General features: G+C 46.1%; 4 protein-coding genes across 9 annotated transcripts; 2 read left to right on the forward strand and 2 right to left on the reverse strand.

Annotated features, from left to right (window-relative positions):
- Positions 1-10,112: 10,112 nt before the first annotated feature.
- LOC306774806 (nidogen-1-like) lies at positions 10,113-60,097 on the forward strand (the record flags this gene model as incomplete). The annotated part of the gene is made up of 20 exons (XM_079264979.1): positions 10,113-10,319; positions 21,603-21,905; positions 23,761-23,990; positions 24,362-24,939; positions 32,859-32,999; positions 33,194-33,445; positions 38,225-38,425; positions 38,541-38,774; positions 41,263-41,400; positions 42,507-42,635; positions 44,587-44,730; positions 47,560-47,688; positions 52,584-52,820; positions 53,020-53,192; positions 54,433-54,559; positions 56,432-56,603; positions 56,846-57,003; positions 57,093-57,216; positions 57,374-57,486; positions 59,906-60,097. 20 exons carry the CDS (start codon positions 10,113-10,115, stop codon positions 60,022-60,024), a joined length of 3,909 nt encoding a protein of 1,302 aa, XP_079121105.1. The 3' UTR covers positions 60,025-60,097.
- Positions 60,098-68,585: 8,488 nt separating this feature from the next.
- Positions 68,586-79,233, reverse strand: tbce (tubulin folding cofactor E). Of its 6 annotated transcripts, XR_013771838.1 has the most exons (19): positions 79,039-79,233; positions 78,563-78,647; positions 78,324-78,485; positions 78,139-78,224; positions 77,826-77,925; positions 77,645-77,747; positions 76,125-76,201; positions 75,947-76,039; positions 75,807-75,871; positions 75,671-75,735; positions 75,066-75,218; positions 74,503-74,641; positions 74,160-74,228; positions 74,022-74,081; positions 73,858-73,949; positions 73,597-73,671; positions 73,031-73,516; positions 71,248-71,355; positions 71,133-71,154 (listed from the first exon to the last, which is right to left on the reverse strand). XR_013771838.1 is itself a non-coding variant. In XM_079264986.1 (17 exons), exons 1-17 carry the CDS (start codon positions 79,178-79,180, stop codon positions 71,047-71,049), a joined length of 1,704 nt encoding a protein of 567 aa, XP_079121112.1. In that variant the 5' UTR covers positions 79,181-79,233; the 3' UTR covers positions 68,586-71,046. The 6 variants fall into 6 exon arrangements, 3 of the variants coding, with proteins under 3 accessions (XP_079121112.1, XP_079121113.1, XP_079121114.1); XR_013771837.1 differs by having other exon boundaries at positions 71,124-71,154; positions 71,248-73,516; XM_079264986.1 differs by lacking the exons at positions 73,031-73,516; positions 73,597-73,671 and having other exon boundaries at positions 68,586-71,154; positions 71,248-71,352.
- Positions 79,234-79,503: 270 nt separating this feature from the next.
- rbm34 (RNA binding motif protein 34) lies at positions 79,504-84,845 on the forward strand. The gene is made up of 11 exons (XM_079264991.1): positions 79,504-79,655; positions 80,372-80,528; positions 80,809-80,939; positions 81,010-81,217; positions 81,779-81,838; positions 81,924-81,967; positions 82,052-82,135; positions 83,231-83,294; positions 83,362-83,404; positions 83,477-83,595; positions 84,179-84,845. Exons 1-11 carry the CDS (start codon positions 79,636-79,638, stop codon positions 84,461-84,463), a joined length of 1,215 nt encoding a protein of 404 aa, XP_079121117.1. The 5' UTR covers positions 79,504-79,635; the 3' UTR covers positions 84,464-84,845.
- Positions 84,846-85,569: 724 nt separating this feature from the next.
- Positions 85,570-90,794, reverse strand: tomm20b (translocase of outer mitochondrial membrane 20b). The gene is made up of 5 exons (XM_079264996.1): positions 90,592-90,794; positions 88,131-88,177; positions 86,417-86,498; positions 86,192-86,334; positions 85,570-86,115 (listed from the first exon to the last, which is right to left on the reverse strand). The coding sequence occupies exons 1-5, from the start codon at positions 90,713-90,715 to the stop codon at positions 86,071-86,073; spliced, it is 441 nt and encodes a 146-aa protein (XP_079121122.1). The 5' UTR covers positions 90,716-90,794; the 3' UTR covers positions 85,570-86,070.
- Between the last annotated feature and the right edge of the window lie 53,385 nt (positions 90,795-144,179).

The raw sequence follows: 144,179 nt of genomic DNA on the forward strand, positions 1-144,179 counted from the left end.
CTGAACCCAGACCTGAACCCAGACCTAAAACACTGACCCTAGACCTGAACCCAGACCTGAACCCTGACCCTAGACCTGAACCCAGACCTGAACCCTGAACCCAGACCTGAACCCAGACCTAAAACCCTGACCCTAGACCTGAACCCAGACCTGAACCCTGACCCTAGACCTGAACCCAGACCTGAACCCTGACCCTAGACCTGAACCCTGACCCTAGACCTGAACCCAGACCTGAACCCTGACCCTAGACCTGAACCCAGACCTGAACCCTGACGCTAGACTTGAACCCAGACCTGAACCCTGACCCTAGACCTGAACCCAGACCTGAACCCTGAACCCAGACCTGAATCCAGACCTAAAACCCTGACCCTAGACCTGAACCCAGACCTGAACCCTGACCCTAGACCTGAACCCAGACCTGAACCCTGAACCCAGACCTGAACCCAGACCTAAAACCCTGACCCTAGACCTGAACCCAGACCTGAACCCTGAACCCAGACCTGAACCCAGACCTGAACGTACACCTGAACCTAAACTTGAACCCAGACCTGAACCCAGACCTGAGCCTAGCCCTGAACCTAGACCTGAACCTAGACCTGAACCCAGACCTGAACCCAGCCCTGAACCCAGCCCTGAACCCAGACCTGAAATCAGACCTGAACCCAGACCTGAACCCAGAACTGAGCCTAGACCTGAACCCAGACCTGAACCTAGACCTGAACCCAGACCTGAACCCAGACCTGGACCCAGACCTGAACCCAGACCTGAACCCAGACCTGAACCCGGACCTGAACCCAGACCTGAACCCAGACCTGAACCCAGCCCTGAACCCAGACCTGAAATCAGACCTGAACCCAGACCTGAACCCGGACCCGGACCTGAACCCAGACCTGAACGTACACCTGAACCTAAACTTGAACCCAGACCTGAACCCAGACCTGAGCCTAGCCCTGAACCCAGACCTGAACCCGGACCCGGACCTGAACCCAGACCTGAACCCAGACCTGAACGTACACCTGAACCTAAACTTGAACCCAGACCTGAAGCCAGACCTGAGCCTAGCCCTGAACCTAGACCTGAACCAAGACCTGAACCCAGACCTGAACCCAGACCTGAACCCAGCCCTGAACCCAGACCTGAAATCAGACCTGAACCCAGACCTGAACCCAGACCTGAGCCTAGACCTGAACCCAGACCTGAACCTAGACCTGAACCCAGACCTGAACCCAGACCTGGACCCAGACCTGAACCCAGACCTGAACCCAGACCTGAACCCGGACCTGAACCAAGACCTGAACCCAGACCTGAACGTACACCTAAACCCAGACCTGAACCCAGACCTGAACCTAGACCTGAACCCAGACCTGAACCCAGACTTGATCCTAGACATGTATGTCTCCTGTCTCAGCAGGTCTCCCTGGCTGGGAGTAGCAGTTCCTGTTGTCTGTTGTCTTTCTGTCCTCTTCCCCCCACACAGCAGAGGCAGATGGCTGCCTGTCCTGAGCCGGGTTCCGCCGGAGGTTTCCTTCCTGTTAAAAGGGAGTTTTTTCCTTCCCACTGTCGCCAGTGTGCTTGCTCAGGATGGGAGATTGAGTTGGACTCAATCTCAGGATGGGAGATTGAGTCCAACTCAATCTCCCATCCTGAGATTGAGTCCAACTCAATCTCCCATCCTGAGATTGAGTCCAACTCAATCTCAGGATTGAGTTGGACTCAACTCAATCTGTTGGTTTCCTTATATAGGCTGTTATGAATTGGCTTTCATTATGTTTTCCTCTCTGTCTGTAAAGCGTCTTGAGATGGCATTGCTGTGATTTGACGCTATATAAATAAAGTTGAATTGAATTGAAAGTTGAATTGAAACTAGACCTGGAGCTAGACCTGAACCCAGACCTGAACCCTGACGCTAGACTTGAACCCAGACCTGAACCCTGAACCCAGACCTGAACCCAGACCTAAAACCCTGACCCTAGACCTGAACCCAGACCTGAACCCTGACCCTAGACCTGAACCCAGACCTGAACCCTGAACCCAGACCTGAACCCAGACCTAAAACCCTGACCCTAGACCTGAACCCAGACCTGAACCCTGACCCTAGACCTGAACCCAGACCTGAACCCTGACCCTAGACCTGAACCCAGACCTGAACCCTGACCCTAGACCTGAACCCAGACCTGAACCCTGACGCTAGACTTGAACCCAGACCTGAACCCTGACCCTAGACCTGAACCCAGACCTGAACCCTGAACCCAGACCTGAATCCAGACCTAAAACCCTGACCCTAGACCTGAACCCAGACCTGAACCCTGACCCCAGACCTGAACCCAGACCTGAAACCTGAACCCAGACCTGAACCCAGACCTAAAACCCTGACCCTAGACCTGAACCCAGACCTGAACCCTGAACCCAGACCTGAACGTACACCTGAACCTAAACTTGAACCCAGACCTGAACCCAGACCTGAGCCTAGCCCTGAACCTAGACCTGAACCAAGACCTGAACCTAGACCTGAACCCAGACCTGAACCCAGACCTGAACCCAGCCCTGAACCCAGACCTGAAATCAGACCTGAACCCAGACCTGAACCCAAACCTGAGCCTAGACCTGAACCCAGACCTGAACCTAGACCTGAACCCAGACCTGAACCTAGACCTGGACCCAGACCTGAACCCAGACCTGAACCCAGACCTGAACCCGGACCTGAACCCAGACCTGAACCCAGACCTGAACCCAGCCCTGAACCCAGACCTGAAATCAGACCTGAACCCAGACCTGAACCCGGACCCGGACCTGAACCCAGACCTGAACCCAGACCTGAACCCGGACCCGGACCTGAACCCAGACCTGAACCCAGACCTGAACGTACACCTGAACCTAAACTTGAACCCAGACCTGAACCCAGACCTGAGCCTAGCCCTGAACCTAGACCTGAACCAAGACCTGAACCCAGACCTGAACCCAGACCTGAACCCAGCCCTGAACCCAGACCTGAAATCAGACCTGAACCCAGACCTGAACCCAGACCTGAGCCTAGACCTGAACCCAGACCTGAACCTAGACCTGAACCCAGACCTGAACCCAGACCTGGACCCAGACCTGAACCCAGACCTGAACCCAGACCTGAACCCGGACCTGAACCAAGACCTGAACCCAGACCTGAACGTACACCTAAACCCAGACCTGAACCCAGACCTGAACCTAGACCTGAACCCAGACCTGAACCCAGACTTGATCCTAGACATGTATGTCTCCTGTCTCAGCAGGTCTCCCTGGCTGGGAGTAGCAGTTCCTGTTGTCTGTTGTCTTTCTGTCCTCTTCCCCCCACACAGCAGAGGCAGATGGCTGCCTGTCCTGAGCCGGGTTCCGCCGGAGGTTTCCTTCCTGTTAAAAGGGAGTTTTTTCCTTCCCACTGTCGCCAGTGTGCTTGCTCAGGATGGGAGATTGAGTTGGACTCAATCTCAGGATTGAGTTGGACTCAACTCAATCTGTTGGTTTCCTTATATAGGCTGTTATGAATTGGCTTTCATTATGTTTTCCTCTCTGTCTGTAAAGCGTCTTGAGATGGCATTGCTGTGATTTGACGCTATATAAATAAAGTTGAATTGAATTGAAAGTTGAATTGAAACTAGACCTGGAGCTAGACCTGAACCCAGACCTGAACCCTGACGCTAGACTTGAACCCAGACCTGAACCCTGACCCTAGACCTGAACCCAGACCTGAACCCTGAACCCAGACCTGAACCCAGACCTAAAACCCTGACCCTAGACCTGAACCCAGACCTGAACCCTGACCCTAGACCTGAACCCAGACCTGAACCCTGAACCCAGACCTGAACCCAGACCTAAAACCCTGACCCTAGACCTGAACCCAGACCTGAACCCTGACCCTAGACCTGAACCCAGACCTGAACCCTGACCCTAGACCTGAACCCAGACCTGAACCCTGACCCTAGACCTGAACCCAGACCTGAACCCTGACCCTAGACCTGAACCCTGACGCTAGACTTGAACCCAGACCTGAACCCTGACCCTAGACCTGAACCCAGACCTGAACCCTGAACCCAGACCTGAATCCAGACCTAAAACCCTGACCCTAGACCTGAACCCAGACCTGAACCCTGACCTGAACCCTGAACCCAGACCTAAAACCCTGACCCTAGACCTGAACCCAGACCTGAACCCTGAACCCAGACCTGAACCCAGACCTGAACCCTGACCCTAGACCTGAACCCTGAACCCAGACCTGAACCCTGAACCCAGACCTGAACCCAGACCTGGATCTAGACCTGAGGAGGTTCCATTAGAAGTAAATCTGAAGGTCACAACATAATGCAGGACTCTGGTTTAGAGTACAGATCGCTGATTGACAGATATTGATCTGTTCTAGGTCAGTTATGAAAAAGGAAAATTTTGATCACTGAGCTGGTTTGTTGATGTTACAATAAACACATAAAACAATGCCAATATTTTACTAAAGTGTTGATAAAGTTTCATTAATTAATTAATGAATTAATAAATAGCTGTGAATGCGCAGTAAAAACTTTAACATGCATTTACAGCTTGTGGCCAGATGATGGTGGTAATGTTCTGATGTTAAATGTGGTGTAATACACCAAAGTGCATCAACAAATCATTCTGGGATCTTTGTGGTGCAATTTTGCTCAAAGCAAATAATTATTTATAGGAGTTATATTCAGAACAAAGAGGAAACATGTAACTGTATGGCTGCATTTAGGTTTCACATGAAGCATCTAGCCTGCAGAATCTGTCCGTGCTCCGACTGAGCAATGGCTGAGTGTGTCCACCCTGTCGCAGCATGCTGCTGCAGATGGAACGAAGGCCAGCAGGAAAAAGAACAAATTCTGGCCCAAGACCTGAACCTAGACCTGAACCCGGACCCGGACCTGAACCCAGACCTGAACCCAGACCTGAACGTACACCTGAACCTAAACTTGAACCCAGACCTGAACCCAGACCTGAGCCTAGCCCTGAACCTAGACCTGAACCCAGACCTGAACCTAGACCTGAACCCAGACCTCAAACTAGACCTGAACCCAGACCTGAACCTAGACCTGAAACCAGACCTGAACCTAGACCTGAACCCAGACCTGAACCAAGACCTGAACCTAGACCTGAACCCGGACCTGAACCCAGACCTGAACCTAGACCTGAACCCAGACCTGAACCCAGACCTGAACCAAGACCTGAACCTAGACCTGAACCCAGACCTGAACCTAGACCTGAAACCAGACCTGAAACCAGACCTGAACCTAGACCTGAACCAAGACCTGAACCTAGACCTGAACCTAAACCTGAACCCAGACCTGAACCCAGACCTGAACCCAGACCTGAACCCAGCCCTGAACCCAGACCTGAAATCAGACCTGAACCCAGACCTGAACCCAGACCTGAGCCTAGACCTGAACCCAGACCTGAACCTAGACCTGAACCCAGACCTGAACCCAGACCTGGACCCAGACCTGAACCCAGACCTGAACCCAGACCTGAACCCGGACCTGAACCAAGACCTGAACCCAGACCTGAACGTACACCTAAACCCAGACCTGAACCCAGACCTGAACCTAGACCTGAACCCAGACCTGAACCCAGACTTGATCCTAGACATGTATGTCTCCTGTCTCAGCAGGTCTCCCTGGCTGGGAGTAGCAGTTCCTGTTGTCTGTTGTCTTTCTGTCCTCTTCCCCCCACACAGCAGAGGCAGATGGCTGCCTGTCCTGAGCCGGGTTCTGCCGGAGGTTTCCTTCCTGTTAAAAGGGAGTTTTTTCCTTCCCACTGTCGCCAGTGTGCTTGCTCAGGATGGGAGATTGAGTTGGACTCAATCTCAGGATGGGAGATTGAGTCCAACTCAATCTCCCATCCTGAGATTGAGTCCAACTCAATCTCCCATCCTGAGATTGAGTCCAACTCAATCTCAGGATTGAGTTGGACTCAACTCAATCTGTTGGTTTCCTTATATAGGCTGTTATGAATTGGCTTTCATTATGTTTTCCTCTCTGTCTGTAAAGCGTCTTGAGATGGCATTGCTGTGATTTGACGCTATATAAATAAAGTTGAATTGAATTGAAAGTTGAATTGAAACTAGACCTGGAGCTAGACCTGAACCCAGACCTGAACCCTGACGCTAGACCTGAACCCAGACCTGAACCCTGACCCTAGACCTGAACCCAGACCTGAACCCTGAACCCAGACCTGAACCCAGACCTAAAACCCTGACCCTAGACCTGAACCCAGACCTGAACCCTGACCCTAGACCTGAACCCAGACCTGAACCCTGACCCTAGACCTGAACCCAGACCTGAACCCTAACCCTAGACCTGAACCCAGACCTGAACCCTGACCCTAGACCTGAACCCAGACCTGAACCCTGACGCTAGACTTGAACCCAGACCTGAACCCTGACCCTAGACCTGAACCCAGACCTGAACCCTGAACCCAGACCTGAATCCAGACCTAAAACCCTGACCCTAGACCTGAACCCAGACCTGAACCCTGACCCTAGACCTGAACCCAGACCTGAACCCTGAACCCAGACCTGAACCCAGACCTAAAACCCTGACCCTAGACCTGAACCCAGACCTGAACCCTGAACCCAGACCTGAACCCTGAACCCAGACCTGAACCCAGACCTGAACCCTGACCCTAGACCTGAACCCTGAACCCAGACCTGAACCCTGAACCCAGACCTGAACCCAGACCTGGATCTAGACCTGAGGAGGTTCCATTAGAAGTAAATCTGAAGGTCACAACATAATGCAGGACTCTGGTTTAGAGTACAGATCGCTGATTGACAGATATTGATCTGTTCTAGGTCAGTTATGAAAAAGGAAAATTTTGATCACTGAGCTGGTTTGTTGATGTTACAATAAACACATAAAACAATGCCAATATTTTACTAAAGTGTTGATAAAGTTTCATTAATTAATTAATGAATTAATAAATAGCTGTGAATGCGCAGTAAAAACTTTAACATGCATTTACAGCTTGTGGCCAGATGATGGTGGTAATGTTCTGATGTTAAATGTGGTGTAATACACCAAAGTGCATCAACAAATCATTCTGGGATCTTTGTGGTGCAATTTTGCTCAAAGCAAATAATTATTTATAGGAGTTATATTCAGAACAAAGAGGAAACATGTAACTGTATGGCTGCATTTAGGTTTCACATGAAGCATCTAGCCTGCAGAATCTGTCCGTGCTCCGACTGAGCAATGGCTGAGTGTGTCCACCCTGTCGCAGCATGCTGCTGCAGATGGAACGAAGGCCAGCAGGAAAAAGAACAAATTCTGGCCCAAGACCTGAACCCAGACCTAAAACCCTGACCCTAGACCTGAACCCAGACCTGAACCCTGACCCTAGACCTGAACCCAGACCTGAACCCTGACCCTAGACCTGAACCCAGACCTGAACCCTGACCCTAGACCTGAACCCAGACCTGAACCCTGACCCTAGACCTGAACCCTGACGCTAGACTTGAACCCAGACCTGAACCCTGACCCTAGACCTGAACCCAGACCTGAACCCTGAACCCAGACCTGAATCCAGACCTAAAACCCTGACCCTAGACCTGAACCCAGACCTGAACCCTGACCTGAACCCTGAACCCAGACCTAAAACCCTGACCCTAGACCTGAACCCAGACCTGAACCCTGAACCCAGACCTGAACCCAGACCTGAACCCTGACCCTAGACCTGAACCCTGAACCCAGACCTGAACCCTGAACCCAGACCTGAACCCAGACCTGGATCTAGACCTGAGGAGGTTCCATTAGAAGTAAATCTGAAGGTCACAACATAATGCAGGACTCTGGTTTAGAGTACAGATCGCTGATTGACAGATATTGATCTGTTCTAGGTCAGTTATGAAAAAGGAAAATTTTGATCACTGAGCTGGTTTGTTGATGTTACAATAAACACATAAAACAATGCCAATATTTTACTAAAGTGTTGATAAAGTTTCATTAATTAATTAATGAATTAATAAATAGCTGTGAATGCGCAGTAAAAACTTTAACATGCATTTACAGCTTGTGGCCAGATGATGGTGGTAATGTTCTGATGTTAAATGTGGTGTAATACACCAAAGTGCATCAACAAATCATTCTGGGATCTTTGTGGTGCAATTTTGCTCAAAGCAAATAATTATTTATAGGAGTTATATTCAGAACAAAGAGGAAACATGTAACTGTATGGCTGCATTTAGGTTTCACATGAAGCATCTAGCCTGCAGAATCTGTCCGTGCTCCGACTGAGCAATGGCTGAGTGTGTCCACCCTGTCGCAGCATGCTGCTGCAGATGGAACGAAGGCCAGCAGGAAAAAGAACAAATTCTGGCCCTTCCTGTGCATCCAGCAGCTGCAGAGTCAACAGAGACCAGCTGAAGTATGTCTCCCCGCTGGCTGTACCTGAAGAGAAAATCTGCCTCCACGGTGTTTTCATGCTGAGCTTTGTCTCAAATAAATTAAGTCGATGCTTAAAGTAGCTTCACGTATTCTTGTTAACCCTAAACTGGGTTTCTGACTCACTTTTATGGCATATTGATATTTATTGTGCACATTCCTGAAGCCACTGTTGCGCTTCAGCTTCTCAAAGCGAAATAACAAGTCACAACATTACAGAGGTGTTTTGCTTTGGGCACCAGCAACTGGGTATCAGCACACTGAGAGTTTGTTTGTTAGTGTTGCTTCAAGGTCAGAAAGTTTCATGGGTTTAATAAGTCACTGCATTTTAGAACTTTATGAGTTTATTGTTGTTAAAGGTTTTTATTTCCATGTCTATGAGGAACTTCACAGGCCGGTGCCGCTGATGAAGACCTAGCAGCTAACATTTTGCTTGCTGACCTTTGTGTTTCTTTGTGATTCTCAGGGGCTGCACGGTGGCACAGTGGTTAGCACTGTGGCCTCACAGCAAGAAGGTCACTGGTTCGATCCTTGGCTGGTTTGGTCAGTGGCCTTTCTGTGTGGAGTTTGCATGTTCTCCCCGTGTATGCGTGGGTTCTCTCTCTCCAAAGACATGCATGATAGGTTAATTGGTCACTCTAAATTGCCCCTAGGAGTGAGCGTGAGCATGAGTGTGGTTGTTCGTCTCTCTGTGTGGCCCTGCGATGGACTGGCGAGCTGTCCAGGGTGTACCCTGCCTGTCGCCCAAAGCCAGCTGGGATAGGCTCCAGCTTCCCCATGACCCTGAATTGGAATAAGCAGTTCAGAAAATGAATGAATGAATGTGATTCTCAGGCAGATAAAAGCAAATAAACTGTGTGAAATGCATGTAAATTTCTGTAGATGTATGTAAATGTATGTAGAAAAAGCGTTTCTCATAGGACGAACAAAGATTAAGAGGTGTTTTTTTCTCCTTTCTTTACATACTGGATATAAACCATGGATGTTGGTTTTTTTTTTTTAACATGGGAGTCTATGGGGAGTCTTTCTGTTTTGGAGCCCCTAGTGGATGAAGGGGGAACTGCTGTTTCTGTCACTTCTGCATTAGCTTCCTTTTAACCACCAGAGGTTGCCGTTTGGCGACTACACAACGATTATTTTTTAAGAGATCACATTGTCATGACAACTTAATAAACCGGAGGACACAGAAACCTTCCAGTTAGTTTGGCATAAGCAGTTTTCCATGGAGCTGCCTGCAGGAACAGCAGCATACTGTGGACAGGAAGAAACTGGGCAGACTGGTCCGGCAGAACAGCTCTTACTGGGATGTTCTCTAGACCCATGAGGTGGTTGGATAGAGAAGGATGATGGCTAAGCTGTCATGGAGAACAGTTTCCACTCCTTCTAAAACACTTTGACAACACAGCATAGCTCCTTCAGACACAGGCTGCTTCACCCCAAGTGAAATGTGACTTTAATTTTCAAAGTTTTTACAGCTTCCGATTAAACCTTTACTTTGAAAGCTATCACCGGAATTTAAGTTGCCGTTCCCCTCCCCTCCCTCCATCCATTCATTCAGTCTCCAACCCTTCCGAGCTCCATCAGTCCTCCGCGGTGCGCCGCATCCACTGCCCGCCCTGCCGCTCCTCTTCCCGGTTCTTGTCTCTGCGGAGCCCCGCTGGTCGAAGTGAGTCTCTGGAGCTTCAGGGTGCAAACATGAGTCCTGGGTCCCGGAGCTGGTCGTGGTTCTGGCCGTGCTTAGTGAGCCTGAGCGTGCTGAGTCGGGCTCTGGAGCTGGAGGAGCTGTTTGAGTTTGGAGAAGAAGCCGGAGACCTGCAGCTGTCGCCCGGTTCCGACTCGTCCGCCGCGCTGCACCTGAACCGGTCCATGTTCTTCTTCTCCGGAGCTTCCGACCAAGTTTATGTGAGTTTAACAACCAGCTGATGGTGGAGGAAAACCTGCGTGTTTTAAGTGTGAAATTTAGGCAGAAAGTACTTTGAATGTTAAAAAAAAACAAAACAACGTAATTATACAGAATAAATTAATTAATCTGAAATAAAACCACTAAGATCTGGATCTGTGGATTTAGATTTTTCTCATCAACTTAGAAGTAAAATAAATCTGACTTTTTGAATTATAATCACCAAAAATGCTTCAGAGTTTTTAATGTTTTTGTTTTATTCCAACACAAAGTGAAATAAATGACTAAATTGTGCAGGAAGAAGTTCTTATTGGTTTCAGGGGTTTGCATCTGTCCCACAGTTTTCCCAACTTTAATCCGAGTCAGGAGGAGCTTCCTGAAGAGTTTAGCACTGAAATTCAGTTATTTCAGAAATGCTTCCTTACAGAAATAGAAAGAGGGGACGTGGACGAAGAGCATGATGATGGTGGTGGAAGGGAACACCAGGACCTGGAACTGGGGCTCTCAGGAGCCAAATCCGCCTTTTTAAAACCGTTTCAGACACAATGAGCTGAGTGATTGATGAGATAAGTTCTGTTTGTGTCTGTGATCAGGTGTGTGCCGCAGAACGTCTCATTATCTCTCACTTTTAATCATGCAGCTGTATTTTGGCTCCAGCTTCAGTCTTCTGGACCATTTCTGGTCTTTTACAGATGTGAGACGTTTGATTGATCCGATCAGAGAAATGTTTTGTGAAAACAGGGAGATTTTCTCTGCAGCTGTTCGGATTAAAGTTGTGGGATGAATCTGTCTGATATGATCGCACATAATGGCCCGCGTGCAGACAGGTGGAGTGTGTGTGTGTGTGTGTGTGTGTGTGTGTGTGTGTGTGTGTAGCGTGGGGGGCTGGACGGGGTTTCCTTACCCGCTCAGAAAGACAGAGCTTCTGGATTCTCTGTAAATATGTGAACAGAGGCTGGAATGTGAGTCAATTAAGAGTCAACACAGATAATCCTTTCATCAGCCCACACACACACACACACACACACACACACACACACACACACACACACACACACACACACACACACGTGCGCGCATTCCTCTGGTCATGTGACAGCTAATCCAGATTGGAGTATCTACACTGAGCATGAAACACATTGGTTTTTCTTTCTGAACAGAAGCAGAAGTCTGTTAGAAAATCCAGATTCAGGTTTGAAATGTGGTGCTTTTAACTGCTTTAATAAAACCTGTAAAAAGCAGAAACAACTTTTTATTGAACATGACAAAGTAGATGTTGAACCGTTTAACAAGACAAAACGGGGGAAATCTTATTAGTTTTCATCTGGAGTCTTTATTTGTCCTTTTAACAAAATGTGAAATAAAAAGTTTATATATTTACTGGGGTTGTAAGAAAATATCCATGTACTGAAATATCTTAATATTTTGTGTGACAATATTCTGATATTCAGAGGCGCTGTATAGATCTTTACTGAGGAGGTAAATAACTTCTTTATTCATCTTCTACACAAAGAGCAAGATTTGTTTTTACTCCTAGTGAAAAATAGATCCTTCTGGTTTTATTCAGTAAGTTGAAGTCAAGCATGCAGCGGCTCTGAGCGCTGACTATGCTTTGACGCTTTTCGTACCATTAAACTGTAGTGAAGAAATATAATCTTGCTGATAGTATTGGAATATCACACCTTTGCCCCGCAATACAAATTGTATCACCTGATTCTGGCCACCGTGTGATACGTCTGAATTATTGACGCTATGGCTATAGTCAAAAATAACATTGTTGGCCGCCACTAAAATAATAAATCAGAAAAAAATACTAAAACAAGTCATTTTCATCGCCATGGAAACCGAATGTAGAGACGTGATGGATACCTCAAACGTGCGCTTAAGTGATAAAAGAAAAAACGGCGCTGCTCATTTGCCTGTTGAGTATTCCACATTATAACACTGTAAAACGCCCAGAAGACGCCGTGTGGTGTTACGGAGCACCTTTAATGTTGGTTCTTGTCTTTCAGTCACATGTGATCAGGCCTGTCGCAACAAGTCAAGTAATCGCATGATAAGAAAAAATGTTCGTTGGACGCAATAATTTTCCTTTCTTTCTTTTCTCTCTCAACTGCCACATTTGTTTTAAGACTATATTAACTAAACACGGCAACACAACAAGCTTCCATCTGCACTTAAAACACAATCCTAAACAGCAGTTTTCCCAGCTGGGAAAAAAGACCTTAAACAGGCTAGTTCCATCTTCCCAACAGTCCACCATCAGTACGGTGTTTAACCGGCAGATTAAAAACAACCAGGACAGTGCAACATGGTGCGCACCCAGACAGCATGGTTGGTAAAGCCACGCTATCCTTTAATGTTGTTAAAAAAGGCGACATTTTGACAAATGTTGCAAACATTTCACAGCCAGTATGAATTGTCTGGATGAACATTCATGTTACAAACGGCATTTCCAGAACTTTACAATAACATGCTAAATGCGATCGAAGACATTCAGTTTTAATATTCCACCTCTGGTCAACTTCAGACATGTCTCCTTATAAGAGCTGACCATAGACTATGTAACTGTGTTACATGGTGTTTGGAGACCAAATGTTCCAGATCACCACGTTGCCAAAACCGTAGGAGAAATCCTGATCTGTTTTAGCAGACTGGGGACTGGATGAGCATAAACCAGTCTGCACATCCAGCTAAATGTTCTTTAGAAATTAAATTAATGTGGTATTTTTGTTATTTTAGTTGAAAATGGTGTCAAAATGACAACAATTATCGCTTTGCAATATTATCGTCTATCGCAATAATTTCTGAGACAATTAATCGCATGGCAAAATTTGTTACCATGACAGGCCTACATGTGATCAAGCCGCAGGAGAACGTGAAAAAATACAAATGATTTCAACAGTGAAGAACCTAAACTGGTAATTTGAGAAATTTCGACCGAGCTGTTGGTGATCTGTTTTTCTAAAGGGGAAACATGAAATCTTATGTAAAAATAAGAGAAACATCAGTGCATACCTGATAGCCACACCCTGCATATAAACAGCGTGCTAGCATGAAAATACAAAGTAGTGAAGAAGAAACTCGGAAGGCAAACAACGGCTGAGAAAATGCAGGAAGGATTTCCCAACCCGGCTCGGTTTACTTGCCTCCTCCTGCTAAACAGGCGAGAAAGAGAAAATCCTTGGTGGAAAAAGCTGCAAACTAGAAAAGCATTTGTAGAACGCAAACCTCTGCCAAAGCCTTTAAAAAATTCCTGGATCCAAACGGTGATCTGGATTAAATCATTTCTTCCTTTTCACATTTCCAACAACTTTTGAAAATGTAATTAAAATCCATCCATAACTTTTTGAGTTATCGTGAACACAAACAGATAAACGCTGGTAAAAACATAACCTCCTTGGCGGACGAGAGAAAAAAACTTTGGATCACGCAAGGAGCAAAACCAGAGGGGGAGGGGCTAATGCAGGGGGAGGGGTCAAGTCAGGGGGAGGGGGTCAAGACAGGGCGCCACTTTCACATCTTGCTAACTCCCCAACATGACCTACCCCAGCTTTAAACAGAAGACGGAGAATAGCGACAACCTGCTAAAATACACAGAGATAAATCCTCCAGCATGACATTTTAAGTCAAAAGTTTGGAAACATTTTGGATTCTTTGCTTTGAAGGGAAAAGCAGAACTGGACATGTGTAAGATGTTTGTAAACTCTGTCATGCACATGTGGCGTTCTGCGGTAACACGACTAACGTTACTGCCCGCCGAACAAGACACAATCCAGAGGCAAATGCAGAGCTAACAGCCAAACGCAGCGCAGCAGCAAGACAACACTCAAACCAGCACTTTTATATGCAGTTCCTGCTTCTGAAACAAGAGTAGAAGTTCAGAGAAATGGTCTCGTTGTCTGTTGCCTCAGCACACTGCTGAACAGCGATGGCTCCAGTAATAAGCATCGTAGACATCACTGTGCAGCGGAACAAGTCCAAATGCAGAGTTATAAAGTTATGTACCTGCCAGGTATTAGAAAGTTGGCTGATGAAATGTGTCTTAACTGAATATTGACTGGTTTAATCTGACTGGAAACTTCTATAACTGAGATCATTGTGTGTTTACTTTTCTTCTTTGTTTTATTTGCTCATATTTTCACGAGCTGCTGACGCCTATGAGCAATCCGTCCATGTGAGGAGTGTTATTTCTGCCCTGCTGCAGCCTCTTCACCATTTGTTCTCCATCGCTTGTTAAAACAAAAGTCTTCAGACCACACAGACGTCTGGCTGTGTCTAGAGGAAGTTGACTGGACACTGTGAGGGTCCCACTCACATCTCCTTAATGCTCCTTTCTTTAGGACAGCGCAGGGCAAGCTTAAAGCTGAGCAGACATGTCATCAGGTTTGTTTTTGGGGGATGGATCAGTCGGCCTACAGGCAGGAAATGTATGGAGAGCCTGTGTTGTGTTAGTTTTACCCCACAAGCAGAGGCCAATGTTTCTCTTTCTGGTGTGTCTGGGACATGTTTCTGCTGGATATTTGAAATAGGAAAGTTCAGCGATTCTATGACTGAACATAGAAATGAAACTTGGTTTCCTTCTTTACAACGTCTTCACACAAGCAGCTCTGCATGAAGATAAATACAGAACGGGGATCATGGAGAGACTTTGATAAGATTCAGATCAGTTTGGATCTAATCCGAAGGCACAACCATCGCCAGCGTTCTTTAACCTGCTGATGGCGAGGCGCGCTTTAAAGCTTCAGCTTCGACTTCAGCTCAGCTGGAGGATTAATTGGTAAAGAAGAAGAAACTTGGCTTCTTGTGACGCTTTTTTCCAGAATTTTACTGGAAATGATGGCATGATGTTGTGTTTTTATGAAGCGTGAAGTCAGAAGTTTCAGAGATTCCAGATTTAAAGATGGCTGCTTGTCGCCCTCCTTGTCTTTATTAAATGACTTTGTCGTATATTTGTGTCTGTTTGGTGAACTGCAGTAGGTAAAAACAGAAGAAAAGCAGTTTTTCTGCCCATCCTGTCTGAAGATGAGACGTCTTCTTGGTTCAGATGTGAGAAACTGTCAGTGGTTCCCAACCTGGGGTCCGTGGACCCCTGAGGACTGGGACTGTTCAGAGACTGTGTGATTTAAATAAAGGACATGTCCACTCAGACGAGTTGGGACTTAGCTTTGTTCATCATGTGGTTGTTTCATTCAGATGAAACCTGAAAAGACGTGGCATCATTTCATCGATGAACGACGTCTGAGGAAGGCGACAGTTCAGATGATTCGTTAGGGTTTGGACAGAAAGACCGCATGTTGGTGATTAACCTAACGGAGTCAGCCAGCATGCAGATTCAACACGGCCGGGTCCATGAAGAGGGTCCTCAGGGATCCTTACATGTTAAAGAAAGTAGAATATGGCTGATTTCCTCTCCTGTGTGATGAATGATGTGTGAGACGTTAAAGATTTTACCAAAATGCAAACTGCTTCCTGGTTGGACAATACTGATGTCAAACAAAATACAACATGTTTTCAACACAAAAATACAGAAATTATTCAATAAAACCATCCTGGATTCAGTTTTAGCTCAAAAACAAGCATGAAACCTTCATAATAAATCCCTGAAGAAAAGGTTTTGCATGATGAATGATCTTCTGTCCTCTGATTTACAAACAAATGTTGGCCATAAGTTCAGTAAACACTCGTCTTCCAGGGGACATCTGTGGGCTCTTCCATGTCAGAATCAAACTCCTCCCTTGTTTTCATGGCTTTTAGAGCCAGAAGCGTCGTCTGTGACCGACAACGTGATTCACAGCGTGTGATACAGGTTCGCATCTGGTGGTGGGCTTGATAGGGGTCCGTCTCTGTCCTCATGCAAGCATCCAGTCTGCAGCCTGAGATATTTTCCTTCCGCACACCGTTAGAAATGCACAACAATCGCAGCTGAAATAGTTCCTAATAACGTTCATAAAGAGCTTCCTTCACCAGGACTACAAGCGATGTTGCAGCTTTCGCCACCCGGTTGGCTGCAAGGCGGATTGGATCTGGATTACATCTCATTGTCTCTGACTGGAGAAACTCAGGCTGTTATTAATTTGTTGCTCCAGTGAATTTGGGGAAATTTGCCTCCATCTCACTCTGGGCCAGAATCTCGGCGTGGAGATGATTTTTATGTAGAAGACGGATGAATATGGCTGATTAGTCCACCACTCGCTTTTCTTTTCTACGTTAAAGTTAGTTCGGATTTCATCTGCAATTAAGTCTGAATACTTTTGTTCTCACTTATTTATTTATTTACAATCCATTTTAGTTCATTTGCTTTTTCTCTTTTCTGTGAAGAAACATGTTTATTCTCACGTCTCTGACAGTTTTCATGCGTTTGTTCGTCTTCGACAAACCCAACAGAAAAGATCCCATCCTGAACTGGGACACACTGAATGAACTGGGTATTATCTTCGGCTGTGTCTGGATGCCTCGCAGTGTGAAGCTGTAATTGACTCATAAAGACCCCCCCCCTCCTCTTAAGTTTGCCTAAATAACCACCAAAACCAGTGACATCCTGTCGCTCCCTACTAATTATCATACAGCGACGGTCTTCAAACCTTCTTCACATTAAAATGATGTCAGAGCTGAAAACTGCGTCCGTCCCATAACTCAGCCAGAGCTGGAACCCCACCCCCCACCCTCCATGAAGGGTTTTCTCATCCCCCGACAGGAAGTGGCGCCTCCATGTGGAGTTGGCACATCTGGAAGGCGTAGAAAGGAGACATCTGTCCTCCCAAACCAGATGGCAGCGCTCCAGCGTTTCCTCCCTCTCACGCTGATAACGATGATCTCAGGGGTTGGACACGAGTGATGTCAGAGACGTCCTGGCAGGTTTCTCTGAAGGACCACGTGTGGTCCCACCGCTGCACGTCCACAAACATTATTACATGTTGAGCTGGACCATTAACAGCTGGAAACATGACAAATATGCAGCTTCACCCTGAGCATCCAATATGTCCTCTGAACTCGTCTTCGTGTTGCTGGGGGACATTTTCTGTTTCAGAAATGATGACTCAGACACAAATTATCACCGTGTAAAACCTTTAATTGCTCATCATCTGCAAACTCAGCAGCTTCCAGGACTCAGCGTCTTTTCTTCCTGGTTCCTTGTGAGAACATGCAAAGCGAACTTTCTTCAGCACGCTGACGGCAGCATGTGCTGGACTGCAGCCTGAACTGGAGCCGGATGGAGTTTTTCCAGTCTTTACAAACACTGTTGTTATTTTTACTTTGCATGGAGTCAGGCGTTTTTCCTGAACCTGTCATTACGTTTTGTCCTCCGGCCCGGTGGCTTAGGAAAGGTTGGGAATGTGTTAAGCTGCTGGCTTGTTTCTCTCAGATAAAAGATCTGCTGAGCGCTTCATGACGATCAAGTGTCTTCAGCTCGGCGGGCCTCCTCTTCAAAGTCAGGTACCTGCTGGGAGACTCCAGCCTTTCACCTACATGGTGCCGTGGGTCATGCGTTTAACTGGAGGAAATGTGGCGGGAGGGTGAAGGTGGGGGAAGAAGAGGACGGTCGTTCCCCTGAAGACGCGTCTCTGCTGAGACACTCAGCTTTAGAGATGCTCGTCTCAGATTTCCTCTGGTCTTGCATAATCTCCGAGATGCTTCTTTCTTTCCTTCTCCTGACAGCTCAGTTCATCATGTTCCTGCTACTCTGGCAGACATTTGAGCTGGATCATGCAGCATACAGTAGTTGGGTTTGTAAAAAACTTTATTTCAAGTTGGAGGAGGATATTTTAGCGCTGCGATGGACTGGCAACCTCTCCAGAGTGTACCTGCCTCTTGCCCAGTGACTCTGGGATGGACTCCAGCTTCCCCGCGACCCTTAACTGGACAAGGCGGTTAAGAAAATGGATAGATGGATGGATGATATTTTAAACATCCATGTGACGCTGCTCCCTGCAGTTTTACAGGATTTCTCTTTATTAGAGAACCAGAAAATCCTTCTCCTGCTGGTACTGAAGGATGATTGCAATGTTGCACTAAATAAAGCATCTCTTTATGATACTACTTCCAACGTTAAATGACTGACTCTGTGCTTTTAACGACTCCGCCAGAGTTAAAATGTCTTCAGAAAATTTTTTGTTCATTTCACAACTCAAGGTTTCCAGTCAGCTGAGTTTCTTTTGGTATCCAGTCACTTTACTACAACAACTTTCATGCTTTTATCTCTAGAAGGTTACAGGGGAGTGTTGCTTCTCATTCAGATGAGACCCAAAGACCCCGATGGATTTGTCGCTACTGCTTGAATTTGAGTTGTGGAATAGGGGACTAGGAATACTCCATATAGCGACAGAGTAGTTAGGTTGGCCTCATTGGGGAATGGCGGTGGATCTACTTCCAGTATTTGCCTGAAATCCCCTTCGGATGTTGCCTGAATGTGCTGTCTTTAGGAGCATGTGATCCTCTATTTGTCATCGTTTGTATTGTACTCTGCTTGGCTTTGCTTCCTTGTTCACTCGTTCAGCTGAGCTCCACTGTTCTACTCAGTCAAGATGCAGTTAAATGTTCTTAACACAATGCAAATGTGTGTTATATCATAGCATTGCGATATTGCGCACCCCTGGTCTCAATGATATTTCACTAGTATTGATCGACATGAATGCCAGCTTGACATTTCTTCTAGCTCATCTTGCTAGCTCGCCAACATTATCTACCCCAGATTTGACCGGCGTTTGGTTTCAACCAACTTGTGAGGAATGTCCAGGTTTTCACAAACAGCCAACTGGTTTGTGTATGTTTAAATTGTATAACACTGTAATTATGAAAAAACTTTCAGGTTAAAAGAAGAGAAAGGGAAGAGCTGAGTGGTTGGCAGCTTGTTTAGGACCTCATTAATGATGGGTAAATTGGGATGGTAAATGGTAAATGGACTTGTACTTCTATAGCGCTTTTCTAGTCATACAGACTACTCAAAGCGCTTTACACTACTTGTCACATTCACCCATTCGCACACAAACTCATACCCCGATAGGCACATCGGGGGGCAGTTTGGGGTTCAGTGTCTTGCCCTAGGACTTCGGCATTTCAGGGGAAGCCTGGAATCGATCCCCCAACTTACCAGTTGAAGGACAACTGCTCTTCCTCCTGAGCTACAGCCGCCCAAGTCAACAGAAGTTGACAGAAGTCAACAGATTTGACTTAAGTAGAATCTTGGAACATCCTGTCTGGATATCTCTGTGTTCCTCTACATCGGTTTTCTAGTAGTTTTCAGGCAACGTTTTTACCCTTTCATCCTTTCTTGTGCCGTCAGGACAAACATTGTTCCTGCACTGCAGTCTGAGGACAAGCTCCAAACTCCTCCTCCTCTCCAGAGAAACTCCGCTTCTGACAGCTGTGTTGGCAGGACACATTCAGCATCTGCTCATCAGGAGGTCACCGACCCTAATCAACAAAATCTCTTTCCTTTTAACCATTTTACATATTTTCTGTATTCACTACTAAATTAAGGAAAAAAAAAAACCAAAATCCTTGTCATATAAACAGAAGAACTGTGAGACAGTCTGACCCAAACAAGCTGGTAAGTCGACAGCCATACCAGACGTGAGCTGAAGCTGCTTTGTGGAAACCTGCGCCCTTCGCTGCGGATGCAGATGATACACTTCATGGTCACGGTTCAAACATTGACTGTGGCATTCAGTAAGGGGTGGATTTGAGTAGATGAGGTTAAAGAGATCCCATTCTTCTCAGAGAAAGGGAGGTTATTGTGTGAAATTCCTGTGGGCTGATGGCTGGAGCAGAGCTGCAAAGAAACGCAAAGTGTTGCAGCCACCCTTCAGTAGACGCAGACAAAGTACAGAAAACAGCTTGTGTGCTCTCAATCTCAAAAATCCATTTTCAGAAGCTAGAGAACAATTTGCATCTATACGGTCTCTAATGAAAGTGCACTTTCACCGCTGTCCAGTGAGAGACTGACTGATGATAAATACAAAGAATTATAAGAAATAAAAATAACTTTCTGGTCACATTTCTGTCATGTCCGTTATGTTTATGGTCAACTGTCAAACATGCACAACTGCAGTTCCCAAAATGGTCAGGGCTCTGAGTAAAATGTTTAAAAAAAACAGATTGCAATCATTTCCAAATCTGATCATATTTTTTCCCAGTAGAAGATAAACAACATATCAGATGTTGAAACTGGGAGATTTTAACATCTGATGGGAAATATAAGCTGATTGTGACGCTGATGGCAGAAACACATCTGTAAAAGTCAAATCAGAGCAACAAAAGGCTGGAAAAGCAACATCTGAAGGAGCAGTGGACAGCTAATCCGGTTAACACGGTCTGTAACATGACTAGGTATAAAGGGAGCACTGCAGAGAGGCAGAGTCTCTCAGATGGAAATATGGACAGAGTTTCATCAAGACAAACTGAGCCTAAACATTGTGGAAGAATTTTAGATACATTTTGTCGCTATGGAAATATTTCTTAACAAAAAGGTGTCATAATTTTTGTGTTTATTGTGTGTCTTTAGTGATAGTTTCCTGTTATTTTTTAGTGTTGTGTCTTGTTTCCTCTGTAGCCTTTGTTCCCGTTCATCGTTTTCACCTGGACTCAATTAGCTGATTCATTTCACCTGTGTCTTGTTCTGTCCTTGTCTGTATTTATAGCCTCCGTTTCAGTTCTATGTTGCTGGATCATTGTGTTGGCTCATGCTTGTGTTGGTGTCCGCTTCCCTTCAGTTCAGTCAGAGTTACGTGATTAAATCTGTTTCATTCTGCATTCCTGGCTCCTGGTCCTGCATTTGGGTCCTCACCACAACATGATGAGAAGTAAGAAAGTCTTAAACTCTGATCAGATGGAATCAGGATTAACGTAAACAGCAGCTCTAAAGGACGTTCCACAGCATCCTCACCTTTTATACAAAACACACTATCCAGAGTGTGGCCCGCCGGCTTGGCCTTCGGTGGCCCGCCGGCTTGGCCTTCGGTGGCCTTCGGTGGCCTTCGGTGGCCTTCGGTGGCCTTCGGTGGCCTTGGTTCTTCGGTGGCGGACACAAACAGGCCATCAGCACCTGTTGGGTTGATCCCAGACAATTTGGAGCCACCGCAGGAAAAGTCCATGATGTCAACGTAACAGGAATGTCCAGATAAAACTTCCATGACATTACTTAATGTAAATGTGTGAAGTCTTCAGAGGTCCCACCTGCTGTGATGCTACGCAACGTCACCCTGAACAGCTTCTTACAGATGTGTTACAGATGTGTTGATGCCATTAGATTGTAAAGAAGTCCATCATTTCTTCTCCTCTTCCAGATAAACACCAACGGCTTTGTGGCTGCTGAGTACCCACCTGCTGAGAAGACGTACCTGGGGAAGATGCCTGCCAGTTTCAAAATGATAGCCGCTCTGCTGGGAGACCTGGACAACAGCGACGGACAAGGACAAGTCCACTTCAGGAAGGACAACGGCCTGGACATCCTGAGACGAGCAGCTGAGCACATTGGACGAGCGTTCCCCACAGAGGAAGGAGTGGAGCTCCACCAAGTCTTCATTGTCACCTGGGAGAACATGGTGGCCCAGGGGACGTCTGGACGAGGGGACAGGCTGGACGCGAAGGTGGGAGAGCAGGGTTCACTTCATAACACAGCTCTATGGTCTATCTTCATCAGTTTTATCCTGTCAAGTATACAGTATAAACATTGACTTATTTTTTATATGATACTTTTTTTTTTTTTTATCATAAATAACAAAATAACTGCAGAACAGCCTGAGAATAGATGCAGTTTTTATGAGTTAGTGTTGCAGTGGACTGCACCTGGTTGGACAGGTGTACTTCCTCTGCTGCTTCAGTGATTTCCTGTGAAAAATGGAAGGAATTTTAGGGCAAAGCCAGGTCGTGTCAGGTCGCGCCACAAAGCAGAGGTTACATCGTTGTTCATCACGGTTCAATCAGTCTAGATATCACAGAACAATATGACACCGAATCACAGCTGATTTAACACAATCACCTCCTTCGACATCAAATCACAAGAAATCTAGTTTTCTTCCTGATTCTGGTGAGATTTAACCCTGTAAAGCCTGACCAATGAAAACATGGTAATAAAAGACCACTTTTTTAAAAATATGGTATCTTTATTTGGCCTGTTAACAAAATGTGACCAAAAAAAAATAATAATTCTGGGGATATTTGTCACTAATTACCATAAGAAATGTGAAAATGATTAAAGACATCTTCTGCTTCTTGGTCTCTGTCAGGAGCAGAAGACAAGAATCAGATTGTGTTCAACGATGGTAAATCTGCAACAGGCTGTAGATTCCAGTCCTTGAGGGCTGCTGTCCTGCAGGTTTTTGAAGTTCCCATGCTCCAACACACCTGATTGAAATTATTGGGTCATTGTGAAGAACTTCACAACAAGTTGTTGAATCCATTTGATTTGAATCAGGTGTGTTGGAGCAGAGAAACAACAAAAACCTGCAGGATAGTGGCCCTAGAGGACTGGATTTTGACACTGTAGACACATTATTGATGGTAGGGCTGTGTACGTTGACCTGGTATCGCGTTAATACATTGATTAAATCATGGCAACATTAGTTTTATTACACACTGACACAGTGTTAGTCCACCTGTCTTTGACTACACAGACAGGTCATATGAGGGGATCTGGACTGAGGCATGACCAGAGATCATGTGCACATGTGCGTCTGTCCACGTCTCCATGGGAGGAAACAAGCGTGCACTCGGTGAAAACTTGTTCCCAATGTACTGCTCTCACAAAATCACTGCTTTATTTATTTTATTTTAAAATTTTAATTTTTCCAACCTGTCAAATCAGTTTAATAGTCTGAACATGTTGCCACCTCGTGTCTGATCTACCGTCTTTATATCTTTCTGGCAATATCTCATAACAGGAGTTTTCAGAGAAAATATTAAATGTATATACTGGATATCTACTAGAGGCTTAAAAAACACTTAAACGTTTTCTCTGTAACGTTGCGTCTCTTTACAGCTGCATTTTGCTTTATGACACCGTATCCCATGCTTGCAACTGGATAGCAACACAATGTGCACCATGGCTGATTCATCAAGACAGCAAGAGCACATTATGGGTGTAAAAAGAGAGCGAAAGAGACAGAGCGGGAGATAAGACACGAGTCAGTGTCAGACTGACTTTTACTAGCTGGAGAGATCACAGAGAAGACAGGATGAAGATGATGTTACATTAGTTCTTGTTAGGACATGGTGCAAACTTTATTCCCATTCACCAGATTTAAAACAGATATTTTGGTTGATAGAACAAAGTAAATGGAACCAATGGGGATTTTCATTATTTATGCATATTTTTAATTAATGCATTTATTCTTTCATTATGCTAATTCTAGCTGTATCTTTGTGTGACTGGTGTAAAAAAAATAAACAGGTAGAACTGTAGACACTATTTATGAATTCCTGTTTTCAAATATCTCCTTTTAGAGGAACACCTTCCAGCTGGTTGTAGGGTTGACCAAGTCCGCTTCCTACGCCATCCTGTTGTATCCTAGAAATGGCCTGCAGTTCCTCTCCACATCCGTAGGGGGAGAGAGTAAGCTGTTGGAAGCCGGCTTCAACGAAGGAAACTTACCCGGGTGGTTCTGGAACACAAAACAGGGGACGTACTTCCGGACCACTACCAACAAAGAGACGTCCCTCCAGGAGCTGACCATGTATGAAACAATCGCTTGTTAACTCACAGAGATGTTTGTTTGGTGCTGATATTAAAAATATAAATTGTTTTCGATACCTGATTTATCCTAAATCAATAGATCTTAGAATGATTATCTAACTATTTAATTAAATTTCCTTCCTTAACAATTTTCATGAGTCTTAGAATTCTGCAGACACAGTAAATGGGATTGAATCCCACTAACATGAATTTCATCACTGGACAGAAACTTTTTGGAACATTTCTGGTTAACGTCTATATATTTCTATACATACCCATTGTAAAAAAAACATGGATGACAGAAGGGTATGTTAGCTTGTAGTTGTTTTTTCAGATGGTGCACATAATTTTTTCCTTCCTATGCCCAACCAGAAAGACAAATTCTGCAAGGAATGGAGTTTGGGTGTACAAGATTGGCCCCTCGTCCGCATTCGTTACCATCGAACCAGGAACGGCCACTCGTTCCCCTGATGACGTCACCAAACCTACTGTTACCATGTTGCCAAGGCAAACCGATGAACCATACGAGTTGGACATTACAACCTCTAGATTCCAGACAACTAAAGCAGTTCCAGAGGATAAGGAGGAATTTCCAACAAGAATCCCCACTGGACATCAGCCCAGTGACTCAGACGCTAAGACCACCTCACCAGGTCCGTTTGAACAGGAGTACCCCGAGCCCGAAACCGTCACACCCACGCCCACCAGCCTTGAAAACACTCAGCAGCGGTACCTGGACTGGTCTGATTCAAGATACCAAACACTAGAGACCTTGCAACCAAGATACAACACAAGTGAAACACAACAGGCTCAAGTTGACCCAAGGTACCCTGACCCGGATGTGGGTGAGCCACATTACACCAGCCGTGGTCCTGCTCAGCCAGTTCGGCCTCATTCACATCCGCAGCACCCCCAGATTGTCGTGGTGGATGAAGATCTAGATGTAGATGGTAAACACCATAAACTTTTTTTAATGCTTTCTTTGGTCAGCTTGTCAGGAGCTTTGTTCAGCAGAATTTTCACTCTTACCTACTGTTGCGGCTAACTGTCCAACGCCATTATCTACTTAGCCACTGCAGGCTAAACACGGGAGATATTGATGACGCGCACCAAGATGTATGTTCTCCTTATTGCGTTTGTTTATTTTTATAGTTACTTTAAATAAATTACAAAGAACAAACAATACGCAGAGCAAAAACATCTAACTGTGGTCAACAAAAAGTTTACTCCCGAGCTCACCCCACTTCTGCATCCTTACAGCCAAAACGATGCGCTCAGGTGAGTGCAACTATTTGTAATGTGTGCGTTCACACCCAAAGTGACACACCCTCCACCCAAGTGCCAATCAAGCCTGCACACATCAGCATATTCGCAGACATTCATGTCTTATAATATGGCTCCTACATTCCGTCCCCTAATTAGTCTACAGATTAATTACATCACTATAACATGTAGGAGACAAACTCATTAACAAAGTCACATTTCATGATCAAATAACTATATACATAAATAGATAATACAGACTCATTAATCAAATCTGTGAAAGTTTACATCCAAGTCCTTCCATGTAAGCAAATGTCCACATTAACACAATATCTCAACATCTGCTTGAGTACATACTCTTATGAGTCATCTGCTTCTTGAAGAAGACAGACCTTCGTGATAGGTCTGTCCAGGTAGTTTGTTTTGGTCTTAATGCGAACTTGTCGCACAAGTCCCTTTTTATCATGAACCACCTGAATCACCTTTCCAATCATCCATGAGTTTCGAGGAGCAGAGTCATCCACAATAGCAACAATGTCCCCTGGAATGAAATTACGTCTGGTGGTCTGCCATTTCTGACGCTCCTGCAGTTGAGGCAAGTACTCCTTTACCCAGCGCTTCCAAAACAGATTCGACATATACTGTGCTTGCTTCCATCGTCGTCGGGCATATAATTCATCCTTTTCAAACACTCCTGGTGGTAACAATGGTTTGGACTTGAGTAGCAGCAGATAGTTTGGAGTTAGTGCTTCCAAGTCGTGAGGATCCGTAGATGCCTTCGTTATGGGGCGACTATTGATAATAGCCTCTGCCTCACATAAAACAGTATGGAGACCTTCCTCGTCAAGAATCTGAACCTTCAGTATGGAATTTAGCACCTTACGCACAGATTTTATCAATCTCTCCCACACTCCACCATGGTGGGATCCCGTGGGGGGATTGAAAATCCACCTGATTCCCTTTTGAAGAACATTGTTAATCTGAGCATGATTCCATTTCATTATTGCTTCTTTCAGCTCACGCTCAGCTCCAACAAAGTTTGTACCATTGTCTGAGCGCATCTCAATCACTTGTCCACGCCTTGCAATGAAACGTCTCAAAGCATTAACAAAAGAGTGTGTCTAAAGAGGACAGCACTTCAAGATGTACAGCTCTTATAGCCAAACATCAGTGATAGTAAATATCACTCCATATTTCTTCACTGTAATCCTTCCTCTTTTGACCTCAAAAGGCCCAAAGCAATCCACCCCCACTCGAGAAAATGGAGGTTCATCAGGGAAAACTCTGTCCTCAGGAAGGTCTGCCATTTGTTGCTGTCCTGGAGCAGCATGTAATCTGCGACAAACAATACATTTTGATAGTATTCTTCTTATGGCAACACTAGCACCTGGAATCCAAAATCTTTGCCGCAACATGGAGAGCATATGATTACGTCCTCCATGTCCTGTTATCTGGTGTATATAATACAAAATAAGATCAGAAACATGGAGATCTTTAGCCAATATAGCAGGATGTCTAGCCTTATCTGGCATAGATGCTCTTTCCAGTCTTCCTCCTACTCTCAGAATACCATCCTCCAATACAGGATCTAGCTTGAAAAGATGACTGCTTCTTTTCACACCTTCCCCTTTCTGCAAGCCTTTCACTTCATCAGGATACCTCTTTCTCTGACTATAAGTGATAATTGCTGTCTCAGCTGCATCAAACTCCTCAAGCATAAGGGGACCTCTTGCAATCTGACCCTTGACAGTTTTCATCTCTTCTTGTAGTTCAGTTTCTTGCTGCCTTTCATCCAGGTCAGACTGAGAGAGGGTAATCTTCAGCTGCTTTCTTCTTTTTGCAAGATCCAAAAGCAAGCTCCTGAACCTAAGAAGCCATCCCACCATTCTTTTCAGACGAACCCATGAAGAAAAGTGATTGATAAAACGCATAACTGAATCCATCTGCGCATCTGCTTGGACTACATTCACAAACACACTTGTTCTAATCTCAGGATCTTGTGGTGAAACCAGCGCAGATGCATCAAGATTTACTGGCCATTCTCTTTCAGGCTGCTTAAGAAACTTGGGACCCAACAACCAAGTGTCAGTTTTTAAGAGAACTTCCACTTTAGCTCCCCTAGAGGCCATGTCTGCAGGGTTAGTTGATGTATTCACATACCTCCACTGAGACACATTGGAAAGTGTCAGTATCTCAGACACCCGATTAGCTACAAATGTTTTGAACCTTGAGGTCTCATTCCTGATGTACTTCAGCACAGATGTGCTATCTGTCCAGAAAACAGATTCCTGTAGCTTCATCTGCAGCTCCCTTCTCAGCATCTTATCCATTCTGCTTGCAAGCACAGCAGCTGTTAATTCCATACGAGGAATGGTAACCGGTTTCAATGGAGCAACACGTGCCTTTCCCATTAAAAATGAACCATGCACCTCTCCAAGGGTATTATGCTGTAACAGATAAGATACTGTTCCATATCCAAACTCACTTGCATCCGCAAAGTGATGCAACTGTGCAGAAACCACTTCTCCAAAGTTGGGGGGTTTTAAGCACCTGTCAGCCTCAAAACCCTCTAAATGATGGAGCTCCTCTAGCCATTTCATCCACCTTTGCATTGCATCATCTGGTAATGTGTCATCCCAACCCAGAATTCCCATGGCTGAGAGGACAACGGGTGCTAAAAATCCTAAAGGATCATAGATTGAACTTATAATGGATAATATACCTCTCCGTGTAACAGGTCTGTCTTTCAGGTTGATTTTAAACCTGAAGAAGTCTGTCTGGGCACACCACTGCACACCAAGGACTCGCTCTAGAGGCAATGAATCACTATCCAAATCCATATCCCTTACCTCCTTTGATCTTTCTTCCTGAGGTATGCTGGGAAGCACCTTGCGACTATTGCTGACCCATTTAACCAACTGAAAGCCTCCTTTAGCACATAAAGCCCGGAGTTCCCGATAAAGCTGCAATGCTTCTTCTTCAGAACCTACTGACACAAGGCAATCATCAACATAGAAACCATGCAAAACAGTATCGACTGCCTGCTGACTGAAATGCCATTGGTTGTCTTCAGCACATTTTCTTAAGGCAAAACATGTGCAGCTTGGAGAAGATGTAGCTCCAAACAGATGTGACATCATTCTGTATTCCACCAGGTCCTGCTTAAGATCTCCATCTGGCCACCACAAAAACCTTAATAGGTCACAGTCAGATCTGGCTACCTTAACCTGATGAAACATAGCCTCAATGTCTGCCATGAGAATCACTGGTTCCTTTCGGAAACGAGATATCACTCCAATCAATGTGCTGGTAAGCTCTGGGCCCTGTAGAAGTTGGTCATTTAAAGATGTACCTTGGAATGTAGCTCCACAGTCAAAAACAACCCTAAGATTTTTTTTTTACGTGGGTGGTACACCCCATGATGTGGTAAGTACCAAACTCTACCATCGCAGCGATACAGATCTTCAGCTGGAACCATTTCAGCATAACCCTTTGAGATGACATTATGCATGCAACTGCTGTACTCAGCATGGAACAAACTGTCTTTACTAAGTCTTCTTTTAAGATTTAGAGCACGCTGTTCCACCACCTTTTTATTATTTGGCATTTTCACACCACCTCTTCTGAAAGGTAACCCAACACTGTAATGACCATCAATCAGCTTTACTGATTCAGAGACAGATTTCATAAAGATATTATCCTCCCTTGACATTCCAAGCTGTTCTTCCTGAATACATTCAGGAAAGTCAACCTTGATCTGTTTCTGCCACAACTCATCAAGCCTTGCAACAGCAATCCTATTGATGCTAACATCAGGTTGTACACAAGTATTACGGTCATTGTCTCCTCTCAGTGGACCATTTACAGTCCAACCTAGCATGGTTTTGACCGCATAAGGACCTCCATTAACACTTCTAACAACTTCCCATGGCTCCAAGGCCTTGGGAGCATTGGTTCCTATCAATAAGTCCACTCCTGAGTCAATCTCCTTTAGTTTGATGTTCTTTAAGTGTGGCCATCTTTGCAGGTCTTTCTGCTGTGGAATATTGCTATGATGGACAGGCATAATCTTTTGTGTGAACATATCAGGTAGGTCACAAAATTCATCATCATCCAACCCAGCTATTTCCAAGTCCGAGACAATGTGACTACCGACCACCCTTTCTTGTCCAATTGTCCTTAACAGAATGTCGGTTTTCCTCCCTGTAAGTTTTAATCTATTCATAAGACCTTCGGTACAGAAAGATGCCGAACTTCCAGGATCTAAAAAGGCATAAGTCACCACTGACTCATCTCCCTTTTTTGACTTTACTCTCACTGGTAATATAGAAAGTATACAGCCATTCTCACCGGCCCAAGTAAGACCACTAGATTGTACAGACAGTACATCATGATCCTTCGCCATGTCAGTTTCTCTTTTAACTTGCACTGCACCAAATTCCTTTTTCACTGGGTAGATATGCAATATAGTAGGATGCTTTAAATTGCATACATTACAAGAAAGGCACTTCCGACAATCTTTACTCCTGTGCCCAATGCACAAACAACCAAAACACACCCCATTGTCTTTCAAAAAGGACATTTTTGCACTGTGTTTTCTTTCCCAATAAAGAGCACACATCTAATGTATGTCCAGCTCCACAAAGCAGACATGCCTTCTTGAGTGATACATCCTTCTTCTTTTACCCCAGGTTCAACTTTTCTTTCTACTGAATGAACAGTTGTGGCAAAGCTACTCCCTTTTGTCTTAAAATCAGATCTACTCTTTGAGCTCTTTGTTTCCTTTCTTAGAGCTACTGTAGGATCTTGTATGTCCCCAAAAAGAGGGTAATTTGCAATTTTGACTTGCCTTTCAATAAACTCTACAATATCTTTAAATGTAGCTTGTCTTTGAAACCTCTCCTTTAAATCACAGACAACATTTCTCCACTTATCTCTGAGTTTATAAGGCAATTTTTTTATAATCATTTGCATGTTAGATGGTACGTCCAACTCGTGCATTGACCCTTCTTCACCCATTACATTACAGCAGCTTCTCAAGAGAAAACTATATGCCTGCAAAGTTTTTACATCTTCTGATTTTATCATTGGCCATGTCAAAACCTTTTCCATGTAGGCAGATGCCACCTTCAAAGAATTCCCAAAATGCTCTTGCAGCAATGACTTGGCTTTGGCATATCCATCATCATGTGACATATGGTGACAGCTTCTAACAAGCTCTCTTGGATGACCTCTAGTGTACTGCTCAAGAAAATACAAGCAATCTTTAGCATTTGGTGTTCTTTCCTCAATGCTATGTTCAAATGCTCTCATAAAGGTTTGGTATTGTAAAGGATCACCATCAAAATTCTGAATATCTCTTCTTGGGAGTAAAAATAAAGACTGTTGCTCCACTAGCAAAGAAGTAATTTCATTTTGTTTCACCAATACTGATATTAAGTTAGAATGCTCAGCATCACTTTGCATTAAAGCTGCGGAGGAAGCAGCTTGCGACTGTGCACGTGACGGTGAATGTAACAGAGTGCCCTGCTGCTTCTGCAGCCTTGGCTGATTGTACACATTGGTCTGATGCATTGGCCTCGCATTCTGAACTCTTCCTCTCGTTTCAGATTGATGTTGCTGATGACCTGCTGAAATACCCAATGGTGTCTGCACAGGCATTACAGGAATATATGTTTCGGCATCTACATTTAATGTTTGCTCAGTAATCTGCAAATCATTCATTGCATCAGATTTACAGTGCCCGGAACCAGACGTTACTGAACTCCCCCTAGATCTTAACACTTTTAGTTTTGCCATTGAAACTGCCAATTCCATTTCCACATCAAGTTGTTCTCTCTTTTGCCTAAGTTGTTCTTCTTGCTCTTCCAAACCATGTTTATTCTTCAAAAGTTTTTGGCGAACAACAAGTGCGGCTAGATCTGCTTCAATTTTAATACGTGCAGATGAGGTAGATGAAATACTGGATTTGCCTCCTAATGAACTCCTTTTTCTTGATCTTTTACTCTCTACATTAGAAACACTATCATGGGGTTGAACATCATCTTCAGTTGTTGAACTTCCCTCTGAATGTTGAGAGACACCAGTTTCATTCTCATTATGGGGATCAGCCAATTCCGTACAAAATGGCTGTGGCCTTGATGCATCATTATCATCCTCCATTTTCTTCTCATTAGAATGTTGACCAGGTTGGCCATTTACATTACAAAGCCACTTCTTGACATCTTCTATAAATTCAAAACTATGGTTGTGGACACTAGAAAACCACACATTTTGCTTCTCCTGTTCCTCGACAGGAAGCAAAGTAATCACAGTTTTGTGAAGCTGATCTGCATCTTCAAACAGCTTAGACAAATCTTTAAGATGAGACTGAATGTGAGAAGCATTTCCTTCATCTTGCATAAGCTCTTTAATCACCTTTACAACAGCCTTTATGTTATTAACCTTTGTTTTCCGTTCTGCTTGAAGTATTTCAATTTTATTTCCCAAACCTTTAGCAGTAAGTTTTACTTGTCTTTTCTGTTCATCTTGTTCACAAACATCAGAACTTGAATGTCCTTCACTTGGATCCATTTTCCAACGCCAAAAATAAACAAAGTCATACAAAATTCGTATCCTATATTCAATTCATACAGCCCTTTACCAAGTGACAGATACTGATAACTATGAGAAGTCAGATTAAATTAAAATACAGTCCAAGTGTTTAATGACTTACATTCCCCTCTAAAACTGCCTACCCACATTTAACTAAACTCACCCTAATTTTGGTGAGCGGCGGGTATTTATGCATCTAAATACCGTCAGTCTTGAAAAAGACGGTCTGTCTTAAACAAGAACTGCGGCGATGCTCCCAAGCATATAGCTTCAACCACTATAACCACCACTAACAGGCAAAACAAATCAGAACAACCACCTAATGTGGCTGTACTGCTAAAGCCTACTAGGGGAAATTAAGTCTATTTAAATAGAAAAAGCTATTTCATACAAGAATAGCCATACCTTAAACTCCAAGGGCTGCAATGAATGAATCAAACCTGACATGGATGAACGTAGGATGATGCGCTCCAATCACGGCAATCCACGCGTAGCTTCTCCAACAACGAAAACCTGTCCACAAAAATTCCAGGAATTCAAGTTCAAAAAACAGCATCCCCGGATCATCTTCTCAACCCTAGATTAAACTTTTTTGTTGACTAATGTGTTGCGGCTAACTGTCCAACGCCATTATCTACTTAGCCGCTGCAGGCTAAACACGGGAGATATTGATGACGCGCACTAAGATGTCTGTTCTCCTTATTGCGTTTGTTTATTTTTATAGTTACTTTAAATAAATTACAAAGAACAAACAATACGCAGAGCAAAAACATCTAACTGTGGTCAACAAAAAGTTTACTCCCGAGCTCACCCCACTTCTGCATCCTTACAGCCAAAACGATGCGCTCAGGTGAGTGCAACTATTTGTAATGTGTGCGTTCACACCCAAAGTGACACACCCTCCACCCAAGTGCCAGTCAAGCCTGCACACATCAGTATATTCGCAGACATTCATGTCTTATAATATGGCTCCTACACCTACTAAGTAACTTAAAAGTGGTTTTCTTCACAGTATTTGCATATAATTTGGAGACGTGCGCCCGCAACAGGAACAAATGCTCGGCCTTCGCTGACTGCAGAGATTACAGCAACGGTTACTGCTGCCACTGTAAGCCTGGTTTTTATGGTGACGGGAAAGACTGTGTCGCAGAAGGTGAGGATGGTTTTTGTTTTATTTCAAACTGCAGTTATGAGAAAAAAGCAAGTAGAGGGACTTTGAAGTGAATCTTTTCAGCCCATCCTGTTCTGGATTACTGAAACTCAACAGATTCCTTGTCAGAGTCGAGCTTTGCATAACTGTGATGAAACTACAGCATGTATAATCAGGTGATCCTTGTTGTTTCCCAGGTAAACCCCAGAGGATGAATGGAAAGTTAAATGGTCGAGTGTTTGTGGGGAGCTCACCGTCTCCGGTTGAGCTTGATAACAAAGATCTGCATGCATACGTGGTGGCGAATGACGGAAGAGCCTATGTTGCCATCAGCAACATCCCAGACAGCGTGGGCCCCTCCCTGCAGCCGCTGTCCTCTCTTGGCGGAGTCATCGGTTGGGCCTTTGCTCTGCAGCAGCCTGGATACCAGAACGGCTTCAGTCTTATTGGTGAGGAGACATGTTAGTAGCTGATTTAAAACGTGGCATAAACTGATGTTATACATTAAATTGCGCTTGAAATGCCACTGACTCTTTATTTGATGCCAAAGTGCTGAAGTTTGTGCCCAGTAAACCTCCTGAGGGGGATGTTAAAGTCAAAACATTTACAACAACAGCTGAGTCTAGCTGAAAGGTTTAGAGTCTGATCAGGCGTTTGATCAGACCATGTCCTAGCTGCTGTACATGTCCATAGGAGCAGAAACGGAGTTATTGGCCATACGATTTCTGTTGTGATGATTTTAGCTTGCTTGTATCTTGTTTCCTCTGGTTAATCTATTATGTTTTCATCCAAAACCACCTTTAAACACTTAAGCTGATCTGAACACCTTGAATCCTTCCATCCATCCTTTACGTTGTTGTGGTTATTAGGCAATAGGTCCCAGTCCAGACCTGTTACATTTCATTTTTTAGTGCACTATTAATTAAAGCAAACTGTGTTTATCTCTTGATGTGACTTAATTTATGTAGAAACCCAGGTAAATCCAACAGGTTAACATACTTTTTCTTGCAACTATACAACAGCACAACACCAAAACAAAAGCAGCCCACAGTTCAGATCATTTTGAGACTGCTCCCATGTTGTTCAATCATTTTAAAAAGTGCAAAATTGGATTCACAGGCACCAACAGAGGGCAGACAGAAAAACATGCTCAGCTTTAAGCTAGTTTGAGTCTGTCTGAACTCACATACGTAGAATCAGTTGAATGAAATTAATATTTTGTGCTTCCATTAGGTTTTACAGCTGTTAAAATTTGATCACAACTTCAAAAATACTGAAAGTCTGGTTCTGTTCTGGTTCTGCTGCCCCACCAAATTGAACTCCCAACCAGACTGACAGAAGATATTAAACATCTTGATTCAGACTTCAAAGGACAACAGCTTTCTCCAGAAGTAAATTCTGCTCTGTTCCTTATCATAGTTGCATTTCCAATGTAGACTGATGATCAGCTGAACTGTTAGCAGTCTACAGTCCTCCACCACCTCTACCTCGTCTCCATGATGGTAAGGACAGACAGACAGGCTGGAGGTGGAGGTAGAGGAGGTCTAAGGAGACAGACAGGCTGGAGGTAGAGGAGGTCTAAGGAGACAGACAAGCTGGAGGTGGAGTTAGAGGAGGTCTAAGGAGACAGACAGGCTGGAGGTGGAGTTAGAGGAGGTCTAAGGAGACAGACAGGCTGGAGGTGGAGTTAGAGGAGGTCTAAGGAGACAGACAGGCTGGAGGTGGAGTTAGAGGAGGTCTAAGGAGACAGACAAGCTGGAGGTGGAGGCAGAGGAGGTCTAAGGAGACAGACAGGCTGGAGGTGGAGGTAGAGGAGGTCTAAGGAGACAGACAGGCTGGAGGTGGAGTTAGAGGAGGTCTAAGGAGACAGACAGGCTGGAGGTGGAGTTAGAGGAGGTCTAAGGAGACAGACAGGCTGGAGGTGGAGGCAGAGGAGGTCTAAGGAGACAGACAGGCTGGAGGTGGAGTTAGAGGAGGTCTAAGGAGACAGACAGGCTGGAGGTGGAGGTAGAGGAGGTCTAAGGAGACAGACAGGCTGGAGGTGGAGTTAGAGGAGGTCTAAGGAGACAGACAAGCTGGAGGTGGAGTTAGAGGAGGTCTAAGGAGACAGGCAGGCTGGAGGTGGAGGTAGAGGAGGTCTAAGGAGACAGACAGGCTGGAGGTGGAGTTAGAGGAGGTCTAAGGAGACAGACAAGCTGGAGGTGGAGTTAGAGGAGGTCTAAGGAGACAGACAGGCTGGAGTTAGAGGAGGTCTAAGGAGACAGACAAGCTGGAGGTAGAGGAGGTCTAAAGAGACAGACAGGCTGGAGGTGGAGTTAGAGGAGGTCTAAGGAGACAGACAGGCTGGAGGTGGAGTTAGAGGAGGTCTAAGGGGACAGACAGGCTGGGGGTGGAGTTAGAGGAGGTCTAAGGAGACAGACAGGCTGGAGGTGGAGTTAGAGGAGGTCTAAGGGGACAGACAGGCTGGGGGTGGAGTTAGAGGAGGTCTAAGGAGACAGACAGGCTGGAGGTAGAGGAGGTCTAAGGAGACAGACAGGCTGGAGGTAGAGGAGGTCTAAGGAGACAGACAGGCTGGAGGTGGAGTTAGAGGAGGTCTAAGGAGACAGACAAGCTGGAGGTAGAGGAGGTCTAAGGAGACAGACAGGCTGGAGGTAGAGGAGGTCTAAGGAGACAGACAGGCTGGAGGTGGAGTTAGAGGAGGTCTAAGGAGACAGACAAGCTGGAGGTAGAGGAGGTCTAAGGAGACAGACAGGCTGGAGGTAGAGGAGGTCTAAGGAGACAGACAGGCTGGAGGTGGAGCCAGAGGAGGTCTAAGGAGACAGACAGGCTGGAGGTGGAGTTAGAGGAGGTCTAAGGAGACAGACAGGCTGGAGGTGGAGTTAGAGGAGGTCTAAGGAGACAGACAGGCTGGAGGTAGAGGAGGTCTAAGGAGACAGACAGGCTGGAGGTGGAGTTAGAGGAGGTCTAAGGAGACAGACAGGCTGGAGGTGGAGCCAGAGGAGGTCTAAGGAGACAGACAGGCTGGAGCCAGAGGAGGTCTAAGGAGACAGACAGGCTGGAGGTGGAGTTAGAGGAGGTCTAAGGAGACAGACAGGCTGGAGGTGGAGTTAGAGGAGGTCTAAGGAGACAGACAGGCTGGAGGTAGAGGAGGTCTAAGGAGACAGACAGGCTGGAGGTGGAGTTAGAGGAGGTCTAAGGAGACAGACAGGCTGGAGGTAGAGGAGGTCTAAGGAGACAGACAGGCTGGAGGTAGAGGAGGTCTAAGGAGACAGACAAGCTGGAGGTAGAGGAGGTCTAAGGAGACAAACAGGCTGGAGGTAGAGGAGGTCTAAGGAGACAGACAAGCTGGAGGTGGAGTTAGAGGAGGTCTAAGGAGACAGACAGGCTGGAGGTGGAGTTAGAGGAGGTCTAAGGGGACAGACAGGCTGGGGGTGGAGTTAGAGGAGGTCTAAGGAGACAGACAAGCTGGAGGTAGAGGAGGTCTAAGGAGACAGACAGGCTGGAGGTAGAGGAGGTCTAAGGAGACAGACAGGCTGGAGGTAGAGGAGGTCTAAGGAGACAGACAGGCTGGAGGTAGAGGAGGTCTAAGGAGACAGACAGGCTGGAGGTAGAGGAGGTCTAAGGAGACAGACAGGCTGGAGGTGGAGTTAGAGGAGGTCTAAGGAGACAGACAAGCTGGAGGTAGAGGAGGTCTAAGGAGACAGACAGGCTGGAGGTAGAGGAGGTCTAAGGAGACAGACAGGCTGGAGGTGGAGTTAGAGGAGGTCTAAGGAGACAGACAAGCTGGAGGTAGAGGAGGTCTAAGGAGACAGACAGGCTGGAGGTAGAGGAGGTCTAAGGAGACAGACAGGCTGGAGGTGGAGCCAGAGGAGGTCTAAGGAGACAGACAGGCTGGAGGTGGAGTTAGAGGAGGTCTAAGGAGACAGACAGGCTGGAGGTGGAGTTAGAGGAGGTCTAAGGAGACAGACAGGCTGGAGGTAGAGGAGGTCTAAGGAGACAGACAGGCTGGAGGTGGAGTTAGAGGAGGTCTAAGGAGACAGACAGGCTGGAGGTGGAGCCAGAGGAGGTCTAAGGAGACAGACAGGCTGGAGCCAGAGGAGGTCTAAGGAGACAGACAGGCTGGAGGTGGAGGTAGAGGAGGTCTAAGGAGACAGACAGGCTGGAGCCAGAGGAGGTCTAAGGAGACAGACAGGCTGGAGGTGGAGGTAGAGGAGGTCTAAGGAGACAGACAGGCTGGAGCCAGAGGAGGTCTAAGGAGACAGACAGGCTGGAGGTGGAGTTAGAGGAGGTCTAAGGAGACAGACAGGCTGGAGGTAGAGGAGGTCTAAGGAGACAGACAAGCTGGAGGTAGAGGAGGTCTAAGGAGACAAACAGGCTGGAGGTAGAGGAGGTCTAAGGAGACAGACAAGCTGGAGGTGGAGTTAGAGGAGGTCTAAGGAGACAGACAGGCTGGAGGTGGAGTTAGAGGAGGTCTAAGGAGACAGACAGGCTGGAGGTGGAGGCAGAGGAGGTCTAAGGAGACAGACAGGCTGGAGGTGGAGTTAGAGGAGGTCTAAGGAGACAGACAGGCTGGAGGTGGAGTTAGAGGAGGTCTAAGGAGACAGACAGGCTGGAGGTAGAGGAGGTCTAAGGAGACAGACAAGCTGGAGGTGGAGTTAGAGGAGGTCTAAGGAGACAGACAGGCTGGAGGTGGAGGTAGAGGAGGTCTAAGGAGACAGACAGGCTGGAGGTAGAGGAGGTCTAAGGAGACAGACAGGCTGGAGGTAGAGGAGGTCTAAGGAGACAGACAGGCTGGAGGTGGAGTTAGAGGAGGTCTAAGGAGACAGACAGGCTGGAGGTAGAGGAGGTCTAAGGAGACAGACAGGCTGGAGGTGGAGCCAGAGGAGGTCTAAGGAGACAGACAGGCTGGAGGTAGATGAGGTCTAAGGAGAAAGACAGGCTGGAGGTGGAGCCAGAGGAGGTCTAAGGAGACAGACAGGCTGGAGGTGGAGTTAGAGGAGGTCTAAGGAGACAGACAGGCTGGAGGTGGAGCCAGAGGAGGTCTAAGGAGACAGACAGGCTGGAGGTGGAGCTAGAGGAGGTCTAAGGAGACAGACAGGCTGGAGGTGGAGCTAGAGGAGGTCTAAGGAGACAGACAGGCTGGAGGTGGAGTTAGAGGAGACAGACAGGCTAGCAGGATGTGTGCACATCTTTTTGCTTCACCCACATGTTCATCCTTGTCCTTGCAGGAGGAGAGTTTAGCCGGCAGGCTAATGTTGTCTTCCAGCCAGGTAACGAACGTCTGATCATCAAGCAACAGTTCAAAGGAATCGATGAACACGAACACCTGGTGATGAGCACAGAGCTGGAGGGACGTCTGCCAGTCATCCCAGACGGATACTCTGTACAGATCAACCCCTACAAGGAGATCTACCAGTATGACAAAAACTGTAAGAACACTGAGTGATAAAAACTTCAGTAAAACTTAAGAAAATTAAAGAATAAACAGATGTGAAAATGAAATTGTTTTCCACTGCAACATTCTGAAGCTGTTTCTTCTGCCAGTGATCACTTCCTCGTCCAGCCGCGACTACACCATCATCTCTCCGGACGGCAGTGTTCAGACCAGAAGCTATCAGTGGCGTCAAACCATCACCTTCCAGAGCTGCCCACACGATGACACCACCAGCGTGGCCCAGTCCACCCAGCAGCTCAGTGTGGACCAGATCTTTGTGATGTTTGATGCTCAAAACCATCTGATCCGCTACGCCATGACCAACAAGATCGGCTCAGTCTACAGTGAGTTTTAACTCCATTGACACTAGAAAACTTTAAACGCTCCAAAAACACGCTTAAAACTTAAACCTGCTGGGTTTCCGACTGAGGAGAACGTCGTCGTTGGCACAGAAGGCAAAACTAAGGATTTGTTTCTCATTAATACAAATCAACAAAATAAGGTGAAAGGTATGTGTGAAAGGTGCACTTGATGTTTCTCAGCCGGGTTGCAGAAAAGTTCATTTCACTTGTAATGAACCATCAAATCCAATCATTTCCTTTTGGAACATTAAGGGACTCTGCTAAGGAAAGACAAAAATAAAATAACTGGAACTGGACCACAGAAAACTGTTTAGTGTTGTCTGCCAGTATAAATTAACCCTTATAACTCCGCTGGATTCGCTGAGTGTTATCTCTTATGTCATCATCAGTGGCTCTGGAACGGTAGCATGTATCTCTGTGGGGTAGGTGTGATGGATAGCTTAACCCTTCAGGTGATCTACTGAAGTTTTCCGGGCAAAATACACAGTGGCGCCTAAAAGCAGCTGAGGTGGAGGTGGTTTAGAGAGGGTAGCAGGTTAATGGTAGAGAAGAGGTGGAAATGAGGAAAAAGTGTAAACATGTAAATAGTTTGTTTGTTTCAGACTTCAGAGAATGATGAGCAGATGAGAAAAGGTTTGCTCATCTGTGTGTTGCCTCTTCTAAGTTCTGTTAGTAATAAACTGTTTTCTTCTGGTTGCTCTTTATGCTGCCATCTCTATTGATACATTCATTTTACATAAATTTAACCTCATAATCTGACAGTTGATGCTGGAAACATCCCGTCTGCGTGCTGACAACAAGGCTTCCTCTCCCACATGCAGTTTTACATTAAAAATAAATAAATGAGCAGAACAGCTTGGAGTTTTAATGCTTGCTCATTTTATTATTCAGTTATGACAAAAAGTGTAAATAATTTGGATTCCACATCACAGTTTCACATCTTAGACAAGTATCTTTCAGATTTTTTACAAACTGTTTATTTTATCTCAAAGAGAGAACTATTTGGACGGTGGGAAAACGAGGAGTCCCAGATGAACGTGGTGCAGACAGATAATATGTGCAGACTCCAGATGCAAGTTGACACATTGTCGGTGTGCGTGAGGGGCAACCAGAGCACAGCGTTGTGTTATTACCTGCAGGAATGCTCGGCAACACGCCCCCAACAGTTAAACGCTGGCCGGTGTTTGCAGTGGAACATCAGAGGAAGACAAACAGTCATCTGAGCCCGGCTGTATTTCCTCAGCTGCAATCAGAGAGCATCAGCAGGTGGTGGAGGTCAGCTGCTCGGGTCAATGAGATGCCACCTCTTTAGCTGTTTTTTTTTTTCAATAAAAAGAAGGGGTGAAGCTTAAAGAGCAGGTGGGCTCTTTAGTCATGCGAAGCCCCATCAGCGGGCTTGTTGATGGGGTGCTGGAGGGTCTCCCTGCTACACAAACAAACATCAGCCTGATCAGCTGGGTTTGTTGGCACAACGTGGGACATCTGGGTCACGTTTCCTACGAGGAAGACATTCAGAGTCCCAGCTGCACGATGGGAACAAGAAGGTTCCAGAGACTTCTTGAAGCCCAATTCAGTCTACATGGCTTTTTACTTTTTATCTGATCATCATTATTTATAATTATTGCCAATAAAATTCCTTCCACAACGAAGTTACGACACTGTTGAGACTGATGCAAAAATTCAGTGACTGCAAATCAGTTTTTTTACTTGCACTTTATTACTCTGTAATACATCCATCATATATCTACATGGAGAGACAATTCATGCTAACAAAAAAAAAAACCTTTAAGTAAAATAGAATAAATGTCAGTGTCTCCAGGCTTATGGAGAACCTGGTACGCGATAAATCCCAGCGTCACTAGTTCAGCTGCTTCTTCACACAAATATCTAATCAGCCAATCACAGACCAGACAGCAAGAAAAAGAGGTTTGGTCGAAATGTGGCCAACATCTACAGTTTCTGCCGTTACCTCCATGTGAGCCTCCAGGCTGCAAAACTCAGCTGGATGACCACTGCATGCACCCCACGTCCAGGCCAGCTCCTCATATTCAGACCACATCTGTCTGAGATGGCGCACGTAGACACGGTGAAGCTCCAACTGAGCATCAGAATGGGAAGAAACAGGTATTTAAGTGACTTTAAACATCACTTTGTTGGTCTTTCAGAAATGACAATGGAGTCTTGATGTTAACTGAACCATTAAAACCAGCTGTGTGATGCTTGGAGACGATGCAGGTTTGTGGTTTTAATGCAGTCATGAAGCAGAGACGTCCTGCTTCCTCTAAAGAAACACAACCAGCTCATGACCTTCCTGATCAGCGAGATGTGAAACGTCTTTTAAAGTCTATTCTGCCACTTTGTGGTGAAACTGTTTCTGCAACAGACAGAATCACCTGCAGATGAACATGATTTATCATCTCTCTGGGAACTGCTCCGACTCATTGATGCCAATATTACCTCTGTCTGACAGATGATCCTCCGGAGCTGAACCCCTGTTTCATGGGCCGACATGGCTGTGACATCAATGCTGCGTGCAGACCGGGGGAAGGCCTCCAGTTCAGCTGTGAATGTACAACTGGTTTCACTGGAGATGGTCACAACTGTGTTGGTAACGCAGCCTCCTTTCTCACACGCTGTTTAAGGTTTATCCAGGTTAAACCAGAGCTGATGTAACATGCATGATTCATACTGTTTGAGATGTATTGCATCACGTTTTGGTAAAAACTTTGTATAGAATCCTGTTTTATACGATCGGATGGTTGTCTTCTGCCCCCTGGTGGTGAAATGTTGCACTACAGTAACTCTGACATCATCAGTTACATCATCATAAATGTTTCTGGTACAAATTTTTATTTTCCAACACTATAAATGTATCAAACCACATGACTACCCCTTATAGATCTATAAATATTATGTATTTTTATCTTTTGATACAAACGTGACAAAACAGCAAAGTAAAGGAAACAACTGAATCAGCTCTGCTGTGCAGAATAAATAAATCCTTCATATTAACTCTGGATTTGTCTGAGAGAAAACAGATGGAAAGGCTGCAGGAGCTCCACCTGGACCTGGAAAGATCACTTCCAGCTGCAGACACATAAATAAAACCTGCAATTAGTGGAACCTCATCTGGGTTTGTCTGCAGACACTGAGGAGTAAAAGGCTTCGGCATCACGCTGCCGTTTGAAGAGTAAAACATTAAAAATGATATGTTTTGTTATTTTATCTCATCTGGATAATGCAAAGCAGAGTTGATGCTGCTGAACGTGTCACATTGTTGTAACTAGAGTTGTACATGACTAATAATCTGGAAATGAGACGACAACAGTTCATTTCAGGGTTTCATCTGGGAAACTTTAATGTTTAATGTGTCCACTGTAAAACGCTGCTGTTTATCCTGCATGAGGTGTACTCAACATTATTCCTGCTTTCTCTGCATCTTCTTACACCTGTTTCACAGGCTGGCAGGCCACAATCGCACCTTGGTTTTATTTCTGTAACTTAAACATCCCACCGGGATGATTCGATCTGTTAGTTTGGCAGGAAAAAAAAACGTGCTGTGATAACACACGCTTCCCTTCCTGATCTGATGATCTGGTTCAGACTTCTTTTAGGAATGTGATCATTTTGAAGGATTTTTGACATATTTAACTGCATACATGTGATAATAATAATATTCCCCATCAGAGTGATCTTGTGGCGTGTCGTTTGCAGATATTGATGAGTGTGAGGAGACTCCTCGGGTGTGTGGACCCAACGCCGTCTGCAGCAATCAGCCTGGAGCTTTCCGCTGCGAGTGCTCCACTGGCTTTGTGTTTGCCAGCGATGGGAAGACCTGCATCGGTACGTTTCTGTGTGTTTTTTCTCTTAGTATGTGTTTAAAGAATCCAACGTTCTCACATCCAGATGTTCCAAAAGTGCATAAACCACAGAGGTTTTCATGTTTTTTTACTCAGACATGATTCCTACAAACACAACAACATTCAGAAACGGTTTTCCTCGTCTGGATTAAGAGAAATTTGTTTCTTTTCGAGTGTGAAGATAAATCCTAAAAGTTCTGCCAGGAGATCACCAACAATAATTAAGTTTTCACTTAATTATTCTTCTAGAAAGCCAACAATAATTTTAATTTTCAGGCAGAAAACTGGAGACAAATTTGTATGAGTTTATTAGCAGGACCTGTTAATGCCATCTAGCTAACCAGCCAATCACATGGCGACACAGTGAAGACCACCTGATGAGGCACTAGCTGGCATTAGAATGAGGAAGAAAAGGGGATTGAAGTGACTTTGAACCCAGCATGGTTGTTTTTCTGAGTATTTTCTGACCTTTTCACCACGAGCATCTCCAGGGTTTCCAGAGAAGCTCCTAAACATCCAGCTGCTGAGGTCAGAGGTCAGACTGGTCAGACTGGTTGGAGATGGCAGAAAGACAACTGGAAGTCCAGTCAGCACTGGTTCCATCCTGCAGAACATCATCTGAACACGTCCAGCCTGGAAGCAGATGGTCTCCAGCAGCAGAAGACCACAGCGGGTTCCCTCCTGTCAGTAAGAACAGGAAACTGAGGCTACAATTCACACAGACTCACCAGAACTGGACAATAGAAGATGGAGAAACGTTGCTGGTCTGATGAGTCTCCAGTTCAGCTCCACATTCACATGGTAGGATCAGAATCTGCTGGAAACATCATGACAACATGGATCCATCCTGCCGTCAGGATCAACGCTTCAGGCTGCTGGAACGGGGGGGGGGAGGTTTTCTGGTCCCACTTTGGTCCCCTTAGTACCAGTATGACATGGTTTAACCTCCACAGCCTCCCTGAGTCCTGCTGCTGACCATGTCCATCCCTTTCTGAGCACAGTGTAGCATCTTCTGATGGAAACTTCCAGCAGGATGATGCACCATGTCACAAAGCTCGCATCATCTCCACCATGACGATGAGTTCACTGTCCTCCAACGGCTCCACAGTCACCAGATCTACATCCAGCAGAGCAGCTTTGGGACGAGGTGGAACGGGAGGTTCCAATAATGATGAGGTGGACCACACCAGTCGGATGCTCTTTCTGCTCTTTGCTTCATGCTTTCCTACTAAGGGTTCTGATAACAGCCAAGATGGTCCCAGATGGCTCAGAGTCCAAAGTGGATTCTGGACTCAAATAACATGCAGCTTCTTTTCTGCTTGGTAAAGTCTGTAATTCTAACTCTGTGTTGAAGAGTTGATGATGGTTTCCATGGTAACTCTTGTTCATGTGGTTCCATCAGCTGGTAATGATGATGGTTCTGGTTGCAGGTCCATCTGAGGGATCAGAGTTTCTATGTCCAGGTTAGACCTGCTCTCTTTGTCCGTCCCGTCCACGGTATCTGAAGCGTTTTCTCCCACCCTGACTGTAGAAGGACAAACAGGGAAACTTAGCTGTTAAACTATTAAATGATGTTCTCACAATTGGGACAAACTGGAGATCTCCTGAACATGTTTGATCACTTTGATGGATGCTGATCACCATCACCTGACACCAGCTGTTTGAACAGCATTGTTTGTTTGTTTTGATCTCATCAGAAAGCAGGGAATTCTTTGGTACCCGCAGCTTGTGGTCTGTTGGATTTATAATAAGAAATGAAAGAAGTTGGTCCAACAAACACGAGTTATCTCAGGTTTGAGATAAACTTAAGTAAAGGAACCCCTGTGTTGTGCTCATGTTCTTGGTGTTGTGGCTTCTTCTGACTTTAGTTTTTGCCAGGATCCGGTCTCGGCCCGGTTCTGTGCAGGTTCTGACATGTTGTGTTGGTTGTACAGAGGAGAACCGCCCAGTGGACCACTGCCAGAGAGGAAGTCATGACTGTGACATTGCAGAGAGAGCACGTTGCACCTACAGCAGAGGATCTACCTACACGTGCACCTGTCGGCCGGGTTTCCATGGTGACGGCCGGCTGTGTCGTGGTGAGTTCACGGTTATTATCAGCTCAGGCGACCTCGGCTGAGCGGAGCTGTTATGACTTTCACCTGCATGAGTTTTACAATAATCCTTCCTGCAGTCTGTTGAAGGCTACAGCATTGCTTCCATTTTTTTCATGTTTTCAGTGTTTTTTCATATTTTACCACAGAAATGATTAAATGAAGAGAAAACAAGAAGAGCAGGGTTGGTTTCCAGCAGATGAAGTTAATAAAATCAGAATCTCATTGCAGAGTTTGGATTTTAGTTTTCCTGGAGTCACAGTTTCAGACTCTAATAGTCTCTAGCAGGACGGCTCGTCCTAAACAACGGAAACATTTCAGCTTCAGTTCAGTTTCTAATTTTTTTTACTCACATTGTTCTAAATTATGGGAATTTTATTATCATATTTAATATTTTCTATTTAAAATGATCGTGTCTGACATTCTCTTGAGAGTAAAGTTAATTTATTCAATAGTTTCATATATTTTCTTTTTTTTTTGTCTCCATCTTCTGTTAGTTTGACCTGTGACTCTTGGCAGGGGCGGACAGGCATTCTTTGAGGGGGGAGGGGGGGGGGGGGGGGGGGGGGGGGGGGGGGGGGGGGGAAACATCCTGACATTAAAACTGTAATAAAGAGGCTTCCTGCAGGATCTGGGAAATGATTCATTTCATGTCCGACAAACAGGCAAATAAAATGAATAAATAATTAATTGACAGGAAGGGACTGTTGAGATAAACTCTGGTCTGCGGGACTCCTTGGATTAATATCCAGCCTTAGTATCCCTAATTCAGCTTATTATCATTCAGTTTGACCATAAACGTGCCAAATCTCCTAAAGGTTTGCGTGGACTAAAACGTGTGCAAACTCATTACACACAACAAAATGAACAAACTGAAGCACACACAGAGGGATGCAAAATGACAGTTTGCATCCAGTTATTACATTGGCTGCAATGAATATGCAATATGGGGCTGTCCTTAACAAATTTGCAGTCATGAACCAATGAAACATCTAGACTGATGTGAGGAGGAGCCAAGCTTGGACTTTGAGGACCTTTCATGGTCCAGCAAAACTGTGCTCGGACACAATGTGACCTACGTAGACAGCTTGACGATGGAACAAAGAGCATTTGGCTGGTTTCAGCTTGAGGTTTGCTTGCTTATGTCTCTGAAACACTTGGACCAGGTGCTGCAGCATCTCAGGCACATCCTTGGCCAGCCCAATGATGTTGTCCAGGTAGACAAGGCAGGTCTCTCCTTGCATGCCAGGCCAGACGCAGTCCATCAGCCGCTGGAACGTTGCCGGTGCGTTACATAAACCGATCGGCATGATGTTCCACTCGAATAATCCTTTTCAAGTGCAAATGGCAGCTGCATGGCAGGTTCTTGGCATTAGCTCAACTTGCGTATAACCTGAAGCCAGGTCCCAGGTGCTGAACCATTTGGTGGTGGTGTGTCCAGGGTGTCCTGGATGCAGGGTAGTGGGTACGCATCGGTAAAGGTGCAGTCATTGAATGCCCTGTAGTCTACACAAAGGTACCATCTTTTTACACACCATGACTATTGGTGAAGCCCAACTGTTGTGGCATAGCGTAGCAAGCCCACTCTGGAGTCTCACAGAGTTACTGGTCTGCATGATGCTGCTTTTCTCAAGCCATTCAATGAGGGAACTGCTTTACAGGAGTTCCAGGCCAGGTTATTATGTTGTGCTTCATCAGACCAGTCCATCCTAGGTCAATAAGTCCCTCAGTGACCTTTCATAGGCACACAATAGGTTTGACATTTAAAGTCATCATCATCAAGGCCTGTGGAGCTCTGGACATAGAGCTCCTGAAGGTGCTCTGGTACTACAGGGAAGCTGGCTGGGAAGTCTGCCATTGTGGGGCTGCTAGGCAGGGGGAGGGCTTCAGTTGACCAGAGAAGGCCTGCAATGGCACCCTCTTTTATGGTGATAGCATTGCTGTGTTGCTGCCTTGCCTGTTGGCAGAGCACTAACAAGAACTCTGGCAATCAGTGCTTTGTGCTTTTCAACGAAGCCTTTCGTGGGGCTGAGCATCATGTCTCTCTGAAATGCTTGGTTCCAATGAACAGTTCTCCAATTAGGTACCCATAAGAACTTCAACTGCTGTAGGATCTTGCTTCGCCTCTGACCAATCCCCGTAAATTACAGCTACTTTCCCTTCAATGTTATCCTTGAACACATGAAGGGTCTCAACAGATTTGCGTACTCTTTGCCTTAGTACTTATGTGGAGATGGATGACAGGGATGGTTCAGTCTGGAAAGTCCACATTTAACAGTCTCTTCTGGATTGATGCAAGGATGCAACAATGGAAATGTATTTGTTTCCAGATTGAAAGTGTGCAAAACTTTCAAGATGAACAGCAGAAAATGGGTTTGTGTTTGCATAGTGCATGTTTAATGACATGTTTGGAGATTCAGGATAGTTGTCAGATGAGTTATTCTAACAACAAGCACCTCAGAGCATCAACTGCAGTCCTTGTCTGGGCTGGACACTCTTGTGATGACATTGGGATCAGGACCTTTCGTACCGTCCCCCGCAGGAAGAGATTTATGACTGGAACTGGGTGTGCGGGCTTCTCCTGCAGTTGAGTGAATTCACAACTTTTTCTCTGGTGGGTTTTTATTCTCCCAGTCTGTGAGACGTTCGTTAGGCTCAACTGGATGTGTGTGTGAACAGAGGCTGAAGTCATCTTCTCACCATCGTGTCGGAGACGTGTGTCTTAGTCATCATCAGCTGCATGTCTCTGACTGTAAACAAGTGACTGTATCCAAATCTTTAATCTTTGTGTTCTTATTTATTCTCCCGGCTCAGATGTAGACGAGTGTCAGCAGGATCCGTGCCACCGCGAGGCCCTCTGCTCCAACACACAGGGCTCCTTCTTCTGCCAGTGTCGTCCAGGTTACCAGGGAGATGGCTTCCAGTGCAGTCCTGCATCCTCAGGTAGCTGATCATTGTGATGTTTGTTCACATCCACGCTCAGGAACTACAAGACTTCACAGGCTAAGCTCGGACCATAAAACGTAGATTCAACAAGTCACATGAGGAAAAGAAACGTGATCCGTTACCATGACGTTCATGCTGATAGGATGAAGACTGCGTTGACTACTGTGTGCATCATCAGTGTCTCAGGAACGTCAGTGTGTAACTCTGTTGGGTAAACTGTGATGGTCATGTGACCCTCCAGCTGGTCTACGGAGGTTTTCCAGCGTTTCTATCCGTCCAGGAGGTTTACAATCCAGACACAACATGTAGTGTTTATTCAGAGACTCTAGATGGTAAATCCACCATTATTTATCACATCTTCATCACCATCACTACCATGTTGCTAAGAGACCTCTATTTTCACCTGGACATGATGATGAAGACACTTCCTGTCAGACTTTCCACCAATCAGAGAGCTTAAACTGATGGTAACGTCCAATCAGGAGCAGCCAAAGATCAACAAGTGATGAGAAAAGCAGGAAAATAATTATCCTCTATGGCTGGAATAAAGCCAAGAAGACGTTTGGGATGCAGCTGAGGTGGAGGTGCTGCAGTGAGGAGAGCAGGTAGATAGTAGCAGGAAGACGTGTGTGTGTGTGTGTGTGTCAGACGTGAGAGAATGATGTGCAGATGAGAAAAGGCTTGGTCGCTGCTGATCTATGTGTGTTATTTCTACAATCTTCTGGTTGCTCTTTATGCTGCTTTATCTGTTCATACATTCATTTTACATCATTCTAGCCTCAGAATCTGGCAGCTGAGGCTGTCCTGAAGACATATGGTTTCATGCCGACTGGGAATAAAAGGCTTCAGCTTCTACATGAAAGAAAACACCAGACCAAACTACAACAGTAAAATAAGACTTTAAGTTGAAAAGGGTCGGGGTTAATAATGAAATACTTTGTCATGTATGTTTGGCACGTCCTCTTTTCCTCCATCCATCCTTTGGCTTTATGTGTTCAGTGAAGAGCTGATGAAAGCTCTCCATGTTATGACCCAGAAGTGTGTTTGTAAGATGGCTCAGATGGAAGCTGTGTAAACTGTAGAGCTTAAAAGCTGGTCTGTAACGACATTCTGGTTGTTACGCTGTAGGTTTAGCACATGGCATGGTGGTGAAAGACACTGGAGAAGCGATCGGTGTAAACACACTTCCTATCAGACTCAACAAATACCAGACAAGGTTTGGCTACAGATGTTCATGATGGAGTACAAAAACTACGTCATTATAGGTCTGGTGAGTCTTCTGCCTCTAAAATGAACTTAGTCCCACTTCTACCAGCTGTTATAAGGATTTACCAGAGCCAAGAAGAAACACAGAGATCAGGCAGATTATCAGGTTTTCAGATGAACCTTCTTGCTGTAGGCGACCGTTTGAATCGGATGCTGGAGATCATGTTCCAATCCGGCATCGCCTTCGTCCCGTCTCTTTGAGATCTCTCCAGCCTGTAAACTACCGTCTGATATTGACTCTTGGCTTATATCTGGTTTTGTTCCTTCTGCTCTGTTTTAATGTCTTTCTGCTTTTTTCCCCTTTTGCTTCGTTGTCTGAACTGTTATCTGAATGATTTAAAATGGGCTGAACTTTTGGTTTTAATGGGCTTACTCAGAATTTTAGTCTTTTTTTGCCGTCTGACAACAGAAACAGAACATCCAGTGAGCGGGGACACCTTGTTGGCAGTTTGGCTTCATAAGATACAGTAACTGTGAGGACAGGCTGACATAAACCAACACGTGTAAAGAGCTTAAATTCACATGTAGCGTCACTTTTCTCTCATTTCATCTCGTCACTTCCTGGAGCTTCAGTCTGGCCATTCCTTACTGCTGCTGGGGCTTGAGTTGATTCTTCATCAACCACATCAGCATTTCCTGCAAAACGACAGGATTCCAAAGGATTGCTGTTGTGAGACTGGAACCTGACAGTCAAAACCTGCTGATCTTCCTGTTCTCCGGACCAAAGCTTTGCTTCACAGGCTTCATGTCAGGTCATGTGCAGTACCTTCCCATCACTCCCAGTTTCAGCCTGCCTGTTGAACCTTTAATCTCAGCACTTTGTTTAAAACTTTGACATCCACCAGGGTTTTACAATCACAAGAAACTCAGCTCTTCATCTCCCCTCAAAGACAAAGTGTGATAACATCCGACCCTCATCGGCTGAGCTGAAAACGTCTGGTGGGGTAAAGATATCTTATCTCCCTTAATGGTCCAGACAGGCAGGCAGTACTTGTATGGGGGGTTGGTTGTAACTAAGGAGAAGAGCAGTCGCCTACAGACCAGAAAGACTGTGATTGGATCCCTGGTTTCCTCGCATCTCACACTTATTCCTCACCAGGTCTTGTAAAATGAGTGAAAACCGAGTTTTGTGCTGCTTCAGTCAGCTGACTGTACAGCTGTGCTGCTGGAGCCAATGACAGGCTGTGTTTCAGCCATCACAGTTGCACACAATGTTCCTCATGTCATGTAATCATGCTCAGTGTTTCTGCTAAAGACTTCTCCCTGTCCACCCAGCCAGACACGTACAGGGAGCTGCTGGTTGAACAGAGGTTAGCGTGATGGAAACGTGGCCTAAAAAAGTCCTGATTTCTGAGCAAACTTGTGGTTCTTGTTGAAACACAGCGAAGAGAAGGTGTAACCTGAAGAGAGGGAGGAGGGATACAATCTTTCGCTGCCTGCGTAACAAACCCTGACTGGAAAACTCCATTAATTCCTCTTTTTCTTTCCATCCACCTCTCCTAATCTTTACTGGCTGTCCTTTCAAATGATCTGATCTTGCTGATGTGTTATGAAGAACAACAGTTCCCAGCCTATCTTCCTTCATGCAACTGCCTCAAAGCTGTGGACCCGTCTTGAGCCTCGAGGACCCCCAGGTTGGGAACCAGTAATGCAGACAATAACAAACAGATCAACACCTGCAGTCAAGTCTGTAGCTCCAGTCAGAGTGAGATGAGTTGTGTTTGCTCTCTGGGGATCAGATGTGTCATATTCAGCACGCAGACAGCTGATTGGTTGATAGCAGGCCGAGGTTTTGTTGTTATTGTCTCTCAGAGGTTTGCTGCGGTGGTTCCAGGTGTCAGGAGCTGGAGATAATTACAGCTTTGCTTCTCGGCAGCAAAGTTTTGTCATATTTTCATCCGTTTTATGAGCCTGTTGGCAGCCGAGACGCATCATTCCGTGTCCTTTGTCAAAACATGTCACCACGTCTCTTAGAGTAAGCAGCACACACCCCTTTCCTGGTGTCTCAGCCGGTTTGATGCCGGCCCCTCAGTCGGGGGTCCTCAGTCGGGTCTGATTGTTTGGGAGTCGTGTGAGGGGATCCTGCAGTTTGTCAGATAGAAATGTTATGTCTGCTGTTTGGTTTATCAGATTACATCTGAGGATAAAAGAGTGAGATGTTTCCTCTGGATGTGACCACAGACTGAAAACCTGCAGCTCACTTCAGGTTTCTGCTGCTGCCACGTCGTTAAAAGTGCTGGAAAAAGAGAGAAATTCCATCTGCTCCTCTTTTCTTTACTTTCTTAAACTTGGTTCTTTTTAGCAATTAAAAAATTCACATTATTTCTAGAATTCATAACAATCATCTCAGTGCACTTTCACAGACACAGTCCAGTTAATCCAGTTCAGACCAGTCAACTAAAACTGAATTACAGCCAATCAGAGACCAGTTATAATCCCACAACATCACATCATCTGTCCAGTTTGACTCTGTTCATATAGACCAGTTAAAAACATAATGAAGTTGCTATGGAAACCAACCGACTGGATCAGAACTTCTCTTTAATTCTATCCTCCGTCTGGGATGCACCAGGAGACCATGAAAAACCTCCTTCAGCACCAGAACCAGAAAAGAAAACCACCATTAGGACCAGAACCAGGAAGGATGGCCTTCTTCCTGGACCAGTTGGAGGTGGAGAAGACAGGGAACAGGATCAACCAGCAGCAGACCAGTTCTCCGGGATCCTGCTGAGAAAGAAGAGGAAAAACAAATAAATAAAACATCAGATGTTTCTACATGGAAAGTAAAAAGAGCAGAGAGGAGCCCGGTGCATCCCGGGACGTCTGCCGGTGCATCCCGGGACGTCTGCCGGTGCATCCCGGGACGTCTGCCGGTGCATCCCGGGACATCTCCCGGTGCATCCCGGGACGTCTGCCGGTGCATCCCGGGACGTCTCCCGGTGCATCCCGGGACGTCTGCCGGTGCATCCCGGGACGTCTGCCGGTGCATCCCGGGACATCTCCCGGTGCATCCCGGGACGTCTGCCGGTGCATCCCGGGACGTCTGCCGGTGCATCCCGGGACATCTCCCGGTGCATCCCGGGACGTCTGCCGGTGCATCCCGGGACGTCTCCCAGCAGCCGCTATGCCAGCTCATAGCAGCTGGACGGATGGATGGCTCACCTGACTGGGAGGGTCTGAAGACTGAAGGTTCTGTCTGCTGTAGGAACCAGTAAACCTGCAGTCTGAGAAGGAAGGGGGGTCTGCAGGTCTGGTCTTTAGAAGTAACGGTACGAGTGTGGCTGAATCAGATATTCCTGGATTTCTTTTATTTGCATGTTGTTGGACAGATGCTCAGCCAGCTGAACTGGTGGAGGTGCTGCCTGGTGGCCATGTTGCTGTTTGATTCAGACTTTTTGTTCTGTTCTGCAGTCATTCAGCTTTTATCAACTCCACTCGACTTTACATGACAATTAAACCACAGAAATGAACCTAACATGCATGTCTTGTGTGTGTTTGGGGGGCACTTGATAAACAGTATACAACTGTGCTCCACACAGAAAGGCCACTGTTCAACCCAGCCGAGATTCGAACCAGCGACCTTCCTGTCGCCACGATTGTGTCTAACTCTGTCTTTTTGTCCACAGCGCGTGAGCCGACTTTGTGTGAGCTGCAGAAAGAACAAGCCCAGGCTGCTAGCTCCTCTGGTTCTGGTTTCTTCGCCTTCTTCCATCCGCAGCCGGCCCCCTACGTCCCCCAGTGCGACGAACACGGAGCCTTTGAGCCGACGCAGTGCCACACCAGCATCGCACAGTGTTGGTGCGTGGACGCCACCGGCCTGGAGATCCCAAACACCCGCTCCGGATCCGCCAGCACTCCTCTGTGTGAGTTCTCCGATATTAATCTTTTAGTAGAGGTCACCAGCAACCAACTGGTGAAGCACTGGGATTCCTAGAAACCAGTAAGATTTTCTTCCACTCTCATTAATGATCAGGATCTGATCAGCAAGAATGACGGAAACTCTGGAAGCTTCGTCCTGCACTGTAGATGTGTTTATCCGTGTGTCCCTCCTCTGCCATGCAGGCATCAACCAGGCTGTGACTCCCTCTCCATCGGGTCCGACCCCCCGGCCCGACATCCACCCTGTCGCCCCGGGAACCCACCTGCTGTTTGCACAGAGCGGGAGGATCGAACACGTCCTGCTGGACGGATACAGGATGAAGAAGGAGGAGGCCAAACCTCTGCTTCACATCCCAGTATGCACCAGTTTTCCACCGGGAGAACTCCAGTTTCTCTCTGGTTTCAGCTCAAAACGTCACATTTCCAGAAACACGATGAAATAATCAGTTTTAAATTAACTGATTAGATATAAACAGATAAATTCAAGCCGCCATGTTTAGAGATAAAACGAAGCGAGACTGATGTTTACTGATGTGTGTGAAAGAAAAAAACTTCATTATTCGAACCTCTTAGTCCGATTAAGAGTCGCGGGGAAGCTGGAGCCTATCCCAGCAGTCTTTTGGCGAGAGGCGGGTAGACCCGGACAGGTCGCCAGTCCATCGCAGAGGACTGTTAGTTGGCTAAGAACCGCCGATGTGCTAAATTCTGCCGTCTTGCAGAGACGTATAGAGTACCTGTCAGTCAAAAGAACACGCCCCTATTTACACCAAATTTCAATTAAGCTCTTCAGAAACCTACGGGTGAGGTCTCCACCCATCTTTTATATACAGTCTGTGGGATTGGCTCCCTTTAAGAGCCCCTAGTGGACGAGGGAGGAACTGCAGTCTTTGGCTTCACTTTTAACCTCCGGAGGTTGTAGCATGATCCCAGCACAGGTCAGACTGAGTATTTCCCTTCCTAGACCTTGGTAGCAACCCTCCGTCAGCACAGCACAACTGAAAGAAACCCAGAAGTAAACTCTTAACCTGTTTCTGTAAAACCTTTCCGGGTGACCACCAGGTGAAGCAGCGTGTGCAAAGCTGTTGTTGTGTTCCTTCATGTTCGCACGACTAAAGTTTTAATTTGTAGAAAATGAGCACAGATGAAGAAAATCCATTGAATGAGAGGGTGTGTGTGAACCTTTGGCTGGTGCTGTATATGGATACAGCTTTGTTTCTCACCCGTCCTCCTTTATGAAAAGCCGCATTATGAAGAGCCACATCTCAGCTTTTATCATGGCAATGTAAAACTCATTGACGGGTCTCGGAGGAATTTGTGGTTGAAGTGCTTGTAAAACCCACATAACCACAGGCATGATGAAGAAAACCAGAGAAATTAGACCAGGAAAAAAGAGAAAAGCCTCGTTCCAGCTTTGGAAATGGTGGAAGGCAGCTTTTAAGGGTTTTTCCCAGTTTTCATGTGTTTCTGGGGAACCAGATCTGCTTTGTGGGAATTTAACTTCACCACTTGTGAGCGTTCGTTTGAGTTTCTGCTGAACACTCTGCATCTTCCAGACAGATGTTTTCTGTAAAAGAATGACAGTGTGTTTTCCGTCAGGACCGCGTGGTGATCGCCGTGGCCTTCGACTGCGTGGAGAGGACGGTTTACTGGACTGACATAACTGGACCAGCGATCAGCAAAGCCAGTCTGGATGGAGGAGACATCGTACCACTCATCACTACAGGTACAGCAGATCGTAGAAGCTTTCTCACATCTGGATCCAGTTTTGTCTCCGTTCTGAGGACATGAGAAACAAAACCTTTGTTTGTATTTGCAACGTCTTGCTGAACCCTGGATGACCCGGTTCATCCAGCTCAGGGACGTGTCTGATCAGTAGAGATCACTAACTGCAGAATCCTTGTTGACTTTAGTTTGATCTAACGGACTGTGACGTCCCTTCAGACTCGTTTGAGAGAGACCAGGCAAAGGCGTCAGGACCATCACATCCAACACAGCACATAATAAATCTGTTAATGAAACAGATGGAAAACATCGTGGAACATCATAACAGCAGAATTTACCAACGTCAGCTGAGTGTCTGAAGGGCCAAAACACACCAACTTACTAATCTGTAGGGGGTGTTCGAGGGAATTCCAGGACCAGGCTGTGAAAAAAAGCAGATCTACCTGGAGTCTGGATTAACGTAAATTATAAAAGTTATTGATTAGTAATAATATAGGCTCATAGACTGAAATGAAGTAGCTAAAGGTTGGAGAGCAGTTCTGACATCTGCTGGTGGAGGGAATCAGGGGTAAAACACAGACGAAGGATAAATATGCGTGATATCACCGGGTTCCCCTGATGGAGACACTCCAGGTGGTCCATCAGAAAGTAAACAGAGGAGAACGTGTTTTATCTTTCCTTTCTTTCTGACCTCATAGACACAACGATGAGGTAAGTCAGTTCACGTGTTCAGGTTTATACACCTGAAATGTAAAAAAAATATACAATATTAAATAGACAAGTTATAAATGCATGTACAAAATATTTAATACACTCAGATATGTAGTGTCATTTGGCTTGTTTAGATCAGTTGCTCCTGTTAAGACTTGTTCAGTTTCATGTCATGTCTGGATTCATTCTGACGTGTGTCAGATGTGTTGCAGCAGGGAAACTCCTAACACTTGCAGGACTGCGGCCCTTGGGGGCAGGAGTTGTCCATCCCTGCTCTGGAGCGACCCCTATCCTGCTTTCCCTTTCTGGCCTCCTCAGACACCGTTTTCACCTTCCTACTTCCTTCAGCCGGACAAACTTTGGTTGGAAGAGGAAAACGTAGCACAAAGCAGAGCCTCTGTGTTTATGGAGGGGGGGGGTAAAACAAAACGCCCCACGTCACGTGACCCCATGAGAGACGGATCTGCTCCTGCAGAGTCACAATGTCTGGTTTCTGAAGAGGGCAGCCCCCTCGCCAACATGCTTCAAAACCCCAGAAACCCCCATCATTACTCACATCAGGCTGATGTTTGTGTCCACAGTGACCCTTTATGCTGCACATGTTTATTATACGAGGTCCGGAGTACATGTTTCATTCTGTTGTGTGTTAATGTGAGTTGTGTGTGATCACAAAGGTTTGTTTGCCGATAAACAAATCTGTGGACGATACGTTGAATCACCAGCAACCCAATGGACGATAAGTTTAGTTGCCTCAATATATTCAAATAAATAATGTAAAAATCCAGCATGGTAAAATAACTTGGACAAATTGTGTTGGAATTACCAACACAGAAAGTCCAGAAATCAACCAATCACACAAGTTCAGCTTGTAGTTGCTGGTTTTACTGGTTTTAAGGCTAATAAACACCACCCAACCCTCACACACCCGGTCCCATGTCCACCCATGTTTCACACACTGGTTGTCCATGTAAATAACATATTGAACACATGCATCTAACACTTTGATAAAAGTTTAGTCCAAGTTGATCCTGCAGTACGTGGAGCTCAGAATCCCACAGGAGACGGGCATGTCCTCCACTTTCTGCTGCTCCCGGTGGACCCCCACTGGTCCACGGTGGGGTTTCCCGCATCTGAACTACGCCATGTTTTCCTTCCTCCTCAGAGCTGCAGAGTCCTGAAGGCATCGCCGTAGACCACGTGGCCCGGCTCGTCTTCTGGACCGACTCCACGCGAGACACCATCGAGGTCTCCAAGCTTGACGGGAGCATGCGCCGAGTCCTGTTCGACACCGACCTGGTCAACCCCCGACCCATCGTCACCAACCCAGCATACGGGTGGGGGGCGGAGCTTCATCATGTGCTGTTTGATGAAGTTTTTACTACCAACTGATGCGAATAATTATTAGTAGCAAATAGTAGAAATTACTAGGACTAGGACTCGCAGTAGTAGTAGTAGTAGTAGTAGCAGCAGTAGTAGTGGTAGTGAAAATGAATCCACCAACAAGAGTAACACTTGAATGAAAAGTAGTTTCAGTAAGGAAAACTTCCTCTAATTGGTTTGGTCCTGCTGGTTTCAGGCGACTCTACTGGGCAGACTGGAATAGAGACGGACCTAAAATTGAGATGTCCAACATGGACGGGACGGACCGGAGCATCCTGGTCAAAGATGACCTGGGGCTTCCCAACGGTCTGACCTTTGACTCGGACAGCCAGCAGCTCTGCTGGGCAGATGCAGGTCAGTCGCTGCTGGAGTGAAAAACCGCCTATGATCGCTGACGTCATGAGTCGCGTGCTCCTGATCGATTGATCCGCTTCAACCTGCAGGGACACGGAGGGTGGAGTGCATGGATCCTCACCGCCAGCTGCGGAGGCAGATAGTTGAAGGGATCCAGTATCCATTTGCTCTGGTTTCCTTTGGGAGGAGCCTCTACTACACCGACTGGAGGAGGTAGCGGGGAGAAGCACACCAACACATTGCTCCTGTTACCTAAACCAGTTTTAAATAATTTCACAATTAGCTGGTCCAGTTATTTTTCTGCATTAATGTGGTGCTTCGCTTTAATAAGAGTAAAACAGCTGTTAAACGATTTATGAATATTTCACAGGGAGGCTGTTGTTGCCGTGGACCGCCACTCAGAGAAAGAGACAGAAGAGTTTCTGCCACAGAAACGTTCTAGACTCTACGGCATCACCACGACGACGACGCAGTGTCAGCCAGGTAGGCATGGTTGAATCATGATTCATGTGGATGAAGACCGAAAGGATGGGGGAGCTGGAGTCCGGTGATGCCGTTAACCTGTTCACCACCAGAGAGAACCTTTAGTATCAGTCTGTGCTTATGCACCGAACAGCAGTTCAGAGTACCCACCCTTTCTGGAGGCCTTGGAGGGAGTGCTGGAGGGTGCTCCTTCTGGGGACTCCATTGTTCTGCTGGGGGACTTCAATGCTCATGTGGGCAATGACAGTGAGACCTGGAGGGGAGTGATTGGGAGGCATGCCCCCCCCCCCCCTCCTGAACCCAAATGGTGTTTTGTTATTGGACTTCTGTGCTCGTCATGGATTGTCCATAACGAACACCATGTTCCAACATAAGAGTGTCCATATGTACACTTGGCATCAGGATTCCCTGGGCCGCAGTTCAATGATCGATTTTGTAGTCGTATCGTCGGACCTGCGGCCACATGCCTTGGACACTCGGGTGAAGAGGGGGGCGGAGCTTCAACTGATCACCACCTGGTGGTGAGTTGGCTCAGATGGTGGGGGAGGAGGCCGGTCAGATCTGGCAGGCCCAAACAGAAAGGCGTTCGACCGTGTCCCCCGGGGGCTCCTGTGGGGGGGTACTCCGGGAGTATGGGGTGCCCTTTATCACTGATTCTGTTCATAACTTATATGGACAGAATTTCTAGGTGCAGCCGAGGGGTTGAGGGGATCCGACTTGGTGGCCTCAGGATTGGGTCCCTGCTTTTTGCAGATGACGTGGTCCTGTTGGCTTCATCTGGTCATGATCTCCAGCTCTCACTTGAGTGATTCGCAGCAGAGTGTGAAGCGGCTGGGATGAGAATCAGCACCTCCAAATCTGAGACCATGGTCCTCAGCCGGAATAGGGTGGATTGCCCTCTCCGGGTCGGGAGTCAGGTCCTGCCTCAAGTGGAGGAGTTTAAATATCTTGGGGTCTTGTTCACGAGTGAGAGAAGGATGGAGCGTGAGGAATCATACGGGAAACAAGGAGCACGTAGTACATCAGGCAGCAGCTGGAGCACTGAGACTACTTTATTCATTCCTTAGATTACTTTAATAAGATTACTTTACTCATTCCTATGATTACTTAAATAAATCCGAGGATTACTTTCTTCATTCACGATTACTTTGTTCATTCATATGAATATTTTAGTGATTCCTAGCCGAGGACTACTTTACTAATTTCTAGGATTATTTTCATACTACTATTTTACTATTCCGAGGACTGCTTTACTCATTCCTAGTACTACCTTACTAATTCCTAGAATTGTTTTAGTAATTTCTGGGATTAATTTACTCATTCCCTGAAGTACTTTATGAAAGTTTAAGACTCTTCTATTGATTCCTAGCACTACTCATTTCTAGACTCTTTGTACTGATATCTTCTGATTTTCCTGAAGGTAATGTTGTTTTCCTTTAGAGGGAGGTAATATTTACATGTGCTATTGTGTTTCAGGGGATTTACTCTGACACACTGGTGGAGATATGTTTTGTAGTAATCTTACACGTCTCAGCTGCCTGTAGAGACCAGGAATATACATACAGCCTGTTAGTTGTGAAGATATACGTCAGAAAACTCTTCTTCATGTAGAGGATGAATATCTGCTGGACAGGTTGGTCACACCTGTCCTCATTCACACAACCAGAAAGGTGGATGATGGCGCCTCCTTCTGACAGACTCCATCCAGCTGCACTGGCTCCAGTGCATTTTATTCTTCAGGTGTTGCCATGTGGAGCCTACATGACCTGCTGCAGCCCTGCGTTCGTGATCCACCTCTGCTGGTTGTGAAGCAAACATGGCTGCAAACTGCTGGCGACGGCGCCGCTCCACCAGCCAAACATGGTCACATAGCAACCAGCCCGTTTGGTCAGAGTCACAACCTGACAGTGTGTTGACCTCAGCAGGAACTCCTCACTCCCATCATGAGTCAGACGTTGACCTTCATCAGTGAGATCTCGTGGCTGTCTCCACCTGACTGATGATGATGATGAAGGCAGTTTAATGCAGTGGGGGGTGGAACTGGTTGCAGGCTCGTATAGCCCCTGCATGGATATAAGCGTGGTAACAGCAGGCTGACGTGTCCTCGGGGAGGACAGCTGTGGACGTGGACTTCCAACTGGCTCTGAGCCCTGCAGCTTCCAGCAGGCGGCGATGAGAAGCAGCTTCACCTGCTGCTCCTGCGGAACAACGGAGGCTGGATGAGTCTCTGCTGCCGTTCAGGAATGTCCATCTTCTTTCTGTTTACACGTCTTTTCCTCCGCAGCTGCAGCGCTTCATCTGTCAGCGATGTCTACGATCACTGTCAGACATTTTCACTCCTGTTTGGAGACTTTAAACTCTGACGTGGATCAGGTGAGCGATGCCTGCCTGACCTCTTTCCCTCTCTGCTTCCCTTTAGTTTATAACTACTGCTCCAACAATGGCGGCTGCTCCCACCTGTGTCTTCCACGGCTCGGAGGCTCCAGCTGCCGCTGCCCAGACGCCGCCGACGGCCAGTGTGTGGAACGGAGCCTGTGAGGGTGCAGAATGCTGCTACCACCACCCAGATACCAGAAACCACCACCCAGATACCAGAAACCACCACCCAGATAACAGAAACCACCACCCAGATACCAGAAACCACCACCCAGATACTAGAAACCACCACCCAGATACCAAAAACCACCACCCAGATACCACCACCCAGATAACAGAAACCACCACCCAGATACCACCACACAGATAACAGAAACCACCACCCAGATAACAGAAACCACCACCCAGATACTAGAAACCACCACCCAGATACCAGAAACCACCACCCAGATACCACCACCCAGATAACAGAAACCACCACCCAGATACCAGAAACCATCACCCAGATACTAGAAACCACCACCCAGATACCAAAAACCACCACCCAGATACCAGAAACCACCACCCAGATACTAGAAACCACCACCCAGAAACCACCACCCAGATAACAGAAACCACCACCCAGATACCAGATACCACCACCCAGATACCAGAAACCACCACGCAGATACTAGAAACCACCACCCAGATACCAGAAACCACCACCCAGATAACAGAAACCACCACACAGATACCAGAAACCACCACCCAGAAACCACCACCCAGATAACAGAAACCACCACCCAGATACCAGATACCACCACCCAGATACCAGAAACCACCACGCAGATACTAGAAACCACCACCCAGATACCAGAAACCACCACCCAGATAACAGAAACCACCACACAGATACCAGAAACCACCACCCAGATACCACCACCCAGATACCAGAAACCACCACCCAGATACCAGAAACCACCACCCAGATAACAGAAACCACCACACAGATACCAGAAACCACCACACAGATACCACCACCCAGATACTAGAAACCACCACCCAGATACCAGAAACCACCACCCAAATACTAGAAACCACCACCCAGATACCAGAAACCACCACCCAGATACCAGAAACCACCACCCAGATACCACCACCCAGATACTAGAAACCACCACCCAGATACCAGAAACCCCCACCCAGATACCAGAAACCACCACCCAGATACCAGAAACCACCACCCAGATACCAGATACCACCACCCAGATACCAGAAACCACCACCCAGATACTAGAAACCACCACCCAGATACCCCAGATACCAGATACCACCACCCAGATACTAGAAACCACCACCCAGATACCAGATACCACCACCCAGATACCAGAAACCACCACCCAGATACCAGAAACCACCACCCAGATACCAGATACCACCACCCAGATACCAGAAACCACCACCCAGATACCACCACCCAGATACCAGAAACCACCACCCAGAAACCAGAAACCACCACCCAGATACCACCACCCAGATAACAGAAACCACCACCCAGATAACAGAAACCACCACCCAGATAACAGAAACCACCACCCAGATACTAGAAACCACCACCCAGATACCAGATACCACCACCCAGATACTAGAAACCACCACCCAGATACCAGATACCACCACCCAGATACTAGAAACCACCACCCAGATACCAGATACCACCACCCAGATACCAGAAACCACCACCCAGATACCAGATACCACCACCCAGATACCAGATACCACCACCCAGATACCACCACCCAGATAACACCACCCAGATACCAGAAACCACCACCCAGATACCACCACCCAGATAACAGAAACCACCACCCAGATACCAGATACCACCACCCAGATACCACCACCCAGATAACAGAAACCACCACCCAGATAACAGAAACCACCACCCAGATACCAGAAACCACCACCCAGATACTAGAAACCACCACCCAGATACTAGAAACCACCACCCAGATACCAGAAACCACCACCCAGATACCACCACCCAGATACCAGAAACCACCACCCAGATACCAGATACCACCACCCAGATACCACCACCCAGATAACAGAAACCACCACCCAGATACCAGAAACCACCACCCAGATACTAGAAACCACCACCCAGATACCAGAAACCACCACCCAGATAACAGAAACCACCACCCAGATACCAGAAACCACCACCCAGATACCAGAAACCACCACCCAGATACTAGAAACCACCACCCAGATACTAGAAACCACCACCCAGATACCAGATACCACCACCCAGATACCAGAAACCACCACCCAGATACCAGAAACCACCACCCAGATACCAGATACCACCACCCAGATACCAGAAACCACCACCCAGATACCAGAAACCACCACCCAGATACTAGAAACCACCACCCAGATACTAGAAACCACCACCCAGATACTAGAAACCACCACCCAGATACCAGATACCACCACCCAGATACCAGAAACCACCACCCAGATACCACCACCCAGATACTAGAAACCACCACCCAGATACCAGATACCACCACCCAGATACTAGAAACCACCACCCAAATACCAGAAACCACCACCCAGATACCAGAAACCACCACCCGGATACTAGAAACCACCACCCAGATACCAGAAACCCCCACCCAGATACCAGAAACCACCACCCAGATACTAGAAACCACCACCCAGATACCAGAAACCACCACCCAGATACCAGAAACCACCACCCAGATACCAGATACCACCACCCAGATACCAGAAACCACCACCCAGATACCAGAAACCACCACCCAGATACTAGAAACCACCACCCAGATACTAGAAACCACCACCCAGATACTAGAAACCACCACCCAGATACCAGATACCACCACCCAGATACCAGAAACCACCACCCAGATACCACCACCCAGATACTAGAAACCACCACCCAGATACCAGATACCACCACCCAGATACTAGAAACCACCACCCAAATACCAGAAACCACCACCCAGATACCAGAAACCACCACCCGGATACTAGAAACCACCACCCAGATACCAGAAACCCCCACCCAGATACCAGAAACCACCACCCAGATACTAGAAACCACCACCCAGATACCAGAAACCACCACCCAGATACCAGATACCACCACCCAGATACCACCACCCAGATACTAGAAACCACCACCCAGATACTAGAAACCACCACCCAGATACCAGAAACCATCACCCAGATACTAGAAACCACCACCCAGATACCAAAAACCACCACCCAGATACCACCACCCAGATACCAGAAACCACCACCCAGATACCAGAAACCACCACCCAGATACCAGATACCACCACCCAGATACTAGAAACCACCACGCAGATACTAGAAACCACCACCCAGATACCAGAAACCACCACCCAGATAACAGATACCACCACCCATATACCAGATACCACCACCCAGATACTAGAAACCACCACCCAGATACCAGAAACCACCACCCAGATACCAGAAACCACCACCCAGATACCACCACCCAGATACTAGAAACCACCACCCAGATACCAGATACCACCACCCAGATACTAGAAACCACCACCCAGATACCAGATACCACCACCCAGATACTAGAAACCACCACCCAGATACCAGAAACCACCACCCAGATACCAGAAACCACCACCCAGATACCAGAAACCACCACCCAGATACCACCACCCAGATACTAGAAACCACCACCCAGATACCAGAAACCCCCACCCAGATACCAGAAACCACCACCCAGATACCAGAAACCACCACCCAGATACCAGATGCCACCACCCAGATACCAGAAACCACCACCCAGATACCAGATACCACCACCCAGATACTAGAAACCACCACCCAGATACCAGATACCACCACCCAGATACCAGAAACCACCACCCAGATACCAGAAACCACCACCCAGATACCAGAAACCACCACCCAGATACCAGATACCACCACCCAGATACCACCACCCAGATAACAGAAACCACCACCCAGATACCAGAAACCACCACCCAGATACCACCACCCAGATAACAGAAACCACCACCCAGATAACAGAAACCACCACCCAGATACCAGAAACCACCACCCAGATACTAGAAACCACCACCCAGATACCAGATACCACCACCCAGATACTAGAAACCACCACCCAGATACCAGATACCACCACCCAGATACTAGAAACCACCACCCAGATACCAGATACCACCACCCAGATACCAGAAACCACCACCCAGATACCAGATACCACCACCCAGATACCAGAAACCACCACCCAGATACCAGATACCACCACCCAGATACCACCACCCAGATAACACCACCCAGATACTAGAAACCACCACCCAGATAACAGAAACCACCACCCAGATACCACCACCCAGATAACAGAAACCACCACCCAGATACCAGAAACCACCACCCAGATACTAGAAACCACCACCCAGATACCAGAAACCACCACCCAGATACCACCACCCAGATACCAGAAACCACCACCCAGATACCAGATACCACCACCCAGATACCACCACCCAGATACTTGAAACCACCACCCAGATACCAGAAACCACCACCCAGATACTAGAAACCACCACCCAGACACCAGAAACCACCACCCAGATACCAGATACCACCACCCAGATACCAGATACCACCACCCAGATACCAGAAACCACCACCCAGATACCACCACCCAGATACTAGAAACTACCACCCAGATACTAGAAACCACCACCCAGATACTAGAAACCACCACCCAGATACCAGATACCACCACCCAGATACCAGAAACCACCACCCAGATACTAGAAACCACCACCCAGATACCAGAAACCACCACCCAGATACCAGAAACCACCACCCAGATACCAGATACCACCACCCAGATACCAGAAACCACAACCCAGATACCAGAAACCACCACCCAGATACTAGAAACCACCACCCAGATACTAGAAACCACCACCCAGATACTAGAAACCACCACCCAGATACCAGATACCACCACCCAGATACCAGAAACCACCACCCAGATACCACCACCCAGATACTAGAAACCACCACCCAGATACCAGATACCACCACCCAGATACTAGAAACCACCACCCAGATACCAGAAACCACCACCCAGATACCAGAAACCACCACCCGGATACTAGAAACCACCACCCAGATACCAGAAACCCCCACCCAGATACCAGAAACCCCCACCCAGATACCAGAAACCACCACCCAGATACCAGATACCACCACCCAGATACCAGAAACCACCACCCAGATACTAGAAACCACCACCCAGATACCAGATACCACCACCCAGATACTAGAAACCACCACCCAGATACCAGATACCACCACCCAGATAGCAGAAACCACCACCCAGATACCAGAAACCACCACCCAGATACCAGATACCACCACCCAGATACCACCACCCAGATACTAGAAACCATCACCCAGATACTAGAAACCACCACCCAGATACCAGAAACCACCACCCAGATACCACCACCCAGAAACCACCACCCAGATACTAGAAACCACCACCCAGATACCAGAAACCACCACCCAGATACCAGAAACCACCACCCAGATACCACCACCCAGATACCAGATACCACCACCCAGATACTAGAAACCACCACCCAGATACCAGAAACCACCACCCAGATACCAGAAACCACCACCCAGATACCAGAAACCACCACCCAGATCCCAGAAACCACCACCCAGATACCAGAAACCACCACCCAGATACCAGAAACCACCACCCAGATACCAGATACCACCACCCAGATACCAGAAACCACCACCCAGATACTAGAAACCACCACCCAGATACCAGATACCACCACCCAGATACTAGAAACCACCACCCAGATACCAGATACCACCACCCAGATACCAGAAACCACCACCCAGATACCAGAAACCACCACCCAGATACCAGATACCACCACCCAGATACCACCACCCAGATACTAGAAACCACCACCCAGATACTAGAAACCACCACCCAGATACCAGAAACCATCACCCAGATACTAGAAACCACCACCCAGATACCAAAAACCACCACCCAGATACCACCACCCAGATACTAGAAACCACCACCCAGATACCAGAAACCACCACCCAGATACCAGATACCACCACCCAGATACTAGAAACCACCACGCAGATACTAGAAACCACCACCCAGATACCAGAAACCACCACCCAGATAACAGATACCACCACCCATATACCAGATACCACCACCCAGATACTAGAAACCACCACCCAGATACCAGAAACCACCACCCAGATACCAGAAACCACCACCCAGATACCAGATACCACCACCCAGATACCAGAAACCACCACCCAGATACCAGAAACCACCACCCAGATACCAGAAACCACCACCCAGATACCAGATACCACCACCCAGATACCACCACCCAGATACTAGAAACCATCACCCAGATACTAGAAACCACCACCCAGATACCAGAAACCACCACACAGATACCACCACCCAGAAACCACCACCCAGATACTAGAAACCACCACCCAGATACCAGAAACCACCACCCAGATACCAGAAACCACCACCCAGATACCACCACCCAGATACCAGATACCACCACCCAGATACTAGAAACCACCACCCAGATACCAGAAACCACCACCCAGATACCAGAAACCACCACCCAGATACCAGAAACCACCACCCAGATACCAGAAACCACCACCCAGATACCAGAAACCACCACCCAGATACCACCACCCAGATACCAGATACCACCACCCAGATACTAGAAACCACCACCCAGATACCAGAAACCACCACCCAGATACCAGAAACCACCACCCAGATACTAGAAACCACCACCCAGATACCAGAAACCACCACCCAGATACCAGAAACCACCACCCAGATACCAGAAACCACCACCCAGATACCAGATACCACCACCCAGATACCAGAAACCACCACCCAGATACTAGAAACCACCACCCAGATACCAGATACCACCACCCAGATACTAGAAACCACCACCCAGATACCAGATACCACCACCCAGATACCAGAAACCACCACCCAGATACCAGAAACCACCACCCAGATACCAGATACCACCACCCAGATACCACCACCCAGATACTAGAAACCACCACCCAGATACTAGAAACCACCACCCAGATACCAGAAACCATCACCCAGATACTAGAAACCACCACCCAGATACCAAAAACCACCACCCAGATACCACCACCCAGATACTAGAAACCACCACCCAGATACCAGAAACCACCACCCAGATACCAGATACCACCACCCAGATACTAGAAACCACCACGCAGATACTAGAAACCACCACCCAGATACCAGAAACCACCACCCAGATAACAGATACCACCACCCATATACCAGATACCACCACCCAGATACTAGAAACCACCACCCAGATACCAGAAACCACCACCCAGATACCAGAAACCACCACCCAGATACCAGATACCACCACCCAGATACCAGATACCACCACCCAGATACCAGAAACCACCACCCAGATACCAGATACCACCACCCAGATACCAGATACCACCACCCATATACCAGATACCACCACCCATATACTAGAAACCACCACCCAGATACTAGAAACCACCACCCAGATACCAGAAACCACCACCCAGATACCAGAAACCACCACCCAGATACCAGAAACCACCACCCAGATACCAGAAACCACCACCCAGATACCAGATACCACCACCCAGATACCACCACCCAGATACTAGAAACCATCACCCAGATACTAGAAACCACCACCCAGATACCAGAAACCACCACACAGATACCACCACCCAGAAACCACCACCCAGATACTAGAAACCACCACCCAGATACCAGAAACCACCACCCAGATACCAGAAACCACCACCCAGATACCACCACCCAGATACCAGATACCACCACCCAGATACCAGAAACCACCACCCAGATACCAGAAACCACCACCCAGATACCAGAAACCACCACCCAGATACCAGAAACCACCACCCAGATACCAGAAACCACCACCCAGATACCACCACCCAGATACCAGATACCACCACCCAGATACTAGAAACCACCACCCAGATACCAGAAACCACCACCCAGATACCAGAAACCACCACCCAGATACTAGAAACCACCACCCAGATACCAGAAACCACCACCCAGATACCAGAAACCACCACCCAGATACCAGAAACCACCACCCAGATACCAGATACCACCACCCAGATACCAGAAACCACCACCCAGATACTAGAAACCACCACCCAGATACCAGATACCACCACCCAGATACTAGAAACCACCACCCAGATACCAGATACCACCACCCAGATACCAGAAACCACCACCCAGATACCAGAAACCACCACCCAGATACCAGATACCACCACCCAGATACCACCACCCAGATACTAGAAACCACCACCCAGATACTAGAAACCACCACCCAGATACCAGAAACCATCACCCAGATACTAGAAACCACCACCCAGATACCAAAAACCACCACCCAGATACCACCACCCAGATACTAGAAACCACCACCCAGATACCAGAAACCACCACCCAGATACCAGATACCACCACCCAGATACTAGAAACCACCACGCAGATACTAGAAACCACCACCCAGATACCAGAAACCACCACCCAGATAACAGATACCACCACCCATATACCAGATACCACCACCCAGATACTAGAAACCACCACCCAGATACCAGAAACCACCACCCAGATACCAGAAACCACCACCCAGATACCAGATACCACCACCCAGATACCAGATACCACCACCCAGATACCAGAAACCACCACCCAGATACCAGATACCACCACCCAGATACCAGATACCACCACCCATATACCAGATACCACCACCCATATACTAGAAACCACCACCCAGATACTAGAAACCACCACCCAGATACCAGAAACCACCACCCAGATACCAGAAACCACCACCCAGATACCAGAAACCACCACCCAGATACCAGAAACCACCACCCAGATACCAGATACCACCAGCAGCAGCAGTCATCACTGCCAAGTTTTTTTTGTTTTACTTGAAAAGAACTCAGATAAAGTTTGTGTGTTTTTCATCCATTCACAGCTGACATGTTATGATGTCACATTTCCGGTGGAACGAGTCACTTCCTGTTAAAGTCCAACGGTTTATTAATTTCTCTGTGATCCCATGTAGATCCCTGGAACTCCTGCTTCATGAGTTTCAGAAAAACTTGTCTGCTTGTTCTTTAACGCAGCAGAAGACCGAGCAGGTATTAAACACAAGACATATATATTGTGATGTTACCTCAGGTTGTTTTTGTAGCCTTTTCTGCCCCCCCATGCTTCTTCCACATGTGCTCTTAGATGCGTTGAAACATTCTGATGTTTTTGTAGCTGTGAACAAAGTTCCTAAAGGTCTTGAAAATGTTTAACATTTATAAAAATACTTGCAGGTTTGTTTTTTCTTTCATGTGTTCAGTCTGCGCAGTTTCACATGAAGAATCTCTTCAGGGTTTCCAGACTCTTTACTTCCTGTCATACAGAACGGTAGATGCAGACCTGAAGGTCTTCACCTCTAACCAGTTAGTAGTTCTGCTTATATTCACACTTTAAGAGCCGTTACGTCACATGACAGACTCCCCTGATCAATCTGCTGGTCGTTCAAGCCAAAGAGCCACGGCTGCATTGTAAACCGCACCTGAGGAGGTGGTCTGATGCAGATAGTCCATCTAACCAAGTCCTGCAATCTCAGATCCAGTCTGAGATCTGGTCAGATCTGGTTCTGTTTCTCAGCAAAAGTATAATCACATCTTTTATTTCTTAGTCAGCAAACCATGAATGTAGTCATTTTACAGGTTGCATCATCTCACTGAGACCCAGTTTTAGCTGAAACACCTGTTTCAGGACTCCCAGTACCAGCTCTCCCACACTGCAAACTGTGCAGTTACATAAATAATTACTTCATCTGAAAGTCTCATGTTTCAGATGATTCTTCTGGTTGCACCTTTGCAAGCGTGGCGCGGTACAGCCGGGAGCGATGGTGGCTCAGCTGGTGCAGTCTGCCTCCAGTCAGTCTGTTGGGCAACTCACTTGACCCAGCGTGGCGCTGCACATGTGCCTGGCTTTGGCTGCGAAGCAATCATCACTGATTCCATTTGGTTTTACAGCTTCGTTTCATTTTAAAGGGAAAATTAGCGGTAGACAGGAATGGTCCTGATTCTCTAAGATCCTGAGTGAGTCATGTGATGTTTATCAGCCTTATCTCCCTACAAACTGGTGAGGAGTGAAGAAACCTTTCGGATGATGGTGCAACGTCTGAACCAGGACATAAAGGTCCAGTTGTCGTTATTCTGCTGCGTCCTGGGTGACCGAGGAATCTGCAGGACTTTTCTGTTTCTAATGAACCATTTAAAGCCGAAGATGTGAAACTATCAGACGTTTCATTTGCTTCATTCATGATGTAAATAACAGTAAACGTAAAGGAATGAACTAAAAGAAAAAGCTGTATAATCTTGCTTTATTATATGATATAATAATTGTATTCTGGATGATAAATGAAGCGTTTTCAGGTAAAATAAGACGATTTTCTGTCCTGTAACTGACCAGTCGGGTTTCCATTTTATCAAACTGATTTTTTTTTCCTCCATTTGTTTTAAAACTCACAATGTCTTTTATATAAAAGTGTAAATAATGACCTTCTATGCAGATGATGTCTTGTTTTGTTTGGTTGCCTAAATGAGCCGGGTTCTACATGATGATGATGATGATGATGATTACTGTGAAGGTGCAGGTCATCCAGAGACCATGCTCATGTTTTTAGGAAAGAGATTTTATGTCATTTTTATTTGAATTCACATTAAATCAGTTTAATTCTCAATTTTTTTGGGAAACTTGGCTTAGTTGAGCTTCAGTTAGATAAAAACTGCATGAAACATGGACTCGTCAGTGTGTTACAGATGAAAGATGTGTGTAATGCTTCCACGTAGATCCCTGCTGTCTCAGCATCGCTGCAGAGTGGAGAACAAGCCGGCAGTCATCTCAGGTCCGTCAGCAGGAAATGCTTTCGTGTCACGTTCACAGCCTTAATAAAGTGTTTTAACCTCCTCCTTCTGTTTCCGTCTGTTGGTTGGAGGTATGAAAGGTTCAGTCTCCTCCTGGTGGGATGACGACTGCAGACGCAGCGTCACAAACTAAACAACGAAACATGAGAAAAATCATTTTTAAAGGTTTAATGCTTCAAGTCAGTCAAAATGAATCTGAAAAATGGTGAAAATGAGGAAAACCTCCATCAGAACCAGAACCAGGAAGGATGGCCATTTTCCTGGACCAGTTGGAGGTGGAGAGGACAGGGAAGGGGTCAACAAGGAACCTAAATCTGATCCAGGATCCTGCTGAGAAAGTGGAGAAACACAAATAAGTGAAACATCTGATCTTTCTACATGGAGAGTAGAGGAGCCCAGTGCATCATGGGACATCTCCCAGCAGCCTCAGCTTACAGCAGGACTACAGGGATGGATCCGAGTCATCGAACCAGACCCGACTGTAGGATTCATCGGAAAGGAAGGTTTGAAGACGATCTGAAGGTAGAGAGGAGGTCTGCCTCCTGAAACTGAACCTGGATCCAGTTCTGCTTCCTAACCCTCCATGAAACTGGGATCCGGTTCCAGAGAGGGTCTGATAACTGAAGGTTCTGGTCCTGTCGGAACCAGTGGTAAACCTGAGAAGGAACTGGTCTGTTGGGAGATCTGGAACTCTCAGATGGATCTGGGTCTTTATTTGCACAAGCAGAGTTTCAACTTCTGGTTCCAGTTTACTGCTTTTCTTTGGCTGCAGCTCTTTTAGAGGATCCAGACCAGTAACATCCCCTGATATTTTTGATGCCCAGTTGTTGATGTGAAGGGCAGAATGTTCCCATCCGGTAGGATGTGTCCGTCCAGCCACAGCTGGAGGATGTTGTGTCTTCGTGTGCTGGATGTTTCTACTGGGATAAAGTGAAGCTGTGGTGAGCATGACCTTCAGTCTGGAAGCAAAGCCTCCATGTTGTTCCTACAGCTGAAACAAACTCAGACATAATCACCTACATGTTTATTGTCTGATAGTTCAGATAAGAAGTTCTCTGACCAATCAGCTGCAAAAAATGTCCGGCTTGATGTTTAGTCTGGTTTTCTTAATACCAGCTTTCATACACCTCAGCAGTTAATAAACAGTTATGGTGACTGATCGCTGCATGCAGACACACATTCCCTCGGGTTTTCACTGATTTGTCCATCTGAGCAACTCATCCTCTGCTGCCATCTGATGGTAACCAGAGGTAAACATCTCAGGATGCCATCAGCTGATGTCAGGCTCCAGGTTCAGACCCACATTCACCTTAGAAACACCAGGAGGGTCCAGAAAGACGTGAAGACCAACAGAGTTTATGATAAGAAGAGAGAATACTTCACTATGAAACCACTTCATCTCCATGGAAACCAGTAGAACCTTCGTCCCCATGGAAACCAGCAGGACCTTCTTCTCCATGGAAACCAGCAGAACCTTCGTCCTTGCTGGTAGTCACAGGAGACACGCGAGCAGTTTTTGGAACTGGGATGAAAGTTTTCACCACTAAACAGCTTCTTGTCAGGATGACGGGAAACTGGTGTTGAGGCTTCGATGTTAAAATAATATTTTCAGCTAAACATCACATTGTAAAGCATTAAAACTTGGAATTAAATTAAAGCCCTGCAATGGACTGGTTGGTGGACCAGGTGGGCCTGCCTCTCACCCAGTGATTGCTGGGATAGACTCCAGTTCCTGCGAGCCTTAATGGGATGAAGCGATTCAGAAAATGATTTAAAAAAAAAAAAAAAATGTTTATAATGTCCAGTTCACTTGTTTTCATTTTACATTTCATTTCCAATAAAGAAATAAAAGAACATTGGCACAAAAAAAAACCTTTAAAGATTTTAATAGTAAAATCCTGTTTATGTTTTTATGTCTGCAGGGGTTTATTAGTGGTCGTTTCTCTAAATCCTCTGCAGAGCCGCGTCTCTGAGCATCACATGACATCCTGTGAGGTTTATGCACCTCGAAGTTCCTTTCTCCTGGAAACAACGCTGTTTGGAAGAAGCGATGATGATGATTAACCATCATCTGTCGGGTTCTTCTGCTCGCCTTTCAGCTGCTGGCCGTCACGTATCACACACACCGCACAGGTCCTGGACGTTTCTCCTGATGCAGAGCTTCTCCTGTACGGAGCAAACTTCTTCACGTAAATACATCCTCACAAAGTTTGACATCTCCTCCTTCAGGTACGTTCTGGCATCATGGCATCATCACATCATCGCATCATCACATCATCACATCATCGCATCATCACATCATCGCATCATCACATCATCGCATCATCACATCATCGCATCATGCGCACAACAGGTGTTTTCCACCAGCACAGAGCAGATCATCTCCCTGAAGGAAGAATTCAAAGGATCCAACGTTTAGAAGTCATCTGGAGCAGCAAGTCCAGGACCAGCGGACCAGAACCTGGTCAGGACTAGACCAGCGGACCAGAACCTGGTCAGGACTAGACCAGCGGACCAGAACCAGGTCAGGACCAGCGGACCAGAACCTGGTCAGGACCAGCGGACCAGAACCTGGTCTCCATCCTCTATGGAGTAAAACTGCAGTGTCTTCAAGTCGCTGTTGATGTCAAACTCGGTCCCCAGCACCTGTCACAGAGAGACTTCCCATCAGGACCTCCTCTCTGACTCAGATCCGTTTCTGACTGCATGAATGAAGAATCTGCAGGTTTATGTTTCATAGCAGCCGGATGGTTTCGCTTCACGCTGAAACTGTGCAGAACTGGAGCGGATTAAAGCTGAGGATCCTGACAGGGAGGAGTTTCTGAACGGTACCTTGGGACTGATGTAGGTCAGCCTGAGATCTGCTGCAGGGATCTTCAGCTGTCTGCAGAGCAGCCCCTTCACCTTCTGGACCAGCATGGCGGCTGCAGAGGACAAACAGCTGTCTGAGTTCAGCAGCAGCACCTGCAACCACAGAAGCACGGTGCAGGTCTTACCTGGAAGCTTCTTCTCGATGGGCTGCCGGTCTGGCTCGTCAGGAAACACAAACACAACCTCTGGAGAGGAGACAAACAGTTCAGGCGTGTGACTTTACTCTGCTGGAGCAAAGTGAGCTTCATTCTGGTGGGACTGACTTAGCAGATGATTCTTCAGGGCAAACTGCTCTGGCTTCTTCAGCTCGCCTTCATCCGGAGCTCCGTACTCTGAAAGCACACAAACATCTGGTCATCAGAGCAGACATCCACAGATCTCCACCGGGACTGAAGAGGAGCCTTCAGGGTCACTCTTCTCCAACGGACCGGCTTCACTACTGAAGATGACGGAGCTACGTGGATCCTGTCCTCCTGACTGGTGTGCAGATCAGACAGAAGCAGCCGACCAGATCCAGTCACCGATTTCACCTCCAACATGGAACGTCGCCATTTAAACGACAGATTTCTCCACATTGAAACTGCAGGAAACATCAGAAGGACTTACTGTCGATGAGTCTCTGGTAACGGGGGTGCTGGCTGGTAAACTGGGACATGGACTGACCCGGTTCTCTGGCCTTCAGCCACTCATTTCCAAACATCTTGATGTAGTCCAGCTCCGCCCCCCTTCTCTCCTTCGGGTTGATCTGAAGCGGAGCAGAAAGCCGCATCAACGCACCTTCCCACCTCAGATGAAATCATACTGCATGAGGAAGCATCGCCGCGTAGTCTGGCTGCTGAGCCGGTCTGCCGCAGTCCAGACCCTCCTCCGTTACAAAACATCTGGAGCATCATGATAACAGATATCCAGGACTGTGGAGCAGCTGGAATCCTGCATCTGCAGCTGCTCTCCTCATTTCCTCCACGTTTACAGATGTTAAAGAAAAGGAGATGCTAAACATCACCCTGGAATGACTTTTTATAGATGCTACAGATGGGCGTAAAACCACCATGATAACTGGAAGAATGTCTGAAAACGTTTAGAATAAGGAAATACAGAAAATAACCCATTCTGTGTCTTTTTCCAGAAAGTCGAGGACGTGTCCGAATGTCCACCGTCTGCACACATACCTCACAGTTGTTGAGGAAGACCAGTTTTCCCAGTTTGGCAATGATCATCTGCTGGGCTGTTTGGGGGTTTCCGTCGCTACTCACCAGTCTGTTTCTGAGACAAGTCAGTTTAACCAAACTGGGAAGTTTGGCGAGCTCGTCCACAACACACCACTGAGAGAGAGAGAGAGAGGGAAACACGCCATCACACACACAATACTGGGATTTCGGCAGCTTAGACAAATTTTCTCTTTACACTTTAATTCTCTTCTTCTCTTTCTGTTTTTTTTTTTTTTTTTTTTTTTATCTTCCAACCTCCCCCTCCCCCGCCAGGTTCAGCCTATCAGGGCCGATGATCATAATACAAATAATAATATTCAGAACATCAGGGGCAGCCATTTTTAAGACGTGTCTCCTTGGTACAGGATATCTGTCTGGCTAAATATGGCGCGTAGACGCCGTTCTGCACGCTGTGATGCTGGACGGGGTTAAAAGAGAAGAAAAAACATCTTAAAAGGAAGAAGGCGAAATCAAAACTGGAGGAATTGTTCCAGGATGTCTGAATGCAGCATTTCCAGTGTGAAATACCAGTACAGGTTCAGGTAGCATCAGGAAAACAGACTGACCTCTGAGATGTTGTTGTCAGTTAGGAAGAGGGTCTCCAGGGCTGGAAACATGGCTGTCTGACCTCCTACAGAGCAAAGATTCACAGCGTCATGCAACACGTCCCGCAGAGGAAATGAAGAGAGGATCAGCTGTTACCTGGCGGAGCGTCGTCAAACCGAAGGACCGACAGTCCCGTAGCGGACAGGTTCAGCTTCTTCAGCCTGCAACACAACAAAGCCATCACATCTGCTGGAACGTTATACGCAGCACAGAGAGGCGTTTCCCGCTGACTGTACCTGGGCAGAGCGGATAAACTCAGCACACTCTCCTGCAGCAGGGGGTTACAGGACAGGTCGAGAAACGTCAGACACTGCAGCACTCCCTCCGGCCTGCAACACATCACACACAAGACGCGCTGCTGTTGGTGGAGCTGAGAGAAGCAGGCAGGTGAGGAGGCAGCAGACAGGAGGTCACCTCAGCAGCTCTGTGATGCCGTTCTCACGAGCAGACAGCTCCTCCAGGCGGGGCCACATGGGGGCGCAGTGCAGGATCTGAGCGGAGACCAGCAGACGGAGGCAACGTCATCGCAAACACGTCGTTAACGTTCACACCAACAATAAGACAGAGAAAATGCTTCTCTGTGTGTTTCTGTTTGTTAAAGAATAAACAGAATAAATGTTGTTCAGCAAAACGTTAAAAAGAAGAGGTTAATAATAATGTATCGGTAGTGTTAGAACACACACACTTAGTTTGGGTTTTACACACCTAAACCAGCTGGTAGAGAAGCTCAGGCAGCTTTATTTCCACAATGTTTGAAATGAATGAATCAAATTCCCAGCAGATTTACCTCCACCAGACGGTAGTCAGGACCTACACAGCAGAATCCTGTCAACACATTCTGGATGTACAGGCCCAAACAGAAACCAGTTCTCAGCCCCCGGCAGCACCACCGTGACCAACGCAGGCATGAGAAACACCGTCCAGGTTGTTGTCAGGTGGTGAGATGGTCCGGCGGACAACGCTGTCACCACAGCCCTAAAAACCCGTCCAGGACCAACGGTCTGCCAGTAGTGTCTGTTCACCCACCCAACGGCACTCTGCAGAGCACGGAACTGGAAATACACACCTTACCCAGATCACCTTCCAGGTCTGGGTCAGACCCGCTTGTTGACTGTTGGTGTGATCGATTCAGCAAGGTTTGATTTTCTCCATATTGGCGTGAAGCATCACATGTTGCTGCACATCACCATGACAACCTCCCGTTCCACCTCATCGCCATGACAACCTCCCGTTCCACCACGTCCCAAAGCTGCTCTGCTGGATGTAGATCTGGTGACTGTGGAGCTGTTGGAGGACAGTGAACTCATCGTCATGGTGGAGATGATGTGAGCTTTGTGACATGGTGCATCATCCTGCTGGAAGTTTCCATCAGAAGATGCTACACTGTGCTCAGAAAGGGACGGACATGGTCATGGAGGGAGATACGGGTGATCCTGACGGCAGGATGGATCCATGTTGTCATGATGTTTCCAGCAGATTCTGATCCTACCATGTGAATGTGGAGCTGAACTGGAGACTCATCAGACCAGCAACGTTTCTCCATCTTCTGTTGTCCAGTTCTGGTGAGTCTGTGTGAATTGTAGCCTCAGTTTCCTGTTCTTACTGACAGGAGGGAACCCGCTGTGGTCTTCTGCTGCTGGAGACCATCTGCTTCCAGGCTGGACGTGTTCAGATGATGTTCTGCAGGATGGAACCAGTGCTGACTGGACTTCCTGTTGTCTTTCTGTCATCTCCAACTAGTCTGACCAGTCTGACCTCTGACCTCAGCCAGACATCAGGTCCAGACCAACAGCAGACAGATGGATCTGATAAACTACGCTGAACGACAACGAGTCATTCTAATCTGCACATTCCAGCTTGTTTAGACTCAAAGTATCGTTGGAATATTTTTTTATCTACGGATGCGAACAGCTGTTTGGTATGGAGCTACGTACCTGCGTCCAGGTGAGCTCACAGCCGCTGATGGCGAGGACTCTAAGGCCGCAGAACGCCTGGCGGTGAGCTGAAGGCTGAGAGGGCAAACGCAGTCTATTGTAGCTGCAAACGGAGCAAAAGGAAGGAGGTTAGCATCCATCAGGTTAGACAGAAAGGTGTTCTCCTCAGACGAAGACACACCTGAGCTCTAACCCTTCCAGTTTGTCCAGCTGCTCGCTGATGGCGGCAACGTCCTCCCAACACGACAGCAGCGACCTGCTCATGTCCAACCACTCGATATCTGATCGCTGCCGTTAAAGCTTCTGACATGACGGGAGGCTTGAAATGGTCGAAACCAACACGTCACCCTGCAAACACCGGTCACTTTAAAACCACGAAGCTTTCCAATTCCCTCACACAAAGTCCGGAAGCAGCCGTTTCCATAGCGACGCTGGCATGAAGCTGCAAACAGATCAAAGACCAGCAGGTGCTGAAACCACCTGGGTAAAGATACTGGGTGTGTGTTTCCGGATTTCTCCAGCAGCTCCGGGTCCGTTGACGTCGCAGCGGGAAAGCACTGCTGATGGAAGCTTCTCCAATCTGTGGAGACATTTTATGAAAACAATCCTCATCCTGTGACGTGTTTCTTAGAGACGAGGCTGTGGAGGAGCAGCCGTGAAAGCAAACCCATCATCACACCTGCGTTCCACAAACCGCCACTCCAGCTCCTTGTGGGAAACAGAGATCTTGTTGCTCTGGATGTCCTCCACGTTGTCCTCGTATATACCGTGCACAGCGGTCAGGTAGTCCACGCCAAAGCTCACCTTCGCTGGACGGACAAACGAGCCTGCTGTGGGGTGTCTACGGCAGAGGAAAGAAGCCATGAATCAGCTCTGTGTGACGTACGCTGCAGAAGCGCTGACACAGCAATTAACTACCTGCATGTGAAATAGTGCACGCCTGCATGGCTGCCGTCATGCTTGCCTCTCTGCGGGTCGTCCCACTCCACGCCGAGCCACAGCCCTGAAACCCCACGCCGGTGGGGACACGTCACAGGAGATGCCTTTATCAGACGTTTATTTAACCTGCTTGTGTTCGGTTTAAAAGTCAAAAAGTGTGAAAACTGTGTGCAGTGTGTGTGTGTGTGTGTGTGTGCAGTGGAAACAACGGGACTAATGCAGCATAAAACTGAAAACATTAGATTAATATTTTCCACTTTTTATGCCTCCATCAACATCTCTTCTACCTGTGACACCGCGGATTATTGTTGACGCTAAAACTGCTCATTAAAGCAACATTCCTGTCCTGGATGCACCATTCCCAGTAAAAACTAACCCAGTAAGGAAACTAACTGGTGTTATTATATAACTCCCAGTAAGGAAACTGACTGGTGTTAGTATAAAGTGAGTCCTACCAGCAGTCGGTGGGACCGGACCCACGTACCGGATCGTGGCCCGCTCCCCGCCGCAGGACACCCGCCTGCCCACGGCGTCCTCCGGCACCTCCGGGTCCGCGGCTTCCAGTCGCATCGTGTCGTCCTGCCGTGGAACAAACATCCCACACACCTGTGTACCTGCAGGTTAGTCACGTGTTTCGTCGCTGATTACCTCACAACATTCTGCTAAGGCTAACCGGAAATGACGCAACGTGACGTCATGCTTGGCTCCACCGGAAACTGTTCCAAATTACATTTAAGATTTTACTTTTAAGGAAATATCAATGTTTTGTTTTTGTTTTTTTTTTATACTAATAAATATTTAGTTCCGTTGTTTCTCTATCTGTTGTCGCTTGTTGATTTCAGCTGCTCTGTTTGAAAGCTAATAGGAACCATTGTGTGGTGTGGACCGTGTTTCCGGGGGACATAGTTTAACCAAGGACAGTTTGGGGAAGAAAACGTGTGGATGTGTTTTGTTAGAGTTTAGATATTTGTGTTCATGCTAATCTGTAGCATTATTTATCTAATAAAAAATACGCGGTCTTTAAGTTGAGGAGGAAAAATCTGCAGGAAGCGATGAAGAAGAAAGTTTCCAGGTTTGTTTCTTTGGTTTGGTCTCATCCCAACAACTAAAACTAGGTTAGAGATGCTGGTGAATCCTTCCAGGTTTGTTTCTTTGGTTTGGTCTGAACTAAAACCAGATTAGAGTTGCTGGTTAATCAGTTAATCCGCCATAGCAGAATGTTTTCCTGATCAGAAACCCTTCTGTCAGGTTTGCTTCCATTAGGGACCCTTGCTGACCCCTGACTCTTTGTAAATAAACCCCCAGCTGATTTTTTACCAGCCTGCTGTAAAGTTTGATCATCTGAAAACCAGTCATGTCTCTTGCAGGATGGGATTCACCATGAAGACCTGGTTCTAGGTTTTCATGTGGATTATAATCAGCATCGCTTCACTTTCATCATATCATATCAATAAGAACTTTACTATATTTAATGATCACATTTCATAACTGTCTGATGATTGTACATGTTCTGCTGCTTCCATAAACACTAGTTTCACTCAGTGAAAACCATAGTGAAGACATTTGTCTGAACTGTAAACGGACATGTGAGTTTACATATAAAATGCGTGACATACAGGAACATGTAACTTGTCCACCGCAGCAGTTTGGTTTCTACTAAACAAGCAAACCAAGGCTGAGATAAAACCATGTTACACACTCCTGTTTAACAGCAGGAAAGCCAGTTTGAAGTTGATCTACTGCCTTGCTCATCAGCGCTCTGCCTTCCTGGACTGTTTCTGTTCTCAGGGGGAAGCCGTTGCCGGGGCAACGGCCAGCTGACTACGTGGTGGGTCAGGTGTCAGGAAGTCTGTTCCAGCAGAACTCTGCAGCCTCTGGATCGCTGTCGGCCTTGTTCAGCACCGCCGCTCCAGCTGCAACCGTTCTGTTTCAGCCTCCACCAAAGGTACGGCACACTTCCAGCGGCTTCTCTTTTCCTGTCAGGATTTCAGAAACAAACCGGGATGCAGCCGTCGCTGGGTTTTCCACAGCTCAGAGTTGTTTAGAGTTTAATCAGACACGTTGGGGCTTTTTTTACACAAAGTTACACAGTTATCTGAACATATCTGTCACATTCTTCGGTCAAAATACCTGAGAGATGCAGAGCAAAAGCTCTTTATTCAACCAGCTCTGGTTACAGAGCTGGGGTGTCTTTTTCCTTAAGTCATCCGTCTTCCTGTTTTCAGCCTGTCCAAAAGAGCTTGAAAGCGGAGGAGCAGAGGAAGGAAAGGCCAGAGGTCGAAGGTGAAGCACAGCAGAAGGCGAAGAGGAAAGCTCCGAGGGAGAAATCAGAAGCCGACCAGCGGCTGGAGAACAGGTGACTTCCCGTCTCTTCCAACCTCCTGTAAAAATCTGGACCTTGTGTGATTCTTCTGCGTTGGTTCCAGGGAGAGCAGTTTACAGGAAGCAGACGATGCCGAGCGGGAACCGGAGAAGTCAGCGAGGAAGAGGAAGGTGTCGGAGTCAGACAGAGAACACGATGCAGAATACTGGGTGCTGAAGCGACAGAAGATGAAGGCCATCCGCAGCGAGGAGGCCTCGAAGCGGAAGAGGACGGTGTTTGTCGGGAACCTGCCCGTCAGCTGCACCAGGAAGGTATTTCCTGCTCTTCATCACAGTGAAGTGTCTCTTCCTCATCCTCTAACTGGATCATCCGGTTCTGGTTCAGGCTGAGACTGCAGGGTGTCTGAGTCCGGTCTGCAGGTCCTGCAGGTTCCTGCCCCAACACACCTGGCTGCTGTTAATGGAGCTTTGTCATGTTGACACAAAGCTGTTTGATCCATTTGAATCAAGTGTGTTGGAGCAGGAAAACACCTAAGAGCTGCAGGGTAGAAAACCAGTTTAAACTCCTGGGACTTAAAGGGTGAGTCTGAAATGCTCAGATTGTGCCTCTCCCTCCCTGAGGTTATACTTTTGCATCATGCATTTATAAAGAACAAAGTTACCGGACACGTTTATCTTACCGGTCAGGTTTACCTTCATGACAACTGTGGGGGGAGTGCATTTTTTTCAAACTCGCCCGTTTCAAAGTAATTTAATCTCGAAATTCGGATCCCAGACCTGATCCCAGCAGAGACCCAGTGGAGACCTCTAGAAGCCATTCACCAGCAATAACCTGATCTCAGACCTGATTTCTGATTATGTGTCCTCTTCCAGATGCTGCGGAGTCTCTTCAGGGATAAAGGATCCGTTGAATCCATCCGCTTTCGCTCCATGGTAAATCTTTTATTTTAATCCAGCTCCTCTTCTGCTGCTGCTTTCTGACTTAAATCACAAGACCTGTTCTGGTTGGACCCTTCAGGTTCGAGAGGATCCCTCCATGTCTCGGAAAGTAGCAGCCATCAAGTAAAACTTCAGATTTTCATTTTGCCGTTAAATTCATGAGGAAAAAGAATGTTGCTGATGGAATCTCTTTCCGTCTTTCGTCAGGAGGAAAGTTCATCCGCAGAAGCAAAGCCTGAACGCCTACGTGGTGTTCAGAGACGAGGACGGCGTCAGCAAAGCTCTGGAGAGGTTCGGCACCGCAGAGACCAGCCTGAAACACAAATGGGGGGGGCGGAATAAAATCGATTAATCACATTTTGATCACATGATATTTCCCTGAAAAGCAACATTTTTTATATTTAAATTTTTTTGAGCAGATAAGTCATTTAACAGCTGCAGCTGTTGTCAACATTCAATCATTTTCTAAGCCGCTTAATCCAGTTCAGGGTCGCGGGGAGCTGGAGCCTATCCCAGCTGGCTTTGGGCGACAGGCAGGGTACACCCCGGACAGCTCGCCAGGCCATCGCATGTTGTCAACATGTTACAGTAAATGTAACTTTTCCCGTGTTCCCCTCCACATGCTGCATCAGCAGACATGAACATGAGACAGAAAACAGACTGTTGTGGCTTCAGCCTGGTCCTGCAGCAGAGCTCATCACCTCCTGCTCTGCCTGCAGCTGGAAGCTGCAACCGACCTTCTGGCGTGTTCTTCTGGATGGGGGAGGGGCTTACGTAGCCGCCGCCGTTGCTAACGGAGAGAAAACTAAACGTTCTTCCACGTTTCTCACCAAAGGTCTCTGAAATCACCAGAAAAGTTGCTGAAATTCACTTTTTCTTAAATCCGAGTCACTAGACGGGTCTGAACACAACGCCGGCGTTACTCACCACGAGGTCGACCGCGTGCATCAGTGTAGTCGGTGAACCAGAGTCCCAGACCCGTACGGTGAACCAGAGTCCCAGACCCGTACGGTGAACCAGAGTCCCAGACCCGTACGGTGAACCAGAGTCCCAGACCCGTACGGTGAACCAGAGTCCCAGACCCGTACGGTGAACCAGAGTCCCAGACCCGTACGGTGAACCAGAGTCCCAGACCCGTACGGTGAACCAGAATCCCAGAACATTCTTCAGTAACATCAACTGTTCATTTTTCTGTAATAATTAATCATAATAAACGCGTTAAAGTCCCACCACTAATTAAAATATTGACTTTTTATTCAAGCTTTACATTTTTCTGTCTGCTACTTTAATATTTACCAAATTGATGTTGCAGACCAGACCGGGCCCTTTGGGTTCCAGGTTTGGCCCCTGGTCTGCATGTGACTAAAGCGTCGTGTCCTCCGGCAGGAATGGGATGGAGATCGAGAAGGACTTCTTCATCCGGGTGGACCGAGTGACGGACGGCTCGTCGGTAAGTCAGCAGTCAGCCTTCGGCGGCCGACCCGTCGCATCTGATGAAAACTCTCCTTGTTTTGCAGCACGACCACAAACGTTCGGTGTTCGTGGGGAATCTCTCGTTTGGTGAGTGACCGTCCGGAAGCTCAGCTGCAGTTTCCCGCCTTCATGTTCAGCTCATCTGATGCGTCTCTGCAGAGATAAACGAGCTGGCGTTCCGGAGGCATTTCGAGGAGTGCGGGGCGGTGGAAGCCGTGCGGCTGATCCGGGACCAGAACTCCGGACTGGGAAAAGGATTCGGCTACGTCCTGTTTGAGGTAAGACGTGTCCAACTCGGACAGGTGGAAGAAGGTTGATCAGAATCGGACACGAGGAACCGTATTCTTTCCTCCAAACCTAAACTCCATCCTGCAGATCTCATTTATGACGTTTATAAGTTTAAAGGAATCAGGGTTTAGCGCTACACAGCAGTCACTAATCAGCTGATGGTGAATCCCATCAGGATGTCCATCTCCTGCTCGTGTCGTTCGTCGTCATTTAGATTCAGAAACGTCAGGATTTAAGCAGATTAAATCAGCTGGAATCCCCCGTGTTCCTCCTCAGAGGGACTTTATGAGCCCGTTCAGGTGACAGCTCCGTGTTTCTCCCTGGATCCGCTCTAAATAAAGAAACTGGAAAGTAAAGTGATAAACTTTCCATGCTGTAGCAAGTAAAGTAATCTCATTACAATTCCAGAAGTAACGAATGGCGAGTTAAAGGTGGAAAATTCCACGCCATGCATGAAAACGTTTTCACACATTATTTCCACACAGACCTGACGGGCCGATGGCTGAGGGTCCCGGTTTGGATCCCACATCATGTGTACCTGGAGGAAAGCTTTCAGCCATGTTGTCGTTGCAGAGCGTGGACTCGGTGCTGCTGGCGCTGAAACTGGACGGCTCCAAGCTGGAGGGCCGGCCGATCCGGGTCAAGAGGTCGATGAAGAAGGAGAAGCTGAACAAAAGCAGCAGAAAACCCACCAGGAGCCCCGTGAAGCGTTCCGGGCGGGAGACGGGGCCCGGTCCCGGGCGGTCCAGGCCCCCCAAGAGTTCCACCTCCTTCAAAGGAGAGATGGCGGATCCAAGCAAAAAGGCGAAAAAGAAAGGACTGAAGAAGATGAAGCCAAAGAAGCGGGTTCATCTCTGAGTTCTGGGGGGGTGGTGTCAGAAATAAATCCTGGTTCCAGGCGGCTGGTTTGTAAATAAAAAAGAGGAACTGTGTGAACTTTATTCTTCCAGCTTCGCTCCTCTTCATCATCATCATCATCGTGTCTGTAAAACATCCTGATGAGTCCAGTTTGGTTTCTGTCATCCTGCACCCAACGTGCACGTCCTCAGCTCCACCTGCTCGGCTTCCGGAGGTTCTGGCCGGTTCTGACCGGTTCTGACAACCGTCTGCCGGCGTTCCAGCGAACATCCTGCAGCTTCGTCCGCCAGTAGAAAGGTTTATCATTATGGGCATAAAATAAAAGCTGAAAGAGGTTCATATAGATAAAAATAAACCAGAATTTTAATTGTAACAGAATACATTGTTTATACTTATATACACTACCAGTCAAAAGTTTGGACACACTTTCCCATAGGATCCAATGGGAAAGTATGTCCAAACTTTTGACTGCTAGTGTAATGGAATTAAATAGTTAATATATACCTTTAAAATTAAAATAATTTACATATATTTCATAACAATAAAATGTTTTATATTTATCAAATAATGTTAATTTATAAAAATGAGGCAAAATATTGTTGAAACATTTTAAACAAGTTCATAATATTTTCTAAAGGATATAAAAGAATCATCTTGATAATGGAAGAAAAATGTGACATTTTCACGACTTGGTTCTGATTCTGCTGTACTGATCCGACCCACTGCAGACCCGACTGCTGCATGTGGAACCAGAACTGAAATGTGAATCCAGTCCCGGGTTTGGGTCTTCTGGGCTGACAAACGGTTCCACAGCGGTGTGATGTTGACAACCGCTGCAGCTGAGCTGATTCATGGAGTCGTATCTCTGAGGAACGTTTCCATCATCTGGTTCAAGTTATCATTAAGAAATAAAGCCGATGTGGAGGAAGGGGTGTCACCTGGTACTAGGTGGTCCTGGTGTCGCCGACGGGGAGTTTGGAGGTTCTTCTCACTTCTTCATGTCCAGCAGACCAGGACTTTTACTCATGAAGCATGTACAAATAAAACTATCAGTTTTTCTTTAAGTCTGAAGTTATTAATCTTACACTGTTTGTGTCCAACACACACACACACACACACTCCACTTTTTTTATTCTTTATTTTTCCAAAAGAAGATCTTCTCTTCAAACTCAACTAAAAGTTCGACTTTTTAAAAAGTGTTTCAGAGTCTGGACAGAAAAAAAAACAACCGATAAAACAATAAATACTCTGAAGGTATCCAAGCAACAGAAGACGTTGCTACGGATACGGTGGAGACGGCTGGTACCTACATGTCAGAAGCTGTGCACCTGGAACATGATGCTGTCAGGATGTGACGCGACACCACCCTGCAGGGAGGAGCTGGTGTTAAACCCCATCAGTTCATTACCACCGACTGAGGGAGGGGGCTTTATTCACACCGATACCCCAAAACGGGGCAGATACGTCAGACAAGATAACAGACACGGATAACGTTGCCATAAAAAACTGGATCCCTTTGGAACGCGGACATCAGCGAGTGGGGTCGTGATGAAGGAGAGGGTCCACATGAGGAGGGGGAGATGGGTGGGGGTCTCTCCATCCAGGCCTTATTCTATATCATCCTCACTCAGACTCTGTGCGCTCACGATGCGCTGCAGGACAACAGGAAACACATGAGAGGTTCTGCTCAGCCGGCCGGTTCTGGAGCAGGTCTGAGCGGAGCGTTACCTGGCTGATGCTGGGCAGCTTGGTGAGCAGCATCTGGAAGACGGGCGGAGGCAGAGTCTGCTGCAGCACCTGCAGCAGCTGCTGAGGCTGCCCACACACGGCGATGGCGTTGGTCAGGTGCTCCACGCCTTTCTCATAGTCTCCTGTAGACGGAAGCACAAGCAGGTACAAACATCTGCCGGACTCGGCTCCGATCAGACAAATCGGGGGGGGGGGGGGGGTTACCCTGAGCCAGCAGCTCCTCGCCAAGTTGGATCTCCTCCAGGAAGAACTTCTGCACCGCCTCCGCATCCTTCAGGTCCGGAAGCTGCAGGAAAACCAGTCAGAACTCGTAAAGACGACACCAGGAACTCCTGACGTTAAAGTGGAACTATTCTGTGCATTTCAGGCTCATCTATTTTTATTTCTGAGCCCAGAAGGGCTGGGATTGATGGAGTTATTGTCACAAATGGCTTTATTTACTTCAGACCGACCCTCTCCGTAGGCTGTCAGATCAGCCTGCGGGCAAAACGAGTGGATTGAGACTCTTCCGCATTAAGCCCCGCCTCCCGCCACTGCACTACATCGGGAGCGCGCACCGCACCTGCTTTCACCGTCATTGTAACGTCTCATAAACAGAAGGATTAGGCTCATATGAACTCAATAAAAACACAAAATACCATGTCAACACATAGCATACAGCCCTACATGTTGGAACCTGAATCAGAGCCTGAAAACAAAGTGGAAAACAGCAACCCACAGCAACGAATGCAGCAGGATGTCTCTCTTTGGTAAACTCACCAGCCATCGTTGGAAATAACTTTATCCCACGTTTTCCACCCGCCTGATGTATTTGTACATGCCCTTGTTAACCAGTAGAAGGTAACCAATCACCCAACCTTATCCCCCGGGACGTCACAAGGATTTCCACGTAGAAAAAACTCTCTAAAACCACGCGTTTTTCGTCACCATGGAAACCGAACAGAGAGCGTGCTGGAACTCAAACTCAAACTCAAACATGCGTTTAGGTGATAAAAAACAGTGTCGTTCACATGTCTGATGAGGATTCAACACTGTAACACTGTAGAAAGCTCAGAAAACTCCAAATACCATCATAGCATCCCTTTAAACCTCTTTCCTCAACGGTCACTGAAATCTCCCAGCATCCTCGGCTCCTGAGCGGTGGTCCCAGCCAGATTCCAGGAGGAACCTGCAGAACCTGAACCTGTTCGCTTGTGGCGACCTGCTTCCTGTTCCCCTCTGATGCCTTCAAAGTGTTCCCATCTACACAACCAGACGATTAATCTGCGTTTCTCTAAAGAAAACATTCCCCAGACGGAGCTCCGCATCATCGTTCCCTGCAGCTCCGCCGTCACATTCCCCGCCAGTAGACTCCGCCCCCAGCTGCGATGCGTCTGGACATCAAACATTTTTAATGAAAACTTCTTCAGACTGAAGAGACGAAGACTCTCGATTCCAAACAATCCAGCCCGATAAGATTAGAAGCAACAATCCGCCAGAACATTAAAACCACCATCAAGCAAAGCGAAGATCTGCCATCATCATCATCATCATCATCAGCTGGGACAACACACGATCATCAGCTCCATCAGAAAGTAGCGATGCTGGCTGGGTTGCTGTGACTTTAAATGACACAAACCACTAACAGAAAAGTAAGCTGAGACATCTACAGCACAAGACTAAAAATAAAAAGTCCTCTGTAACCTTTGTCATTTTTTAAATCTTTTTTTTTTCTCACCTTCTGTTTGAGACGAAAACCCTGAATTACTGAAGGAAATCTTCACAGCTGGCAGGCTGTATGTTTAACCGTATGTATGTATAAGCATGTGACATTACAAACATCCAGATGTGTGAATGAACAAAGACAGATTTGTGTCAAAAACGTATTTTCCAGGTTATGAAGTTTCATGGCGGGTCTTTAACGGTGTGGCGTCCTCACCTTTGCCAGGCCGGCCCGCTCCTTCGCCGCCTTCAGCTTTCTCCTCCCTGCAGCAAAAAGACAGAAACACTCAGAACCTAAAGTTTCACCCAGACGGCTTTCCCAGCTCATTTCACCAACTCTGAACCACCCTTAAAACATTTCATTCTTTCTTTTCTCTCTGAGATCCACTCAGGGGGAAGGTTTACCGAGCCGACATCTAAACCCAGATCAACAAGTGGAAACTAGACCATGAAAGCTCTTAATCCTCCATGAAGCAGAGGCTTTGTATAGCTTAGCATCATGATCAGTGTGAGGCTCTATGTCCCTGCTGGTCCCCGTCGCTGGTCCCCGTCACTGGTCCCTGGTCCCCGTCGCGGGTCCCCGTCGCTGGTCCCCGTCGCGGGTCCCCATCACTGGTCCCTGGTCCCCGTCGCGGGTCCCCGTCGCGGGTCCCCGTCGCGGGTCCCCATCACTGGTCCCTGGTCCCCGTCGCGGGTCCCCGTCGCGGGTCCCCATCACTGGTCCCTGGTCCCCGTCGCGGGTCCCCGTCGCGGGTCCCCGTCGCGGGTCCCCGTCACGGGTCCCCGTCGCTGGTCCCTGGTCCCTCTCGCTGGTCCCCGTCGCTGGTCCCTGTCGCTGGTCCCTGGTCCCTGTCGCTGGTCCCTGGTCCCTGTCGCTGGTCCCTGGTCCCTGTCGCTGGTCCCTGGTCCCTGTCGCTGGTCCCTGGTCCCCGTCGCGGGTCCCCGTCGCTGGTCCCCGTCGCTGGTCCCTGGTCCCTGGTCCCTGTCGCTGGTCCCTGTCGCTGGTCCCCGTCGCTGGTCCCTGTCACTGGTCCCTGTCGCTGGTCCCTGTCACTGGTCCCTGTCACTGGTCCCTGTCGCTGGTCCCTGTCACTGGTCCCTGTCACTGGTCCCTGTCGCTGGTCCCTGTCGCTGGTCCCTGGTCCCTGTCGCTGGTCCCTGGTCCCTGTCACTGGTCCCTGTCACTGGTCCCTGTCACTGGTCCCTGTCATTGGTCACTGTCACTGTCACTGGTCACTGGTCCCTGTCGCTGGTCCCTGGTCCCTGTCGCTGGTCCCTGGTCCCTGTCACTGGTCCCTGTCGCTGGTCCCTGTCGCTGGTCCCTGTCGCTGGTCCCTGTCGCTGGTCCCTGTCGCTGGTCCCTGTCGCTGGTCCCTGTCACTGGTCCCTGTCGCTGGTCCCTGTCACTGGTCCCTGGTCCCTGTCGCTGGTCCCTGTCGCTGGTCCCTGTCGCTGGTCCCTGTCGCTGGTCCCTGGTCCCTGTCGCTGGTCCCTGTCGCTGGTCCCTGGTCCCTGTCACTGGTCCCTGGTCCCTGTCGCTGGTCCCTGTCACTGGTCCCTGTCGCTGGTCCCTGTCGCTGGTCCCTGTCGCTGGTCCCTGTCACTGGTCCCTGTCGCTGGTCCCTGTCACTGGTCCCTGTCGCTGGTCCCTGTCACTGGTCCCTGTCGCTGGTCCCTGTCGCTGGTCCCTGTCACTGGTCCCTGTCACTGGTCCCTGTCGCTGGTCCCTGGTCCCTGTCATTGGTCACTGTCACTGTCACTGGTCCCTGTCACTGGTCCCTGTCACTGGTCCCTGTCGCTGGTCCCTGGTCCCTGTCATTGGTCACTGTCACTGTCACTGGTCCCTGGTCCCTGTCGCTGGTCCCTGTCGCTGGTCCCTGTCACTGGTCCCTGGTCCCTGTCATTGGTCACTGTCACTGGTCACTGTCACTGGTCACTGTCACTGGTCACTGGTCCATGTCACTGGTCCCTGAGTGACGGGAAGGTCTCCATACATCCCAGTCCTGTGTGGAACTGGGATGCTATGGAACAGCTTTGCCATCACCTCGGTGTCCCTCAGAGACTCTGGTGCTTCTTCAGGTCCTGATGCAAGAACACTTGAGGTGAAAAATATGAACACTGATTGGTCACAATTTGGCACCAGTAATGTTGCAGTTAAAGATAAAGCTGGGAGGAGGCTTGGAGATCAATAACATCATTTATGAAATTACTGTAAACTGCATTTAATAAGACCTGATCAAATCATTTTAAACCATCAGAGATATCTAGTGGAAGAGATGAAAGATTTCCATCTGAAAGCCATGAAAAGGTGCAGAAAATGTAACAACGCCTCAGATCTGTCCTGCTGTGTGAGTCCAGCACCAGCCAGTTAAACCAGAACACCCAGCAGGAGTTAAACCAGAACACCCAGTAGGGAGTTAAACCAGAACACCCAGTAGGGAGTTAAACCAGAACACCCAGTAGGGAGTTAAACCAGAACACCCAGTAGGTCTCACTGGGCTCCAAACATCTTCATGCTGGTTAATGACGTTAAAATGTCTGACAGCTGAATGGAGCTCAGAGTTCATATGTCTGACGGAGCGATAGGCAGAGCTGGTTAAACCGAACCGACGCAGAGCAGATCGGATCTCCAGGCCTGATGGAGGTGAAGAGGAGGAGGAAGAGGAGGTCAGACTCACGTTCCCGCAGCCTGTTCCTGAAGTCGGGGTCACTCCGTCTTTTCCTGTCAAAGTAGATGCAGTAACCGACTAGCAGGGCCCCGCAGACCCCCGCAGCGATCGCACTGTTCCGTCCGCCCATCATCCTGCTCGACCCGGTCGCCTTTACGAAGCTTTGGAGGATTTTCCACTCGGTCGGTTTCAGTCAGGCGGCGAGGACACGCTCAGAGCAGGAAGGACCCGTAAGGCCCCCCCTGTCTGACCCATAGACATATGTATACATAGACGCTGTATAGTACCACGCTGCCTATGCGCGTCCGAGGACCAACCACAACAATAACGTCACCAATTTTTACCTGATTTTTCTTACAGTTTGGTTTGTTACAAAGGGCAGAGATATTGTTATGATATGTACCACTGTAAAACATTAAAAACAACGTGCCTTTATGCTAAAAGGTTTTTATAATGCTATTTAACTAAGACAGCTAGCTACAATATAAATGAATGTAAAAATGAATCTGATACTAACATGTTTGATTGTTTATTGATGCATTTGGATTTATCTATTTTTATCTGGTCAAATAAATTATTATTCAACCTTGTGAAATGTAATTTCACACTATCTGCTTTCAATATTTCACCAGTTATTGCAACCGTATGCTGAACAAAATACAGGAATAGTTGCTGGTTTTCTCTTGACTACGGCAGACTCTTTCTTTTATATACATTTATTAATTTATCAATATAGAGATACAGTTGTACAAAATCTGAACATAAAGTATTGTATCAAAACTGTGCAATTCAAAAGTTACCCAGAAAAACATCCAGAGAGCAAAAAATCTTCGCCAAGGCCCTTAAAAAGTTCCTGGATCCAAACGGTGATCCGGATCACCACCAAAAGTAAATCAGTTCTTCTTTTTCACGTTTCCAACAAGTCCTGAAAATTTCATGAAGTTACCTTGAACACAAACAAACATATAAAACCAGGAAAAACAAAACCTCTTTGGTGGAGGTAATTATGCTACCATGTAAAACTCTCTTTGTGAAACATCAATATGATATTTTTCCATAAACACCTCATTGGAGTAAAAATGTATCATTTAGTAGATTATTCACTGTGTTAACATTATTTATAAACCAGTTATGTAGAAACGTTTTTTGTTTGTGTGCAATACATACGCGTTGTTCCACAGAAAACAGTTATGTGGGGAAACTATGTTGACTTGAAAGCAGACCCATCCAAAATGGCGGCGACTCTGGTTCACTCTCCAGCGCTCAATGCGGCGTCTATGTTTTATATATGTCTATTTTCTGACCTCTGTGTCTGACAGATTAAAGTTGCCCGGAAGCGCCTGACTGAAAATGTTCCGCTTGAAACTGTTTCTTAATAAATAATGGCCGAAATGGGTGTAATTTGATTACATTTAACTGTATTGTTACTTTAAAGTTCAAGTCCACGCCCTGGATTTACAGTAGTTTTTTTTCTTTTAATGTTCTCATTAAATATCCAACATCCAAGTAATAAGGTGAACAACACCTTCATACATACCATGGACTGCATACACTGCTGTAAATGGAGAAACTCTGCTTTGATCACTTCCTAAATGAGTTCAGACTTTATTATTCCTCACTAAAACTGTCTGAATCTAAGTGTCTAAGCACAGTTACAACTACATCCAATTTCCTAATGTTTAAATTATCTGCTCCATTTGTTTGTTTGTTTTTTTTAAATTTATTTTTATTTGATTTTTTTTTTTTTTTTTTTTTTTTTTTTGTGCTGTTTTTGCTTGTTTGTGTTTATTTAGCCCCATGTCCATAATGTTACCTACTCATTTTTACTTAGGTTCATTGCTACATTGTACCTCTACAAGGCTTTGTTCTCAATTTGTTCAATAAAAAAAAGAAAAAAACAAATCACTATTTTGTAAGATCCCCGGACAGTTTGCACTTATTATTCGCACACTTTCACTCCCGGATGAACTTGGAAGCTCCAATTAACCCAACATGCAAGTTTTTGACTGCAAGCCTGGAGCGAACCCACACATACACATGGAGAACATATGCAAACATCAGAGATTAGATACAGGAACAGTGGTAACCATCTCACCACTGTGCAGCCCCGATTTAATCTAGTGAAACTTTAAAATATCCATCATCAGGTCCTTACTAGTGGAGTAAACAATGAGTCTAACAAGATCAAATCAAATCAAATCAAACTTTATTTCTTGAGCACTTTTCATGCCACGGCAACACAAAGTGCTTTACAAGATAAAATCAAGAATTAAATCAAGAATTAAAACAAACAGTAGATAAGACATTTAAAAACAATAAAGACACAAGCTCTTTCCACACACTCATACACACACAAAGACAGAGAGCAGGGTTAGGGTTAGGGTTATCTTGACAAGATTCAGGTTCAGCCATCATCTGGCTCCACTGTTGCAGTCTGAGCCCATGCTTGGCCGTCTTCCTCTCCCGAGGGGTTGCAAGACAGTTTTCTGCTGCACAGCCACACACACACACCACACACACACACACACACACACACACACACACACACCACACACACACACACACACACACACACACACACACACACACACACACACCACACACACACACACACACACACACACACACACACGTTTATCTCCAGTTCTGTGTGAGTCTACATCCTGTCAGTGTGATATCTTGATATTTTTGGACTTGTTGGTATTCAGGATTTCAAACGACAGGAGCGTGCACTCCAGCATGAATGAACAATGCACAACAGTGAGTGAGTGTGTGTGTGTTTGTGTGTGTGTGTGTGTGTGTGTGTGTGTGTGTGTGTGTGTGGCTGTGCAGCAGAAAACTGTCTTGCAACCCCTCGGGAGAGGAAGACGGCCAAGCATGGGCTCAGACTGCAACAGTGGAGCCAGATGATGGCTGAACCTGAATCTTGTCAAGGAAACCTTCAATTCCAAATAAGGAATGACTTGTCAATACGAATAAAATGACTTGTGTTTCCTGTAAACCAATATCTGATTTAAAACAGAAAGCATATGGACTGGCACAAGTCAGCTGGGTTTCATGATAAACTGGTTCTGATGGTTGCAAAATATTTCATAAATGTTGAAACGGGGCAATAAATGTGAAGTAAGAGTTCCTGAAAAAGACACAGCTGGAGGAAGATGATGCAAATAAACAGGTTAACTGGCAACAGGTATAAAAGACTTTTTCTACCTCTGAAATGAAGAGGTTCTCAGACGTAAAGATGGAAGGAGATAATCTGCAAAAAGAAAAAAAACTGGGGCGGTTTTGGAATAAATGTTTTCAAAGTAAAATAGACCAGATTTTATATTAGGGTGTTAAACCTACGGTCTGGGGGCCAAAGTTGGCCTTCTGAATTCCTGCAGCCATGGATTCCCACAACCGCAGAGGATAACCTCAGAGCTTCGTTATGCTTAAATCTCAAAACAAAAACTTTTCTATGATTTTTTAAAAGCTCAGGAAACTTGAAAATGAACGTTTCCTACAGGCAACACCGAAGAAATGTTTGGAGGAAGAAGAAGGGAAACTGGAGATAGACAAGAGAACATGGGAAGGTTTGGGGAAAACCTCAAGTCTTAGGGGGGTAAGGGAAGTCGAGACCGTGGAGGACCAGAAGGAGGAGTTAAACCAACAGAAGAAAAGCTTTAGAAAGACAAGATGGATTTCAAAAATGAAAGGATAAAGCCTGAGGAACGATGGCTGCCATTGAAGTTTCCTTCGATTTCACTCTTCCAGTTGGACTTTGGACAGATTGTTCAATCTACCAGCCTGAGCAACACGTTTCTACCATTATGTCAGTGGCTGAGAGTAAAAGTAAAAAATATAATTAAAAAAATCCAAAACAGACAGGCAACATTCGTCCTCCTAAAAAAAGTAGAGTAGTAAAATCATCCAGTTCCTCCTAAAATGTCCTTTTAAAAACAAGAGTCCACTGCTGCTGGTTGGGGTGGGTCTTTGGATGACTCGTCTGTCTCACTTCTTCCTCGCTGTGGCGCCACGTCTCCCGCCAACCTGCAGAGAAGAACACACACAGCAGTACACTATTCCAAGGAGGGAGTTCTCCATCCTTCCCGCCTTTGCCTCGCAGCCGGCCTTCCGCTTGAGGTCTGTGAATTTTTTATTATATTCACGCTTTCCGTGGGCCAGCATGGGCTTCCTGTGGCCCAGCGCGGAGTAGACGAACCAGTGGATCCCAGAACGGCTTCAGGTTCCTGATCCTGCCTTCGCTTCCCATAAGTCCGCGGTACACCCCGCTCCCTTCTGCAGTGTTCTCCTTGTCACACCTGTAGCTCCACTTAAAAACTGCAGGTATACTCACAACTGCTGCTGGTCTGCTGTTAGCGTTGCTACAACCACGTGGAGTCGCTCTGAAACAGTTCACAGATGAGTGAGGACTGAAAGAATCCCTTGAACAACCAAACGCTGTTCACAAACGAGAAGTCGTATCAAAACAGCCCTGAGGGTTAAAAGTTTGAGGAACGCGTGGATGTAATATTTTCTTTAACGTGAACAGGATTTAAACGGTGGTGAGTTAAAACACATGAGAGTTTTGGTCTGAGAGGAAAAGTAGACTTTGGCTGCGTTCACACTGCAGCCCTTAATGCTCAATTCTGACTTTCTGTTCAAATCTCATTTTTTTGTTTTCCTGTTCACAATAAATGTTTAAATGTGACTTGACTTCATCCATGACTTTTGAGGGGCTGTGCATCATGTTTTGTTCCAGAAAAGTTACCTGGCTGTGCCTAACCCAGGTGTACCTCGGTCCGTCTGGTCCATGGCGGACATGCAAACACAGCCCAAATTTCAACGTCTGTTTTCAGGCTAACGCTCGGACGGATCGACATCGATGAAAGCAACGTCGTTAAAAAATTTCCCCGGCTTTCCCAGAAGTGTTGGATGTTTGTCCTCGGAGGCGAACTCTGAACACTGCTCTCTGGTGGGTTTACTGGCTGACAAAAATGGGAACAAATGGGATGCATGGAAGTATGAGGACAGCGACGACTGAAAGGGACGTGTATATTTCTTTGCATAAAGGAAGCATGAATTAGACTTGGAGATTTCCAGCCCTACTAGTAACATGGTTTGTTTTCCTGGGATATTTGAATATCTGATGAAAATCCACAGTGCAGATAATTAATCCCTGTTTGGAAAGAAAGTTAAAGAGTTATATTCTATGATTTATTTTATTTTGGTGAGAAGTCGGCTGATTAAAGACAAAAAGCCAAACATGGCTGCAGCAAACATAATTTTATGTTATTATCTAAAAAACATCCTGCAGCTTTCATGGAAATATCATTTAGAGAAAGACTTATAAATAAAAGAAAGGAAAATACATGTTTATATTCCAGCTGCATACCAGATCATTTTCATTAGACATTACTGACCATGCGCGCGTGTGTGTGCGTGTGTGTGCATGTGCATTTCAGTGCTTTTTGGTGTGTTTTTGTTGGCAGCTTCCTGTTGTCCACAGATGGCGTCTCGGTGTGGGATGCCTCCCATGAAGACCATCAGCAGGGCCAACTGTGGTCACACAAAGACGGCCAGATCTGTTTGAGTCCACAAGATGGAGTAAAAAAATAACTCAACTCTTCCTTCCTTCCTTTAAATCATTTTTCCAGATACATGCAGTCAGCTGTGAGCAGGTTATTTCTGTCATCTGCTGCTATATCATTATTAAATAGTAAATAATATTTATAATTGTGGCCCAGTTATTAACAAGTTTTAAAAACTCCTAGAAAAATCTTTTTAAGACAAGAAGAAACTTCCTGGATGAAGTGCTGAAGCAGAGTGAGAGGAAAGTGTCCAAGGCTCGAGGAAAACACGCAACTGTTTTTTTCATAGGAAGAATCCAATCAGCTGTAAGCTGGTTATTTCTGTCACTGCATAAATCATTAAATACTTCCCAGTAAACTGCAGGTGGTTGGAGTTCAGGGAGCAACACTGGGCTGGTTATTTGTCTGACAAAACCATGACGAATATGTGAGTGCGTGGATGCTCCCTGTGGGGTCCCCCAGGGTCAGTGTTGGGCCCCAATTGTTTCAGGTTTACATAATTGATACAGTTCAAGTCTCAAGATGATACAAATATGTTTTATTCTAAAAAGGATTATTACAATTTATATTAATAAAAAATCTAAGATATTTGTCTTAATAATTATCAGAACAAAGGTAATAGGTACACACATAGTTAATAAAATGACTAAACAGGTAAAAAAATATTTTAAAAAGCCTTCATGACAGTGATACTAGATAATAAAATGAGTTGCAAGCGCCAGACACAAATCAGAGTGGCAGAAGGTTGGGGGAAGAAACAAAGCAAAACACTAATATCTCCATGTTTTAAATTCAGTATATGAAGACTGGAGTGGGATTTTAGAAGCTTACTCTTCCACCAACTATTTTTTAACTTTTTGGTATTTTTTTTCTACTTTTGTTTTTAAATTTTTCTCATTCCGTTCAAATAAACTTAATCAATCAACCATAACTGTCAGTTTCTTGTTAGTAACCTCAATGATTGTCTACTAAATATGATTCAACTAGCTGATCAACTCAACTCAACTCAACTCAACTCAACCCGGGTTCCAGGTGGAAGATCAGTGGATTGGAGCGATTTATTCTGAGCTCCCTGCATTGGTAAATTCCCATCGAGCACTGAGCGGTTCATTTCGGACCAGTACTGTCAGGGATCTGGGTTGTCTCTGTGGCAGTGGTGTTTTTCAGGTTCCACCAGAGGGTGCTGGTGGATCTTTCCCTTGGAGGGTGATTTCCACAGGTGTGCTGATCATCCCCTGGAGCTGGCAGCCAGTCCTTCGTTGCCTGAGCGTTGAACCCAGTGGCAAAACCCAAACCCTCCTGAGAATTCGTTCGTTCGTTCGTTTGTTTGTTCGTTTATACATCCTACCCGCTAATCTGATGAAGGGTTGCAGGAAGCTGGAGCCTATCCCAGCAGTCTTTGGGTGAAAGGCAGGGTACACCCTGGACTGCTTGCCAGTCCCCTTTCATCGTAAAACCTTTGTGATTCCGTGAAACTCTGAGATTCTCTGTGTTTTCTAACATTCCGCTTTGGATTCTCCTGAGTTCCCCATGTCTTCCTTGTGGACAAATCCCTCATCGTCATCTCCAGAATTCATCTCTACAGCTCAGTAACAACTCACTGGGGTCAATATTCCACCACCGGAAGCCCTCTAGATCTGGAGAAAATCAACACTGCAGCCTGTGCACCTCAGCAAATCACCATTACTGGTACTGACTAATGGCACCCTCCAGGAACCCCCCACAGAAAATTCCCTCCCGGATCCCTTGTCATCACTCCGACCATCTGCAAAGAAGGAGGAAATCCAAGACTTTTCTAAAGATCTCCTCATCATTCCACTGTTCATATCTCTGTCTTTACCTGCAGTTCCGAGCCCTGGGTTTTCCCAGACACCATAATCCCCACTTTCCAGTAAAACCTTCTCCTTCTAAATCACCTCTTTGCTTCATTTGCATGTGGGTCGAACACCTCAGCATCATGACAAGTACGGTTGGGTACGTTTTGTTGTGAGTTTCCATTATAAAATACAACCAAACCAAACTGCAATGCTTCCAAACCCCTCGGTTCCAGACAATAATCTGCCTCCTGCATGCATCATCATCCTCTGTGTAACTGGAGAGAGGATGTAGAAAATCCTAAAATAAATTATCGAAGCATTTATAACGTTTAATCATTTATTTATATAAACAATCACTCCATTTTACTTGGAACGTCTGGCTTAGGATTAGTTTGCCCTTCCCACAACGCACACCCGGAGGCGGATCATCCGCAAAAGTACACAAAAAAATCCCCACACTTCGGATATCCTGATTTACACGGCAACCCAGTACATACCAACACCCTAATAATATCGTGCACAAAGTTGGGATCAGACAAACCACTGCTGAGCACCACGGAGAACCAATTCTTTTTGATAGAGCAACTGTGGTGGTGAGCACACATGAATGTCATGTGGCTCAGGTTGGCCCCTCCCTGCTAATCAGCAGGTATCTATAAGACACCTGCTGATTTTCTTTTGTCTGCTGGCTGATTCTGTGTTGGTGGTGGTGACTGGCTGCCCTCTGTGCTCCTCCTCCTGGCTTGGTTTTACACTCAGGGTGGTGAGTAGAAACAGGAACTTGAAATGGAAAACTAATTTTGTAGTTTTACTAATTGTGTTTTCTGTTTTATAGATCCACCTGCTGCTGTTTTTATTGGCGGAATTTTATTGTAGTGTTTCATTTAATCAGTTCTGTTTGCTTCTTTTGCTTTAGTTTTGTAAGTTGACTTAGTTTTCTTTTGTTTGAATTGTTTCCTTTAGGCAGCTGGGAACCATTTGGTGGGTGGGCTAGGCACTCGTGGTTGGGGACCCTGACGTTTGGTTTGTTTTTTGTTTTGTTTTGATGCACTGGGCATAGGAGGGATCCACAGTTATAGTTTGCAGTGAATTGTGGTTGCATTCATAAGGTGAGAGGTGGCAACACACCGGGACACTCCTTCCCTGTAGGCTGCCCTCCACCGGTGGTCCCAGCTGACCTGGTTTCTTTAGTTTATATAGTTATTTGGTTTTAAATTGGTCTTAACAGTGGGTTTAATACCCTGCTAATTTTAGCTTTAAATTTTTGTATTAAATAGTTTAAACTCCCTCCCACGTCTCTTCTTATTTCAACAGGAGCGACCCTGCATTTATTTCCTGGAGCCTTGTGCCCCAGGTGGCGTTGTCTGGCATTAGTATTGAATAAAAGTTAACTTTCTCATTTTACCTTTTGTTATTCAGTTATTTTTGTTAAGGCGTTACCACGCAACCAAAAAAGTAATAACACAAGCAAAAACAGAAAACCCTGAAAATACTTAGCGATGGAGCAGACCAACCTAAAACTCAACAAAAGGACAGCAAGTAGCGGCGCATCACACTGTAAACCACACAAATACAAAATTACCAAAAAACCCAAACATTTTAACTTTAAAAAAAAAAAAAAAACAAAACATAAAAACACAGCATACCTGCAGTTTATAATCCCCGCGCCCCGTTTCCTTCATCCAGCAGTCTGCCAGAGCCCAGCCCTGTAACACACAACATGCTAACAATATGTAAAATGCAACATACTATATTTACCAGATTGCTGCTAAGGTCAAACGCTGCCCCAGAAAGTCAACATGGCCACTATTGCCCCTGGATACCAAACAGGAAACTAGCATAACTGGCAGACTGCCACTTCCCATTTTATAGAGGCCCTGCCCCAAAGGCCAGCGGCACCCCGTCATACCACTAGCTTCACATGGATCATCATGTTTCTCTGGATGCAGTCCAGCGGGAATGGACTTTCTCTCATTTTCTTTTCTAAACTCTGAAATTTGCTGTCAGTTCAACGCCACGTCATCTTCACCAGAAATTAACTGGTCACATGACCCCCCACGTCACGTCCAGGGACACACAAACCAAGGTGAACGGACCAATCAGACAGAGACAAGATGACTTGGTCATTCTGCCTCCCTGGAGAGCTGAGTTGCTGCTTAGAGCTGCAGATGACCTCATGCTGAGATGAGTGTTGTAATGATGGATAAAACCAAGGAGGACCACAAGTTCCTCATTTTATTTAGCAGTCCTGCTTAAATATGTGGAACAAAGTCGGAAATAATTTGTGTGATGTCCAGTAATGTGAACTGAATGTACAATCAGACCTGCTGGTACACGATGTTTCTAGGCTCAGCTGAGGAGTGGAGGGGATCCAGTTTAGTGGACTCAGGATCGGGTCTCTGCTTTTGCAGATGATCAACTGGCTTCATCAGGTCATGATCTCAAGCTTTCACTGAATTGATCCGCAGCAGAGTGAAGCAGTTTGGGATGAAAAACAGTTGGAGAAAAGTGGAATTTCCTCTCTGGGTTGGGAATAAGGTTCCAGAAGGAGTTCCATCTTGGCTCGGGATGGAGAGGCGTATGGCGTTGATTTAGTTCCTAAAGGTGGAAACTGGTGCATCTGTCTAAAACAACCCAGCATCAAAATATTTAGTGGTTTTTTTTTTTTGTTTTTGTTTATAATTTCAGACAATCAAATACAAGGTACAACACAAACTGGAACATAAAACTGGGGGTCACTGAGGGATCACAACATATTTAGATGTCAGACAGCAGACATTGTTGTGAAGATGAGATAGTTTTTCCATCTGTGAATTTAAAAAAATGAGCATTTTTAAAGCTTCAACAAGAATTCATTTGAATAACATGATTAACTTGATTTGCTGAGCAGTTCCTTCGGCTGAAGACTGAGACGTCCTCGCTGAAGGTCGGAGCGCTACCGCTGGTCCTTCCCACCACAGTCGTCTGTACAGAGACTGTACAACTCATCTGTACAGTCATGATACTTTTTCAGATTCACCATGTAACTATGTACATAGCTTGTGAGGTTTTTTTGTCATTTATCCTTTAACTTCTGTGTACATTTTGTATATTTATATTTCTTGTGATGCATGCTTATTTCTTTTGTGTTGCTTCTTTTATTATAGTTTGCACTTTATGCCGTACCAAGAGCTGCAGTAACGAGTAAATTTCTCCACTGTGAGATAAATAAAGTCGAAGTCTTGGTTGAAGTTTGGTATAACACCCATCAGAGTTATCCTGTCAGACATATTTGGATTGGAACGTGACTCGTGAAACACTCGACTGATTGTCCACCAGGAACGCGACAATCCACCCTTCTGTCAGTATTTTCAGTTTTGAAATAGACATGCTGGTTCTTCATTTCTTAGCAAGCCACTGAGTGTATGTGCCTTTCTGCACAGTTTCACCTCTGCAAGTCCATGTCCAATCACTGCTGTGAAAACCGAACCATGTCCCAGAAAGCAAGGTTCAGACTGCACGGTGGGTTAGGGTTAGGGTTAACCCACCTCTAACCCTGACCCCTCGTCTGAACTGACGCAGAGCAACTGGGACACTTTGTTCAGGGCTGTTGGCGTCTTAAAGTAGCTAAGATGAGCTGCTGATCACCATCTCAACACTGGTTTTTACTGGGAAAGAGTCAATAACATGTAAAAGGTTTGAAAAGAGATTTGTTTGCCAGAGATTGAGGAATCCAGGAAACAGCAGCCAAACGGAAGTCATTTGTCAGATATCCAATCAGGATGAAGCATGGAGAACAGAGAATGAGAATACGGAGTGCCAGGTGTGTTTCCAGTTTTAATTAACTTCACTAAGGAAAGGTAAACAGTGATATTTATTCTTTTCTTGGTTTTCCTTTTCTTTCTCTCAGCTGTACGAAGAAATGAGCTTTCAAAGAACAAATGACTCCACATCTGCTGCTTGTTTTGAAACTCTGAAAGCACTTATTCATCATGGCTGAATTAAACATCAGAGGAAGAGCTGCCAGCTGCTCCACACATCTGCATTTAATCTAAAGTACGACGGTGTTTCCTAGAAGGAACAACGCCACGTCTTGCAAGGACAAAACTTCCCTCCAACCGTCCTCTTCCAGAGTAGCAGCAGGTTCAGCGTAAACCACAGGCTTCGCTCCAGGGAGAGGATGGACTCACTTGTCCCAGTTATTTTTATACAGTCTGATCCATTACCGCGGGTCCTACCCAGGTGCAGCGCCCCTTTATCCCCCCCCCCTCAGGAGAAAGTCTCTGGCTGCATGAAGTGTTCCAGTGGTCATGAAGGCAATTCTTGGTCCCAGAAACAGAAACATGGGGAGAAACACAAATTTGTCCTCGTGTTAACATTAAAAAGCATCAGACTGATGATGATGATGAAGCTCAGAACGATGACAGGAATGTAAATATTAATTGATTAGGTATTACTCAGCACATGTAATGCTTGACGTGGGAGGTGGAATATTCAGCAGCTAAATACTGTGTGAAGGAAGAGTCAATATTTAAATAATCTGCCAGAAAAGGAGACAAACTTCAGTAATTACCTGTTGGGATGAAACATGAAGCAAAACCAGATAAACACACGTTTACAAAAATATTTAATGACTGAAGTAGTTTTGATTCATTTGTCCTTGTATTTTCCTCAGAGCATCTACACACAACACAGATCTGTTATGTAACTCATCACACACACACACACACACACACACACACACACACCTCCAGCTGCAGCTTAGGCTCTCCCCCAATCACAGCACAGATGTCTTTTCCATGACGACGGGTTGCCAAGGAGAGTTTCCTCACCTGATGCTTCCCCATGTCTGATGGGAGGGAAGGTAGAGATAGAAGCTGTAATGTGACGCTCCTGCAGACGTACGGTAACCATGGCCGAAGCAGCCAACAGCTGAATCTCTGTCCAGCAGCAGATGTTTCCACGTGTTGCCCTCTCATGAACACGCATTAGGGATGAACACGGATGTGTCCTAATTCTGGTGTTTACACCTTCAGCCATCAGACCAGGTCGGCATCCGCTGAGTAGCTCAGTTTAAACATGACAAACTCAGGCAGTAAATCGCTGCGTTTCCATTGCTCCAAACTCTTAATATCACTATAAAAACTGGTGATGGAAACACTTACATATAGAAAAATGTCTTAAATATCACTAAAAAGTGTTTATGCTTGCATGAGGTGGTTCTTTAGACGTGTACTTATAGATGTAAAGTGGAATGGAAACACCGGGCGTGATCTAGCAGGTCACATGACCAGTTTATTTCTGGTAAAGATGGCATGGTGGGCATGAACGGAGGAGATGGAATTATCTTTACAAGTGACTAAAGAGAAAAATATAATCTGATAACAAATAAGAGTGAGATACAGCGTTTTCTGAGGAATTAGAAAGAGAAATGAGGGAGAAAGGCTTTAAAAATCTGCAAAAATTCCCCGTAGCAAATGGAAAACACTAAAACAATGCAGCTGCCTGGAAAAAGCTGCAGTTCTAAAACTGTGCTGCACACCTCGCTCCAAACACCTGCAACGCCCAACCGTAGTTTGCCTAAATTTTAGAAATATCACTTCCATTCTGCAAAAAACTGTAATGGAAACACAGTGACAAGAAGTCCTAGCTCTACATTTTTACAAACAGCAGTAGAGATTTGTGGGTGTTTCCACTGAAGAGTTTATAAGCCTCAGTTTTCATAAAATCTCATCAACTGGACGAGATTTTATGAGAATCGCGTCTTAATGCAGCCATGCAACGTTATTTTGGGTTTTTCTACTTGCTGCAGAGAATTTCCCACAACTTTTCAAAGCTTTTCTTCCTCATTTTCTTTTCTAAAACTCTTTGCTGTTGGCTGTTCCATATCGCGCCATCTTTACTGGAAATGAACTTGTCACATGACCCCCTCCCCCATCACGCCGAAGGACACGTAAATGTAAAAATGCAAAAACAAACAAAGCGCTCCAGGTCACATGATGCCATGAGAGACAACTCTGCTCCTGCAGAGTTACAATGACCATGTTTATATGGGAGTTTTAATTCTGTGTTTGCATCTGGAGATGCATGAGCAGAAAGCAGAGGAGGAACATGCACACCCATTCAAGAGGAGTAAAATACACAGGATACGAACTGAAAAGATTCTGCTGGATAATACTGGGAAGATGTCTCACCGGAGATCCAAGTTCTAGCTTTGTGAAAGGCCAGTGCTGGAGAAGCTCAGGGTCCACATGGGCTCATATTCTGAAAGATAATCAGGTCCAAGACCTCCAAGACATTTAAAAACCATTGAGAGAACAACCCTAAAGCACGCAGAGAGCCAGTGCAGAGATTTTAAAACTGGTATAATATGTGCCCTTTCTGGTTTTCGTCAGAACACGTACCGCTGAGGTCTGTAAAAGTTGTAAACAGGACAAGGCGAGCGCCCTCCGTCCCCCCTCGTCCCCCCCTCCGCCCCCCCTCCCCCTCAGACGGGCATTTTGGATGATAGAATCTCTGATGAAGAGTGTTGTGGCCTGTTGTCGAAGGATGTTGGCGGGTTCGGTGACTGTCATTCCTGTCAGGCGCCAGCGAATGAGCCATCATGCCACATCCCGGAGAAGACGTCTCCACTGGAGGACGGAGGTGAATGGCGCGGTGTTGGACATCCATCCGTTGGGACACAGGCAGCCATGAGTGGCTGAAAGTCTACGGTGACCGTCAGCAGGTCGGAGGGGAGTAGTCAGGCTCAGCAGGAGAAACCCTTTGGTTTTAAGATGAAATGACAAATGATAAGTGATTAATGACTTTGACGGCAGATTGGACACTGAGCTGGGAAAGACAACCACGGGGAAGAAGCTCCTCTTGCGACTCTGTGCTTGCCTTAATGAGAGCGCAGCCATTCAAACAGACCGTTGGTAGGATGATCATGATCCAGATCGCTATCGCTGTTCTCCTCATGAAGATTTCCTGGAGGGAGGGGAGTGCTGTACCCATGGTACTCTGCTGACCTCAGCACCTTCTGCAGGGCCTGCAGTTATGAGCAGCACAGTCCCTTGAAGCACCGGGTGAAAATACCAGTCAGAACGCTCTCCACCAGAACACCGTCAGGCTTTTCAGACTCTGAACTTCCTCAGTTGTTGCCTCCTTTACCTGATATGTGGAGAGTCTAGGATAGCTCTTTGGTTTGTCCACACCCAGGCACCCCGCTCATCACTGTTGGTAATGCAACCGACCACCACAATGTCATCTGCAAACTTGTGAATATAGATAAATAACATCCGAATGTTCAGTTGTTTAACAAAAGGATTTAGTATAAACCTGTTGATGCGCGTGGAAAGCTGCAAAGAGAATCATTTAGAAACAGATGTCGGAATCATGCATCAGTCATTTATCCTCCTGGTGAATCTGTTTCAGGTTAAAGTGGCAGCTTTGCATTAAGCTGGTCAGGCTGTACTTTATTGCATCCACAGTTTTTCATTTGAAGTCAAGAAGAAGAAGCAGGAATCGACCAGCGGACAGCCGCTCTGCCTCCTGAGCCACAGCTGCTATCCTAGCGTGTGCTGGAGTAATAAAATAGTGATCAGGATGGTAAAACTACACAGTATTTAGAAACACATGGCACACTGAATTAATCTAACAAAGACTTTGTAAATACATGACTGTTCCCAGCTGATGACCACATGTGTGATATGAATCCATCATGGCTGCAGCATAAATGCACAGTAAAGGGGGGTGGTTGGGAAAAAAATGGATCTGATTCTAACATGTTGCAGTGGTTGTGAAGGACTTTAAACATGGCATCGCTGCTGGGACCAGAGTTAATCTGATCATAAGTTCCCAGTCAGCACACTGAAAGCCCTCCAGGACTTACAGCCATTTTTCAATAACTACAAGCAAACAAAACCATGATCAGATGGATCCCAGATGCCTGAAGGAAGTCAGTATCAACATAAACTGAGGGGCATGAAACATGACAACCAATCAGATGCCTGGAGATTTCTCCTTCCCCCATCCTGAGTGTGAACCAGTCACGGTTTTTCCACTCAGTAATCGTAGGTATCTTTTTACGATTCAACAATGTCAGTCAAGTGTCTGAATTCCTTCATCCACGTGTCATCCAGTGGTGCAGAGGCCTGGCACCCAGACATTCATCCCAGTGTGTTGGACAGGGGACGAATCCTAAGTTACAGGATCGAAGATCCGAGGACCAGACTTAGGATTCTCTGCAGCAGAAGAAGAGGGAGGATGCATGGTCACATGGCAGATCTCCCGTTTGAAGGGATGAGGGAGGGGGGTGGCAACAATATGATAGATGCTGTTGGAGTGTTTGGATGGGTAAAAACAGAGACAACTCTTCACACATGAATCAGCTGTTTGTAAAGTTGCTGCAGGTTTTGTTTGCCAGGCAGTACAGCACTGTTTGGCATAAACACTTTGACAGCACCATAGAAGAAGACAGTACACATGTATACAACAGGCCTTGTCCACACGTAGCAGGTACCTCACAAAACCAAGATACTTTTCTCTGATCTGGTTTGTCGTCCACACCAAATCACAGAGTTATGCATCAAAAACGATGGTTTTAAAAACCTCCGACCAAAGTGAAGATGTGTGAATACTCCGTTTGCACGTCTGCATGTGGACGTATATAACCAGGGTTTTAGGTTTTTAAACGTCACCGTCAGCGACAGAAAATGCCATGACGTCACATATGCGACCTTTGTTGATGGAACCGAGGGTCTTTTAGACTTTTATAATGTATAAAACAAGAAGAAGAAGTTCGGTGGAACTGGCACAGCCGCCGTCTTTTGTTATTAGTCAGCAGCGTCAAACTTTCATCTACAACCATCAACTGTATTCAACACAGCAAAAACTTCCTGTCTGGCCTTTTCAAAATAAAACCGTTGGCACGCTGCTTACTGAACACATGAACTCTTTTGCATTTACAGCAGCATGGACGTCCTCAGAACTGTGATGGCGTTATCTGTTGTCCAGGTGCCTGTGTGTTTGTTTGTTTTTACAAGCTCAGAAACCGCTCCACATAGACAACCGACGGCAAAGACGACATTAAGGACAGTTATTTTCCACCACCTAACCAGATCGTTGGAGGCATGTTTCCTGTTTTGTGGAAGTGGTGAGACAGAAAGTTATTCTGATTGGATAGGATTAGGGGCGCTACAGCCGCCTAAAGGTTTGACATGCTGATGAATGTGCTTGACAGCATGGTTTTGCGGATTGGTGTGGATGGATTTGTTTTTGGAAAATTGGGTTATGTGGACTCTTTTTTTTTTTTTTTTTTCTAGGTGGAAGGGGAAAGATATTCATTCATTCTCCAAACCGCTTATTCCAATTCAGGGTCGCGGGGAAGCTGGAGCCTATCCCAGCTGGCTTTGGGCGACAGGCAGGGTACAGCTTGCCAGTCCATCGCAGGGCCACACAGAGAGACGAACAACCACGCACGCTCACACTCACTCCTAGGGGCAATTTAGAGTGACCAATTAACCTATCATGCATGTGTTTGGATGGTGGGAGGAAGCCGGAGAACCCGGAGAGAACCCACGCATACATGGGGAGAACATGCAAACTCCACACAGAAAGGCCACTGACCAAACCAGCCAAGGATCGAACCAGTGACCTTCTTGCTGTGAGGCCACAGTGCTAACCACTGCGCCACCGTGCAGCCCCCGGGAAAGATATTTGGTTTTACAAAAATCTGGCTATGTGTGGACAAAGTCTCTGTTTAGGGTCTGAGTGCTGGTTTGTCGGCTACATACAGGCACTGTCCCATTTGGAAGGTGCTTCTGAAGCCACCTAACAAACCTACACACTATATCTACTAACATCCAACAACCATGTGGAAACAGCTAATAATCACATCAATGTTTTCAATGTTTTGCATGAAATTTGTGCTAAAATTTGTTTTCCATGTTGAGCAGATATTCTGATGTCTTCGCCTTGGGTTTAAACGTCATACCAGTTTGGAGACTTGCCTTCATGGTTGCTCTGTAGCGAAAATATTTCTCTTAAATAGGAAGCTATAATAAACAAAGCACCGCTGACAGATGATGTCACTTTTTCTATCCACACCACATCTGTGGCGCATCGAAGGACACAGCCGGCCAACCCCATCCCCAAAAACACACATTTAAAAAGCCTGACCTTCTTTCCACCACTCTATCTTATTACCACCACCTCCAGTGTATCTCAGCTCCTCTACATCCACCATTCCATTCAGCTTCATTTGTATAGCGCTACTTCACACAATGTCGTCTCAGGACACTTTACAGACAAATAAATTCAAGCCAATTCATAAATAGCCCAGCTAATAGAAACCAACTGATTTCATTGAATCTTGAATTGGATCCAATCCCCCATCCTGAGCTGCATGAGGTGACAGTGGGAAGGAAAAAACTCCCCTTTAACAGGAAGAAAACCTCTGGCAGAACCCGGCTCAGGGAGGGCAGCCATCTGCCTCGACTGGTTGGGGTGGAGAGGACAGGAAAGACAGATCAACAAGTATTCAGGAAGACCTGCGGAAAGAAGAGAAACATGTTAATGATGGCAATGCTGTCATATATTTATACATTCAGGAAAAGGAGCCGAGTACTACTAAGTGCATCAGGTGACGTCCCCATGGCGGCATAACTAACGGATGGCCAGACTATCCCCAACAATAAGAGCTTCACCTGGACATTTGCGCCCCTTACATGCAGACTCCAACTCAGGAGATGCTCATCTCCTAAGACTTGTTAAAAAGGAAGGTCTTCACCGTCCTTCAGGACTCCTTAAGTCTGAGTTCCTCTGAAGCCCAGACACCTGTTACCATGGTTACCTGCAGGGATCACACCTATTGGCAGAGTGGATACAGCTGAGGAGGGAAATGGAGGAAGACTCATGATAACGAGGACAACTCAGCAGTGAAGTTCTTCTTTCGGGCTGCTGATGAGCTTGTTCTGATGTGAAAACATCGCCCGCTGATGCGTTAACCTTTAAAGTTTTCTGTCTTTAAGATCCTGAGTGGACATATTTACAAGGCAACCTGTGTCCTCTATTTCAGGAGAAGGATTCAAAATGACTCATCTGAAGCTTGATTTTATCTGTCTTGGAAACATTTCATTAGAATATGTTATGAACAAAAACACAATACTGGCCTGGATCTTTCCAGCTAGTCAGCCACAGTATTAAAGCCACAGAAATATTTAAGGAAAAATGTTCATTTATTAAAAATAACTGGAAGATGAAGCCTCATTCCAGAGGCTAAAGTTGTTGCAGGAATGATCTCCTGTTTGTTTCTGCCTTGCTCTGGATCTGAAGAAGCCTCTGACTGAAGACACTCTGTTGTTTCACTGTGTTGTGTCGCAGATGTGAAGAATCTTCCACTATTTCAGCAGCATTATTTTCTGGATATTCAGCTTCAGAGGCTCCACAGTTGTTTCCAACACAGAACCAGAACCAGATTTATCCCCAGCACAGGTCTCTGATGCTGCTTCCCAAACAGCTAAGCTGATATTATTTTCTACAACAGGAGAGATTTGTTTTGGCTTTGTTTGGGGATTGAAGTACGCTCCAGAAAGCAGTGGCTTTTATGCCACACAAACGGCGTTACCATTGAAGGACAGTGCTATTGATACAGTGGCCTAGATTATACACACTACACTGTGTGAGGCTTATAAAGTTGTTGACATCCCATCCAGATGAATGAGAGCATTATTGTTTTAGAACAAAGTTGCTCCTGTAACAAACATCTTCAAAGCTGTTTTAACTCTTCTACAACATCGCCATTATTTTGCGACTAGGAGCTTCTTATATAATGGATATAAAGGAGATGCAGAATGAATTGTCAAAGCCACCACTTTTGGGCTCACCCTGAAACGGCTCTTACGTTGCATCTGTTCCCATGGCAACAAACCAACAATGCTAATCAAGTTGGAGTTTCACCAATTGGCAGGTCAGCAGGACTTTTCTCTGGAAGATGCTAAAAAAGATTATTTGTGGGCCTTTATGGCACGTTACAGGTTTTCCTAACATCAGTGCATGTGAGGGGATGCATGTGCCAATAAAAGCCCAAGGTATGAAGGAGATTGTGTGAGCATGAAAGGCTTCCACTGCACAAATGTCCAAGTAGGTCTTCTGCAAAGATCACATGCATTTTAGGATGCCTGTTGATTTGACATAATTTCATCGGAATTGGCGCATGTGGTGCTTCACATCTGATAAGCAATATGGATGCGAGATGGCCTGGTTCATTATGCAAGAACAGGAACTACAAAACACTTCTGCCAAGTCTGAGTAGTCCATGATTTCACTCTGGCTTTGCGTTTTGTGCGCAGTTAAGTTGAATGGCAATCTTCTTGGAGACCAAGGATACCTCTTCCTACCACATCTTATCACCCCTTACCCTCCCCAAACAGGAGTAAATGGGTCCCCGCAGCAAAGCCTCCTCATCTTCAATTATGAAAAGGTAAAGCTTTCAGAAGGGCAGTATCACACTAAAGAGGTGACTTGAATAGGTTGGAGTGCATGCAGTGGTCCACCAATAATAACACTCCACTTGAATTTAGAACTTTTTTTTTTTTTTTTTTTTTTTAAATTAAGGACATGAGTTTTTTTTTTCTTTAGTTTATTATTTTAAAAACAGTAAAGAAGGAACAAAACTCATCCTGTGTTGATCCAGTAGGATAAGGGAATAGTTGGGCTTCTCAGCACCAACCTTATACATGGTCTGAAGCAGAGGCTACCCTGAGAGGAGGATGGGCCTGGCTCTCATTAAGTAACCCCCAGGATACCCTCCATCACTGGGTGATCCTGGTTTATGCTCACTGGAAGCTCCTCCATGGGGTAGAAAGGCTGCTGGGGTACCCCGAACCTGTCTTCTGCTCTGCAGGCATCTTACTGGCCATGAAACACATAAAAAACATCTCGCAATGAGCCTACAGCATTATCTATGAAAATTATTCGGCTACTGGAGAAATTTTGTCCAAGGTGCAGATGATAAAGTCTTCTCGAAAGCAGACTGACGAGGCAAGAGATGCATCATTGCAGGAACTGTTTTAATTGCACAAAAACTAAACAAGGAGCCTGATGGTGAAAAGTTGATGAATTGGCACAGCAAAATAAAACCATGGGCTTTAGATACACAGGTGAGCTAATGGGGAAAAGGTGAAGCAAATGAGCAAATTAAAGCAGGTGTATTAATGACTAGGAAGCAGAAAACATAACAAAATTCACAAGGGGAAACTGGAAAATATTGCAGGAAATCAAACAGGACAAGAAAGAACTAGAAACTAAAACCACAATCCAACATCACAGATCATGACGTGGTGTTTGTTAGGGCGTGAACACATGCACACCTGGGTTAACCAACACGGCGTTGTGATAGCTGATCCATAGCAGGTATTTTGGAACACAGTGGGTTGAGACCCTAGGATTTAGCAACCTTGAGTGCAGGCTTTATTCCTCTCGGATCCTCCAAAGGTACAGCAGCAAAGCAGCTGATTGTGGAAACTCTAGCCAATCAGACTGGTTCCACCAGGAGCACCACAGCGTGCTTTTGAAGCATCCCAGAAGTGCTGTTGCTCACCACCATATCAAAACGTATCCTTCAGGCAGGAAGTCAGTCGATGAAAAGCAAAGTGGACCCGATTGATTTTACAAGTAAAAGACAACATGTCCAGACTTTGGATTTAATCTGGAACATCAACATTTCCTCATGAGCGGTGGCTCCGACACCAAGCCATCACGTGTCATACTTGACATCTTGTTATAAATATTGGTATATTCATTTTACAGTTGTACTTAAGTTTTTGGTTTTTAAAAAAACTCTCCATTAGCTAAATGCAGTATTTCTCATTTCCACTCCTCAGGACCCCCAATCCTGCATATTTTAGACACGTTCGTCCTCCCAAGCACCTGAGTTAGACTGTTGAACTTCCTCAAGTTCTTTATGTCATTCATATGTGTTCAGGTAGGGTTACCTGTACATGAAGGGCAGGGGTCCTGAGGACCAGGCTCGACAAACACTGGCTCGATGAATGTGTTAAATCAGGGTTATTCAACTTGGTCCTATGGGGTCTGCAATCCAGCGGGCTTCCCAGGTTGTTGTTTGCCTCAGACGGTGACGTTTCAAAACCTAAAACCCGGGTTATATATGTCCACATACAGACATGCAAACAAAGAATCCACACATCTTCACTCTGGTTGGAGGTTTTTAAAAGAATAGTTTTGATGCATAAATCTGTGTTTTCGTGTTGCTGACAGGACAAATTGGAGAAAGAAATCTTGGTTTTGTGAGATACCTGCTATGTGTGGACAAGGCCTGAGACACAATGATTTGTTTACAACAAACACTCATGGTCCTATAAAAACATGGCAGGTCACTAATCACTGACAATATTAGCTTTTACAGCATCTTTATGTGTATCATGTCTGCATGTTTCATGTGTTTCTTAAAATCATTAATTAATTTACTAAATAGTTTTTTGGCCGTTGAAAAAACAAGTTGGAGGTTTTTCAGTCCTCAGAGAAGACATTCAATGAAGTAACTGAATTAAATTACTTTTACTGCCAAGCTGCCAGGCTACTTTTTTAAGGCTTCAAACAGATATTGAGAGAGTATTGATGTTTCCATTGTTTCCAACTGCTGAACAGACAAGGAAAAGAAAAGCGGCTCTTCACACCAAAAATCAATGTTCCCATGACAACCATGCTGTCCAAGGCTTTCGTGGCGTGTCCTCAGCAAAACGGCAAATTCTGCATTGACCCAACACCTGACAGGCTGAAGAGGCACAGAGCTGTTCAGAGATCCATAACCAAGAGACTGTAAAGCACAAGTTAAAGTGAACCTCACATAAAGACTCACTCCTCCAGTGGGGAGGTCAAAATGATCTCTGATAAGATGCAGAACTGCTAATGTACAATATCTGTCATCAAACAGTCATCTAAATGTATGTATATATATATATATATATATATCCTACAGGTTTTCCATGTATCCCTGCTCCAGCACACCTGAATCAAACTAAGCAGTCATTGTGAGGAACTTCATTGACTGTTGGATCCGTTTAATGAGCCAGGCATGTTGGAGCAGAGATACATGGAAAACCTGCAGGACAGCGGCCCTCGATGACCGACTTTGGAGACCGCTGGTCTAATTGTCTACATGCTTGTCCACCAGGGGGCGTATCGGAGCGGTCAGCCCGGATACATTTGGCAAATTTGAAGGACATGTTGACACAAAGGAGATTAGTGTGAAGGTAAGCGTTGGATCATGGCAGAGTAAAGCAGCTGTGATATTTCAGGTCTGTAAGAGTTGTGAGTTATTGCTGTTAGCAACACATTCATGGATGTATAATGGCAGCCATGCATTTCTAGTGCATGTCTGGTATGCTAGAAGCATGTTGTGAGTTGACGTGAGAGCGTCTCTCAGACCTTGTTCACAAACTATGCGCGTCTTCATGATTTTTCCTCCTCGCTCCACAGGGACAAACATATTGTTAAACCGTTGTTACAGAAATGCCTGGAGATGCACTGTGGCTGGCAGATTGGCCTTGTTTGTTCCAAAGAAGGCAGTGCTTTTTTGTGCTGCCCCTTGTGGTGACCTCCGGTATCGAGTGTTTTCGCTTTGTGCTGCAGCAGGCATATAAACCTTCACATCAGTCTGTTCATATACCTGCTGCAGTGTTCTGGTCTAACTGGGTCCTACACCGGCCCCTACTGGTTGCAGCTTGAGAACATGTGGCATTAATTTCTGAGCGTGTGCATAAATGACGAGACAATCAAAAGGAAAACGTGACATTTGTTACAGCCATGATAAACATACGCATGACTGAAAACTAGGAAATGCTTGTCGTTGCTGTTACTGAAGCTAAATGGTTGAAGTTTGGGGGTGTCCTTCACCTTTTTAATAGTGTTTAAAATGAGTTTGGTTTCCGTGTACCAGGCCTTGATCTCCTGGTAGTATCCTTGATACCAGTAGATGTGGTGGGAAGCTCAGAATGGCAGACTGCAGGGCTATAGAGGCTGATAGTCTTAAAATAGACCCCAGCCCCTGCTCAGATCCCCGGCAACAGCTCCCAGTTTACATGTAAACAGTCCACACAGAGCCTGGTGATGACCTTTAGCTTCTGACACACAAACACAGCCCTGACCACACATGCAGAATCTCTGTTTACAGGACAGAGACACACTTGTGTTGATTGTTGCCAACTCATATAGGGTTCCAGTGCTGGTTCAGAGCTGCTACAGTCCTAAGTTGCTTTGAAATAGAACAAAGAACTGGTTTGATTTTCCACGGTAACAGAACCACAGAACCTCTCAAAGCTTCACTTTATATCAGGGGTGAGACTCGCTTAAACACATTAATTAATTACAGAATTAATAATGAATTCATCTTGATTAATCACATTTTAAATTGCATAACAATAATTTGTCCCCCAAAAGTCCTTTTTAATAGATACAATCTTATAAATGCAGACATATCAATGTCTAGAAAAATACATTTTATTTTTAAAATTTTAAAAAATATCCCTGAACTATAATTTTTACCTAAAAGGTCCAACTGTTCTCTATTCAAGAATCAACAACATGTTAGTGATGTTAACTTTATATTTGTCCACACTTTATGTAAAGTTTAAACTTCTTCTCCTCACATATAAAGCTCTCCATGACCAAGCTCCACCATACATCGAAGATCTCATAGCTTCATACATTCCAAACAGAGAACTGGCTCTCAGACTGCAGGTTTACTTGTGGTTCCAGGATACCTAAGAGGACAATAGAAGGAAGATCCTTCAGCTGTCAGGCTCCTCTCTTATGGAACCAGATCCCAGTCCGGGTTCAGATCCCAGTCCGGGTTCAGATCCCAGTTTGGGTTCAGATCCCAGTCCGAGTTCAGATCCCAGTCCGGGTTCAGATCCCAGTCCGGGTTCAGATCCCAGTCTGGGTTCAGATCCCAGTCTGGGTTCAGATCCCAGTCCGGGTTCAGATCCCAGTTTGGGTTCAGATCCCAGTCCGGGTTCAGATCCCAGTTTGGGTTCAGATCCCAGTCCGGGTTTAGATCCCAGTCCGGGTTCAGATCCCAGTTTGGGTTCAGATCCCAGTCTGGGTTCAGATCCCAGTCCGGGTTCAGATCCCAGTTTGGGTTCAGATCCCAGTCCGAGTTCAGATCCCAGTTTGGGTTCAGATCCCAGTCCAGGTTCAGATCCCAGTCCGGGTTCAGATCCCAGTCTGGGTTCAGATCCCAGTCCGGGTTCAGATCCCAGTCCGGGTTCAGATCCCAGTTTGGGTTCAGATCCCAGTCCGAGTTCAGATCCCAGTCCGGGTTCAGATCCCAGTCCGGGTTCAGATCCCAGTCTGGGTTCAGATCCCAGTCCGGGTTCAGATCCCAGTTTGGGTTCAGATCCCAGTCCGGGTTCAGATCCCAGTCCGGGTTCAGATCCCAGTTTGGGTTCAGATCCCAGTCTGGGTTCAGATCCCAGTCCGGGTTCAGATCCCAGTCTGGGTTCAGATCCCAGTCCGGGTTCAGATCCCAGTTTGGGTTCAGATCCCAGTCCGGGTTCAGATCCCAGTCCGGGTTCAGATCCCAGTTTGGGTTCAGATCCCAGTCTGGGTTCAGATCCCAGTCCGGGTTCAGATCCCAGTTTGGGTTCAGATCCCAGTCCGGGTTCAGATCCCAGTCCGGGTTCAGATCCCAGTTTGGGTTCAGATCCCAGTCCGAGTTCAGATCCCAGTCCGGGTTCAGATCCCAGTCCGGGTTCAGATCCCAGTCCGGGTTCAGATCCCAGTTTGGGTTCAGATCCCAGTCCGGGTTCAGATCCCAGTCCGGGTTCAGATCCCAGTCTGGGTTCAGATCCCAGTCTGGGTTCAGATCCCAGTCCGGGTTCAGATCCCAGTTTGGGTTCAGATCCCAGTCCGGGTTCAGATCCCAGTCCGGGTTCAGATCCCAGTTTGGGTTCAGATCCCCGTCTGGGTTCAGATCCCAGTCTGGGTTCAGATCCCAGTCTGGGTTCAGATCCCAGTCCGGGTTCAGATCCCAGTCTGGGTTCAGATCCCAGTCCGGGTTCAGATCCCAGTTTGGGTTCAGATCCCAGTCCGGGTTCAGATCCCAGTCCGGGTTCAGATCCCAGTTTGGGTTCAGATCCCAGTTTGGGTTCAGATCCCAGTCTGGGTTCAGATCCCAGATCTTCAGATCTTCCGATCTCCTTCTCTACCTTTAAGATCCAGCTGAAGACCTTCCTCTGTGGTAAATCTTATAGTTGGGGGGTTTAGCCGGGTTCTGCCTGAGCCGGGTTCTGCCTGAGCCGGGTTCTGCCTTAGCCGGGTTCTGCCTGAGCCGGGTTCTGCCTTAGCCGGGTTCTGCCTTAGCCGGGTTCTGCCTGAGCCGGGTTCTACCTGAGCCGGGTTCTGCCTGAGCCGGATTCTGCCTGAGCCGGATTCTGCCTTAGCCGGGTTCTGCCTTAGCCGGGTTCTGCCTGAGCCGGGTTCTGCCTGAGCCGGGTTCTGCCTTAGCCGGGTTCTGCCTTAGCCGGGTTCTGCCTGAGCCGGGTTCTGCCTGAGCCGGGTTCTGCCTTAGCCGGGTTCTGCCTTAGCCGGGTTCTGCCTGAGCCGGATTCTGCCTTAGCCGGGTTCTGCCTGAGCCGGGTTCTGCCTTAGCCGGGTTCTGCCTGAGCCGGGTTCTGCCTTAGCCGGGTTCTGCCTGAGCCGGGTTCTGCCTGAGCCGGGTTCTGCCTGAGCAAGGTTCTGCTGGAGGTTTTTTCTTCCCACTCGTGCAGATCAGGATGGGGGATTGGATCCAAGTCACGATACGAAGGAATCTGTTGATTTTCCTTAACTGGGCAATTGATCGTGGGCTGGCTGGAATGGACGTTCCTGTAAAGTGACCTGAGATAACGTTGTTGTGAAGTGGCGTCGTACAAATAAAGAAGTGGTAAGACTTGTTGATAGTCACTTTTTCATTAAATAGACTCCCTGGAAGGGTCTGAAAGATGGCTAAATATAGCGCTAGTTAGTAACGGAGGTCTGCCGTGTGTACCAGCAAAGGTTAACATTTAAAAAATTAAATGTTGATTTTTATGTAATGAGTTAATTCATACTATGACATTAAATTCCCACCACTGCTTTCTGCATCTCTTTTCAGTATTCTGCATTCCTGTAGAGGACGGTGGTGAAAAAAGAGGGTTTATCTTCACACATCACAGTGTTTGTCTCATTTCTCTAAAAGAATAGTGTTACCGGCGCAAAGGGGAACTCTGGACCGGCAGCAAGCGGCACACTAGCTGGGAAACACTGTGTAGACAGTATACTGTTCATCACCGAGAGGAGCCTGATTCCAGTGTTGCTCAGGCCAGAGTGTGTCAATTCTCAACCCATTATATTAACAATGACTGCATCACTGGTTAGAGTGGTGTGTTCTTCAAAACGCTGGTTTTAATTTACACCCACAAACTGTTTCGGATCTGCTACTGCATCTATGCATACATCAAGCCTCCCGTTACACCTCTCCATGCTCACACATGGTGCAAAGTGGAACAGGAAAAGACTTCAGTTCGAGTCCTCAGGCTGTCCCATGAAGATAGTGGGACCACCAGCATGACCCCACAATACAAATTACGATTCATGACGACATCATTATTTATCATAAAAACATCACTGTCGCTGCAACGTTGCTAAGAGGCCTCTATTCCGGCCAGGGATCCCCAACCTTGGTCCTCTAGGACCAGTGTCCTGCAGGTTTTCCAACTCATACTTAGACAAGCTCTGTTCATGTCTGCTGAATACACATTGATATGAATCAGGTGTGTTGCAGCGGGGACAATTGAAAAACCTGCAGGACACCGGTCCTCAAGGACCAGGGTTGGGGATCCCTGATTTAGACTTGAAAATGATGAAGACACTTCCTGTCAGACTTTCCACCAATCAGAGAGCTTAAACTGACGGTAACGTCCAATCAGGAGCAGCCAAAGATCAACAAGTGATGAGAAAAGCAGGAAAATAATGATCCTCTATGGCTGGAATAAAGCCAGGAAGACGTTTGGGATGCAGCTGAGGTGGAGGTGCTGCAGTGAGGACAGCAGGTAGATAGTAGTTTACATCATTTTAGCCGTTTGATCTGAAAACTGAGGCCGTCCTGAGAACATGATGTGTTGATGATATCTGGGATTGAAAGGCTCAGCTCCCAGAAGAAACACGAGCCTGTTTTTAACTGTTCTAGCTGTGTGACGTCTTGTCTGAAATACCACTAAACCATGTATTTCATCAAGCTTTACTACACACCCAACACTTGTTGCACCGTGTTGAATTTACAGTCGATCTGCGTGTGATTGGAAAGAAATCTTTTGTCTTCTTGGCAGAGTTTGTTGTGAAAGATGATGCACGGTTGCAAAGCAGTGAGCCCAACAGCACCACTGTAGGGAAATATCACTCTGAGAAATGCTTCTTCCACTGCTTCATCTATTAAACTGCAGAATTATTTCAGCATACTGATCTGAAAGGGTTAAAAAGTTTCCTTATTTATCTACAGAATGCACAAGAAACGTGGCTTAAAGGCTTAGCACAGATTGTTTTCTAACCAGGTAAAGTTATTTAATCATTCACTCCTCCATTCTTCTGGATTTCATTTATTTCCTCTCCATTCTTTCTTCTCTTTGGGGATCTGTCTCCTTTTTTTTTAATGCAGGCATCCAGTTCTGCCAAATCTCTGTGTTCCTGGTTGTTCAGATAAGACACTGTTTGCCAGCAGCAGCCATGCCTCCTTCCATTTTCAATCTCCTCCATCTTCCCTCGCCTTTCATCCCACTCTTCTCATCACTCACTCTTCACCGCAGGCGTCTGACGAACTCTTTTTTTAGAACCGATTCTGAGACAGATCAATCATTATCATGTACAGGTCATGTACACGTTATCATGTACAGGAATTTAGCTGCTTATTAAAAGGAGTTTGCTCCACATGCAAAGATGGAGAAAAGTCACATTGTCAATTATTAAATTTTTCTTATTTATTACAGTAAAATTCTCCTATAATAAATTACACTTGTACACATAATAATGCACTTTCAAACTAAACTTGTAGAAATATCTCTGGTAGAATTGCCACCTTAGTGTGGAGGATGGGCGTGAGTATCCTCATGAAGTGGTCTTTGCCTGGGAGGACTAAGAACCTTGATGAATGGCTTCAAAGCCAAGTTGCTCCCCTCCTGTAGCGCAGCCAGGTGAGGGCAGCTGGGACCAGGCCTTGGCTCATGGGGCTTAGCTGAAGATTCTACAAGACCTCTGTGGACTGGGTGATGAGCAAACACGGCATCAAGATATCCCAAAACCATAAGCATCGCCAACTTGCCCTTGGGATGTGAAACAACATCTTGCTGGCTTGGAAAGGGCTCAAGCTAGAGTCTAAAGATGCATTCACATCAGGAGAGTCTGCTAGACTCGGTCCGGTTGGGGAGCCGGTCCAGCTGTAGGGGGGTGTATCCATGCAGACCGAGGTCATGTTCACGCTGCTCTTTGGTCAAACCAGCCAAACCATTAGAATAATATCTCCCCATTCCCACCAGAGGTGGCGCTGCACTAGTATTTAGCAGAAGAGAGGACCAGACCGGCGTGAAGAAGAAAACTCTGTTTCCTCCACCTGCCAGTTAAACATGGAGACCAAACTATGGCTGTTTTGGGTTTTTATTGTGTCTTATGCAAGTATCCTGCAGAAATCCACTGCAACAATGGACGCAGTATGAACACCAGACGAGGCAGAGGACCCTTAACGCCATCGTTATGGATTTACCCACAATGCAATGCTACGCCACATGCAGGAAGGGACTTGGTTTGTAGTCCGCTTCCTGTATTTGGTCCGCTTGGAACGGACCGAGACCTGCGTTTGTAGGCGGGCTGAGTCCGCTTCTTTGGTCTGAATCAGAATCCGTTTGGAGCGTTCACATTTCCCCAAACGAAGCGGAGCAAACGGACTCGGATTCGGATTAAACAGGCTGAAGTGAATGTGCCCTAAAACAGAAAGTACCTTCTGGATATAGCTCACCTGCGCACACAGCAGGAACCCTGAAACCAGACTTATGATCAGATTCCAGAACGCTGGTGCTCCAGTCCTCAGATCAAGAAAGTGGACCATACCAGTCCAGTACTCAGATCTTCACACTGGCTTCCTGTCTGTCAGAGAACTGACTTCATCATCCTGCTGGTAGTTCATGAAGCACTGAATGGTTTCGGACCAAAACATCTTCAGGATCTTTTGGTTTGTTATGAACTGACCAGATCCCTCAAGTCATCAGGACCAGGTTTACTTTCTGTTCCCAGAGTCGGAACCAAACATGGAGGCAGCGTTCAGTTTTTACGCTCCTCATATGTGGAACAAACTCCCAGAAACCTGCAGGTCTGCTGAAACTCAGCTGCTTTAAATCAAGATTAAAAAAAACTTTTTTATTTGCCTCCTTTTATCAAAGTAACTATTAATTCCTCTCACTGTCATTTAATCACTTTTGTTTGCTTTTAAACATTTCACTTGTTTGTTTTAATGCTCTCTGCACCTCACTGTAATGCTGTCATGTTTTTATAAGAAGCACTTTGTCTCGTACGTGAAATGTTCAGGTAAAATAAACCTGCCTTGCATTCTGCAGGAAAGTCTGGGCCTGGCCTTCAGTCTGCAGAGCTGTGATCAGGTTTTCTCCTCTTTTGCTTCAACTCAAACTGTTTTTCATGTCTCTCTCTCTCTCCCCCCCAAACTTTGTGGCCTACTTTTTCGGCCCTTTGAACATTGTCTTTGGCGAGAGTTGAGTGATGGTTCTCGGTGGGAGGAGGTGGGGTTGGTGGGTCTAGACAGAGGAAGCATGTAAATGCTTGCCCTGTTTATCTTCTTGGCCAGACCTCCATCATGTCTGACTCTCCACTCTATCTGTCTTTTGTTGTGTTTGTAAATCCTTATATCTGAACTAATAAGAAACAAACAACTCAGTTTTATATAACAAGCTGATTTGAAACATTTTTCATTTTGTTGTTGAGAAATTAAATATCAGTGTGCACTGTTAAAAATGGGGAGAAATTATTTAATCTTTTAGAAGATGGAAGTCAGGCAGGTAAAAATCCAATAAATCCATACCTGAGTGGTCCTCCAGCTCCAGTTCAAACCTGACCTTCCTAAACTCTTTGTGTTCTTGCTATTTGGACATGCCCTTAACGCGTTTATTTTAGTGTTTTATATCTAACAATGTGCTCATAAAATAATTGTTTGTTATTAGCCTTTTGTTGCAACGGACTGTAACGTGTTACCGTAACGTGTTACGTGAACCTGTTACCGTTGTGCGTTACCGTAACATTTTACTGTAATGTGATAACCACATCAGTGCTGTATGTCATGCAGCTCTGCAGAGGCCTGGTAATGATATGTTTATCTGATTCGTTTGGATTTGATTATGAGAAGAGATGCATCTTAAAGTAGCAGGATAGCAAATTTTAAGGTCTGGACTTGGACTCCCCTGATTCAGAGCAGTCGACAAACTGCAGTGTGTCAAGCTCCACCCTTTTGGGTCAGGTTGGCAAGATGAAGACCCCAACAGAAGGGCCCAAAACCAGCAGGAGTGGTAATCTCATATATTCTGGACTGATTCCCAGTTTTTGCCTGTTGAAAAACAGAAAAATGCAAACAGACCTGTATCAGCTGGTGGAAACGGGGATTAAGATTGGAATTGGAGGCAGAACCGTCAGTTTTCAGACCCCCTCTGTGAAACCAGCTCCCAGTTTGGCTTCAGGAAGCAGACCTCTCTACCATTCAGATGAAGCATCAAACCTTTTCATGAATCGTATTGTAGCCTGGGCAAGTAGTTACTTCACAGGACACAATAACTGGGGTTCTTTTGCAGCAATTTATTGCTAACTGTTCCTAGTCCTGGGTACAGTCTACGTGGCAAGCAAGCAACAAAAGTAAAAAAAACAAGAAAAAAATACTCTGGCCACTGGCAGAAAAACATACAAAAGACACTTATTTACAGTTTATCCAAAGCCCATTAACTGACATATGTAAAATATATAAAATTATGAATGCTCTTGCATATCACAGGAATTCCTTTCTACATGAACAGGGAATTAGTTCTCATCACTTCTTAGAGGGCATGGCAGTATCACTCCAGACTACATGCAGGCCTTCTGTATAAACCATTTAACAGTAAACAATCACGTTGACGTACAGACAGAGAGCATCTCAAATGGAACCGCAAATACACATTTTGCCTAAAACAGCACATATTTACCTTTTTTATGGGGACAAACTTTTAATCATCAGAGAGTAGTTTCTTACTTGCAACTTCCTTTCCTTCCCAGTTAGGTCAAACAGGAAGGAAACACTTGCAACACTTATAAAGTGTTTGCAAAAAAAAGGTTTCTACACCTGGGACAGTACCATCTGGTGGCCAAGATTTACAACATGGCATGCTTTTACATCTCAAAAAGATACCAAAAACTATGGAAACTGCAGCAGAGGACAGACAAGCCATGACAGTCACAAAACAACAAACCACACCAGAACATTTCTTAGAAGGACTTTCCATGCTTAAGTGGGAAATTATTTTAGTAATTTATGACCTGGCTACATCATGGTTAGGGTTGTTAGACATCTAACCTTTCGCTAAGTCCCGCCCTAGAACGGCCCCTGACCAATCATACGTCACTAAGAGAGAGGAGTCTGCCAAGCTTTGCCTTCCTCTACGAAATGCCAAGCGATGCATGTAGGGCAATTGGATTAAAGTTACTTTTTGCCTTCCAAAAACCCAAAACACTTTTGAACAGATGAAAAATATGGATGGAATGGTGTGGAAGACGGCACTTCAGCCGAGTTCATTGACGATAAAAAAAACTACATTGTTCGTTCCAAGGTAAGATGCTAACGGCAGCTAGCACACAGCTATGTGACACTGAGTAACGTAGTTGTTTACTGCTTTAGGCCAAACAAATCGGATAAATACTAGTAACGCTGGATGCCAAACTTTTAGCAATGTTTTAAACATAACAGATACGACATCCACAGGGAGTCAGACTACAAGTTAGTTTAAAATAGTTATGTTGCCTCAGGCTTAGACTGCTGGAGGATGTCCCATGATGCACTGGGCTCTTTGTTCCATTTTTATCTCTCTGCTCTTAATTTTTGATAAATAAACTGATGACACATCAACATCATTACCATGTATTTCTATTCTCTCTCAGCAGGTCCACGTGAACAAAAGTTGTGGCGTTTTGATGCCTCTTTCCTCTCTACCCCACCTGGTCCAGGCAGGTGAGGATGGGAAAACTTTATTGTCATTGTTGTTACCAACAATAAAACCATTTCCGGCTTTGTCACAAGTCACAACTTTGCTTCATATGGCCGCCCGCCCTGAACTGGCTCCTCCTCAAGGTTTGCCATCCTGATTAAAACAAATTCATTGGATTATAATAAGTTTGAATTGATCGAATTGCTAAAGAGACTTGAGATGATTTTGTAGCTGCATTAATATACAGCTGAAAATCTTATGTGATCCATTGCTTTCCTGTGGGTGTAACTAATTAGTAAAAATCCAGCATTGCTTTCATAAATATGTATTTTACCAAAGTTAATCACAATCGCACCCAAATGAAATAACTTACAGTGTGATATTTATAAATACAGTGGTGGTAGCACATCAAGTAGTATCGCTGAAAGCGAACAAATTAGTTAGGAGGGTGTAGATGGTGTAGCTTTCTAAATAACAAGAAGGAAGGAGGGTGTAGACGGTGTAGCATTCTAAATAACCAGGAGGAAGGAGGGTGTAGACGGTGTAACGTTCTAAATAACCAGGAGGAAGGAGGGTGTAGACGGTGTAGCGTTCTAAATAACAAGAAGGAAGGAGGGTGTAGACGGTGTAGCATTCTAAATAACCAGGAGGAAGGAGGGTGTAGACGGTGTAACGTTCTAAATAACCAGGAGGAAGGAGGGTGTAGACGGTGTAGCGTTCTAAATAACCAGGAGGAAGGAGGGTGGAGATGGTGTAGCGTTCTAAATAACCAGGAGGAAGGAGGGTGGAGACGGTGTAGCGTTCTAAATAACCAGGAGGAAGGAGGGTGGAGACGGTGTAGCATTCTAAATAACCAGGAGGAAGGAGGGTGTAGACGGTGTAACGTTCTAAATAACCAGGAGGAAGGAGGGTGTAGACGGTGTAACGTTCTAAATAACCAGGAGGAAGGAGGGTGTAGACTGTGTAACGTTCTAAATAACCAGGAGGAAGGAGGGTGTAGACGGTGTAGCGTTCTAAATAACCAGGAGGAAGGAGGGTGTAGACGGTGTAGCGTTCTAAATAACCAGGAGGAAGGAGGGTGTAGACGGTGTAGCGTTCTAAATAACCAGGAGGAAGGAGGGTGGAGACGGTGTAACGTTCTAAATAACCAGGAGGAAGGAGGGTGGAGACGGTGTAGCGTTCTAAATAACCAGGAGGAAGGAGGGTGTAGACGGTGTAACGTTCTAAATAACCAGGAGGAAGGAGGGTGGAGACGGTGTAACGTTCTAAATAACCAGGAGGAAGGAGGGTGTAGACGGTGTAACGTTCTAAATAACCAGGAGGAAGGAGGGTGTAGACGGTGTAGCGTTCTAAATAACCAGGAGGAAGGAGGGTGTAGACGGTGTAGCGTTCTAAATAACCAGGAGGAAGGAGGGTGTAGACGGTGTAGCGTTCTAAATAACCAGGAGGAAGGAGGGTGGAGACGGTGTAGCGTTCTAAATAACCAGGAGGAAGGAGGGTGTAGACGGTGTAACGTTCTAAATAACCAGGAGGAAGGAGGGTGTAGACGGTGTAACGTTCTAAATAACCAGGAGGAAGGAGGGTGGAGACGGTGTAGCGTTCTAAATAACCAGGAGGAAGGAGGGTGTAGACGGTGTAGCGTTCTAAATAACCAGGAGGAAGGAGGGTGGAGACGGTGTAGCGTTCTAAATAACCAGGAGGAAGGAGGGTGGAGACGGTGTAGCGTTCTAAATAACCAGGAGGAAGGAGGGTGGAGACGGTGTAGCGTTCTAAATAACCAGGAGGAAGGAGGGTGGAGACGGTGTAACGTTCTAAATAACCAGGAGGAAGGAGGGTGGAGACGGTGTAGCGTTCTAAATAACCAGGAGGAAGGAGGGTGGAGACGGTGTAGCGTTCTAAATAACCAGGAGGAAGGAGGGTGTAGACGGTGTAGCGTTCTAAATAACAAGAAGGAAGGAGGGTGTAGACGGTGTAGCGTTCTAAATAACAAGAAGGAAGGAGGGTGTAGACGGTGTAACGTTCTAAATAACCAGGAGGAAGGAGGGTGTAGACAGTGTAGCGTTCTAAATAACCAGGAGGAAGGAGGGTGGAGACGGTGTAACGTTCTAAATAACCAGGAGGAAGGAGGGTGGAGACGGTGTAACGTTCTAAATAACCAGGAGGAAGGAGGGTGGAGACGGTGTAGCGTTCTAAATAACCAGGAGGAAGGAGGGTGTAGACGGTGTAACGTTCTAAATAACCAGGAGGAAGGAGGGTGGAGACGGTGTAACATTCTAAATAACCAGGAGGAAGGAGGGTGGAGACGGTGTAGCGTTCTAAATAACCAGGAGGAAGGAGGGTGGAGACGGTGTAACGTTCTAAATAACCAGGAGGAAGGAGGGTGTAGACGGTGTAACGTTCTAAATAACCAGGAGGAAGTAGGGTGGAGACGGTGTAACGTTCTAAATAACCAGGAGGAAGGAGGGTGTAGACGGTGTAACGTTCTAAATAACCAGGAGGAAGGAGGGTGGAGACGGTGTAACGTTCTAAATAACCAGGAGGAAGGAGGGTGTAGACGGTGTAACGTTCTAAATAACCAGGAGGAAGGAGGGTGGAGACGGTGTAACGTTCTAAATAACCAGGAGGAAGGAGGGTGGAGACGGTGTAGCGTTCTAAATAACCAGGAGGAAGGAGGGTGGAGACGGTGTAGCGTTCTAAATAACCAGGAGGAAGGAGGGTGGAGACGGTGTAACGTTCTAAATAACCAGGAGGAAGGAGGGTGGAGACGGTGTAACGTTCTAAATAACCAGGAGGAAGGAGGGTGTAGACGGTGTAACGTTCTAAATAACCAGGAGGAAGGAGGGTGTAGGCGGTGTAGCGTTCTAAATAACCAGGAGGAAGGAGGGTGGAGACGGTGTAACGTTCTAAATAACCAGGAGGAAGGAGGGTGTAGACGGTGTAACGTTCTAAATAACCAGGAGGAAGGAGGGTGGAGACGGTGTAACGTTCTAAATAACCAGGAGGAAGGAGGGTGGAGACGGTGTAACGTTCTAAATAACCAGGAGGAAGGAGGGTGGAGACGGTGTAGCGTTCTAAATAACCAGGAGGAAGGGAGGTGTAGACGGTGTAACGTTCTAAATAACCAGGAGGAAGGAGGGTGGAGACGGTGTAGCGTTCTAAATAACCAGGAGGAAGGAGGGTGTAGACGGTGTAACGTTCTAAATAACCAGGAGGAAGGAGGGTGTAGACGGTGTAACGTTCTAAATAACCAGGAGGAAGGAGGGTGGAGACGGTGTAACGTTCTAAATAACCAGGAGGAAGGAGGGTGTAGACGGTGTAACGTTCTAAATAACCAGGAGGAAGGAGGGTGTAGACGGTGTAACGTTCTAAATAACCAGGAGGAAGGAGGGTGGAGACGGTGTAACGTTCTAAATAACCAGGAGGAAGGAGGGTGTAGACGGTGTAACGTTCTAAATAACCAGGAGGAAGGAGGGTGTAGACCGTGTAACGTTCTAAATAACCAGGAGGAAGGAGGGTGTAGACGGTGTAACGTTCTAAATAACCAGGAGGAAGGGAGGTGTAGACGGTGTAACGTTCTAAATAACCAGGAGGAAGGAGGGTGGAGACGGTGTAACGTTCTAAATAACCAGGAGGAAGGAGGGTGTAGACGGTGTAGCGTTCTAAATAACCAGGAGGAAGGGAGGTGTAGACGGTGTAACGTTCTAAATAACCAGGAGGAAGGAGGGTGGAGACGGTGTAACGTTCTAAATAACCAGGAGGAAGGAGGGTGTAGACGGTGTAACGTTCTAAATAACCAGGAGGAAGGAGGGTGTAGACCGTGTAACGTTCTAAATAACCAGGAGGAAGGAGGGTGTAGACGGTGTAACGTTCTAAATAACCAGGAGGAAGGAGGGTGGAGACGGTGTAACGTTCTAAATAACCAGGAGGAAGGAGGGTGGAGACGGTGTAACGTTCTAAATAACCAGGAGGAAGGAGGGTGGAGACGGTGTAGCGTTCTAAATAACCAGGAGGAAGGAGGGTGGAGACGGTGTAGCGTTCTAAATAACCAGGAGGAAGGAGGGTGGAGACGGTGTAGCGTTCTAAATAACCAGGAGGAAGGAGGGTGGAGACGGTGTAACGTTCTAAATAACCAGGAGGAAGGAGGGTGTAGACGGTGTAACGTTCTAAATAACGAGGAGGAAGGAGGGTGTAGACGGTGTAACGTTCTAAATAACCAGGAGGAAGGAGGGTGGAGACGGTGTAGCGTTCAGCAGGTGGAGACGGCTGATGAGGACTTCAGGTGGAGGCTGCAGCTTTCTGCTGGACATTAAGTTCATTCAGTCTAACAGTGAAATTTATGTTGGCGTTATGTAAAAAACAGGGCAGGTAGTCCAGCAGATACTTTATCCTCCGTCTGAGTCGCATCATTTCCTGTTACTGCTGTAGAAAACAACAGAGATGCTAATCTGTTAGCTAGCTACAGTGGAAAAGCTACGATGCTGCAGGTGTTGTTTCTCTTCACAGAAGTTGTACCATCAGGACACCGTACGCTGCTTTCACACACATTTTCCAGAGTTCTCATTGTTTATTTCAGCTGATTTGTCAAGAGGCTATTAGCTGTTAGAATTAGCTTGGTACCAAATACATATAGGACATGCCTTATTAAAAGTGTTCATGGTGTTTTTACAATATGAATCTGGTATTTTTCATCTCTGTAATAACAAAACAAGAAAGTATGAAGCAGTGATATCAGAGTTTGGTCTGCCAGCATTTTGAATGAGCGCCGCATGACCAGCAAGCTAATAGTCTGAGCAGCTAGTTCACAGTACATTACACATGATGTAAGTATGCATTATGTATGAGTGTGTGTGTGCGTGGGGGGGTGTGCATGTGGAGAGGTTGCAAGGGTCAAAAAAAGTCCATTACACTGCTGCCTCAGCAGGCGGGAGGCAGAGAGTAAACGTTTTGCCTCATTAGTGTTGTCAGACTTTGAGAAAAACACGCTTTATTTACATGTTGCACAACAACACGGCAGCATTCAAACATGCTGACATGGCCCCTCAAATCAATCAACCAATAAACCAATCCATCAGTTAGTCAGACAGCGATCCCAGCACTCATCAGACCTGCTGATGGATCAAAGAGCACTGACTCCACATGTGACCCGACTGGAAGACCAATTAACCCACTTCCGGTTTTCTCCACAAAGACACTCGAAATGTTGAAATAGAAGCCTGAAAATGTTTTACTGAAACATAAACATGCATGTTTGCTGTGGGCTCCCACTAAACCCTCAGTTTGCATTTTTTTATTCTTATTTCTTCTTCAGAACATTTCTCAGTAATTCTGATCAGCTGAGGAGTTTCCTCCCACCCACCTGGAAAGTCAAAAGGTCAGTGGAATAAAAACTGCAGCGAGTTCCAAACCGTCTAAAAGTGGACACACCAGCAGTTGCCGCACTCACATCCGTCTCTATGGCAATGTGTCCTGCAAGGACACACACACACACACACACACACACACACACACACACACACACAGAGAAAGAGGCAAAACAAACGAGATCAAGAACAAAATTCTGGCTTCTGGTGGAGTGTGTAACGGGATGGCTGAGCCACCATTTAACTAAGGTGAAGCCAAACTGGGAGCCGTCTGATGGCCGGAGGTTCTGCCTCCTGAAACAAGGTGCGGTGAGAAGTCCTGGCAGGTCGCTTGTTTCTCGCGGTGAAAACGTTTCTGCTTGAACGTGGGCATGATGGAAGCAGCGGATTGTTGCTCCTCCAGGAGCGTAGTCCACTCGCTGCCGTGCCTGGAGAAGGACCACGACCAGGTTGCTGAAACAAAACCAAGTCCTGCAGGTTTGGTTGACAAGGACAGATTCTGGCTTTACATGAACTTTAGCCTCTAACCGTGCACCAACATACTGTTGCCTTGACCACAACTAATTTTCCTCATAATAGGTTGCATATCGGTGTGTTGTGTCTATCAGCCTTTCTCTTTATGTAAGATGGGACGAGGTTATTAAAATATACAACCAGTTTGATCGTCTGCAGCTCAAGTGCCACAAACTGGGAAGCAACATCGATGTGCCTGCAGTCAACAGTTTGTGCACATCTGGGCAGGTTTGCATTCGAACCAGCTGCGATCATGACACAAACCTGCGGCAAACATTTGTCTTTGCCACGCAGCAGGTTGTAAACAAAGCTGTGTGAGTTGACAACGTGTGTCGTCATGCTGCAGCTCACCACTCTCTTCCGGTTTGGCTTTTCCTGCTTTGCAAGCAGATGACAGTTTTACTACAGGAAATCAGTCAGCAGTTGGTTTACGTTTCTTTTTTTAACCGCAGCATGACAGAGAGCCGCGGAAGAAACAGTCGTCGGGTCAAATTTAGCCTGCTTTGCTGCCTCTGCAATACACTCCCAGTTTACTTCATCAGGTCCACCTTCCAGTACCAAGTTGGACCTCCTTTCCCCTCCAGAACTGCTTTAATTCTTGGTGCGTTAGACTGAACAAGGTGATGGGAACGTTCCTCAGAGATTTTCTCCATGTCATTAGAATCTCTTCCACCACAAACTAAAGCTGGTCTGTTGGAGTCCCACAAGGCTCTGTGTTGGTGCCACACGTGTTCAGGGTTAGGGTTGGGGTCCATGGAGTCTTCTGGGTCTGGGCGGAAGTCCCTGCCTCCTCTACTTTGCGCCTGTGTGCTGGGTGGTCATAGTTGCCTCATTACTGCACTCATCAGACCTGAACCTTTTAAAAATGTCTACCCTACCCGGCAGGCCTTTTCTACGTCTTCAAAATCAAAACACTTGCCAAACAGATGGGAAGGCGCATCTTCGACTGCAGCGTCAGTGAAGATGTTCACGAGGAAAATTGTACAACGTTTTAGCAACGGTTCAGTAATTGTTGACTACTTGATCACTTCTTTACTTAAGACACCAAGACTAAACATACCGCGGCTGTGGGCTTGTTTTAATTTCTGTACAACGTTTTAATTTCTGAAAGGTGGCAACTCTAGTTGTGTGTTCAGAGATGATGTTCTGCAGACCTTGGATCAAACCAGTGCTACTGGACTTCCTGTTGTTTTGCTGTCATCTCCAACCAGTCTGACCATTCTCCTCTGACCTCTGACATCCACATCTGGAAGTTTTCTCTTCTTCAGAGCTTCTCTGGAAGATGCTTGTGTGTGAAAATGCCTGTAACTACTCAGAACAACAACCTTAAGCCTTCTTTCTTCCTCGCTCTGATGAATCATGTCTACATGACGACATGTGACTGGCTGGTTGGATATGCGCATCAACGGGAAGTTGAACAGATGCAGATGATAAATATTAAGTAGATGTTACATAACTTTCATCTTAACAAGCTACAAGTTTTGTTTGTTTTATGAACACATTTTTAACATAATGTTACATCTTGTGGTGTTTAAGAACTGTTAAAATGTTATTTATTTGATTAAACATATTGTTTTTACATGTTACATAGCATCTCAAACATTTTTACAGTTTATCTTTAGATATTTTTCTCTTTATATTTTTTATTTTACTTCCAATAAAAACAGTTTCCAGCAAACGTAGTCATGTGTTTATCTGCAGAACATTTACCAGATTTTCATTCTACTGGATGGCGACACAAATTCTCCAAAGTTTCTCACAAACCTTCCTTCCACTAAAAGAAAAGAGAGAAAGAAAAAATCGTGTGCCTAAACGCAGACATGTAGCACGTTACCGTGTCAGCAGGGAAACTGGACATACGATGATCCATGTGGGAGAAGTGCTGCGCTGGTGAATCCAGTCCTGCATCCCTCAGTCTGCTGCTTCACTGCAGGTTGGATTAACGCCGCCAGCGTCTTTACTCAGCATTATCCTCCACGGGCCTGACAGGATTACCTCCTGCAAAGGTCACATGGAGGTGAGTCGGTCCCTTCTGATGTTGGAGCTGAAACGTTGCCCTGTAAGCAGGTCAGAGGTCAGCAGCAGCTGGAGACGTTATTTCTCTGCATGTGTGATAACTGTCTTCGTGAAATTTACTAATGTTTCCTCGACCGGTGCTGCATGGAAAATCCTTTTATGCTCATCATTTTATCTCTTTACGTGTCAACGATGCCGCCGGCTGACTGTTTGACCTGTGAAAGCAGCTGCAGGACAGAAGAGACTAAAATCTACTCAGAAACGGCTCCGCGACGCTTCAAGCTCCGCGACGCTTCATGCTTCAAGCTCCAGCCCCGAGACTTTCAATAAATAAAGATCATTTGATATTTTTGTAGAGAATGAACTTCGGTTGTTTGACAACAGTTCGTTTCACCTGAGTGTACAACGTCGCAGGTTATCGGCCAACATCTGGAGCCTCAGTGTGTCTCTGAAATATTCAGACGTGTTTTTAGCAAAACAACTGCTTTTAAGTCATTAATGTTGGACAATGAACACACACACACACACACACACAGACAAACTCTGTTTCACAGTTTGCAGATGTAAACGTCCGCCCCCCCCCCCCCCCCCCCCTCTCCCCTCATATAAAGCCCCCCTGACCTCTGTTTTTGTTTGTTTGTTTATGAGGTAGTTCCCAATATTATGTAAACATGACATTGTTGCACAGTCTGCCGCCCTGAAGACGCACACGCATCGCGTGTTGATGGAGGTAGACACGGACGCTGCACGTGTCAGCGTGTGTGGATCAGCTGTTCTACAACCAGAGCCGACAAAGGGGTTGATAAACATTGTTTTGTTTATTCTTTGCCTTTTACTGTGTCCCACGTCGGGGGGGGTGTCTGTCTAGATTGTGACGTCTGTCTAGCCCTCATTTCTCTGCATGCTGATTTGTTGATTTTAGTGTCAATCATTAATATCAAATCAGCGTCACTCAAGAACATGAGAACTCCCCCCTTTCAGAATAAAACTCCAGATACCCCCCTTCCCTGATAATCCGTGACCCCCCCGGTGGGAAAGGCTCCTCCAAGCATCACTTGTAAAACCATCAATAACTCTGTATAAACATATGAGCAGGTTGTACTTATTATCTCTGAGTTTGGCTGAAAACATGAAAGTTTCTCTTTATTATCAGGAGATTTTCCACAACATGACAGTTACATGTTACAGGAATTTATTATTGATCATTTATTAGCAATAATGGAACAGTGCTGTCGATCCAGTGAAAGAATCTGAAAAGAAAGCTGCTTCATGTTCATGGAATCGAGCCTCTGACCCACAAACACCAGACTGGGGACTTTTTGTGGGACAGAAACTGAAACTGAATCTGGTTTGGTGGACATGCGAGCGACATTCTCCACAAGGGAAATTTCCACACTTGAAACCTTTTGGTGAACAGAAAAAATAAAGCTGTGATATTATATCTGAATCTAACAGCAGTGGAGGGGGAAACGCAACGTAAAATGTTCAGGCAAGTTTATTTTTATCACGTCAACCTGACAGAATGACACAAACTGTAACCGAAACAGAACATTTAGCGCTCCAGTCGTGGTCCTGACTCTTCTTCTGTTCTAATATTTATGTAAACTCTTCCCTCACACCCCTCCCATCTGCTCTGGGCAGGATGGGGGGGCTGTTCACCTCCAGCTCAGGTCCTCTACCTGGGAAGCTCCTCTCCAGTATCTCAGCTGTTCCTAGGACTGGTCTCTTCTGGACGGAGATGTCTGATGTTCCACCAGGTATCTGTTGGAGCCACTTCTCCAGTGTGGGGGACACGGCCCCCAGTGCTCCCATCACTATGGGTACAACTGTTGCTTTCACCCTCCAGGCCTTCTCCAGGTCTTCCTTGAGGCCTTGGTACTTTTCCAGTTTCTCCTTTTTCCTGATATTTCCATCATTGGGGATGGATCCATCGATCACTACGGCTTTCCTCTGCTGCTTCTCCATGACCACTATGTCCGCTTGGTTGGCCATATATATATGTGTGTATATATATTGGTGGCTGCATGGTGGCATAGTGGTTAGCACTGTGGCCTCACAGCAAGAAGGTCCCTGGTTTGATCCCCCGTGTACGCGTTGGTTCTCTCCAGGTACTCCGGCTTCCTCCCAATCCACAGACATGCATGTTAGGTTAACTGGTTGTGTGTCTCTGTGTGGTCCTACGATGGACTGGCGAGCTGTCCAGGGTGTACCCTGCCTTTTTCCCAAAGACTGCTGGGATAGGCTCCAGCTTCCCTGGGACCCTTTATTGGACTGGGCGGTTAGAATAATGGATGGATGTGTATACATTGGAGGCAGAATGACATCTAAGTGCTCTGCTGAGAGCTCCCAGTTGAAACTTTCTGCTTCAAAGTCAGTCTGGACAGAAGGATGTCCAACATCACTGAGTTCCCAGTTAAAGAAAAAAGCTTTTGTCTTGAAATCCAGACTGTCAGTGATTCCAGAGGAAGTGAGAGTCACAGCGAAGAAGTGAAAGTGTTTCTGAGGTGAACTGATGACCTGATTTTACGTTTGACGGTTGCAGGATTTTCCCGCCTGTTGTCTTCCTCACGAGCTGCAGCGTTGTTCTGCTTTTCCTGTTGCTGCAAATGAGGAAGGAAATGCTTTGCGCTGTTTGCAGATGACGGTTGGGAGGTCATACACGCTGACTTCTGTATCCTAAACAACAGAGAGAGGGTTTTACAACGCTGCATGCAGCCATCTTCCTGACAAGGCTGAAGCTACAGCATTGAATCTTTTCCCTCTGAGACGTCAGAGTTCTGCCATCAGACGGAGGATAAACACGTCCTGCACGGCGTACAAAACTGTAAACAAGCTTAAATTTACTCTAAAATCTAAATGGAAATGATTCTGGAAAGAACCAGTGAGGAGGGAGAGTAACAGCTCCACATCAGCTGTGTGTTCAGTGACATTCGCACATGCGTGTGCAGACGTTTCCCTTTGTGCAGCTCGGCTGCACGTTGACCCTGCTGCTCTGTAGAGTAACGTCTTGATGAGACATGCTGGAGCTGTGAGAGAAATAAGAGTGTGTTTACCATCTGTGCAGAAACTACAGCTGTAAAAAAAACAAAACTGGTTTAATGTTAAATTCACACAGGCAGAAAGTAGGTTTGATTTTTACAAAGTTAAAACAACACAAAGACTCCAGGAGATAAAAGGTTTTACATTTCACGTTTATTTGCACGGTCATGTTATTTTAATGTTATTTAAGTTCCAAATCTAAACGTGGTTTAAAATATTCTCTGACTTGTTTGTTTTGAGTTTATTGATAACAAAGAGCAACGTGGAAAAAATGGAGAAGAATCTGAATGATTTGGACGGACAGTTTATTAGTGAAAGACAAGTAACTAAACAGGTGAATAAAAATAGTTCTGGTTGCAGAAGCCGTCAGAGGTTCAGAGTTCTGAAGCGGTTCTGACCACCAGGTCAGAGAAGAGACTCATTAAACCCGAGCTTTGGAAAGGCGACTGCAGGAAGACATCTGTCCACATGCTGCCAGATCCTTTCCTGGGGTCTGCTGGCCCAGATGGGGGAATGTTGAGTTAGAAATTCAGATAGCACGACACACTGACGTGGAGAACAAGAATACACCCGACCGATTCAGCAAAATATAAAATGTGTTTGGCATTAAAACATTAAATATCTTCATGCCAAACACTGATAAATCATCGTTCCCGTTTGTTTCCACATTTTAATTATTCTCATTTTAATTTAAGAATATCATAAATCTTTTCAGAGATCCGGACCAAACAGAAACTTATGTTTATGGAAAAGTTTGATTGATAGTTTCACGGTGTATTCCCATCAGGACAGTCCGCTAGACTCGGTCCGATTGGGGACCCGGTCCGGTTGGGGACTCGGTCCGATTGGGGACTTGGTCCGATTGGGGACCCGGTCCAGCTGTAGGGGGGTGTATCCATGCGGACTAAGATCATGTTCACGCTGCTCTTTGGTGAAACCAGCCAAACCATTAGAATAATATCTCCCCATTCCCACCAGAGGTGGCGCTGCACTAGTATTTAGCAGAAGAGAGGACCAGACCGGCGTGAAGAAGAAAACTCTGTTTCCTCCACCTGCCAGTTAAACATGGAGACCAAACTATGGCTGTTTTGGGTTTTATTGTGTCTTATGCAAGTATCCTGCAGAAATCCACTGCAACAATGGACGCAGTATGAACACCAGACGAGGCAGAGGACCCTTAACGCCATCGCTATGGATTTACCCACAATGCAACGCTACGCCACATGCAGGAAGGGACTTGGTTTGTAGTCCGCTTCCTGTATTTGGTCCGCTTGGAACGGACCGAGACTTGCGTTTGTAGGCGGGCCGAGTCGCTTCTTTGGTCTGAATCAGAATTCGTTTGAAGCGTTCACATTTCCCCAAACGAAGCGACTTTCCGAGCAAACGGACTCGGATTCGGACCGAGTCCGTTTCTGACAGCCTTTCTGTCATCTGACAGAAAGGCTGATGTGGACGTGTCTTCTTACGCTGCAGTACGGGGGTCTGTCTCCTGCCCAACGTTTAGATCCTCCAGGAACCTGCAGTAAAGCTGCAGTCTGATGAGAAAATCTGGAAATCCGCGATCTTTAAGATACAGACGGATCTTGCTCAGATGAAGCAGAGAGGAGTCACTGTGTGGGTTTACTGAACCAGTCTGGTGTGTATCGGGGAGATGTCGTCTGATCTGAAGCCTGGATGCTCTCTGCTTAAATGAATCAGCTGTAGCTACTTCCTGTTTGGGCTGATGATGGACGACAACATTCATGTGCACCGCTGTAGGGAAGACGATTGACAACGTGGAGCTTTTCCAACTACAGTTAAAGTATTTTACTTATTTATCTTCATCATGATGACGAGCAGCCACACGTTGTTCCGTAGCAGGAAGGTCGACCTGTTGTAGCAACGCATCATCCCAACAGGATCCATCACTCCTGGATGAGAGAAACGTGGATTTGCAGCACATCTACGGCTCTCATGCTCGTGCAGAGCTCAGGCCATTCACTGTGCGTTGCCCCCGACCTGTCCAGTTCTGTTAGGACTCTACCACAGAAAGTTGCCAACTTGTTATGTTCGGTCCTTATTTCAGAAAACACATCTAAAAAGACATGAAGTAAAAACAGTCCACCAGCAGTCATGCTGGTGTTGTTGGTGTCTGGAAAGAGAGAACATACCGCCAGGGTCAGGAACGTTGTCACACCTAGCAGGTATAGTCGCATCTCTCAGCTCATGACGGATCATGAGGAGAATCCAAAGTGCAGACGGGTGGAGGTGAAACTGCAAACAGACGCCGTTGGTTTGGCCAACATGTGACGACATCGGCCTGATGATTGCTGGTGAATTGCACATCTCTGTCTCGCTTTAGGTTTTTATACAGATTGGAGGATTAAATTGGAAACACCTGATGCAAGTCTGATGCAAACAGGCTGAATTTTCTGCTCGCTGTCTCTGGCAGACGCACTCAGCCTGCATGGCTCACCCACCATGTTGATGCTCCCATGCTTCACATCAGGTTTGTGCTTCCACATCTTTCATCTTTCTCTGACTGAAGATTATTTAAATCCACTTGATCAAGCCATTTATGATTTCTGGAGAAATAATCCTTAATCCTGTGTCATACAGATGAGGTTTATATAACGCAGGAAACCGGCTGGATGAGCTCCTGAGAGACAGATTACTCCTGTGGTCTCATCATGCTGCGAACGGATGGGATTTATGGGATGGTACTGGTGTTAATGCCTTTATCAAACCTGCCTATTGATCTGGTTAGTTATTGATTCCCTTATCAATTCCTGACCTCATTTTTAATGCGGAAACAAGCACTCAGCAGCGATTTATGGTGTCCAAAAAAGTGATGATTTAAAAACCTAAAAACGAGTCAACTTTGAGTTTAGATGACAGGTGTAAAACTCCAGTCCTCAAGGGTTGGTATCCTGCTGGTTTTAGTTGTCTCCATGCTCCAGCACACCTGACTGAAATAAACGAACAGGTTGACTAGACGTTGTTGGATCCATCTGATTTGAACCAGGTGTGTTGGAGCAGGGAAACAAACACCTGCCAGATACCGGCCCTCGAGATCTGGAGTTTGACACCTCTGGTTTAGATCAATGATATGGTGTCACCTGTCGTGTTTCCTCGTGGTCCCTCGCCACAGTGGTTTCGCTTCCATTAAACCAGTTCCAGCCTCCACCTGCCTCCTGTAAGCGGCTCCTCGTATCTGCTGCACTGTGACGAACCGACATGATGGAAAAACTGCAGCTGTGCTTTGAAAAACAAAGTTGTGAAGTGGTTTTTCTGCAGGACGACAGCAGCTCCAGGAACGTCCAGGATGCCACTAAAACGAGTCGGAAATGCGGAGTTTTATCACATAGTGCTACTTAAACGTAGAAACATTCTGCACCATTAAGGAGTGTCACACACACTGAGGGGTTGGGCCTCCTCAGGACCAGATAACTGAATCAGAATCTGACGCCGGTGAAAGCAGGTTTGGGTTAGGGACGCTGTGGTTTTCCTGGTTGTGACCAAAACGAAAGTTCGTAAACCGGAGTGGTGCATCATAATTCCAGCAGGAGGCGACTCCCCGAGAGGGAGGAGGTGGTGGAGGAGGACGCTTTAGGAGCACCGAGCTGGAAGGTTTATGAGCCCAGGTGCTTCATCCTTCTGCTGCAGGTCTGAACCAGATGGGAAGCAGGCGTGAGTGTGAACCGGCTGAGAGGCAGCAAGCTGCTTCCTGTTTCACATGCCTGGGACCTTTCCTTTCCAGAACAAAGCCCGGTTCAAAGTTTTTCCCTCTGAAACCTGAATAACTCCTGGTCCAGACTGTTGTTTCTACGTAAAGCCAGATGTCTAGAGGAAGCCATCGTTTTCGTCCTCCGTTCTTTCTGACATGAAACCCTGAATCCAGTTTTTCCAGCAGCTCTAGCAGAAGCCTGAGTCATCACTGATCTGAAAAAAGGGCCGACTTTCTGAAATTCCACATCCTTTTCATCCCAATAACACATCAGCTTTTTGTGAAGTCATCTGGAAGCTGAAGTCTTTTTATTCTTTAACTTGTTTTTTCTACATTTGTGACTGTTTCCTCCAACGTGCATCCTGACTGATCGAATCGAACGAGTACACTCAGGACGGATCACAGAGACGTGCAGATCTGACTTCTGTGTCCTGGTCCACACAGAAGGACCACTCATCTTCACACCAAAGCTTCACATCTGTCCTGGAAATCACTTTGTAACAGAAGCTCAGCTTCATCCACTGCAATGCACATGCAGCCGGTGGACGTGTTACACACAGTAAATGTTGCTTTTTATGGAAGAAGTTTGTTGTTCTGCAGCCTTTCCTTCAGTTTCAGCTACCAGGCTGTTTTTGGTTCATTTGGACAGACCTACTTATGGATGTAAGGAGAGCATGAACAAGCCTCAAATCATCAGGAGGCACCTCACTCAGAAAACCTGCCAAACCAGACCAGAGCCCAGCGTGGAAGTAAACATGCTGGGGATTCGGTGGGGAAAGTGGGTGGTTACATGCCTCCATTTTAACCTCCACTTTCCCCCAAAAAACTTTATTCATACGACCGAGAGGATTCAGGAAGATGTCAGCAGAGGATCTGGCATCATCATCTGTCTTATTTGTCTTTTCTGTTTCGGCTTTTACAATGGAGGGAACTTTAAGTTACTCCTCTGTATGAAAAAGTGTTTAGGGGATTAAGTTTTAGTAATCAGTAACTGCTGTGATGGACTGGCGACCCATCCAGGTGTACCTGCCTCTCGACCAACAATTGCTGGGTTGGGCTTCAGCTTCCCTGCGATCCCTAATCGGACTAAGTGGTTCAGGAAATGACTGAGTGACTGACTCATCAATAAGTGACTAAAATTCCTTCGAGACACTATTTCAGCTCAGAAGGCAGAAAAAGGATGTATACTCTCCGCAGTCTGCCGTCTCTAACATCCGGGCCAAGAACACAGAAGATGGGGTGGTTGGAAAGGCAAACAAACGGGTGAACAGATGAAGCACCCAGACAGAAAACACAAAGCAACAAAACAGAACATCTAAAAGCCAAATGGTCAGAATCAGGAGTCGATGTTTGCAAAGGGACTGTCGGAAAGAAGCTGAAGGAGATGAAATGTGATGAAATCATCACTGATGTCTAACAGAAAACCAGCTCACAGCGATGCAGAATAAGCAGTTTTGGACTGTAGATTGGATAAAAGCGAACAACCAATCTGATTAGACCAGAAGATTCTGGTTTGGTTCTAGTCCAGAGAAACAAAGATGAGCAGCAGATTTCCACCATCATTAGTTCCATGTCTGCCAAAAGATCCGGCTCAGCATTACGAATCCAGAAGGGCAGAAAATAATCAGGTATTTTCCACAAAATTTTTCACGTCCTACTGATCTGCCTCTGCCAGAAACGAGCGCGAAGAGAATGCTCTTCCCTAAGCCCCGCCTTCCCCTGCTGAGGGCCGCGTCTGATTGGTCAACTGCTAGGCGTATTTGTTAGGAGCACACACATTGGCTGTTTCTTTCATGGAAAAACAGGCAGAAATGGTAAATAAACCAAAGGAATTACTCTGAAAACAAACCAAACATACATACATGTTCGAGCCTGGATCGCACCTCTAAAACGAGAGTGAACAACTCAGCGACCTGCAGCAACAAATGCAGCAGGATGTAACTGTTGGGTAAACACTCGCTTTCCAGTTATAGTCTGAAATAACATCATTATTTATGCGTAGTTTCACCTGTTATTTGGTGTACATGTGGCAAATATAGCACCGTGTCATCTATATCTACAGCTACTGTTTCACCTAACTTATCACCAGGATGTTTGTAGTCTGATCAAAACAAACAAAACCAACAATTTTTTGAGGTAATTCGATTTTACATCCAGTTTGTGTCTCGGGATCAGAAACGTGGTCCTTGTAGAAACAGACCCTCCTTTAGACAAAAGCCTGGTAGCAAATCCCCGTCATGCTGGTTCTTATTTATCTGGCAGTCTGCAGTGAAGTCCTGTTTACAAATAAAAACGTTTTTGCAACTCACTGCTCCCAAAAACAAAATCCATCCATTGCTGTCTAGCCATTGTTTTTTTTTTTTTGCAAAATGTGAATAAATGTAACTTTTCCTCACAATCAAAGAAGCATTTCTTGTGCAACATGTTAACACAGGAAACATCCCGTCCCAACACAAAAGTAGAAAAAACTCTGTAAAACTAACCGTTTTCAGCACCATGGAAACCTAATGTAGAGATGTGCTCTAAAACTCAAACTCTGGAAAACAGAGCGGAAACGGAAAGAATGCTTCATGGCAAGGATTCATTCTGCAGAGCTGATTGTTAGCTAAACACGATGGATGAGCAATGAGCAACGTTGTTTGGATAAAAGGAGAATTCAAAATGTCAGAAAAGAAGATCTGAAACAAAGATTCATAATTTATCACTTTATCAGTTTTTCTCTGATTGATAAGAACTAAATTTTCTCATTTTCCAAAGCCTTTATGTCCAGCTGCATGCTATGGCACAGTCGTATTCAAAGTGCAGTAACTCTGTAAAGGTAAACACACTGGATCACACACTGCTGTTAATCACATTTATCTATTAATTTATGCCCAGGGGGACCTTGTGCAGTTTTGTCCTGTAACAATGTAAACAGCGTGGCTCTTAAAGGATTTTTACAGATCTGCAAAGGAAATACATTCAGTGGATTCTGTTGTAGGACGGTCAGGAAAGCAAAGGTTTTTGGGAAATTTCCAGCCAATCAATGTTAAGGAAGCATTTGGACAAGTTCCACGCTGCCGGCTGGAGAAGCATTTCTCCTCCGTGGGGGGGGCGGGGGGTTCAGAAACGCTGTGCATCTGCCATTTTGCTGTTATGGACAGAAACTGCAGAGCTTAGGGAGCAGACCACAGATCAGAGATCCTGATAAAAATTTGCTTTGTTTTATTCCAAACCACAAAAACATAAAACAGATTTGATTCTTTGTTTCATTTGGCGTCTAAACATTCCAACAGCGCTCCATCAGACTTTAAATTTAGCAGTGATTCCAGTTATTATTGTTTTTAGTGGATGTGCCACATTAATTAACCTAATTTGGAATGAAAGTAATAATATGTCATTTTTCAAAGCTAGATTACCAAACACTCGTGCAACCATTCACAACAGAGTTTTTAAACATTTAAAGTCTGAACTAAGAGATAATGGGCAGAAAATTCTACTGATTTAAATCTTAAGTCTTCACTTGATCCTTTAAATAATAATTTGGACATGACATGCGTCAGAATTTCTGTAGGGCAGTATATTCACCACCAGGGGGCAGAAGACATGCATCAGATTGTGAACAACGTGATTTTGAGGAAAGTTTTGACTGTAAAGTGATGCAAAAGGTCTCAGACAATATGAATCAAATATAATACACGTGATCGTGTTAACACTACTCAAAAGTCCATACTGTCAAAGTGATTAAAGTGGAACTATTATGTGCACTTCAGGCTAATTTATTTTTATTTCTGAGACCAGAAGGGCTGGGATTGATGGAGTTATTGTCACAAATGGCTTTATTTACTTCAGACCGACCCTCTCCGTAGGCTGTCAGATCAGCCTGCGGGCAAAACGAGTGGATTGAGACTCTTCCACATTAAGCCCCGCCTCCCGCCACTGCACTACATCGGGAGCGCGCACCGCACCTGCTTTCACCGTGATTGTAACATCTCATAAACAGAAGGATTAGGCTAATATGAACTCAATAAAAAAAACAAAATACAATGTCAACACATAGCATACAGCCCTACATGTTGGAACCTGAATCAGAGCCTGAAAACGAAGTGGAAAACAGCAACGAATGCAGCAGGATGTCTCTCTTTGGTAAACTCACCAGCCATCGTTGGAAATAACTTTATCCCACGTTTTCCACCCGCCTGATGTATTTGTACATGCCCTTGTTAACCAGTAGAAGGTAACCAATCACCGAACCTTATCCCCCGGGACGTCACAAGGATTTCCACGTAAAAAAAACTCTCTAAAATGATGCGTTTTTCGTCGCCATGGAAACCGAACGGAGAGAATGCTGGAATTCAAATTTAAACTCAAACATGCGTTTAGGTGATAAAAAAAACGGAGCTGTCAACTGATCACCACCTGGTGGTGAGTTGGCTCAGATGGTGGGGGAGGAAGCCAGTCAGGCGTGGCAGGCCCAAACGTGTCCCCTGTCAGAGGGAGTTTTCACTCCCACCTTCAACAGAGCTTCAAACATGTCCCGAGTGAGGCGGGGGACCATGAGTCCAAGTGGGCTGTGTTCCATGCCTCCATTGTTGAGGCGGCCAGCCAGAGCTGCGGCTATAAGGTTGTTGGTGAATGTCGTGGCGGTAATCCCAGAAAACCAGCAGTGAGGGATGGCGTCAAGCTGAAGAAGGAGTCCTAGGAGTTTTCTTGGCCTGTGGAACTCTGGAGGCAGCTGATAGTTACCGACAGGCTAAGCGGGATGTGGCTTCAGCTGTTGCCAAGGCAAAAACTCGGGCATGGGAGGAGTTTAGCGAGGCCATGGAGAATGACTTCCAGACGGCTTTGAGGCGATTCTGGTCCACCATCCGGCAACCCAGGAGGGAGAAGCAGTACTCTGTCAAAACTGTGTACAGTGGAGATGGGGAGCTACTGATATCAACTCGGAACGTTGTGGGTCGGTGGAAGGAATACTTCGAAGAACTCCTCAATCCTACCAGCACGACTTCTGATGAGGAAGCAGAGCCGGGGGACTCAGGGGTGGACTCTCCTATCTTTGAGGCTAAGGTCGCTGAGGTGGTTAAAAAACTCATTGGTGGCAAGGCCTTGTGGGTGGATGAGAGCCGCTCGGAGTTCATTCAGCCTCTGGATGCGGTGGGGCTGTCCTGGCTGACACGCCTCTGCAGCATCGCATGGGCATCGGGGACAGTACCTCTGGATTGGCCGACTGGGGTGGCAGTCCCCCTTTTTTTTTTCTTCTTTGTAAGAAGGGGGACCGGAGGGTGTGCTCCAACTACAGGGGGATCACACTCCTCTGCATCCCTGGAAAGGTCTGTTCAGAGGGCCTTGGGGGTAGGGTCTGTTGGATAGTCAAATCTTGGATTGAGGAGGAGCTGTGTGGTTTCATCCTGGTCTTGGAACAGTGGACCAGCTCTATACCCTCTTTGGGGTCCTGGAGGGGGCATGGGAGTTTGCCCAACCAGTCTACATGTGCTTTGTGGACTTGGAGAAGGCGCTTGACCGTGTCCCCCCGGGGCTCTTGTGGGGGCTGCTCCAGGAGTATGGGGTACCAGACCCCTTTGTACGAGCTGCCCGGTCCCTATACGACAGGTGTCAGAGCTTGGTCTGCATTGCCGGCAGTAAGTCAGATTTGTTTCAAGTAATGGTCGGACTCCGCCAAGGCTGCCCTTTATCGCCGATTCTGTTCATATTTTATATGGACAAAATTTCTAGGTGCAGCCGAGGTGTTGAGGGGATCCGGCTTGGTGGCCTCAGGATTGGGTCTCTGCTTTTTGCAGAAGACATGGTCCTGTTGGCTTCATTGGGCCATGATCTACAGCTCTCTCTTAAACGATTCGCAGCCAAGTGTGAAGCGGCTGGGATGAGAACCAGCACCTCCAAATCTGAGACCATGGTCCTCAGCCAGAAGAGGGTGAATTGCCCTCTCCGGTTTGAGATTGAGGTCCTGCCTCAAGTGGAGGAGTTTAAATATCTCAGGGTCTTATTCACGAGTGAGAGAAGGAGCTGAGCCAGAAGGCAAAGTTCTCAATTTACCAGTCGACCTATATTCCTACCAAAGCGAGGTAACAGGTGAAAAGGATATATTCAACGCATATGTTTTATGTTAAGTAAAATATTGTAAAATTACAGAGAGCATTTGTAATTTACAAATCAATTAGATTAAATTAATAGTTTAATGAATTTAATGGAGAGTATTAACATCTGAAAGGGGACTCTCCAGATGTTCCCGGAAGACCCTCACAACATGTTTAGGCCTTCCAGACTTCGCCGACTTCCTCAACCACCCTCTGAGTCAACTCACCACCAGTTGGTCATCAGTTGACAGTTTCGCCCCCCTCTTCACTTGAGTGTCTAAA

This window comes from Telmatherina bonti (assembly GCF_933228915.1).
Source record: "Telmatherina bonti genome assembly, chromosome: 3".
NCBI lineage: Eukaryota > Metazoa > Chordata > Actinopteri > Atheriniformes > Telmatherinidae > Telmatherina > Telmatherina bonti.

What these genes read in the sequence shown, in the direction of transcription:
- tbce (XM_079264986.1), bottom strand. Translation starts at nt 79,180, where the DNA reads ATGTTTGTTCCACGGCAGGACGACACGATGCGACTGGAAGCCGCGGAC. An exon ending in AATCCGGAAACACACACCCA is followed by an intron (nt 77,926 to 78,138) that starts GTATCTTTACCC and finishes GGCAGCGATCAG; the next exon opens with ATATCGAGTGGTTGGACATG. An exon ending in CTGACAACAACATCTCAGAG is followed by an intron (nt 75,219 to 75,670) that starts GTCAGTCTGTTT and finishes TCTCTCTCTCAG; the next exon opens with TGGTGTGTTGTGGACGAGCT.
- rbm34 (XM_079264991.1), top strand. Translation starts at nt 79,636, where the DNA reads ATGAAGAAGAAAGTTTCCAG. An exon ending in CCGTCAGCTGCACCAGGAAG is followed by an intron (nt 81,218 to 81,778) that starts GTATTTCCTGCT and finishes GTCCTCTTCCAG; the next exon opens with ATGCTGCGGAGTCTCTTCAG. An exon ending in CGGAAAGTAGCAGCCATCAA is followed by an intron (nt 81,968 to 82,051) that starts GTAAAACTTCAG and finishes GTCTTTCGTCAG; the next exon opens with GAGGAAAGTTCATCCGCAGA.
- tomm20b (XM_079264996.1), bottom strand. Translation starts at nt 90,715, where the DNA reads ATGATGGGCGGACGGAACAGTGCGATCGCTGCGGGGGTCTGCGGGGCC. An exon ending in CGAGGAGCTGCTGGCTCAGG is followed by an intron (nt 86,335 to 86,416) that starts GTAACCCCCCCC and finishes TTCCGTCTACAG; the next exon opens with GAGACTATGAGAAAGGCGTG. An exon ending in AGCTGCCCAGCATCAGCCAG is followed by an intron (nt 86,116 to 86,191) that starts GTAACGCTCCGC and finishes GTTGTCCTGCAG; the next exon opens with CGCATCGTGAGCGCACAGAG.